This window comes from Urocitellus parryii, chromosome 12 (genome assembly GCF_045843805.1).
Source record: "Urocitellus parryii isolate mUroPar1 chromosome 12, mUroPar1.hap1, whole genome shotgun sequence".
Lineage (NCBI taxonomy): Eukaryota > Metazoa > Chordata > Mammalia > Rodentia > Sciuridae > Urocitellus > Urocitellus parryii.
This window is the reverse complement of record NC_135542.1, coordinates 15,311,224-15,433,119: the sequence shown is the minus strand read 5'-3', so window position 1 is coordinate 15,433,119 and position 121,896 is coordinate 15,311,224. Positions and strand designations below refer to the sequence as shown.

Here is a 121,896-nt window from a genome sequence, read left to right as displayed (position 1 = left end):
ACTAGATAAAACTGAAATTTTGTATTATTATTCATTGTATTATTATTCAATTTATCAATTTAAGTGGTAATATTTTTGTTATTTTAATTTTTATGTTTATCAGAATTTTTTTTTATTTTATTGCTTGTTTCCTTTATATAGGTCCTGCATAGGCATAATTTTATTTGACTGTTACACTGTGAAAATTTTCCCACATTCATAAATATTATTCACAACCATGATTTTTTAACGCCTACCCGTTAAATTAAGTTCTTTATTAACATGCATTTTACTATTTTAATATCAAGTATAAGACTGTTGAACTTCAAAGGCTATTTAGATTTACTATTATTTCAACTCTTTCTGACACTTTCTGGAGGGACAATGAGGTTAACTTATACACCTGTTAATCTAACACTTACGTGAGTGAAGTTCATGTTTGAAACACATGTGTGCATGTGCACACACACCGCATGCACAATCCATTGTAGCATCCACGTTGATAGACTGAACTCTTTCTACTCTTTGCAGTGCTGGGGATTGAACTCGGGGCCTTGTGCAAGCTGGACCAATGCTCTACCACTAAGCCACAGCCCCAACCCTAGTTCTTTCATAATCATGCAAGTAACACCACTTACTAAATGGGACCCATGGCATTTAAGTGAGGCCTCTACAACAGGGGACAGTTTCAACAAGTACAAGGTTACATCCTCTTCAGTAAGTTTTGAAAACCCATGATTTTTTGTGTTTGGAGATCTGGAATTTCAAAAGCTATTTCCTCATTGTCACGAGGGGCAAAGTTGCAACATATGCAGTCAAGGGGGAGAAATAAAGAATGTCCTTGCACTTTTGCCCTTTTCAATGCTTTATTCACTAGAATCACTTAATAAAATTTCACTCTATAGGTTCTTAATCAAGAAGACGACCATCCTTCATGCTATGCACTGTAATAGACATAATCAATTCACAGCAAACGATTCTAGATTAATTCTAAGCACTGCAAACACACTTAATCATGACAGGCTAATGACAGACATTCCCTCTGCAGGCTAAGTTCAAAAGTCTCAAGCCTTAGGCTTTATGTCCAGCAGACATACACACTCACTCAGACCGCGGTGATCAGGTCAGGAACCAAGGCAGGCTTCTCCTGGAATGGAGCTGATGGCCAGCTGAGGAGAGGGTCACAGGGAGAAGTTGCGGCTCTCACCAGGGTCAAGATGTGGCTGTAGAGTTGGAGAGCGGTAAGGATCAGGCACAAGATGACAAATGATGAGATGTCAGTCCAGGTTCTCATCAGACTCTCCAGCTTGGGTGCATCCTTGTTTTGGCTGGCTGAATGTCTGTTCATTTGCTCTATTATTTATACTAAATTTTGGGGCTTTTGACCCCCCTTTCAATCCTTATCAGTTACCACCAGATTTCTCAGTGACAACATTCACCCTGGGGTTAAAACATCTGGTCTGATGGTCCCTCCCTGATTTTCTCGTCTTTCCCTCTTTTCAGGGGAGAACAGCCTGACAGAGGCTTCGCTCTGTTTCTCAGGATGGGGAGAAGTGACTTGATTGTGTCTGAGGCCATACTGGAGGGCTCCCTTAGGCATGCCAGGTGAGACTGCGGGTTTCAAACTGAAGTTTTTAAAATGGAGTCGCTTAAGCTCAGGCCTAAGGCCATCCTCACACTCCTGAAATAGCAAAGCACACTGGCTTCCACAGAGGTCTCCCACTGCAGCCTAGCTCAGCAGGACTCAGGAGCAGTGACCTCATAAGTCCACATAACTGAGGACAAGGAGGGCTGGTGGAGAGTCAGAGGCAGATGTGGGTCAACAGTGCAGGTGTGCGAGGATGAGGGGCACGCTTGAACAAGAAGAGTTGGAGAAGAGCTTTTTTCGAGCAAGGAAAAGATGATGAGAAATAAAATTCCTAAGGCCTCTGGGTCTAAAATACTCCTCTAAGGGTCAAAGTCAACTCAGAAAAAAATGAGGCTGTGGGCATGAGGGGGAGAGACCAGCGAGCCCAGCTCTAGCCATCTCTCTTCTCCTTGCACCTAAATCCACAGGTACAACCAAGCCTGTGGTACTCCAGCCCCATGACCTGACCTTCATTTCTGTGTCACTATGCCACTAATCCAGGTACCACGAGACTTCCACACTAAAATGATCTGCATCTTCACAGTGGAAAATTCCATGGTCACCACACAGCCCGGGGAAGCACAGGACATGGTGCTGTGTGAACAGAGTGGTAGTCCATTGTTGGAGAAGCAGATCACTTGCCAGCTAATCCCTTCTGATTTTTCTATATCTGCTGAACATTCTAGAATGATCATGAATTGCCTTGGTTATCCAAAATTTAACCTACTGCTAAACTGTGAACTCCATCTCCATTGATTGCCTGACAAGCTAATTTAGTCCAGATCACACTTTCAAACACTATCACAAATAGGAAGGGTGAGTAGTGATGTCTCGAACTTTTCAAGATGAGATGTCCTATCTCGTCAGCTAAGGCCCAGCTAAAAACAGTGTGTGCTTCTTGGTGTGACTCTAAATCAGCAGGGTATCTGGGGCACAATTCAATACCTTTAGTCCTCAGGTGCCCCAAATAAGGGGCTCCAAGTAAACCAGCGGCTCTCCAAATACAGGTCTGGCATGTGAGATAATTCTAGGTGCTACTTGAACAAGATCATGCATTTTTAGTTTAACAATCACTAAAATGTTAATTCTTTAAAAATCAAGTCAGGAAAGCACCCCTACTTTCCTGTTGCAGGAGGTGGAAGTGTGTGCCAGTCTACATACATTTAGTGAAGAAGCTGTAGGGTCTGCACTGGTGGCCTGACCAGCTACTGGAAGGAGAGATATAGCACTGTGTCTGCAGCGCATGGCTCAAGCTGGTGAAGTGTCTGCTGTCTCTGGCTCCCCACAGTGACAAAGGGCCTACAGAGAGATGAAACAAAACCAAGTTAGACATCCCTGGCTGTGGCGCGGCCAGCACCAAATAACTGTCACTAAAGTCACTAAAAATTCTAATCTTTTGAGAATCATATTTAAGGACAATTGTTGTTTAAACCAAATTTTTGTCTGATAGCCAGCTAAATGCCCATCCTCATTAGAGAGGTTACAGTTGCTTCACTCAGTGGATGTCTCAAGAAAGCTCTGTACAGCCAGGGTTTCTGCCCTGCATTATCCAGCCCAAGTCCTGGGCTGCTCTGGGCAAATGGCGCCCTCTGCTGTATGCAGCTGGGCTGTGGGCAGATGAGGAAAGACCTTCAAGTGAAATGTTCAGAAGAACAAGACTCAATGTGTAGAGGATACCCTGCCCTTTATATTCAAAACAAAGGGAGGCAGGGAAAGCATGTTGTAGACAACTCCAGAAGATCACGCAAGAAACTGAAGAGCGGCTGCCTCTGTGGAAGAAAACAGGGGCATTTAAGGCTGGATGTGAAAGACCCGCATTGTTGTATTTTGAGGGATTTTTTTTTTTTTTAACCACATGCATCTATTACTTGAGAAAAGGTTTTAGAACAGCCATGTCTGAGAGGAAGCCATCTGACCAGTCCCAGGGATGGCAGTGTCAGGTGAGGAAGAAGGCAGAGGTGACAGGAACAGGTGGTGATGCAGGAGTGGGACAGTGCTGGCAAGATCAGTGCATGCACAGATTCTAGAGCTCTGTGCTTCACTAGAGAAGTGACAGGGTTAAAACAGCCCTGGAGGGAAAGTGGCCTTTAGGGTATTGGCTTGATAAACAGAAAACAAAAACCTGACAACAGCTGTTTTCAAGTCTGAGTGAAGCCATGCAGAGGACAGTCACTGCGGCTTCATCAGCAGCACCAACCATGGCTCACAGGGCCAGAGAAAGAAGGTGGGTAAGGACAGGGAGAGCGACATCTAAGGGTGGTAGGAAGCCGTCACAATATCTCCACTGCATACAGACAATGAAACACAAAGGGATAATCTTTAATTACCAGAGAGCATTTAATAACAACCCTTTTGTTTCATAAAATAAGAAATGTAGGCCTATGAGACTTCAGAACTTTGTCATTACAAATCTCATTCTGCTGTACACATTTTCGCTGTTCTTGTGAACCCCTTCTTCAACACAATATCTTAATAATAACATTTCATCTTGCCCCATGCACCATTATGACCTCTGATATATTTCAAGAAGAGTAAAAATCACTATCAGATTTTTTTTCACACTGAGAATGTGTCCGAGTTTATTTTTTACGTAAATTTTTTAAATTTATATGACGGCAGAATGCATTACAATTCTTATTACATATATAGAGCACAATTTTCCATATCTCTGGTTGTATACATAGTATATTCACACCAATTCGTGTCTTCATACATGTACTTTGGATAGTACACATTCCACTATCATTAATTGCCCCATGCTCCCTTCCTTCCCCAGATTTTTTTTGAAAGACAGAAATATCATTCATATCTAATAATGTATCCAGCCTAAAAGAGTTCAACTGTCAAACATAGAAAGAAATCAACTTTAGAATTTAGAAATAGCCACTATTTTTTCATGGGGGGAAGGGAAGAACTGGGGATTGAACCCAGGGCCTTGTGTACATTAGAAACAGTCATGTTTGCTGGGTGCGATGGCACATGGCTGTAATCCCAGTGACTCAAGAGACTGAGGAAGGGGGATCACAAGTTTGAAGCAGTCTCAGCAACTTTTAGAGACCCTGTTTCAAAATAAAACATAAGAAGGGCCAGTGAAAGGGCTGAGTGATAGGGTGTCCCTGAGTTTAATCCTCAATCCCACCAAAAACAGCAGTCTACAACTGGCTGTGCTAACATTGTATCATAATATTTTTTTAAATATTTATTTTTCTTTTGTAGTTGGACACGATATCTTTATTTTATTTATTTATTTTATGTAGTGCTGAGGACGGAACCCAGGGCCTCAAACATGCTAGGTGAGTGCGCTACCGCTGATCCCCAGCCCCAGCCCTGTATCATAAGATTTTAAAAAAGAAATCCCAAAAGGTCACCCTGAGTTACGTTCTGAAGCTCAGTTTCAGGTTACCATCATCTCACTTATTGACTCTGCTCTGATTCTTTGAGTTCTTATTAATTTCAGGCCATGAGACCCAAGAGTCAGGAAGCAACACCTTGCATCCCCAAGTCGGAGGCCCCTCAGGTGGGGACACAAGGGCCCCCAGGATTCTACCTCAGCACACATCACTTTCCACACCAAGAACTCCTTCCTTCTCACTTGGGTCTCTTCTATGAAACCAAACTGGTTGGTGAGAGATTTTAGATTACTCTTTCTGACTGATCTGTTGCAGCGATTAGAAAAATACAGTGACAGGTACTAAGGAAAGCAATCGACTTCTTAAAAGTCAGGCAATTATTAATTCCAGGAAAAATAAACTGTTACAGTAGACTACTACCTAGCTCAGCTCTGAATGTGCACATAATTTAATAACAAACAATGCCCAGAGATACACTCCAAACTGTGCTTCTACCTATATTGGAAGAAAATAGGGGTAAGGATAGACTGTTACATCCCCAATTAGCATAACAATGTTGATTGAAGAACAGCAGATACAACATATTTAGAAATATAACCAGAGGAAGGTGAAAGAATTGAAAGTGTCCATAGAAGGTGGGAAGGAGCAGGAAAGGACTAGGAGTGAAAGCTCTGAGTCTTTCACTACCTTATGGAAGCTGAATATTTTTTTTTTTAATCCTGGTGTGGTGCTGGGGATTGAATGCGGGCCTTGGGCACCCTAGGCAAGGCTCAACCTCTGAGCCACACCCCCAGCCTGGAAGTTAATATTTTAAGGAATAGCACAGCAACCTGCAGTGGGGACAGCTCTCCCTATTTACAGATGAGGAAACCCAGGTGTCCATGCACCTGGAAGCTGAGGTGGGAAGTGTCGCTCCAAATCAGTGCTCCTTCCCAAAGCCCATCCTGGGACACCCCTCAGCCAACAGTGGTCTTCGCTGGTCTTCCTCCTAGAAGCCTTTCCCAGGCCCCTACCAGCTCAGGTCAGGGCAGTGCCTGGCACATGTTAAGGGGCAAATGAGTTGTTTATAAATCAGTGAGTGAATCAACCAAGCCACAAATCAAACTGGTTGATTCCCAGTGGGTGTGACAGGTCCTAGGAAATCTGCCACTATGCAGAAAGCCCTGTCAGCTGGACTTCTCCCAGGATCTCCAAGGCCTCTCACAGGCGGGTCTCCAAGAGGAAAAGGCAGGAGACCCACAGGGAAGCCCAGCACTCAGGAGTCCCAGAAGCTCAGGACACAGCAGGACTTCAGCTCTGTCCCACACAACCAAGGTGAAAGGGCCTGGCTTCCCTGCACAGCAAGGCTGGCCTGGCCTCCACTTCCCAGAGGGTGGCAGAAGAGAGGCCCTGCACTATGTCAAGGGAAGTCTGTGTCCACAGGAGGGGGCATCACAGCAGCCAGACAGCTCCTTGACCAGCCCTGCCAGCACTGGCTGTGGGATTTTTTTTTTTTTTTGGTACCAGGGATTAAATTCAGAGGTGCTTAACCACAGAGCCACATCCTTACTCCTTTTTATTTTTTTATTTTAATACAGGGTCTTGCTAAGTGGTTGAGGCTATTCTTGAACTTGTGATCCTCCTGCCTCAGCCTCCTGAGTCGCTGGGATTACAAGTGTGCACCACTGCGCCTGGCCTGGCTGTGTGACCCTGAACAAGTCACTTGGCCCCTCAGAGACTCACCTTATCATCTCTAAATGGGAATAATCTCATGAAAGCCAGTGTGAGGGCTGAACGAGGTGACAGGTTTAAGCCCAGTGCACAGCACCTGCTCAACCATGGAGACCATTATGTTTTAAAGCCTTGAACTACATCAACTGCACTCATAAGAAATTTGAAAAATACTCAAGACTGTACATGACCATCATCAAGGACAAGCTTTGTCCATTTACATTTTAAAATCTACAGAAACTATTATTAAATCTATAGGGAAAGGTAGTTCCCAAATGAATCTCACCATTGCTGAGCGCCAAAACAGAAACTGTGGAAAGGTGTTCAGGAAAGCTGCCTGCTCCAGAAACGACCTGTCAACTAAAAGTAAATAAACAAATAAATATTCTTTTCTTCCAGTGCTGGGGTTCAACCCAGGGCCTTGAAACTGGAGTCCCAGTGCTTCGTCACTGAGCCACATCCCCCACCCCGCTACTTTTTTGAGACAGGGTCTCCCTAAGTGGCCCAGACTGGTCTCCAACTTCTAATTCTCCTGCCTCAGCCTCCCAGTTTCCTGGGATTACAGGCAAGGACTACTGCCCTCAGCAAAAAGTGGTTTTGTTTTCTGGTGCTAGAACCCAGAGCTCAGGCATGCTGGGCAGGTGCTCTTCCACTGAGCCACATCCCCAGGCCCCCAGGCAAAACAACATTTTTAAAGATGCATTCCCACATGAAGAGGAACATTGAAATAATAACCTGAGCAGCTATTGTGGCTCACACCCACAAGCCCAGATACCCAGGAGGCTTAGGCAGGGGGAACCCAAGTTCAGGTCTCAAAGATAAAAGGGCTGGGGATGTGGCTCCACATCCCGGGTGCAATTCTCAAGTACCCTGCAAAAAAAAAAAAAAAAACAAAAAAACAAAAAAAAAAACCAAAACACAATAAACACCCACAGATTATACCATCCACAGAATTAAAGAACTGAGAGATGTGGACGAGTGATTTCCAGGCTCAGTGGCCATTGGCCAAGCAGCTGCCCCAAGGCTTCACCTTCTCTTCACCCTCCCATCCAACCAGGCACCATGCCTGGCTGTCCCCTTAAAAATTCTTCTGCCTGGCGGCCACACTTCTGCTCTCATCCTGCTGCCACTTCTTTGTTCAGGGCTCTGCATCCCTGGGCCATAGGGTAAGGGTCTCCACTGGGTCTCTCACCTCTCCCCTGGAAATTACCACCTTTCTACACTAGGTGGCTTCGTCACTTCACAGCCCTGACATGTCCTTTCCTGGATCCCTGCTGCCAGTTAGGAATTCTGGCCCCAGCCTTCAGGACTGCCACGTGGCCCCAGCCTTCCACACCAGCCTCCTGCTGCCCTTGCCCCACCCTCCCCACAGCCATCCAGACCTGCAGCTAGTCTTGAGCTCACTCTGATACACTTTTGTGTCTCCACCAGTCCTCCTGGTTTGCAGCACAGCAGCTCTTACAAAACCTCCCTGACCCTCTGCCTCTGGAGCCCCCACACACCAGGCTCTGGGTGCACTGCCCTGTGCAACCTTCACCCAGCATCGTCCTCCAGAACAGGCCGGGACAGCACTTATGAGCAACTGACTTTTGGCAAAGGGGCCATAACCACTCAATGGGGAAAAAAATGGGTTCAATAAATGGTGTTGGAACAACAAGGTTCAAACCCACAGGAGAATGAAGTTGGAGCCCCGCCTCACACTCTGGTCTGCACACAGGGATTACATGCCTTAAGATTGGGAGGACAATCCTAATTTCAAACCTTCTACCTCTCATTATGCTGAAGACAATCCTAAGCAACAGAGCACGTGTCTTATTTGGTTTAAAAACTCCATCTCTGGTAGTAATGAGATCTCTATGCCACAGCCCCACCAGACAGCCATCTGGGAAGAAGGCAGAGTGACCACAGGAGTGTGGAGAGAGAGGACAAAATTCGGGAAAGTGAAAAACATAGAAGCAAGAGCTGAATACACTAGAATAGACAGGACTCACAGAGAGAGTGCAGCTGAGAGACCTGGAGCAGGGCTGGGGTGAGCCAGCGCATTCCATGGGTATTGATGAAGGTCTGCTGTGTGCCTGGCACTATGCTGAGACGTAGACGCTGCACTGAGCACAGTCTCTGTCCTTGCCCTGCTAAAGATCCCAGTCTGGGGATTCAAAGCTAGATGACATTGTCCAGCACTATGCCATTTCTTCACACCCCAGCTGACCTCCAGCCCCCAGCACCATGGCCCATATGCCTAGAGTGAAGGCCAGCAGCAGCTTCCTGCCATGGCTGGCAGGAGTGGGTGTAGAACACCCCAGCTCTCTCACCCTGTAAGAGGGCTTCTATTAGTAGCATGATCTACATGGACCCCCAGCACTCCTTATCAGGACTGTGCTTAGTCACTCAGTGACAACAACTGGTTGGTACACCCTGTCTTCCAGTTCCTAATCACTTCCTGTTCCCATCTGGAGTTTTCTAGCATCGCTTTCCAAGAAAACTACTTGCTAACAAATCTTAATCACAAAGTCCACAAACTTTAACCTCAGGGAAGTCAGAGCATGACAGAAGGTTCTAGAAAGGTGTGCAGTGATCCAAGTCTGGCCATTTTACGCCTGTTTTTAGTTCTCCTTGGCTGCTCTGACTGCCCTGATAGGTTTAGGAGAAAAGACAAGCCATATTTTGGCATGTAAAATGCATTCAGGCCAAGTCTCTTACACACAACCTACCAAGTAGGGGTAGAATGAATTTTAAGTACAACAGAATGCCAGGTACAATGCACTTCTAAAGTAAACAGGAAAAAAAAATACACCGAAAGTAGCAAGACAGAAAAATAGCCAGGTGAAGCCAGGGGAATGACTCAAATGGCAGTGGGTGTCTCGGCAGAAACCAGAGGCCAGGAAGAGGTGGCACCAGGTTGTTTAAGTGGTAGACGAAAAGAACTGTCAATCCAGAGTCCCACATCTAATAGAAAGCTCCTTTAGGAAGGAAGGGAGACAGATACTCAGATAAAGCTAGTTTAAGAGAATCTGTCACCCTGAAAGGATGGTTAAAGGACACTCTCTGTACAGAAGGGACAAGCTAAAGAAGGAATCCTGGAACATCAGGAAGGAGATCAATGGGAACAGTAAAGATCTGACTAAATACTACTAATTTTCTCAGTTGATGGTTGAAGCAAAAATTGTAAGACTGGGTAATGTGGTTTCAGTGTATGTAGAGGAAATGTGCAAGCCAGTTGTGAGTGAATGAGGACAAAGAGAATTAGAGAGAGGGACAGTCTCTGTCTTCTCTCTCCAACCAGAACGCTGCCTGTGGTCACTGTGATTAGCTGGGTGTGTAAAATGACACCTACAGCAAGCACCCAGGAAGCCACCCAGAGAGACCACTCAACACCACGGATAATTCAGAATGGAGTTCTAAGAAACGACTAAGCCACACGCAAGAAGGAGGAAAGAGAACAGAGGACAACAGGGAGAGAGAACAAAGCTGGGCTCCCTCCGAGCCCTAGAAAATAAAACAAAAAAGAAAAGCAGGCAGCAGACCCAGAGGCTTGAGGCTCCCCACGACGCTGCAGGTGTGGGTGCACCTGCCCTGCAAAGACGGTGGGTGCTGGGAGGGCGTCCTGGATTGGGGCTGCCCAGGCTCTACAACAGAGCTTTCCATTTGTAATAGGCTAGATTTGTTAAAGAAGCCTCCAAAAAGCAAATAATGCATTTTTCTAACTATTAAATGTGATGTAAAACTTCTCAATTTCGAACTCTGTTAAAAATTAATTTCATAAATGAACTTCTAGGAACTGGATATAAATGAATCCCATATTTTCTGTTAAAAAAGTGAAATTCTAGTTTTTGTTTTCGGTTCTCAGGTGAGAACAGGAGAGTACAGCAGGTCCTCTCTTCTTGGTCACTGCTGACACCTCCGGGCGCATTTGTGGTGGTGCTTTTGTGCACAGTAGCCCTGTGGTCACCCTTACTCCAAGTTCAGGTGGAAGAAAACCACCAGGGCAGCGCCACACCCAGTCCTCCCCCAGGCCTCCCTACCTGTGTGCGTGTGACCATGGTCTATCCAGGGGTGGATGTCTGAGACCTACTGCCCGCTCCACACCTGCTCTCCCTCCACCCTCCACACTCAGCCCACCACCAATCCCGTTGATTCCCGCCTCCTGCATCTCCCCCCACCTCATCTCCACCCAAGCTGTAATCCTCATCACTTTTTTGGTTGCACTTATTATGCTCCATGTGTTGTTCTCCGGGCTTTACTTATATTAACCCAGTTTGCTCACATTGATCCCAGGAGGTACAAAAGGAGGAGCCTGAGAGCAAGGTCAAGGTGCCATGTTGTGCAAATACTAGCGCCAGGGGCAATCCTAAGCAAGCTGGATCCAGATTTTGCTTCTTCAAGATGATGCCTATTGTCCTCTGCCTGCCATGCTGTGCCACGGCCCTGCCCCCAGTGGTCCACTTGAGTCCCCTCTGGCTGCCCTCTCCTCCCTTTAACTTACCTTTTCTATTTATTCTTCGGAGAGGAGCCAGAGATCTTTCCAGAACATGAATCTCATCATGTCACCTCCTTCAGTGCCCTCTGCTGTTTTTAGGACAGATGTGCACTGGTTCTCACACTGCCTGCCTTCCAGACACTCCCCGTCAGGATTCCACACTGGCGGCCACCCTGCTCCCCCTGGAGTCCCCTCCCCAAAGGTCCTCTGCCTGCAGGTCCCACGGAGGCCTGGGGCTCCTCAGCTCAGTGGGTGAGGCTGTGAGGAGCTCTTCTGCGGCTCCCACCCACTCTGGGAACCCCTCTAACTAGGCTTTAGCTGACATCTACCAGACTGTCTGTTTCACTTCCACTTTGTGATTAGTACAAAATATTTTCTAATTTCCCTTTGACTCATTGATTATTTAGAAATCTGTTAATTTCCAGGCATTTGAAGACTTTGCCCACGGATCTTTCTGTTACTGATATCTAGCTTAATCTCATGTGCTCAAAGGCCATAGGGTACATGGCTCTCAACTCTTTTAGACTTGTTGGGGTTTATTTTCTGACCCAGGTCCACCTGTGTAGACTGGTGGATATTCCACATGCACTTACAACATGCTTCTTACTGTTTAGAGGTGAAGTGCTGCTCAATACTGATTCTACCTAGTTGGTCAATAGGTTCATCAATTCCTAATATCCTTTCTCATCTTCTGTCTGCTTGTTCTATATTCCTGAGAGAACAGTAGTGAAGTTTCCAATGATAATGGCGGCTTTTCCCATTTCTTTTTTCACTTCCATCAAGTTTTAGGTCATGTGTTTTGAAGCTCTAACATGGGGTGACTGGGTATGTGTCTACTTTGTTTGACATTTTTTCTTTTTAATGCACTGGGGGTTGAACCCAGGGCCTTGCAGATGCCAGGCAAGCGCTCAGCAACAGAGCCACATTCCCAGGCTGACATTAATATCTTGAATAGTGAACCCTCCTCCCTTTAACTTACCTTTTCTATTTAAGGTGGGCTTCTTGTATGGAGCATCTAAGTGGGTCTCTCACTGTAAACTCTTACATTCCCCTAATAATGTATTACATGTTAGGTATATTTTTATATGCCTATTGGTTTCTCATGTTTTCTTTTTTGAAGGGCGTGTTCAAGTTTTTGCTCATTTGAAAAACTGAGTTATCTTTTTATTTCTTAGCATCCTTGACTTGTTCTTAATCTTAGACTAAAAAAAAAAAATTCTACATTTCACTGTCAATGATAGAAATTTAGGTTTTTCTTGTTCTTTATAAATTTGAGGAAGTTCCCACCTGTTTCTAGTTTGTAGGGAATTTCTTAAAACTCATGAATGGGCACTGGAATTTGTCAATGTTTTTTCTTTGTTTATTGAGATGTTCACATGATTTTTTCTTGTCTACTAATATGATGAAATAACATTACAATTTCGCATGTCCAATGCTGGATGCACAGGTGTGTACATCTGAACATGGGAAGAAATTCCAGCTGGTCGTGACCTACTGTCCTTTCTATAAATTGCTAGATCCAACTTGAGAATGTTGTTTAGGATTTTAGTTTCTATATCCATGAAGGATACTGGTTTTGTAATGTCATCGTTTGGTGTCATGTTTTTCCTAGATTTAGGAAATACGTTAGGGAATGTTTTCTCCTTTTCTATTCTTTGGAAGAGTTTGCATAAGATGGGTATTATTTCTTCCTTAAATGTTTGTGGGAAGACACTAGAGTGAAGCCATAAGGACTTGGAGTTTTCATTGTAGGAAGTTTTTTAATTGAAGTTGTAATTTCTTTAAAAGAGAAATTCAAATTTTCTATTTCTTCTTATGTCAGTTTCAGTAAATTATGGTATTTTATAAAATTATCTATTTCATCAATGTTGTCAGATTTACTGGCATACAATTCCTCATAATATCCCTTATTGTCCTCAGTGTCTGCAGGAGCAGTAATGATGTTTCTATTTCAATGGGAGATATTGATAATTTGTTTTCTTTTCTTTTCTTTTCTTTTCTTTTTTTTTGTACCAGGGATTGAACTCAACCACTGAGCTACATCCCCAGCCCTTTTTTTTTTTTTTTTTTTAAATTTAGAGACAGGGTCTCACTGTGTTGTTTAGCACCTCACTGTTGCTGAGGCTGGCTTTGAACTTGCAATTCTCCTATCTCAGCCTCCAGAGCTGCTGGGATTACAGGTGTGCATGTGCCACCTCGCCCAGCTTTCTTTCACTCTTTTTAAAGTATCTTGGTCAGTCTTTCTGGGCCTCTTTCAATTTTATTAATCTCTACAAAGAACCAACCTTCATCTCCATTGATTTTCTCTTCTGTCCATCTGGTTTCTATTTCATTAATTTCTACTCTTTGTTATTTCCTCTTTTCTACATTCTTAGGTTTAACTCACTCTTCAATTTCTAGTCTCTTAAGTTCCCAGTTTAGACCACTGATTTTAAACCTTCCCTCTTTCTAGTATATGCAATTAAAGCTACGAATTTCTACCTAAGCACCACTTAAGCTACATCTCATGAAAGATACATTATTTTTTTAGAAGTCATTCAGACTATCACTTGGTATTAGGTAAAAAATGGTCTTTTAGGAATCAGGGAAGAGCTGAGCAGAAAAGGATTCCAGGAGACCTCCCGGGAGATGGCGATGCTCCATATCTTGCCTGGGGAGCTGGATATACGTTGCATTTTCAAAAACGCAATGCTCTATACTTAGACCTGAACTGTACACAACACTAGAAGACAGGTACCAGTCCCTCTCATAAGTGAAGAAATCTAAGGCCCAGATGGGTTAACTGTGTGTGTACCAACATCACACACTGAAGAGCCAGGGTTAAGCCACTGCGGTACCACACACTCACACACACAGTGCACTCCACCTTTAATGTGTGGTACCACACAAGGGCTTCTCCATCATCCTGTGTGAGATGGTTCAACTCAGTGAGCTTACCTTACTGCCATCAAACAGACAGAGGCGAACATGTCTGCTGAGCACCTGGATGCTCGTTCCTGGGAGAGGAATCATCTTACAGCTCCACAGGGTGAGGATCAAGGAAACACGACTTGGCCTTGACTTAATCTGAAAGAAAACCACAAAAACCTATTAATAATAGTACAAATCCATTTCCAAAGCATCATTTGTAAAATACAGCTTAAGAAGATATACATAGAATACAAAAAGGAAAACTTTTACATGAATATACATGCACAGAGTTTCAATAGTCTGTTCAAAATCAAACCCAGTTATTTCAGGTAAATTTTGCATAAAGTTATACTTGAAATATTTGCATTTTTTTCTTAACTACTTAAAAACTTCAATGAAAGACTACTAGTACTAGCAGGTAAAATATATGACCTGACCCTGTATTCTAGTCTCCAGGGTCTTCACTGTATTCTAGTCTCCAGGTCCATTCCCATACGATGTGTGGAATTGTAGACAGTTACCCTAGCATGACAACCAAGATACCTGGCATTAATGTCACCCAGCTACCTCCTCTTTGGCTCTTAGATGCTTTGACATAGAATGTAATGTTTGGTCTGACTGTTTAAATCTATTTCACAGATAAAGGTCAGATTGTGAATAAATAAACTGGCATTCTGTATTTTTATTTTTAAAGAACAGCTTCAATTAGCTAAACTTTACATTCTGCTTTATGATCACAAGCCTTTTCATTTAAATAATTTTTATTGTTGCAAAAGATAAGATAATATCAATAATCTGTCACCTTTTAAGTAATGAGAGCTGGGTTTTTAGTTCCCGGGCACAAATTCATAGCATTAACTGTGATCTGCTCAAGCACTCGTGCACCAAGCAGCCCCTCTCTGCCCACTTGCAATACAGCACCTCCTACTAAGGCGCCAGTTGATGCTCAGGGTGAGAGGATTAGGGGCATCAGTTCTGCACCCCCCTTCCTACCACGCCGGCCACCACTGAGGGGTAAAGTCAAGGTAAATGGGAAGGGAGTGACATACTCTAATGCAGTTTATATCTGTTACAGGCAGATATAAAGTAGAATTAAAGATCAAGAACATATTCTACTTCAAATACTGGGATAGCAAAAATCTTTTTTTCTTGGTGGTACCCAAAAAGTGTGATCATGAAGTTCTGCCGACTTTTTCATTCCCACTCAACTAAGATCATGTCACTTCTACTCTTCCTGACGGAGCTGGCAGCTTCCCACTACAAGAGATCTGATGAGCAGCTTGCAGAGAGCAAAGTCTGCTTAGCTCTTGGTCCCAGAGGTCTCAGTCCATGGTCGCTTGGCTCCACTGTTTTGGGGCCAGTGGCAAGGCAGGGAATCAGAGCGGGGAGCACATGGTGGCGTGAATGTGTCACCTCCCAGCAGCCAGGAAGCAGATGGGAGAGAGGCAGGGACTGGGGTCCCACAATCCCTTCATGGGTGTGGCTCAGCCATGTAACTTCTCCTCATTAGGCCCCAGCTCCAGGTCCTACCGCCTCCCAATAGCCCCCAGGCTGGCAGCAAGCCTTGACCCATGGGCCGTGGGGCATCTATCCAAAGCACAGTGCTGGCCAACACTGACTGCGTTCTCATACTCTGCCAGGCACTGCCAAAGCCTTCATAAATTCTCACAACCGCTCGATGTTAGGAGGACTGTCATCCCTGTTCCCAGATGAAGACACTGAGGGAAAGCATGATGAACAGGGAGACTCAGTATTACATCCTTTGTGGAGGAGGGCACAACCGCTAAGAGAAACCAGAGTCAGGGGTGCTGTCTTGGCTATGAGAACACCACTGCTTTAAAGCCACATGTCACTCATGTGCTGGCTCCAGGACAATGGCAGCCAGGCTGCAGCTTCTCTGCTGTTGCTGTACTCACAGTGCCTGTCTTCACGTCCCACATCAGATCTCTGAAGGCCAGCTGTGACGCCATGAGCTCAGGTTGCAGAAAGTAACTTGCTTGAAACTGATTCCCTGAAAAAACAGCTTTCCTTTATTTTCTTATGAAAAGAAGAATAAAATTCAATACCAAAAGTCTAAGACATTATGCTACAAATTTAGGAAACGATATTTCCAAAATGCTAAGGGGCTTACTAGCAACTTGCTTTCCAAGACAGATGAACCAAGATAGAATCATGCTCAAAATTTTAAGATAAAAACTGATAAAAGACTACTTTAAGATAGTTTTAAGGAAGATCTTAAAGAGTTTAGACCAACAACATGCTTCACAGTGAAGATGATTTATTCAAATATTTCTATAAAATGCAGAAATCTGTAACATTTTTTATATATTTTAGAAAAAATACATAACCATTAGTTTTGCTTCTTTTTAAATTTTTTTTTGGTTGTTGATGTAACTTTATTTTTACTTATTTATATGTGGGGCTGAGGATAGAATCTGGTACCTCACACATGCTAGGCAAGTGCTCTGCCACTGAGCCCCAGCCCCAGTCCCAGCCCTGCTTCTTTCTTCACATATGTTTTTAGTTGTAGAGGCACAAAATACCTTTATTTTATTTATTTACTCTTCCGTGGTGCTGAGGATGGACCCAGTGCCTCACATGTGCTAGGCAAGCGCTCTACACTGAGCCCGGCCCCAGAACCTAGTTTTACTTCTTAACACAAAAGTGCAGGGATCCATCCACAAAATGCACGAGGACCTTTTCAGCACTGAAGCCAGCGAGGGGGTAGGTCTCATATTTGGGAACTTATAGTGGCACTTCTGCTATCAAGACCACCCAATGCAAGTGAACTCCCCTTCCACTCTGCCAAAAGGTCCTGCGCAGCACCGGAGATGGTATGACCTGTCAGGAATGGAGCAGCCTACCTGTCCCCACCTCTATCCTGCTTGGTGAAGAATTTTCTACCAAAAGTCTTTGATGTGTTCCAATATAAATAAAGCAAGCGCGAGCTCCATCCTTTGTTAGGAGCTAGACCCATCTGGTCAGCTTTGCCCTTTGATGCCCCTGCTCTGAAACTGCTTTCCTATGTTCTGAGGTCATCTCATGGTACTTTTTTTAACTATTACTTCCCAGCCAGCCCATCCCTCCAGAGGGAAGCCAGTCCCTTGCCCACGCAGGATATGGGAGATTCATAAGCATTTTTATACTTCTCTTCCATAGTTTATCATGAAGAACATTTATTATAAAATCACTTTTTTGTTTAAGAAATCATTTGAGTCCCTGCCCTGTGCCATGGGCTGTGCTAGGAGCTGGAAATGGAGCCGAGAATCCTTGTTGACCACAGCTGAGTGAGGGAAACAGAGAAGTAGGCACATGAGACTAGTGCGTGTGCTCACAGGGTGGGAGGGAAGCCGCGCTGCCAGAGCGGGCATCGCTGCCAAGGTAGAAGGGACCCTGAGACTACAGGATGGGAAGGGGCAGGAAGGACCTTCCCAGCAGAAGTAACCTTGAAGCAGCCCTTCCACCCACAGTTAATGGCTCAGGCACACAAGAGCCAGCCTGCCCCTCATGACTCCCCTTCACAATGAGCTTCTACACAAAAGTTGCCAAGTACTGGGAAATCCAGGGTGAACAGGAATCAGAAAGCCCACTGAGGACGCTCTAGGAGAGCCCTTGCTGTGAAGAGGAGCAGAGGAAGGGAGGGTTCCTCGCTGGGACGGGATGGGCTGCTGGCACTGTGGTGCGCTGCTCACAGTGGTGGCAGGGGAAGGCAGGACAGGCAGGCTAGAGAGCAGGAAAGGGCTGGCAATTAAAGAGAATAGGGAAGGGCTGGAGCCCACAACACAGGTAAACAGATGGTCCTCTCACAGAACTGGAGTCCTTGCTTATGGTCACAAGAGGGACAAGGAAAGGACGTGCACCAAAGAGAAGTGAGACTCGGCATCTTCCTCAACTTGTTCTAGCTACCAGAGAAAAATTAGCCTCCAAGCATGGCTGCAGAGGCCAAGCGCCACCATACCTTCCTCCAGCAGCTGGGAGAGTGTGGAAGGCCTGAAGCCTGCGGGGATAGCCCCCATGCTGGTTAACACATCCATGGCGTTCATCTGCTGAGGAGAGGACAAACAAAAGTGGTCTGCTCGTTTCCATCCATGATTCCTCACCTCCCCACTGTGTCCCTTCAGCACCACAGCAAGCCCAACCCAACGGGAAAACACCACGTGCACATGTCGGGAAAGCGCTGCAATGTGACCCAATTCCTGAGAGGACGTGGCCACCACTGGATCTGCACTCTCACAAGGATTTGGGGCCCACATAGTGCTGGGCACAGAGCTTTGTGTTTCTAGATCACTGCTTCAAGTACATTCTGACTGTAATGCTCCTGCTCCAGCCCCACCCCAACTGCACTGCCTTTCAGCAGATGATACCGCTTTTGACGCCCAAGGAGCTGTCAGGTGCTTTGCGTAAGTGCACCCCCAAACACCTGCACCGCGAGCATCTCCTTGGGAATTAGAAGAGCAGTAAAAGGTCAGGAAGATGCTAACTGAACCGTTCATGGTGATTACTCACGGAGTGGAGAATTTTCATTTTGTCGTGTCATTTTTTTTAAATGACAGGATTACAGATAGTGTCTTACCTTTCTGGGTTTTTCAGACTTTTCAAATAATCACTAAAATCTAATGCCAGCCTTTGCCAAAATGATAAATAATCTGGATAGGATCAATGAGAAAGATTGCGAGCTCTGAAATCACACCATGAATGAGATGATCTACTCTTCTTGTACAGAAGCCCTAATGAGAAATGCTGGTTGCAGCTCAGGCTTACTAAGGCAGAAAGAGAAGCCTTCTGCCCTGCACCTTCCACACCTGAGCCTGGGTAGATCTAGGCAGTCTCGAAGAGTCTCCATCCTGGTTTGAATCTGAACTCAACCAGAACTATAGGTAATAAAACACTTAAGACATCCCAAATGTCTTAATTGCCAAAAATATTATAAGACATCAAATATAAAGTATTATTAATAAGACAGCAGATACCAACCTCTGAGATAGCTTTTTGAACAGCACTGCGGCGAGTATCAGTTCTGGGGAAATGAAAGAGCAGGTAAGTTCAGGCGCAGCCTCTGCCCCTCACCACAGCAATCAGAGAACAAGTACAAACACTCAGTAGATTCTGAAGACCAAACAATCTCTAGGCGAGGCCAAGCTAGAACTAAATGCACTAAAAATAATTGCAAAACTAAAGTAGCCATGACCTTTAGGTCAACAATAATATGAAAAGCTCTCTAGGTATAAGCTGACTCCATTTCAAGAAAATCTTGCATTATTTTAATAGTAAAAATAAATAAAAAGTCGGCAGAAGCTGCTCGCTCTCCCTCGCTCTGTACCTCTGATTAGCTTCGGATTCACCCTCCGTCCCCCCGGTGTCCTCCTCACTGCCCTCTTCACTTGTCGCCTGCTCCTCTTCTTTATCACAGGGCTGGAAAAGTGTTGAAACAGGAAGTGCTTTCCAACTAACACAAAAATCAACCAATAAAAATGCTACGACTTTCAGAAACTTTCAAGCACAGAGGGGAATTTATATGTGACAGGGAAAAAAATTTCAACCCATGACTGATAACTTCACTATGTGAAACAATGACAAAGACTAAAGTAAATAGCAAATTCACCAAAATAAATCCCAGGTAGAATTTATTCAAATGAAAAAAATTAAAAGAATTACCTTTGATAGGAGAAAATAAATGTGGGGTAAAGCCCTTTGCAGTTATGATACCAAAATTTAAAAATCATAAATGGAAATACTAGCAGATTTCACTAATAAAAAATTCATGCAGCTGAAGGTCAATAAAGAAACGATTGGGCTGTGGCCCTGGCGCCTGGGGCTGGTGGGAGGCGGCCAGGGCAGCTTGCGCAGGGATGTCGAGGAGCTCGAAGGTGGTGCTAGGCCTTGCATGCACCTGAAGCAGCAGCAGGACCTGCAGAGGCTTCCTGACGGAGTGATCAGAGATATTGAGAGGCAAAATCGGAAAAAAGAAAACATTCGTCTTTTGGGAGAACAGATTATTTTGACTGAACAACTTGAAGCAGAAATAGAGAAGATGTTATTGGAAAAAGGATCTCAAAAAACATGACTTTAAAGGAATGTGAAATATTAATGGGACAAAGCACTGAAACCGTGTGTGTTATGTATGTGTGTTGATAGAGAATAGCTTAGTGAGATCTTCACCCTTCTTGTGACAGTCCTTTTAAATTTGGTAAAGGACAGTAGATCCTATACTCTAAATGACTTTAAGAATCCCCTATGTTTGAGCAAAGAAGTTGTGGGCAGACACTCTGAAGAGTTTCTACCTGTGTGATTCTGATAGAAGCCTCTTTAAGTTCAGCATCCAGAGTTAGAACTGTTACTGAAGAGCACTTCTGAAATTGTGAGGAGGGAGGGATGGATAGTAACATCCACCTCAGTAGTTTGATAAGTCGACATGATGATGAAGCCACAAGAACATCTACCTCAGAAGGGCTGGAGGAGGGTGAAGTGGAGGGAGAGACTCTCTTGATTGTTGAATCTGAGGATCAGGCATCTGTGGACTTATCTCATGACCAGAGTGGGGATTCCCTCAACAGTGATGAAGGAGATGTGTCGTGGATGGAGGAGCAGCTGTCCTACTTCTGTGACAAGTGCCAAAAATGGATACCGGCCAGTAAGGAGCTTCTCAATTCCTTTATTTGTCAATTCCTGTGTGAAGGTTTATTTTTCCAACCTGTGAGAGAAACATGAATGTAAAATAGATCTAAATAAAAGGATAATTATTACATTCATTAAAAAAAAAGAAACGATTAACACCAAGTTCTAAGGGTTAATTTTATAAAAAGCTCTTATAAATCAAGAAAAATATTTTTTAAAAAAATTCATTTGAAAAATGGTCAAAGAAACTGAACTGGTTATCCACAAAGAAGAAACGCAAATGGTCGTAAATCATATGAAAGGATGCTCAGCCTCATTGGGAGTATCACAAGTACAAATAAAAAGTATGAGGCTGTTTTATTGATCACATTGGCAAAGGCTAAGAAAGACTGGTATTGGCCAGCCTCGGCAGATGCATGGGGAAATAAGCCCTCTTAACATTGGAGGCCATAATTTTGCCAAGACAAAATTGGCAAAATAAATCAAGATATAAAGGTATAAACCCTTTGAAGCACTGACAAGCATGTAGGATTACACCCAAGAGGAACAACCAAGAGTCTACAAAGAGGTACATGCAGACTGATCCAAACAGGCTGCAGATGGCCACCCTCCACCTCTTCCTCTCTAGCAGAACCTCTGAATCATCAGGCCTGCTGAGACTCCATCTGGCCAGCCAGCCTCCCTTGCAGCTAGGTGTGGCCTGGGGACGAAATATGCTGGTTGTCAAGACATGGCTGAACTTTTCTAACTTCCAGAAAACTTTTTACCTCCTTAGATAGCAACTCATATTTCTTGATTCTTTCCTCTTTTCACTTTTGCTGCTCAGAATCATTAAAGGATTTGGCCACTGACTTAACTAAAGAGGTAACCCAGGAAGAGCTGCCTCACTTGGAGCTATGGAGTTCCAGGTGGGGCCTGAACCAGCACCAGAAAGCCATCTCCACACTCCTTCCATGCGTGGGAGAAGACGCAGCTACCTCAGGTGAGCTGCTTTGGGGAGATTTTTTGGTAATTCACAGAAGCTAATTTTAGGATCTTTGTGGCATAATTGATGGGGATTATAGGTTGCAAACACCCTGAATAAATGTCACCACGAGCTGGAATGCTTGCTGCCTTCCAAAGGAGGACCTAGACCTGTCCTGTGTGGTGCATAGCCCTTCGCCACCCGTGGCTACTGAGCTCTTCACATTAGCACAGGTTGAGATGTGCTGTCCACGTAAACACACACTGGATTTTGAACCTAATATAAAACAAGTAACTCAATGTCCAAATATAGATCATCTGTTGACATGATATTTTTGATATATTAGACAATATAAAATATTAAAAATAATTCCCCCTATTTGTTTACTTCTTAATGTGTGTAATGAAAATATATATTTGTGTCTTTTCCTGGCAAAGAATTCCTAAAACTCTTGGAATTTCCTGAATTCTTATTCATAAGAAGTTTTCTTATTCCTAAGAAGTTCAACCATTCTAGTGTGCAGACTAGTGAGGTGCCTCTAGAGGACCCCCAGACAGCTTCAGGAAGGGATTAGAGGTTGGAACCTTCAGCTCTTCCTTCCAAACTTTAGGGAGGATGGAGGACCTAGAGATTAAATTCATCACCAATGGTCAGTGATTTAGTTAATGAGAATAAACAAACTTCCATAGAAACCCCCGGGAGGCTGGGGCTTGGGTATCTTCCAGGTGGGTGAATACACAAAGGCTTTGGGGAACAGCATGCTTAGGTCCTGCATGCCCCACCTCAACATCTTGCCCTGTGCGACTTCTTCACTGGTGTTCCTGAGTTGCATCCTTTATAATAAACTGGTACATCCAAGTATAGTTGTCCCGCAGTATCCTCAGGGGATTGGTCCCAGGAATCCCCATGGATACTAAACCTAAGGATGCTCTAGTCACTTATATAAAATGATACAGTATTTGCATATGACCTGTACACATCTTCCCACATACCTTAAATCATATACAAAATACCTATGATCTCTAACACAATGTAAATGCCAAATAAATGATTATTATATTGTATAGTTTAGAAAATAATGACAAGAATTGTACATGTTCAATATAGATGCAACTGTTTTAAGATATTTTTGCTCTGTATCCTCAGATACAGAGGACAGACTGGAAAGGGTTCTCCCAAGTTCTCTGAGTCAACCTAGGGAATCATCAGACCCCTGCAGAAGGAGAGGAGACTTCTGGATTTTTAGCCAATCAGTCAGAAGTACAAGTGGCTACTGGGACATGTGACTGGCATCTGAACAGAGGGCAGTCTAGTGGGACTGTGCCCTTACTGTGTGACACCTGTGCTAAATCCAGGAGTTAAGGCCAGAATCCAACTGAGTTGCCGGACACTGGCTGGTGCTAAGGAGCTGATATGGAAAATGACACCCGTGGTATCAGAGAATAACCCCCCACCCCCACCCCCGAACTCAGTGTGGTCACTGGAAGACTTGGAATCCCGTTTGTGTGTGGGTTTTCTTATTTCCATCTGACAGAGCTCATCCAGACAGGTGTCTGCACCACGTAGCATGTGCTGTGACTCAGGACCAAGCAGGCATAGACAGGATGCTGATATCTTGGTAAGGGGGTCATGTATTTGTGGAAGTAAACACCAAGTGGACAGTGACCATGTTTTATGATAATAAATGCCTCCTAGTTGTTATAAACACCACCAGCTCACAGAGCCACCTCCTGCCGAGAATGCTCCCGGGCTCACTTTCACCTGAGCTCTTCACAGGCCCCAGGACCTCAATACACAATGTCCTCCCCACACCCTGTCTCTGTAAAACTAAATTTAAATTTCAAGTCATTCTCTAGTCAACTGATCAAAGAATATAGCTTAATGTTTAACTGGAAATTAGATCTATCTGAAGGAGAAAGCATACAACAAAGACTCACCTCCAGGTAGGTTCTGGGAATCAGACCTTCATTTCCTTTGCTGTCCTGAGCTATCCACCAACCATCAGGCTTCTTCTCAATTACAAGAAGAATTTCTCCTTTCTTAATGCAAAAAAAAGTACAAATTTAAAAATAAAGCTCAACAGTCATGAGTAGCATTTCACTACTAATGCTTTAAAATATGCACTGAAAAAAGGAAATATTTCCTTAATTCAATATTTATCCTAAGTTTTATTAAATGCTTCCCTACTGCCATACCCCAATACCTTTGTGACTATAAATGAATCATTCCTTTGGGTTGCTCAACACACATTCAAATTCTACATGCAAATGGGGACCATTTCCACAAGCATTTATGAGGACCCGTACTTATTCTAGCAATTTGATTATTGCAGAAAATATTTTTGAATTTGTCTCTCTTTGCAAAATTTCTTCCAGGAGTATCATATAAATCCCTGAAGAAAAATGATTCTATTAAGTTAAGCCCTATTTTGAAACAAAAATAGTTTACCCAATGTTCCTACCTACCTAATCCATGTTTTCAACAATACTTGTCCATGTACGAAATATAATCCATCCTTGAAAAACAGTAATTTCCACTACTGAAGACATGTAAAAGCAAAGACTTTCTTAGAATATACATTATTATTTAGTATTGGTGGCATTTTTCCAGGAAAAGTTAAAAAAAAAAACCTATGAATTAAAATGTATTAGCTGAGTGCAGTAGCACATGCCTGTAATTTCAGTGACTTGGGAGTCTGAGGCAGGAGGACTGCAAGTTTGGGGCCAGCCTCAGCAACTTGGCGAGGTTCTAAGTAACCTAGCAAGGGGCCCTGTCTCAAAGTAAAAATAAAAAAGGGGTGGGGACGTAGCTGTGGTAAAGCACTCCCAAGTTCAATCCCTGGTACCAAACCAAACAAAAAACAATAAAGATATTAGTTGTACAATATTCTTGCATATTTTACTATTAATGAGTGTCACACTTTGAAGTTAAACAAAAGATCAAGATTTATATATTCAATAAAAATTTCTTTGAATCATTTCACTAGCAGAAAATTGTCTCAAATCCTTTATAAACCACACCTGCATGGCTGAGGCTGTAGCTCAGGGGTAGATCACCTGCCCGGCTAGGCCAGGTCTGATCCCTGCTCTGCATAAACAAACAAGACCCCACAACTTCATTTTTCTATCCCACCTGCCACTTATCTATGCACAGGCCTAGAATGCACGTGCGCCCCTTCAAGTCTAAGCCAACAGGAAGAAGTGTGATAGTGCTCCCCCTACCTCAGCTAGAACACTGCCTAACCCACCTGAATAACTTGGTACATATGACATTCAGAAACTAATTATAAAATTTTACCCCTTGTTAAGATTTATCAACACTAAAGCCACATCTTTAGAACAGGTAACTTTAATAATAGACTCTCACATAACTACTGCTTGTAAATCATAATTCCTTATTTAAACAGACTGAGCCTTTAGAAACATTCTCCTTACACTAGGGTCCCCATCTTCTCTACTTACCTTAAATGTAAGGTCCCCAACTTGCTGAGCAGTAAAATCTCCAAGAGCAATGTATTTTCTACTTGTTTGTTTAGGACATTCATTTTCTTGTTCCTCTTCCTCTTCCTCTCCACCACTTTCTTCCATTTTGTCATCATTTTCATCTTCTTCATCTTCCTCAAAAGAATCATCATCTTCCTCTTTGTCAGTAAGCACATCAGTTCTACAAAAAGCATTTGTATGAGGAGATCTCTTGAAAAAACATGTGAGTACAAACCCAGTTGGAGCAGAACCTCTGTACCTTGAAGAACTGTTCCATTTTTGGAGCTGGCCAAAAAAAAAAAAAAGCAATGAAAGGAAAGTACAACTAATGGTTCCCACAACCGTGCTGAGCACACGTGACCTGAAGGACTGAGGGTGGACAAGGAGCCGGTTGATATGAGCGAGGCCTGTGCTACAAGAGCACCCCACCCACGGCCTGGGTCCCCCATTCAGGACAAGCTGCTTGAGCGCTTTCACACAGTGCTTGAAACACAAGTGGGGGTTTTGATTCTGGCTCTCTTTCTTCCATGGGTGACCTTCTTGTAAGCTCTCCCTTTCTCATAAATAAAGTTGAGATAACAACAGAACCTGACTCCTAAGGCTGTCTTGAGGATCAGGTGAGTGAGGATCCCTAAAGTGTTTAGAACAATGTCTGCCTGCAGTGAGCTGCCCATCAGAGCCAGTTAGGATTCGGGCTGAGGCGGTGGCTCAGTGGTAGAGCTCTTGAATGTATACTTGGAGTATCTGGATATACCTAGAGCCATTTATCTTCATCACTATTGTATTTCTTTCCTCTTAATCAGTGTTGCTAAGAATTTATCAATTTGATTAATATTTATAGAAAAGTCAATGTTTGGCTTTGCTGATTGCACCTACTGTTTATCTGTTGATGTCACTCTTTTCTGTTCCCATTGTATTTTTTCCTTTCCCTTGGGCTTACATTGTTCTTTTTCTGGCTTCTTAAGTTAACAGCTTCAATAATTGATATTTGGTATCTTTTAAAATTATTCATTGAAGCTATGAATTCCTTTCTAAGCACTACTTTGGCTGCAACCCATGAGTCATACATACTTTTAAAAATATTTTTTTAGTTGTAGTTGGACATAATAAATAAAGGTATTATGTGGTGCTGAGGCTCAAACCCAGCGACTCACACGTGCTAGGCAAGCACTCTATCGCTGAGCCACAAAGCAGCCCCAGAGTCATACATTTTTATCATTTGAAATATTTTCCAATTTCCAGTGCAACACTTTCTTGAATTCATGGGTCATACAGATAAAGTATGTAACTTAATTTGCAGACTTTTAATGATATCTAGTTATTTTTCTGTCACTGAGCTTTAATAGAATTCTAAGAGATCAAAAAATATATACAATTTCACTTCTTTAAAATTTACTGAAAATTGCTCTCTGGTCCTATATGGCTCATTTTGGCTAATGTTATATGTTCACTTGAAAAGAATGCATATTATTTATTTGCACAGATTTTATAGTTGTTTGTGGTGGAAAAGTTAAGTAAAATATCAGCTATTCTGACATTCTTAATGCTAGAATTCAGTGAAAATTCTAGAATCTTCGAGTCAATATTCTTAGCATTTTTCCCACAGTGTAAAAAGCTGGGGAACAGCATTTGAAGGGTCTAAATAATTGATATTTTGTTACTCCCTACAAATTGGGTTTGTTTATACCTACAAGTCTTTTGTAATTTGTAAGAGAGATTATTAACATTCTCTCCAGCAGAAAAACAATTATGTATCTACTTCAAATTTTTAAAAAACATTTATAAGAAAGGAGACCCTGTCAGTAGACACTGCAAGTCATTTTCCTTACCCATCAACACTGACACTCAGGGCATCATCCTAGTTATTTAACACTTGTTTACGTAGCTTCTCGCACCTCTGTTTTGCTTTCCCAACTACATCTTGAGTAATCTGAGGGCAAAGACTAGGACGTGCACATCTTTACATCTCTCTTGGGATTTGACATGTCCTATCATGTACAATAAAACTGCTCATTATTCAGACCATTGTGGTCATTTCTTCATATCTATGCTGTTATAGCATATATTTATTTCAGAATCAAATGTAAAAATGATAGCAACATAATATCTGAAAGAAAGGAATGAAGGCAAGAAGATGGCATACTCAGTTCTATGTTCTCTGCTTGTGGTCACAGCAAGCGCCTGCAGCTGTTGAGTGAGCTTGTCCAGAAAATTCTGCTCCTCCTCCTTTCTCTGATTATAGTTCCCGACAGGTGCAGACTCGTCCGCCTAGGAGAGAATATTTCATTGAAAAATGAATTTTAGTTTCCTAATTACATTCATTTTAAAAAAATAACAATAAAAACCACAGTAAGTACTGTAGGACAAAATAAAGACTAGTGTGAGATTATACTTACCTTAGGGAAATACATCAGAGTTAAAAGAAATGTAGTTAAGTAATTGAGTTGGAATGCAAGCCAAATGAAAACACAAAACCACATGGTTTTGTTTTCGTTTTGTTTCTTGCTGAGCACTGCAGACACTCTAGAGTCAAGTAGGGGACAGGGTCTGACAGGATACTGGCTCCAGAGTCAGAAAGGAGAGGGCTGGTCCCAGGTTCTGCCGCTTACTGACAGAGACATTGTTTCTTCACCTTTGAAAGCTGTTTTCCCATCTGTGAAATGGGTTAACTAGGTTTTCAAACTCGGGGCGAGCCTGCCTCCTGCGTTGAAAAGTTCTGTGTCACTGCAGAAATGCAGAAGAGACTCTCAGATGCAGTAACAAGGATTCAGACACAGGCAGGGGACACTTTCAGGTGACTTCCACTTGCTCCATGAGCCTCTAGCCCTAGACACGTAGATGAAACTCAGGCCCATACAAAAAAAAAAAAAAAAAAAGTCCTGAAGGGATGGCCAAGGGTACAGCTTGCTACTCCAATCTGGCAGTCATTGCTGTGAGAGCCACCACCGAGACCAGACTTCCTTCCACTCACCCGGGGCTAGACTCTACCCACAGTGGGATTAAAATCAAAATGGCTCTAAACTGCACCTCATCTAAGTTATACAATACACACATTTGAAAGGCAGTGTCTGGGTTTCTGGGTCCTTAATGTTGAAGAGCTCAGCAGGGCTGGAGGTTCTCTTCTGCTCTGAAGCATACCTGGGAGACCATGCCCCCACTCAGCACCTCTGGGTTGGGCTTTATTTCTAATGCAAATCCAGGAACTTACTGACTCCAATTCATTCCTCTTAGTGAAAATATTTATATAAAAAGTTTTTTTTCTAATATGATTCACATAATACTTACTTTTCTTAGCTTTTGAAGAACATTTTTATTCTCATCTATTGCCTGTTTTAACTGGATACATCTAAATTTTAATAAAGAAAGAAAATATAATGACTTTTCTGTTGTCACAATTAGAAAGCTATTTAAAAAAATCATTCAATCACTAAGCAGGCAAGGCCATTGGCTACTGTTAAGAATAATGTTTAAAAATCCACATGTAAAAACCTTTGTACCCATTGCTTTAGATGATCCAAGGGGCGCTCCAAGGTCCTGGGCAGGAAAACCAGGCTCAGAAATGTCAGGGACCTGGGGCCTCAGTCTCCTGAGTCTAAAATGAGGAGGGGCTCTGGGTTCTAAGACGCCTCCCCAGCTCTACAGTTCCCAAGGCCAAGGAACTGGACATGAGACACAACTGACCCCCACCACAGCTGTGTAAGTCTCCCAACAAGCCCGACTCCAGGCAGAGAAAATAAGGTTCTAAAAAGAACCACAGTGGGTCCCTGGGAGGGCAGCAGGCAGGGCAGGTGGGCACTCGGACTAGTGGCAGTGGCTGCCTCTTCCTGCCACTGCCACTGCCACTACACACCCCTTTTGAACAGGCTCTCGGGACAGGTTCAATGCTTTGGGCATTGAAGGTCTGTCTAGGATGCACATGGGTGCACGTTTAGGGAAATCAATCTTAAAGCCATCAGGGGTCTTTGTATTACTCGGGGAAACAGCAAAGATTCTCATTAAGTTTACATTTAGTTAAGGCTCTTTTGTAATAAATGTAGTAACTTTTTAAAGTTTACAGAAATCCTGAGCCTGTTAGCTCTCTTCTCTTATCTCACCTTCTTTTTCCCACTGAACCAGAAAATTCTTCTTAAAATATAATAATAATAATAATAATAATAATAATCATAAATGATTTGGGGAGAATCATAATTACTAAAGAACTTTCCAGCACACCTATTCCTGCACTGAAGGCTCCTCAGACTAAAGGCTGGTTCCTGACCCCATGATGAGCCCTGTCCACCTTCAAAGAACTTGATTTGCATTCAGCATATGGTGCTAACAGGAAACACACCAAGATATGCCACAGTGGAAGAACCAACCCAGGCTCACATTCTCAAATAAAAATGAATAGAAAAGGGCCACCAGACTAAATAAAGAAAACCAGCAACATAAGGATAAAATGTAAAATTAATAAATAAATAAATAGGAATCCGAGCACCAAGGAAGCAAGACAATTCAAGAACAGAAGAAAACTTAAAACAAACCTAAGCATGGAAGGAGAAAATCTGAAAGCAGAAATATGATACTATAAAAAAAAGATTGAAAACAAGAAAAAACACTAGTAAATGAACAACATGATCAGTAAAATAAAACATTCATAGAAGTTATACAAATTTTTGTTAATGTTTTATTTGGAATGTCTAATGGACTTAATTCTGGCTGCTACACAAAATACTGTCAGTATTTGTTACCCAATCCTCAATTACAATTCCATTTAGGAGAAAAAAAAAGTCAAGAGAATCTCCCAGGCATAAGAAAAAGACAAGCAACAAAAGTATTCATGAGAGGTTTAGAAACCTAGACAATCTATCCAAGATATTCAATACCCGACTCAGAGATGTTTCAGAAAAAATAGATAAATGGAAGTAAAGAAGTGATCTTTAGTAAAATAAAATTTCCCAGAGCTCATGAGAAATATATGAGTTTTCAAAGTGAAACTATCCACTTGGTGCTAAACAGATAAAAACAATGCCAAAATATATTGTGCTAAAATTTCAAAACACCAAGGCTGAAAAGTCAACAGGCTAATTATTAAGGAACGATAATTGGACTTACCAGCATCACTGCATGCAAAGAAAACTGAACAATGCCTTCAAAAGTTTTAGTAGCAATTATTTTAAATTCTATAACCAGCTAACTATTAATCAAACATAAGGGCAAAATGACATTTTCAGACTTGCAAACATCAGTGTGAATTTTTAAGGGACTGTGAAGGGATCATTTTATTCACAAGCTAACTATGGCTTAAAAATACTTATTATTGCCAGGCGGGGTGTCACACACCTACAATCCCAGCAACTCTAGAGGCTGAGGAGGAGGATTGAAAGTCTGAGGCCAGCCAGGGCAACTTAACAAGACTTTGTCACAGAAGAAAAAAATAAAAAGGACAAGGGATGTAACCATGTGGCAAAGGGGCCTGGGTTCAATCTCTTCTCCCCAGAAACACTTAATATTTTTTATTTTGAGAGAGAGAGAGAGAGAGAGAGAGAGAGAGAGAGAGAGAGAGAGAGAGAGAGAGAGAGAGAGAGAATGAATTTTTAATATTTATTTTTTAGTTTTCAGTGGACACAACATCTTTATTTTATTTTTATGTGGTGTTGAGGATCAAACCCAGCGCACCGCGCATGCCAGGTGAGCACACTACCGCTTCAGCCACATCCCCAACCCCAACGCTTAATATTTTTTAAAAGAAAATTCAAAGCTTAGCTTTCCCCAAGGCTTCAAATATAGTCTGTATATATTATTTTGTTTTTAAATCTAGCAAAGCAAGCACCATTACCTTTATTATTTTCTTCACTATTATTAATTAACTTAATTTGAAATAATTCCTTAAACAATCAATCCTGCCAATAATGGTAAATTAAATTCCATTTGACATTTTAAAAATTATTTATATTTTACTTTGCCTTTAGGCACTTTGAATTGCTGGCTTAAGTAAAACTTTTCCAAATACCTCTAATAAATAATTTAAGTTAATAGAATGAATCTCATGCTCTTTTCTTTTCTTCCCCATGGTCTTATTACTTAAGTATTTACTATTTATCTCCTGGTGCCCCTTCTCATGTTCTTCTGAATGCTATAAACTCTTCAAATACCCCTAAATATGCAGATTTACTTAATGATGTTCTGAACTTAATGCAAAAGTGTTAGCAGTCTAGTTCAGTTTAGTTTGTTATGTCTATTTAATGTTAAAATTTCCTAGGGATTAAAACCAGAAACTACTTACTCATATAGAGAACACAGTATCTTTTCAAGAAAATTAAAGGTCATTATCCCAAGCAAAGACAAATTGCTTCTAGCAAGATTTCTGATCATTTCTGGGCTACATGAGCCAAGGGCCTAGGGTAATTCTGCGTGAGCCACCACAGTGCATTCTGAGCAGATTTTAGTTGCTGCACAATAGCAACAAGCCCACAACCACTAGGTGTAGCTGGTTCCTTCTAGACCTTCATGACATCACCATGCAATCCTTCCATTTGGTTGTAATGGACTAAACCCTGCACCTCTGAGATTCTCAAGTGCCCTCCCTTGCTTCATGGAATTCTGCATTTCTTAGCCACCTTAAAACATTTTCATAGGCTCCCAACTTTAGTGTCTTAAAGCCAAGTAATGCTAGATGCATTAACTAACTGCTGTGAGCCTTGATTTTCTTATTTATGTTAATAAGTACCTTATGGTATTATTGAAAAAATTTAAGAAAAATTTTGTGGAGTGCAGACTATAATGCCCGGCACATACAGGGTATAAAATAAATGAAGGGTGCTTCTTTTTAATATTTACTATTCTTTATTTGATCTTATCATTTCAAATTAAGACCAGGTAGATATGGATAATGATAGGAAATATTTAAAAGTACATTTTAGAAACTCTTATTCACTATTACCTCAATATCATCTACCATTATTATTTTGTCTTTCAGGTGAAACATAGATAAATAAAAAGAAAAAGCAAGAAAGGAAGGGAAAGAGGGCAAGAAAGTCTCAAACAACTTCTGTACCTTAAATCCAACTCATTGAGATATAAGCTTAGTCCCGAAAATACCCAATAATTGAGCATACTTTACCTTTGGTAAATATCTCGACTTTTATTAGGTTCTAGAGCTTCTTTCAATCGGCTCTCTGAAAGCAGACTATCAACCTATGGCAAACGGAGACAGTTTAAAACATCATATTAAGTTATGATTCTTACATTTCAGTTATGTCTATTTACTTTTTTCCCCTTATGAAATAAACACTTTTAGGCATACAATAAAGTCGAAAGAATTTTAGAGCAAATACCTATATGCCACTACCTCGATTCTACTGTTCACATTTTACCCTACTTATTTGGTCTATCTATCCATCAACCCACTTTATTTTTATGCATTTTCAAGTCAACCGCAGTCACCAATACACTGCCCCCTAAATAATGTGCTATAGGTACCACTAAGAGAGCTGAATATTTGATGTAAAACATAAAAAGACATGCACAAACCTAAAAGGTATATCTGCTGCATTTTGACAAACATGTGTGTTTATAAGTGAAACCTCATAGAAGAACTCCAATGTCCTTTCTAGTAAATTCCATCCCATTCCTCCTGAGACAAACTTGTCTTGATTTTTTTCCACCCTAAATTTTGCCTGCTCTTGAACTTTTATATAAATGAACTTGTACAGTATGAACTCTTGTCTACATGAACCATGTAATGTTATGCTTCCACACTGTTGTATCATAAGTTTATTCCTTATTACCAAATAGTATTCATTGCATCGAATGTTACTTGACTTTGTCCTGACTTCCTGTGTTACTAAAGACTACTTGCATCTTTGTCAATGTACCCCTCCAAAAAGGCACACCTTTCTTTGGTTTCTTTTCTACAGATTATGTGGAAAAGATAAAGTAGATAAAAAAGTAAATTCCACTAGCTTCTTCTCTGTCCTTATTATTTGGCATCCACCTGAGTTATTTGCAAAATTCATACACTCAGTGACCCAAATAGGAAGCTGATTCCTTCTCCCATGGATACCATGCTAGAAATTTATTCCACTTTCTTTTTTTATTTTTAAGAGAGAGAGAGAAAAAAAAAATTTAATATTTATTTTTTAGTTTTCGGTGGACACAACGTCTTTATTTTATTTTTATGTGGTGCTGAGGATTGAACCCAGCGCCCCCAGTGCATGCCAGGTGAGCACATTAGCACTTGAGCCACATCCCCAGCCCCGTCCACTTTCTTTTCAGGTCTGTTTTGTGGATACAAGAAAGAATGAGCTAATACTTATATTAAAACGTCCTTTCCAGATATTCAAGGTATCAAGTGGTTCCTGAATCAATTTGTCCCCAAGTTGAATAATTTTTTAATCATCTTTTATTTTTGCTTTACTAACTGCTTTTATAGTTTACTTTTGAACAATTTCCTGGTTCTCTTAATGTCCCACTAAATTTAAAATTAAGTGCAGAACCATAGTAAGTTACCGGTAAGTAAGTCAATACTCCATCAAGTTATATTTTTCATTTCTACCAGGAGACAATTTTGCTTTTGCTGTACCACTGTGATTCCAATACAAAGTCACTTAAATATTTATGTGCCAAATTCTTTGGTACATTTTCAATTTTATTTTTTTAAATTCTTTTTAGGTACCAGGGATTGAACTCAGGGGCACATGACCCCAGCCCTATTTTGTATTTTATTTAGAGACAGTCTCACTGAGTTGTACAGCACCTCATTTTTGCTGAGGCTGGCTTTGAATTCACCATCCTCCTGCCTCAGCCTCCAGAGCTGCTGGGATTACAGGCCTGCATCACCGTGCCTGGCTTATTTTTAACTGATATAAAATAATTTTATTTAGAGTAAAAATCTTGGCAATAGATCCTTTTTACAAAATAAAATTAGCAAACTGATAAAGAATTTTAAAAAAATGAACCTATTAATTGCTATTTACTTTTTTTTTCTCGCAAGGTAATAGACCTGGGATGAAATGGCACACACCTATAATCCCAGCTACTATGGAGGCTAAGGCAGGAGGATCACAAGTTCAAGGCCAGCCTCAACAATTTAGCCAGACTCTGTCTCACAATAAAAAATAAAAAGGGCTAGGGATGTGGCTCAGTGGTGGAGCACTTACATGCCTAGCATGGACAAGGCCCCACACTTATCCCCAGTACCACAAAAACAAATAAATAATAAAAGAGCTGGGATGTGGCTCACTGATAGGGCACACCTGGGTTCAATCTCAGTACTGGGGGAATAAAAAAAGGCATAGACATTCGGTGTACTTAAAAATGAGAAAAAACACTACTCCCAGCATTCCACCACAGAGATACCATTTCAGCATGTTTTCTTTTATATCTTTTTCATGTACTATATATAGAAAAACGTCATTAAGATACCTTTTATTCCGTTTTGTTTTTGTTAAATTGCCATTTGATCACAAATATTTTCCCTAACACATTAAGATTTAACAAAAGTTTAGTGATAGTATTATTATATCCCATCAAAAGTTATTCATTGCCCTATTACTTCTCATTAAAGTGTACCATTTTTTCTATTAAGCAACAATGAGACCAGTATTTTTACTATCTTTCAATCTCTGTCCCAACGTTTCATTATTACATAGGGCAGGTTTCTGGAACTCCACTACCCAGCCTGGGCTCATGCACATGGGCTACACCTTGTCACAGTGCTTTCCAGAAAGCTGAACCTGACACCCTGGAGCAGCCAGTCTAGGTGCCAGGCCGGCCACGCCTTCCCCAAGACTGAGAGTGGCCATTTTCACAGTCTTTGGGAGAGTTCATCTCCTTTGCCACTGGTTTATCTTTGAAGCTAATTTTCATGCTGATATCACTTGTGTGTCCTCTAGTTAACGTCCCTGCTCGCCCTCCAGGTCCTGCAGTCCTGACACAGTAGGACTCTTCCTGAGGCTTGGGCCCCAAGAGCGGTGGCTCCAGGGACAGGGACCCCGGAGAGCGCGGGGCGGGCGCGGGTAGGGCAGCTCCAGCGCAGCCCTGGGCTGCAGACCCGGCGGCTGGGGGCCGTCAGGGCGGGGGACGCGGTGGGTCGTGCACGGTCGGGAGTTCCGTGGCTGGCCCGGCCCGGCGCAGCGCGGGCTGGAGCGGGGTTTGGCGCGGGCTGGAGCGGGGTTTGGCGCGGGCTGGAGCGGGGTTTAGCGAGGGCTGGAGCGGGGTTTGGCGCGGGGAGGTCGCGGGTGCGGAGCGTTTGGGTCGGACGCCGGCTCCCAGGGAGTGGGGTCGCTGGGAGGAAAGCGCCGCGGCGCCCCGCGCCCCCTCGCCCACCCCGGGGTGCGCCCGGCCCCACCGTACCTGCTGCTTCAGCTCCTGACTGAGACGCCGCTCCGCCTGCAGCGGATCCCGCGGCCCGCGCAGCAGCATCTCCTCTGCCACGCCTCCGCGGGCGGGAGGGCGAGGAAGCCGGGCGCGCGCGCACATCGCGAGGCGGCCACTCAGGCCAGGTCCAGCTTCTTCTGCGTCGTCGCCAGCTTGTCCTGCAGCCTCCGCTTCCTCCAGTCCAGGTAGCGCCTCCTTAGCCGGTTCGCCTGCCAGCCGACGAGCACTCCGGAGGCGAAAGCCACCAGCACCGACACCTGCAGCGTCCTCTCAGACACTTCCGCCTTCGCGGCCTCCCGGCGTGCCCCGGGGCCTACGGCGCTGCGCGAGGGTCAAGCAACGCCGCACGTTCACGCGGGCACCGGGCGAAGAGCCGGTGGAGCAGCTGCTGGCGCGGGGTGTCCTGCTACGTGTGTCAGCAACGGACACAGGATCTCTATGCTGCCCAGGCTAGTCTCAAACCCCTGGGCTCTAGTGATCCTTCTGCCTCAGCTTCTCCCCCAGTAGTGACAGGTGTGCAGCAGCACCTCGCTGAGGACTCAACAGCAAGGTAGGCCTCCTGGGGAAGCAGTACCTGAGTGAGGCACACCAGAGGGAGGAGGGTTCAGCTGGCAGAAGTAGCCAGGGCAAAGGCCCTGGGGCTGGATCACACCTGAGGGATGAGAGCAGGAGAGCAGCGGGCTGCTCCTGGGCCTTGTGGGTGCCAGGAGCCTGGGACCTAGGTACGTTTCAACATGCCCATGGGGCCTTCTAGGGGCAGACTTGGAGGCCCAAGGTGCAGCCCTGGACAGGTCGGGTGACTGGGCTGGTCCAGGTAAGCAAGGACAGGGGTGTAGACACTGAGAAGTGAGTGGACCCTGTGTCTGTAAAGGCTGACCCAGGGGCGCACGAGCTGGGGGAGGGGCTGGGCAGCCGGGGTCTGGGCGGCAGGGCTGCCCAGCCAGCGCTCCTAGGTCTGCCGGGCCTGGCACCCGCGGTGGAGCCCAGGAGAGCAGAATGACCACCACCCCATTTTCCTCTAGCGCTCCCTGGGCTCCACCGAGATGCACCCACACACCCTTAACAGTCTTGCAGCTCTTGGAGAGCCCGTCTGCACCCCTCTGAGCCCTCCACAGTGTCCCATCAGATGTTTCCTTGCACTATTAGCTGACATTGGTGTCTTGCCAAGTGTAAGCTCAGCTCCTCTTTATTTTTGCTCAGCAATAGAATTTGAACCACGTGTGCAACTTAAAATCCTCTGGAAACTCGTTTCTTTCAAAAATAAGTACAAGCAGATAAAATTGTTTTTAATAATATATCTTATCATTTCAACATCAGTTTGGAAATTATTTAAGAGATTTCTGGTTTTTGTATTGTCTTTGAAACTTGGTGTATATCTTTACAATTAACATCAATCATACTGTTTAAACACTGAGTTTTCAGTGGAGATATTTGATCTGTATCTAGTTTTGTAAAATTTACAGTTGAAAAAGAAGTCTCATTTACTTACACAAAAATTTTTTTCCCTGAAACTGAGTTTACTATGGGTTTTCAAATTAAATTGATCATTAGATTTCTTTAAATTGAAAATGAAGTTCTTAGGGCTGGGGCTGGGGCTGGGGTTGGGGCCCAGTGGAAGTGCTCTTGCCCAGCATGTGGGAGGCACAGGGTTTGATTCTAAGCACTGCATAAAAAATAAATAAAATAAAGGTCTGTCAACAACTAAAAAAAAAAAAATTAAAAAGAAAATGAAGTTCTTTTGTCATACTAGCCATGCTATGCCAGAGCTAACAGGAGACAGAATTGTTGAGATGAGGGGCACACACCCTTCTAATGATACAGGTCACTGTGATCCCGCCTGTGTCCCACTTCCTGGTGTTCAGGCACTTAAGTGTGCAGATCCAGAGACTTGCTTCTAACTAATAGAATAAAGCAAAGGTGATACGGTGTCACCTGTGATTGCTTTATGTTACATTGAAGACTTTCCTTACAGCTTGATGAAGAGGGTGGAAGTGTTGAAGGAGTTGACATCAAAGAACTGTGAGTGACCCCTGGGAATGGCGGGGTGCTCCAAGCTAACAGCTAGATCCCTTATCCTACAACCACAAATAAACCAACTGTCTGCAACCTGAATGAGCTTGGAAGCACATTTTCCTCACTGGGGCCTCCAGATGAAAACACAGCCTGGCACCTTAGTTGCAGCCTTGTGAAACTTTTAACAGAAGACCTAGCTAAAGACTCCTGGCCCATGGAAAGTGTGAGAGAATAAGGGTGTATTGTTTTAAGTTGCAAAGTTTGCAGCAATGTGTTACACAGTGTGGGAAAAACACTTTCCCACTCTGGTTTTCAGTACCAACTACCTCTTATGCAGACGCTCAGTACTTCAGACATCAGATGTGGGAGAAGCCCCACACACCAACCAGTTCTGCAGTGAACACCAGCAGTTGAATGCCCTCCAATTCTATCTGGAAATAGTGTCAGATACTACAAGTTGAGAGGTCAGAATCACAAGACTCTGACCACACCCCGCCCCCTTCAAATTGCCAGTTTCAAGTGGTAGGTTGTCACTTATACTTCCGACAGGTATAAATCAGGAGTTCCCACAACCCTGTCCTCGGGTTTGATTTGTTTGCTCACAAAACTCAAGGAAACATTTTACTCATGTTTCGCATTAGTGTCATCTCATCTCTTAGCTCACCCTGTTGTGTTTTCAGGACAGAGCCGACCTCCACTACCGCCCTGGGTCCAAGCAGTCCTGGCCTCTTACCTGAGGGGCTGCAACAGCCCCCACCGGCTTTCAGAGCTTCTCTTCCTGTCCACCATGTTCTATTCCCCACACAGCAACCAGAGCAGGTGGGCCTGCAGGGAAGAAGTTGGATCATGTCACTGCTCTACTCAAACCCTGGAGTGTAAAAGCCTCTGTGGTGGCCCCGAGGGCTCTGTGTGACCAGCTTCCCTAGCCTTATCTCTCAAGAGCCTGCTCACTGTGACCTGAACTGGTGGAGAATGTTCACAGGGTGGGACCCTGCCCTTCTTCTTCTAGATACTCCCTGGCTCCTTTCCCCATCTCCTATAAGTTGTTTTTTTTTTTTTAATCAACTTTCACCTCTTTATGAAGCTATCAGACTAGGTAAAAATCTCAAACTCAAAACTAACTAACTAACTAAATAAGTCACTCACAAACTCAGCCATTCCCACTCTTGGTGTTCCTGATCCCCATGATCCTTTTCTGTCTCCCTCTAGTACTGGCTCCCTTCCACATACAGCATGATTTACTTATTCCATTTACAGTGCAGTGCCTCCGGCCCTCCCCCCACCTAGAATATAAGCCACTTGAGAGCAAGGATTTTCGTCTCCATTGTGCACCATGAATCCTAAGTGCTTAGAACAGGGACTGGCAGATAACTGACACACAGTGAATATTTGATGTTGATGACAGTAGGGAGTGGCCAGCTGTATCTTCTGGGTGAATGGCTAAATTAAATCAGACTCTCCTCTCAGGTTCCCCCCCCCCCCACACTGTCCTCCTCTTCCTTCCCTCTTCCTCTTCCTCTTCTTCCTCTCTGCAGTGCTGGGCATGGAACCCAGGACCTCCCACTGACTAGGCACACATTCTGCCACTGAGCTATGTACCTCCAGCTCAGAACTGAATTTTAAAAGATAAGTAGGTTAATCAGAAGAAAACATGAAATTTCTCCTTAATTAAGTTTTCTTACTTATAAAACAAAAAGTTTGGTATGATGTGTTAATTTTAAGTCATTTTGGAGTCTTTTTCTGAGACTGTGTACCTGGGCCACTGGTGTTGTTGCAAATTTGAACCTCATTTGGAATTCTGGCCTCATCCCTAAGATGCCTTGGATTAAAAATAGGCAGATCCTGGACACGGGAGCCTTAGACCTGCAGAGTCAGCCAGACTATGCAATGCCCTTATTTTAACATGAGGAAACTGGGGTCATATTCAGAGAGCTGCCAGGAAGAGACAAAGATCTACAATCTTAAAATCCCTCTTAAGAAGCCAACATGTCCCCAGCTTGAATCTTTGTATTTTTTTCACCTTGGAAAATTGTTTCAGTAGGACATTTTAGTGGATTTGATAATGGAAAACTGGTTTTGAGGTGAATATTAAATTTGGATTAATAATAGGCTGAATAGTCAAATGTCATGAGTTAATTGATTACAGAGTGTCTTTTGAAGGATACATTAATTGCTGCTGTTGAGTTTGCTGTTTGAAGCACTTACCAAGGGAAAAGACATTATCATGTACCATACTGAACCTTTGCTGCTTATGTAAATTCATTTAAAGTACATAAATGACGTTACCTTCCTCTGCAACTCCCAGGCCCTGAGCAGTAAAGTGGTCACTTTATACTTGAATGTGCCCATAAAAGATGAGTCTGTGATCTGATTAAAACAGAGCATTCACCTTCTATTAATCCAGTCACTGTCGCTAATAACACAGTACCAGAGTGGAGGAGTATAAAGAGGAGAGGTTTGTTTCCTAGGTCTACATCAGGGGCAAGGGCAGCAGCTGAGGATGGTCTTCTTGCTGGCAGAGTCCCGAGCCAGGGCAGAGCTTCACATGGCAAGAACCACAAGTGTAAGGATGGGTATCCTCCGAAATCTCCACTCCCCTCCCTTTATAAAGTCACCTGTATCCAGTCATGGGGACTTCACTGGGGGGAATTTATTTAATCCTAATCACCTCCCAAATATTTCATTTCTAAACACCATAGGTTTTTTTCATCTTTTTTATTTGCATTTTTGAATATATTTTTAATTTATTGGTTCTTTTTAGTCATACATGACAGCAGAATCCATTTTGATATAATTATACAAGCATTTATTGAGTACATTTTATTCACAGAAAAACAAACTTTAAGCTACAAATCCCAGATTATACAGCGGGAAGAAATTTTCTTAGTTTACCACACTGATGGAAAGTTTCATACTAAATGAAAAACAGCCCTATAATTATATTCACAACATTTCATGTGATTGTTCATAATACTAATACAATTATATAAGAATCAATATGTTTGAGGTTAAGCATAATAATAATGAAAAATGCAAAATCTAAGAGAAATTACATCAAAGCCTTTGTTATATCAAATAAAAAATGCAAATTTGTTACTAAGCATAGACAAATGGCAAAATATAATTATATAGTAAAATATATATGTCTTCAAGTTAGACAATGCTACAATAATGTTGGAGTGGTCGGACTGTAGTTTGAAGTCTGAAGTTTGCAGCTCTGCACATGGATTTTTGGCATTCACCATAGTGTTTGATTGACCTGGTAAAGGCTCTCTTTTCCATTCCCGTCAGAGGAGAAGTCAAAAGCAATTTGCATTTCTATTGCAGGGACAGCCTTATATTTTCACTGTCTTGCTTCAGGGTTCTGTCCATTTGTTCAGAGGAACCTTGACAATCTTGAAATCCTGCAAAATAGCATGCTGGTCCATTCATGGCAATGGGCTAGTAACAGAAAATATTAGGAACTGTGGGTGCCTTTGTAGGACAGGTACAAATCGGAAGGTCATAGAGACAGCTAAGTTCAGGGTCAAGCTGCATGGTGAGTTCCAGGTGTCCACTGGTCTGGGCAGGTCAGGATACCCCTTTTAAAGTGAACAGGAAGTAGCTGCACTTGGCAATACATCTAGTGGCTGGTCTCTTTGGGTCTGGGGGTTGGGGTGCTGCTCCAGCCTGGCAGCTCATGAGACTGACTGGCGAGCTGCTCTGCCCCTGGTTGTTATCATGGAGCCAGCTCTGGCACTGGGAGTATCTGTGGCAGTGACGAGGATGAGATGAGGAGCTTCTGCTGAGCCCCACGTAGAGCACTGCAAGGGAGACCTCCCTTCTTCCTCTGTGGCAAATGCTCTTAGTACAGCACTTCCTGTGTTGCTGGTCAGCCCAAGTAGAAGCTACACTCCTGCCTGTGGGATCTCAAGGACTCTGGAGCCTGAGTGGACTGTTGTGAAAGGAATATTACTGATGGCTGATAACTGGGTATATACAGCAGTGCCTCATTTTTAAGAGAGAATAATAAGTGGGAGACTGGGCCTGGGCCTGTTCAAGGGCCCAGGGAGACTGTGTAAGCAACCAGCTCAAAATTCCCTTGGCCTCTCCTCCAGCTCCCTGCCTCTCTCTCAGCCTGCACTTGCATGCTCAGGAGGACCGGGAGAATTTTCTGGAAACATCCCATTCCTGGTTCATGAGTGGACCTGTTTTGGATGACCACCAGGGGACACCTGACACAGAGAAGGTGCTCAACAAGCCAGCTAGCAAGATGGCCCCTCCTGTGGGTGCCAGACGTCCATTCCATTGCCTCCCTGGCCCTTGCTCAAAATAGGTTCATGTGCAAGGTGGTCGTTTAGCCAGGGATAGAAGGTAATAATAGCCCAAAGGTTTATTTGGGCTCATGGTTCTTGGGGATCCATCCCTAGACCTTATGACTCCCCCACTACTTTGGGGCTTTGGAGTGCACAATGGAACAAACTGCTGACATCATGAGCTAGGAAGCAAAGAAAAAGAGAGGATGGGCATGAGGTCCCAGAATGTACCTTGGGGTGCTCCCTCAGTGACCTAGGCCCTACTTCCTAAAGGCCCGTAGGACCTCCCCATAGCATCACCCTGCAGACCCAGCTTCCAACTCATGGACCTGTGGGATACACTCTTCCAAACCAAAGCAGTGTTGGAACTTAAGAGAGACTCTCTCTCTACCAGGTACCAAAGCACTGCAAGTGGAAAATCCCTGCCTATTCTGGGCTCCTCGTGCTGCCAAACAACATGTACAGGGAGGGGTGCTATGTTGCCTATGCTAGTAGTCCCAATGGCCAAGGGAAGATCTGCTCTACAGTGGGGCAGGGAGAGCCAGGTCTGGAGTCTTGGAGGTGCATTGGACATCTCATTATATTTCTATGTCCCACTGTACAAGTTTATGGAAAAAAACTATAGCAACCCAAGTAAGACGGGACTGCCAGTGGAGTTCCCGCAGGAGAGGAAGGTGGGATTACTCTGCCAGCTAAAGATCCCTGTTTAGCAAAGGCTGAGGGGATCATGGAGCAGGTGAAGGGATGTCATTACCCGTAGGTCCTGAGACCAGCTACAGAAGCAGGGTTTCTGCAGTCATGCTGCTGTTACTTCATTGTAGCCTGCAGTCCCACTACTTTATATAGAGGATGTCGCTGGTGGCTCCCTTTCTGTTTCAGGTGGGAGTGTGACTGTAACAAACTACCATAGGTAGGGTAGCTTATAAACAATGGAAATTTATAAGGACACCAATTGCATTCCTGAAAGCCCCACCCTCATATCGCTGAGGCTTCACCTCTTAAGACCATCATATGGGGGGTTAGGGATCCACACATGAATCTGGGGGACACAAGCATTCAGACCATACCAATGACCAAGCTGACATTAGCTTCCAGTGATATGGTAGCTCTTTCCCACCCATATTAAAGAGTGAATATTGAGGGGCGAAGATGCAGACTGGGTGGGATTAGACTCTCTACATCTTTCGTCCTTCCCTCTGCCCCAGGAGGCTGACCTCTGTGGATTCTGTTCCACTGGCAATCTTGCCTTCTGGCTGGCATCTGGGTTCTCCCATTGAAGAGACCCACTCAGAAATGGGAAGGAAAGCGAGGGTGGGGTCTTATTCCCTGACTGCCCTTCTAGGGTGTCATCTCCAGCTGGTCTTGTCCCTCTCCTCTCAGGGATGGCTTCATAGGTGTAGGACTGGCACATCTACACAGGGTCCCACATTCAGAATGGCCCTGGCTCTGCAGTGGCCATCTTGAAATTCTTAATAATTTGTTTTGAATTTGCATTTTAAAGGGAAGTTCAATTCGGGATAGTGGAGCTTGTTCCAGGACCTGGAGCCTTGCCTCAGGAGAGGCCCATCTCCCAAGGTGGGCTCTCAGCCACCTGCTTTCCCACTGAGTGCCCTGGCCTCACCTAGCCTTCCCTTCTCCCCTGGTGCAGCAACTGCTGCCATGCTACCCCCCAGGTAAGGTGTGGGTGCATGGGGGGTTAGGGTAGGGTGCCCACACCTGGGGCATGGCTGTGGCCATCCTCCACCATCCCACAAGTCGGCAGCACCCTGGCCATTTCCATAGGCACCTCTTGAAGGGTTGCGCCTTTTCCCCAGCTCATGCGGGTGCCTGGTGCATCCTGGGGTGAAGGTTTTAATTCCTGGGGGGTTGCTTTTCCTGCCATGTTGGCTGGGGTGGCAGCTCTTGGGAATGGAGGATGCCTGGCTCCACTTGCTCGCCTCCTGCTGGGGCGTGACACATCCACCCAGTCCTGTGGCTGGAGGCAGCAGAACCCTGCAGTGGGGAGGAAGGGTCTGCTAAGATCCAGAGCAGATGCCTGCCAGGGTCTGTAACCTCTTTGGAGGGAGTGCGACTCTAAATAGTCAATGAAAAGTGAGGGAAACAGAAGTGCACATTGAACAGGGCTGCAGCCTGACCAGTGGATGAAAATGTGATCATAGCCCATAGGAACCTACCCCGAGGGACGGCAGTCAACATGGCTAATTCAGTGGTCGGGGACTTTAGGACAAGAATAGCAAGCATCAACAGTACTCCGACTTTTTGAGAATCAAAACTCTTCTTCAAATCTACATTCTGGGGAGAATAATGGTATCTAGTGCAGTTACATCACAGTGGGGCGATCGTGGTTTACAACAGCGTATCACAAATTTATAAGGAACTAGAAGAGAGGAGATTAGAGCTTCCTGACACTAAGAAATGGTGAATGTTTAAGAGGAGGGCGATGCTAATCACGTTGTACGTGGTGTGTGTATGATCACCACTCCACACACTTGCATGTAATAATAAAATCCATGCCTAGAGGAAGTTTTCAAGCCTTTTTTGTTTTACTACTGGGGATTGAACTCAGGGGCACTCGACCCTTGAGCCACATTCCCAGCCCTATTTTGTATTTTATTTAGAGACAGGGTCTCTCAGAATTGCTTAGCACCCTACTGTAGCTGAGGCTGGCTTTGAACTCGCGATCCTCCTGCCTTAGCCTCCCAAGCTGCTGAGGTTACAGGTCTGTGCCACGGCACCTGGCTTCCCTCTTCTTTTTCTTCTGTTTCCCTCCTTCCCATGTTTCCTTCCTTCTCTCACTCCATCTCCTTCCCTCCCTCCCTCACTTTCTTTTTTTCTTTCTCTATTCTTCACAGTGATTGTTTAGGTGTAGAGACCTTGTCAAGTTCAGTTTCGGCCTGGGTACATCATAGGTGCTACGGGGAGGCAGAGGCACGTGATTGTTTCTTCCCAATGATGTCAGGAGTCCCGGTGGCCCTGGCCCTCACCCCTGAGCTCAGCAGGAACTTCACGTGGTCATGCTCTAATGCTTCATTTCTTCTTCACTTCTCTCCTGGAATTCGGCAGTAAGGAGAATCTTCCTGCCGTCCACCCAGTGGTATCCTGAATACAGTTTGATTAAATGAGATTAAAGTTGGGGTAGATGTTGGGTCTTCTCCTCATTTACCAATTCTCAAATAATGAATTGGTTTCCAGGCCCCCTCTGGCTGAACTCTTTATGTCATTAGGAACTCACAGAGTTCAGCTTACTTCATGTTTCAGCCTGTGGCTATGATTGCCCTTGTTGGTGCACCAACGATGTCATCTCTGGCCAGTGAAGCTGGTCCCTGAATCCTTCCATACATGACCAGACCTCTCAGGTCAGTCCCCTTGCTCTCTGGCATGAAAAGAAGTCCCAGGCTCATTTGTGTACAGTGGGTCCCTGACTTAATGATGGTGTGAATTAACAATTTTTTTCTCCGCTTAACCACTGAGAAATACACCCAGCCCTTTTTTTAAAAAAAAATGTTTAATTTTGAGACAGGGTCTCATTAAGTTGCTTAGGGCCTCATTAAGTTGCTGAGTCTGGCTGGCCTTGACTTTGCAATCCTCCTGCCTCGGCCTCCGTAGCTGCTGGAATTACAGGCATGTCACCACTCCAGGCTAACAATCTTTTGACCGTGGGATGATATGAGTGTATACCCACACAGCCACTCTGCTTTTCATCTTCTGTACAGTATTCAAAAAATTATGTGACATACTTGACACTTCATTATAAAACAGACTTCACATTAGATTATTTTTCCCAGCTGTAGACTAATGTAAGTCCTCTGAACATGCCTAAGGTAGGCAAGGCTAGGCTATGATATTCCATAGGTGAGGTTATTAAATGCACTTTTGACTTAAAAATGTGTGAGTGTGTGTGTGCGCGTGTGTGCATGCTGTGGAACAAACCCAGGGCCTCATGTATGGGGGGTGAGAGCTGTATCACTGAGTCATACCCCAGCCCCACATTTTCCACTTATGATGGATTTATTAGGCTGTGACCCCATTGCAAGTCAAGGAGTAGAGTATTTCCGTCTCTGGAATAAGCCATTTCTCCTTTTAGTAATGCGGACTATTTAAAAACTGCATCTGCACATGGGAGATGCCTCATTCTCTTATTCCCCAAGATGACCTTATTTTTTTCCCCCCGAGATGACCTTTAAAAAGGTTTCTAGTATCACCTTCCTTCGTGTCTTTATTATGACTGACTGTTTACATATTCAAGCCCCTCCAGGTAAATGGAAATATGACATGTACAGGTCTTTTCCAACTTTCTCTTTTCTTTTTTTAAATTTTTTTCTTTTTTTCTTATTAGTTGTTCAAAACATTACAAAGCTCTTGACATATCATATTTCATTCATTTGATTTAAGCAGATTATGAACTCCTATTTTCACCCCGTATACATATTGCAGATTCACATGGGTTACACATCCACGTTTTTACATACTGCCATACTAGTGTCTGTTGTATTCTGCTGCCCTTCCTCTCCTCTACTATCCCCCCTCCCCTCCCCTCCCCTTCCCTCCCATCTTCTCTCTCCACCCCATCTACTGTAATTCGCTTCTCTCTCTTGTTTTTTTCCCTTTCCCCTCACTTCCTCTTATATATAATTTTGTATAACAATGAGGGTCTCCTTTCTTTACCATGCAATTTCCCTTCTCTCTCTCTTTCCCTCCCCCCTCTCATCCCTGTTTAATGGTGATCTTCTTCTCATGCTCTTCCTCCCTATTCTGTTCTTAGTTGCTCTCCTTATATCGAAGATGACATTTGGCATTTGTTTTTTAGGGATTGGCTAGCTTCACCTAGCATAATCTGCTCTAGTGCCATCCATTTCCCTGCAAATTCCATGATTTTGTCATTTTTTAGTGCAGAGTAATACTCCATTGTGTACAAATGCCACATTTTTTAATCCATTCATCTATTGAAGGGCATCTGGGTTGGTTCCACATTCTAGCTATTGTGATTTGTGCTGCTATGAACATCGTCTTTCTCTTTTCACTAAATAGTTCCTTTCAGCAGTTTGGCTAAGTGTCCCAGCAACCTGTATATTCAAGGTTTGGTCCTCAGGGTAGCACTATTGGGATGTGGTAGAGGATTTCAGAGGGAGAATTAATAGAGGTCTTTGGGTCTCTGGGGGCACACACTTGGAGGGGATTTGGGAACCGTGGCCCCTCATCTTCTCTTTTGCTTCTTGGACACGAGGTGAGCAGTTTTTCTCTGCCACGTGCCCCCCATCATTGCCACCCAGCAATCCCACTAAGAAGCCTAAATATACTGGGCCTTCCCAAACATGAACTAGATCCTCCAAAACTGAGCCCCAAATAACCATTTTCTCTTTATAAGTTAATTATCTCATGTATTTTGTTATAGGGATGGACAGCTGAGTAACATACTGGCCATCGCCTCATGGTCTATAGGTATATCCCCCATTTTTTTTTCTAGCTGGCTTATTCTACTAGTCCCCTCTTAGTGAATATTTAGATTGTTTTATCCTTTTGAGAATAAATAGTAAAAGAAGAGAATTTGCAAAAAGAAAACAAATATAGGTACAAGTATGTAGTGAAGAACTAACCCTGGCCAAAGAGAGATCTAGCCTCTGCCCTCAGTCACCGGGAGATCCTCTGGACTGGGAACATCCTGCTGGGCAGAAACATGGAGTTTGCCTGGGGGCTCTGGGCTATGGAGTATTAGTTCCAACCTCTAGAGGAACCAAACCAAAGGTATTAGCCCAGAGAGAGGCGGCAGTCTACGGGTTAGCCATGCAGGCTGTGACCAAGTCCCAAGAAAATCTCTGCGCACTGAATCATTGGGTAAACTTCCTTGATGCAGTGTCTTGTTGAGTTGCTTAGGACTTTGCTAAACTGCTAAGGCTGGCCTTGACCCATGATCCTCCTGCCTCAGGCTCCCAAGCCACTGGGATTACAGGCGTGCACCACTGCACCCAGCCAGGAACACATGCTTTTAAAGTCTACTTTCATAGGCACAAGAGAGGAAGAGAGAAGGACATCTCTCCCCTTCAACCCGCTGCTTCTTTTTAGTCAGTTTGAGCAAACTTCAGTCATGTACTTGCCTTATGGAAAGTTCCCTGTGAAGACTAACCAAGATCAAGGAGGAACCTCCTGTGGACAGAGGTGCCGGGTTTCTGTTCTCGTGACTAAAAGGCTCAGGGGTCACTCTAGTTAAACTGGGCTAACTGGGCTGCACGAAATAACCACACAAGAGACACAAATACCTGTTTCTTTGGGGTTGCTGTGACAGCTCCTCTGACCTTAAGGGTCCGCAGAAAGAGAGAGAGAGAGAGAGAGAGAACGCTGACCCCTTTTATTGAGGAGAAGCTATTCAAGTGAGTCAAGGGGTCAGGTTTCAGGGGGCTGAGTATCTTCATGATGTCCACTGTCAGCAGGTTGACTGACACCTGGGTAGGCCATACCCAAGGGCACAGTAAGAGGAGGGGACACACACAAGGCACTTCCATGGAAGATTCTATCCTAAACAGGGCAAGGGGTTATATTACAAAGGAACAGGTGAGCATAGCTTCACCCATGGGGCTGAAGCAAGACACACCCATTTCTGTGACTAAGTGCCTCAGCACCCAGCTGGGGAGTGTAACTCAGTCACCTGTAAGGTTGGCCTCCCACACAGAGGGGCGAAAGTCTGACTTGAGCCTGGAATGCAGGGTAGAAGGCCTTCCACAGTGGGTGCAGGTAGGATATTTGTTTTACAGAAGCATGTGTGCCTGCTTGTGTACATGCAGATAAGGAGCTGTAGGGAAGGCTGTCCATCAAAATGTGCTCACAGTGGCTCGATCTTTGATTAGTTGTTCTAACTCTTCACACTGAACACATTTACAAAAAAAAAAAAAAGCCATTTTAAAAGACACTACCATAAAGCAACCATTCTATAAGTTGTCACTTAAGATAGAAATGGAATATTTGGCCTTTCTCAAGAGCAGGCAGGCAGTTTTATATAATCCATTCAATCAACAGTTGCGAAGGTGAGTCTTGGATATATCCTGTAGACAGCTCCATGGCCAGCAGCCAGTGTGAATTTTCTTTACCATTCTAGGTCAGGTGCTGGGAATTCAAAGATAGAGCCTGCCTGTCTTCTTCCTCTGACAGATGCTGTGGCCTGAGGGGTGGGGGGGACTACATTTGCAAAGTGCCACATGGCTGTCTTCATGAAGAGTCAGGACAGAGAGGACATGATCCGCTGGCCTTGAGAAGTTGAGGAAGGGCTCAGAGGGGATGTGAGGTGGGGCCTGGGTGGGAACAATCAAAGGTGGGGCTGTAGATGTGGGATTTGGCCGCCCCCGGGGAGCTGAGTCCACACAGTTGGCTCTGCGGGCCAGCCTTGTGACTGGAGCATGATGTGAGCTCTGAGGCGCAGGCCAGCGTTCTGCCAGGTTTCCACCTTAACACACTGAGGAGACTGAAGTACTTTCTCACACAGCCTGTATTGCCAGAGGTCCGTGAGGCGAGGCCGCATCCTGTGAGTGGGGTCTCACAGGCGCCCATAAATGCACGGGCTGAGCCTTGCTCCTTCCTGGAGGCTCTGGGGCTGCCCCTGCAGGAGGAGGTAACAGCTTTCCAACCTGCCCAGGGTCCTTGGTGGGCTTGGAAAGGTTCACCTCCCCTCCGTCCTCTGCTGACATTAAGAGCCCTTGGGATTCCATGGGGCCAACCCACGTCATCTAGGGTGACCTCCCTATTTTTAAAGTCCCTTGATTAGGAACCTGAATTACATCTGTAAACTTCTCATTTGTCTGAAAAGAAATAGATTATGCACTTCCAGGGATAAGGGATAGAATCCTTGGGGCTGTAATTCTGCCCATCTTTCTCTCTCTGACCTTGACTTGCCAGCCATCAGGATCTAGCAGATTCCTGCTGAACCATCCAGAAGGACAGTAGGTGCCTAAAGGTGACAGAGCCAGTCACAGCCTCTCCAGGCCTCGCCCTGCAGTTGGAGGTGACCAGGGATTTGGTTGGTACGGGTGTCCAGCAACACTTGCCCTTGCTGGCCCTTGGTGGCATGGAAGGATTTATCATTATTTTAAATTCATAGCCAACATTAAAAGAAAAAAACTCAGGAACAGGATCATGAAAATTCAGATTTCTGCTGGTCTTGGTGGCACATGCCTATAATCCCAGCAGCTCAGGAGGTTGACGCAGGAGAATCGAAAGTTCAAAGCCAGCCTCAGCAAAAGCGAAGCTCTAAGCAACTTAGTGAGACCCTGTCTCTAAATAAAATACAAAACAGGGCTGGGGATGTGGCTCAGTGGCTAAATGCCACTGAGTTCAATCCCTAGTACACTAAATAAATAAATAAATAAATAAATAGATTCACATTTCCATTTTCTCTTGAAAATTTAGCATTTCTGGCAACCCAGAGTTCCAGGTCAGGCTGGTACTGGGAAGCCCCAGTAGAAGAAAGGAGAACTCACATATCTTTCCCTGGGGGCATCCGCCACAGGAGGCCGCATTGAAGTCCGCACCCCATCTCTGGGGGACTCCACCAGGGCAGGAGGGAACCAATATTTACCAGCGCCCAGCATCAGCAGCCTCTGTGCATATATTAGCTCATTTAATTCTCCAAGGAAGCTCTGGAGGAAGGTTCCCTTCCTATTCTGCTGATCCGAAAGCAGGGCACACACAGTGTCGTGCTGGGGCGCACAGTCTGCGCACTGGGCCAAGGGCTGCTGACCAGGCCACCCGTGAGGTCCCCGCAGCCCTGCACATGGTCCACCCCGCCCCGCCCAGGCCAGCGGGTCCTGGAAGGGGCCTCCGGAACTCTCTCCACTGGCCAGAGCAGGTCCTTCGTCCCTGGGTCGATCTGCTATGTCACATGGACTGCCCAGGAGAAAGAAGTTGCACAGTAACAGGAAGGAGGGAAGTAGGCCCAGAAGGCAGAGTAGAGGAGATTGCAAGTGGAGACAGATGTCAGAAATGTGCCTCCTCTTAAGGCAGGGAAAGCCTCAAGAGCACTTCTGTGGGCTGTCCTGGAGCAGGCTTGGTGTTACAGAGCCTGAGCAGATCTTGACAACCACGGGTGTCCGGATGGCCAGAGGCACTGGAGGGAAACCTGTGCTGGTCTCATTAAGGTCTGTGTCTGGATGATGTCTCACGGAGATAACCCCCTGGCCTGGCTCCCAGGGTTGGTGGGAGTGGTTTTCCCCATCCTCCCTCTGGAGGGCCTGCGAATAGTCTCCATCAAGCTTATGAGTGTCAAAGGGCTCCTGTCTCAGGGTCCAGCTATAAGGATGTTAATAGCTTCATTTTTAAAATTTCTTTTCCTGGGTGTCAATCAAATCCAGGCTTTGTACACGCTGAACACACACTCTACACCAAACCCTGCGTCATCTTCTCAAACCAGGAACAGCAGCAACTTTAAAAAGATATTGCTGTAAATACTTTTTTAAAAAGTCAGAATTCTTTGCTGCCCCAGTATGATCTTTCTGAGGTTTAATAGGACTTTATTTTTTTAAACATATATTTTTTTTTCTTTTTCTTTTTTAGGCATAAAAGACAGTAGAGTCTATTTAACATTTATATAAGGTAAAGAATTTTCTTAAAGTTGATGTGCATGCACTGAAAAAAGCTAGAAACAAATCAACTCTTATTGATACAAGATGTTTTTACCTAAAACAGAATTCTAAGAGTATACTGGGAAACTCTTTATTGCTCAATATTAAAGATGCTTGATGGAAAAATAATTGATATTAATAGTTTTTCTATTAATATTTTATTAGATATGTTAAAGAAAAATGTATAATGTGTCAAAAACATATATAGTGCATCTTAGGTTTTGGTAATGTGCCCTGGTGAAGTGTCCTCCTGCCCTGGAATGCGTGAGACTCCAAAAGCGATCCATTCTTACAGCAGTGAATCCATCTCTAAGGATATTGTTCTGCATCAACTTTTAATTCAAGCATTTCTTTTCTGTTTGGATAATTTTTAACAGCTTTATAGAACTATGATTGACCATCTGCATACAGTTGGGAATCTTTTGACCCTATGAATACGTGATGCATTTTTAAGATTAACTTGCCTGACCAGTAAGAGACACCCATTCCAAACAGGCAGGAAGATGGCTTCTGTTTACACCGGATAGCTCAGGCAGTCAATTAGCTTATCAGACTATTCTTCTTTCTGAAGTCTATGGAAAGGGCTAAATAGCTGGTCAGTGTGTGTATGTTCTTATCTCATCGATGCACAATCAGAATGTGAATCATCACACAGGGAGGCAGCAGTCCTGGTCCTAAGGAAAGGCAAACAAAGTCTCTAGAAGCCCCTTTGGCTGGTCGGTATTAGACACTATTTAAAATCACATCACCCTTAGTGACAAGCAGGAGAATGTGCACGCACATGAGTATGTGTTTGGGCTCGCGTGCATGCGCATGCTTACCTACACATGTCTTCTTTCCCATACCATTTGGAAGCCTGTGGGATATCTATGTCTTCTTTCTTCAAGAAGTAATGCACTTTTTTAATCCTACAAAAACACTCATAGGGCCCCAAGATATTTATGTGTGCACGTGTGATATTCTTGTGTGTGTGTGTGTGTGTGTGTGTGTGTGTGTGTAAAATATACAAAAGAATGTTGAGCTGAGCACATTGGCACACGCCTGTAATCCCAGCACTTGGAGGCTGGGGTAGGAGGATTGCAAGTTCAAAGCCAGCCTCAGCAACTTAGCAAGCCCCTGTCTCAAGGTGGGGGGGGGGGCGGGGACTGGGGATGTTGCTGAGTGGTTAAGCTCCCTGAGTTCCGTCGTACCCACCCCCATAAGAATATGAAATGCAACTATGTTTGAATAGAAAAAAAAATGAGTACTATCAGAATGATAAGTTGCTTGTTAAGAAGAATACAACTCTGTGTCCTGACAGGGGGATAAAGTCCAGAATATATTGGCTGAAAAGTGTCCACCATGAGTTACATGAAAGCCTTGTGACTGGTTTTCAGTTCCATGTATGTATAGAGATCTACCTTAAGTAGATTTAGAAGACATGGATGATTCACTTGTCAGATTTCGCCTCAAAAATCCCTTCAATCACCCACCAAGTGGCTTAAATATAATTTTGGGTTTCTATACTTGGGTTTGTGTGCATATACTCATACGTATATTTGGACAGAAGCAACCTTTATTTATGTGTAAATATGCCACGTAAGCCATGTACATATTCTGTTCAGTGCTTTCTTATTTTCCTTCCTCAAATGAGAACCTGTATTTGAGTTCTAGAAAAGGCAGTGTGCACATGGCCAGCTCTGCTGCAGGATCCTTGGTCCCAAGGGACCCACCAGGAAAGGCACCTATGGCTCTGCTGATGGTGGCAACCTCTAGGGAGCCAGGCTGGAGGTGGAGGGGCAGGGCTTCCCTCCATGCCTGATGCATTCCCACAAGGAAAAAGCAGTTTAATTCCTGTGCTGATGTTTTCTCCCTTCTAGAACCTTCTCTTGGAGCTGCCTATGTTTCTGATGCCCAGTACAACAGGAACGTTCCATTCCAAACTTCCCCTCAGGCTATCAGGTAATTTAATCATCTAGCTGTCCCACTTGTCCACCTTAAGTTCTAGAGGTTGAGACAAACCTGGAGGCATTCTTTCTACAGAAACTTTTCAGAGGGGTCTAGGTACGGCACATAATTTGGGCAAAACCCAAGAGTGTTTTGTTCTCGGTGCTGGGAGCCGACCCAGAGACTGGCCTGTGCTAGGCAAGCGCTCCACCACGGAGCTGCAGCCCAGCCCCTGAGCCTGGTGGTTTGGGTTAAGTTCTAAGAGCACAGTGTCCCACGTGCAGGGAGCATCCGGTCAGTTAAGAGCAGATCGGGGGTAATGGACACCACCAAGGCCAGGAGATGGAGTGCCCAAGCTGGACGCACATGGCCACCTTTCTTTCGAGCCAGCATTACCTGGAGTGCAAAAGAGGGCTTCTCTTTTCCCTTCTGTCACCTCCTAATGCTACCCACACATTCAGTCCTTTCCTGGGAATCCAGCCTTTTCTATCTCCCCTTAAAGCTTCAACTAAGACCAAGCCCTTGGCTAGAGTAAGGAAAAACCCTCTCTTACATCAGCGCTCGGTGTCAGTGTCTCCAAAAGCAACAAACACCTCATATGCCCAGACTGCCAAGCAGGAGTGGGGGACTGTCCCACCCTGCAGGGATCTGGCGTGTGGCAGCCACTTCTGTCCTGAGTATACTGTGTTGAGACGGGCTGTGCACATTTTCACATTGGACTCAGCTACGCCCAAATGGCATTAGGTCACTTTAACTGAGGGTTCACCTTGTCAGTCTCTGGTTCAGAGTGTTCTCTTATTACTGTGACAACAACCCCGTGAAGAAGGTGCTAAAGCTGGCTCGAGACTGTCCACCAAGTGTGCTTTGAGACATGATCATCATCTTGATGTTTTCTGTTAGTGTTTTATAGTTTGAGCTCAAGTAAATACCGCCCCTGCTCCTGAGAACCTAAAGGGCATGTGACCCATCACGAGTCTTATTTGTTTATTTGTTTATTTACCCGTTTATTTGGCAGTGCTGGGGATGGAACCCAGGACCTGGTGCGTGCTGGGTACTGCTCTACCACTGAGCTGCCGTCCCAGCCCCGGCCCTGTTCGTCTTAGCACAGAAGTTTGAGTGTTATAGAACTCCTGCTCAGTGGTTATAACCACCTTTACTGTTTTTCCTCTCCAGACTTTACTATTTTTATAATCACTGGGCCATGCGGATGGCCACGTACTTCTTCACCTGTGTCAACCTCTCTCTTGCCCTGTTTGAGGAACCGGTGCTGTTTCTGCTACCGTTCTTGGTAAGCATTAGATAAAAGATGTTCAACCAGATCTTGTCACCAATGAGTGGGGCCCCTTGCTTCTCCCTTGTTTTCCTCAAATGTCAACAAATAGGAATTTGACTTATTTTTTTCTTGCTGGGGCTTCAGAGAATTCTGCTTGTTGGCTAATGTGCCAATCATAAGGGATTTTGAGGGCAATGGAACTTCAGAATAAGCTGCTGAATTCGTAAAATGAATCAATTTTTAAAACCCGTCAATATGATGTCTCAGGGTAAGCTACAACAAATATATGTTTATTCAGTGCAACGTGTTTGTTTCCTTCAAGAAAATGTTTCCTGATACATATAGGCCAGGAGCCAAAACCTGGAGACTTTCTCAGTTGAGAGAAGCCAGGAACTTCATGTTTCATTGGAGAATTTCTGCCTAAATCTCAGAAGCTGGACCTCAATGACACGATCTGATAGTGGGTTTATTGGAGAATGTCCCCCATTCCTAAAATGATAGTATGGACCATATCCCGCTAGGCTAAGGGTACTTTTGGCTTCTGCCTTCTATTTGATGCCATTTTCCCCCCTCTGCTCCCCCCAGCTCACTCTTGAAAGGCCTTCTGTTCTGCCAGCCATAGTGACATCTGCTGGCGGACATGGGAAGTCACAAATCTGGGGGACCCTCTCAACCAAACCTTGTTAATGCTGCCATTTATCACAGGGGCAGGGGTGCGGGCTCTGGAGGGCTGGGCGTCCTGTCATTTCTCCCATACCCTCTCCCAAGAGAGCAACCATGTCTCAAGCAGCCAGTTCCCACCTTCCATTCGCAGAACTGAAAGTCAGGCAGATGCAAACCCCAATGCTAGCGTGGGCCCTGGAAAAGAAGCCACCATTCCAGGTGACAATAGGCTTGACTGGATGCTTGGGGACTGAAGCAAGGTAGTTCTCACCCACCTCTTCTCCCTCCTCATTTTCAGCAGGCCTCTGCCTGTGGCTAGGAGAGGAGTGGAGCTCTGTCCCCCACCTGGCCCCGCTGTCTCAGCGCTGCTTTAAGGGCAAGCTTGCAACTAGGTGAGTCCAAAGAGGATTATTCCAACTCAGAGTTTCTTTCCTTCTGAACCAATGCAGGAGATGTCCACTTTGCGTTTCTGAGAAGTTTATGGTGTCCTAAGAACTCCACTTCACTTTGGCTACTCAAAGTGGGGTCGCTTGGTCAGCAGCACCAGCATCCCTGCTCAGAGCTTGTCAGAAGCGCTGCCACTCAGAGGTGCTAGAATTTTTCACTGACAGAAGCCACATTTGAAACAAGCCCCAAGGCCATACCTTCACACACCCAAGTTCATGTGCTTGTACTCCACACTGGGTTCCTCACCTTGGCACCCTTGGCCCATCAGGCCAGATCCTTCTTAGTCTGTAGAGGTCATCCCCGTGCACTGTAGACATTCAGCAGCACCCATGACCTCTACCTGAGTTTTGCACCAGCACCCCTGACTTGTGATAACACAAAAGGTCTCCAGGCATTGTCAAATGACCCAAGGGGAGGGGGAAAGTCACCTGTGTTGAGACGCATCACCTTCACAGTCACCTGAGACCTTGTTACAAACACACATTCTCAGACCCCACCCCAGATTGGCAAAACTAGGAACTCTAGTGGGGCCCAGGAAACTGGTTAACTCTCTGTGAGACACAGGCACTCTGAGGTGGAAGAGGACTCGGGAAAGGCCCTGCAGTGAATCACTATTTGGTGACAGACAAGTCACAGGGGCCACAGCATGACCAAGAGGTTGCAGGCCTTGGGTGATAAAGAGCCCAAAGCAGTAGCCACCTGGGAGGGTTTTGCAGCCAACACTTCCCCCTGTGCTATCTCCATGACCTTGGCCAAGTGACCTGATCTTTCAGTGCCTCAGTTGTCACCTCTGGAAAATGGGGACAACCAAAGCACTGTTCCTCCTGCAACTATTGAGGGATGAGGAAGCTTTTATGATAAGGTGCTTAGAAGAGTGCTTGGCTCCAAGACCTTCGGACAAGTCAACTAACTGGTCTTGTCTTCACCATCACTGGCCTGTCTTGCCCCCGATTGCTGAGTCCCCTGCAAGCCAGCCAGGCATGTGCTTCATTCTCTGCCACATCCTCAGCAGGGAGCCCTGGCCTGGCCTGGACCAGGCTCTCAATGAACATCGGTGGAGAAAGGCATTGCAGTGCCCATGAGGACATGAGGACACCAGCAGAAGCCCTCTGTCTCAGGGGCTTGAATTTGCTGTGGATCCTGTATGTTCTGCAAAGGGACCCCAGCTTCCTAGATCCGATTCTATTAAAAGGTGTCCTTGCAAATATGGCAACTGAGCAAAATTGAGCTTCTCCATCCGTGTGGATTAGACGGGACCTCAGGTAGATCTGGAGGCATGCTGTAACCAACAGCCAATCAACACATGCTTAGAAAATCATGGAAAGACTAAATATGGGGGCGGGGTGCTTCACAGATGCTGTGTGTTTTCTTCCTCTACTTCTAGGATTCTCTCTACCCACCTCCTGAAGTCAGTCATACAACTATCCCCATTTCAGATATGCAAACACTGAGGTCCCAAGAGGTTACAGAACATGCCCAAGGTCATTGTCCAGTAAGCAGTGAAAGTGTTCTTCTCATGCTGGTCTCTGATTCCAAACCCACACCTGCCTTTCTTCCCAGGGCACTTCCTGGTCTGCACACAGGGATGACATGCCTTAAGATTGGGAGGACAATCCTAATTTCAAACCTTCTACCTCACGTTATGCTGAAGACAATCCTAAGCAGCAGAGCACGTGTCTTATTTGGTTTAAAAACTCCATCTCTGGTAGTAATGAGATCTCTCTGCCACAGCCCCGCCAGACAGCCATTTGGGACCACAGGAGTGTGGAGAAAGAGTGACCACAGGAGTGTGGAGAAAGAGGACACAATTCAGGAAAGCGAAATACGAAGAAGCAAGAGCTGAATATACTAGAACAGACAGGACCAGTAGAGAGAGCCCAGGTGAGAGAGGCCTGGAGCAGGGCTGGGGCGAGCCAGCGCATTCCACGGGTATTGATGAGGTCTGCTGTGTGCCTGGCACTATGCTGAGAAGTAGACGCTGCACTGAGCATAGTCTCTGACCTTGCCCTGCTAAAGATCCCGGGGGATTCAAAGCTGGATGACATTGTCCAGCACTATGCCATTTCTTCACACCCCAGCTGACCTCCAGCCCCCAGCATCATGGCCCATTTGCCTACAGTGAAGGCCAGCAGCAGCTTCCCGTCATGGTTGGCAGGAGTGGGTGGAGAACCCCCAGCTCTCTCACCCTGTAGGAGGGCTTCTATTAGTAGCATGATCTACATGGACCCCCAGCACTCCTTATCAGGACTGTGCTTAGTCACTCAGTGACAACAACTGGCTGGTACACCCTGTCTTCCAGTTCCTAATCACTTCCTGTTCCAACCTGGAGTTTTCTAGCATCACCTCCCAAGAAAACTACTTGCTAACAAATCTGGATCACAGAGTCTCCACACTTTACCTCAGGGAAGCCAGAGCATGAAAGAAGGTTCTAGAAAGATATACAGTGATCCCAGTCTATCTGGCCATTTTGTGCCTGAATTTATAGTACTCCTTGGCTGCTCTGATTGCCCTGATAGGTTTAGGAGAAAAGACAAGCCATATTTTGGGATGTAAAATGCATTCAGGCCGAGTCACTTTCACACAACCTACCAAGTAGGAGTAGAATCTCATGAAATTTTAAGTACAACAGAATGCCAAATGACTACTCATTCCAGTGAAGACATGCTGCAAATAAGACTTAGAAAAGTGTCCTCAGAGAAGATTCATCATTCTGCATTTCTTCTGAAAGTTGAAGCACACAGTTCTAATGAGCCCAGGAAGACAAGGTTGATACCCAGTTGAGTTGGCATATGATGTGCCAGAGCTCAGGACTTCAGGGCTGCTGTCAGGTGGTTCCTGGGCTCTTCTGGTCCTCACCTTCACTGAGTGTCTTTTTGTTGGTGATGTCGTTCAGCAATGGATTACTGGCCCAGAGACTTGTTCAGTATTGCTCAGCAGTAGCCAAACACTGTCACCAGTTGTAGGTAGCCAACTCCAGGTGAGAAACTTGATAGATGTTAATGCTCCCAGCTTCACACCAGCAACCTGCCCCTCAGTGATCATGCTCTCTAAAATATACACCATGCTAAATTGTGTGGAAGAATTCTAGGTCTAGCCAAACCACACGAGCTTTCAAAAACAGCCCAATAACATTTAGAGGATTCACTCTCCAAAGCAAGCTTGCCAATGCCTGAGCGCCCACACACTCTATTGGCGCCAACCTCACCTCATTTTAGAATGCACACATCCACCAAGATATCACTGCCTGTGGTGGTTGAGCGGCCTCTCCAATGGACGAGCTCCTCTCTCCTGGGAGTCCCTGCTTTGACAACAAGTGCACTGGAGAAGTTTAAATCAAGTGGGAGGCACATGGGCAGGCTTCCTGGATGAGGCCCTATTGAAAGGAGGATGGGATCTGAGGAGTGGACCAGAGAGAGGAAAGATGGGAAGTACAGCAAGTACATTCAGAGCCGAGGTCAGGCCCAAAATACAATGTTGGCTGACAAGAGAGCCCTTGCACCAGGATCAACAATTTTGAGAAGGCAATGAGGACTGCCTGAAAAGATCAATTCCACAAAATTCCATGGAAACCCACTCATCAGACCTTTCTGAAAACACTGGAAATGCAGGTTTCATGCAAGGAACTCTGGGTGACAGAAGGCAAAGTTTGCCAAATGCAAACATGCCTACCAGCTCTGAGAAGCCCTTCTCATTCACACTGCTTCAACCAGGGAAAATCCCCATGTGCTCACTGAGAACAAGTTAGCTTGTGCCACTTGAAGCTGCTTCCACAAACAGCTTCACTTCTGCACTTCTAAGCTGTTCTCCTCAAACCCTTTCAGAGCACAGTTCAGGCATGAAACACGAAGGGTGCCAGAAAGATCTCTTGAATCTAGCATCACCAACTGGCAGGGGAAAAGAGGACCAGCTGAGAAGATCAGTTCTCCAAAGTCTCACTGACATCCATTTGTCACACTTGTTTACAACATTCACTTGAAGTGCAGGTGCCCACATGAGTGAACTGTTTATCAATGGCACAGAGGCTTCAATGTGTAAGCATGCCTGTCACCTGTAAGAAGCAGTTTTGAATTCTTCTAGGTCCACAGGAAAAAAAAAATAGCATGTGCTCACTTACAACAAAGTTAATCAACAAAGCAAATTGAAACTGCTTGCAGCAAACAGCTTCCATTCTCCCATTCCCCAGCTATTTTCAGCAATCGCATACAGAGTCCAATTCCAGCTCAATATAAAATGTGTGCTCCCAAGGAAGCCTGTATAATTGATATCACCCAACTTGGGGAGGCAAGGGGAACGTTGAGAAGATCAGTTCTTCAAAACTCCTACTTTTTCAGAAAACTCATTGAAAGGCAGGGTACCCACTTGCAGCCATCAGTGGTTGACAGATGGCACAGAGGCTTCAATGTGAAACCATGAATGCCAATCATTACAAGTGCTTCTGACACACTCTAGTTCAACCTGGGACACCCCAAAGTGCTCAACGAGAACACACTTTGTTCCTGCAAGTGGAAGCAGCTTGCATGAACTGTTTCAATCAGGAAATTCCAAGCTCTTCTCAGCAAGCACATTCAGAGCACAGTTTTGGCCCAATAGCAAAAGGGTCCTAGCAAGAGGGTCCCACACCTATGATCACCTTCATAAGGTAGCTTTCCATCTTCTGTGTGGAAGTGGGTTTCTCCTTGGCCCTTATGCTGTGGAGGAGACCACTAGGAGCTAAGCTTCATGCAGGACCATCTGACCTGGACTTTTTGCAAGCCCTATGAAGCCCTCACACAAGCTCAAATGCTACAGGACTTTGCAGACCAGTCCATGCAACAGTAGACATTCATTCATTGTCTAGAGTCTACAGGTTCCTAAATGCATGGCATTCATTATCATCAAATGCACAATTTTGATCAAAAACCATCACAGTAGAGCAGGTAACAAATCATCACAGTAGATCAGGTAACAAAAACATATATATTTTAAAATAATAATATATTAATGGAAACAATAAATACAGGATAGAGTAACAACTGTGTTACTAAACAAGGTCAAGGACAATGGCAAACTATAGATTCAAACTTTGAAGCAAATAGTAATCAATGTAAATATTCCTGGGCTGCCTCAGCCCCGCCCAGGCACACAGCAGCAGAATGGTTTTGCAAGCATCCTCAGGAGGGCTGCAGCCTTCTTTCCAGGACGAGAGGGAGGTTGAGGCTGGATCCACCCATCATTCTTTTGGGAGAGGCTCCTTTTCCTCAGCACGAAGTTGGGTATTGTGTGAGGGTTCTTTGCGTAAAATACGTTGGCCTCTGCTGGAATCCTCAGCTCTGGGGAGAGAGGGGTGTACAAAATAAGGTGGCTCCGGAGGTGCTCCCTGGGACACCCCAACATCTGAGAGCCTGTGCCAGAAAAGGCCAGAGCCACACACCTGAGAGCTCTCCAATTCAGCACCAATACCAACAAAGAGAGCCTCCACAGTCCTCCCTGAGGAAGAACTAGGCAGAGCACTTCAACAGACCTAATGTCGGTTCCTACCAAAGGCTTTGGACTCCAGAACATCCCAGGTCCTCTTGCATCTGCCAAAGCACACCACTAGGGTTTGCATCTGAAATCTCCCACAAAAGGCTCCTGTGCCGAAGATTCAGTCCCCACATGAGCCATCTTCATGGGTGGGTTTGGAGGGAAGCATTGGATGGTGAGTGCTCTGATGTCAACATGAAATTCTCATTCAAGATGAATACACTACTGGGGGGTGGGAGGGACTGGAAGAAAGGTTGAGCATGGTTGGAGGAAGACCTAAACAGGGGTGCGCCCTGGGCAACAGTACCTTGTTCCTGTAGGCTCCACTGAATCCTCATTCTCCAAGTAGAGGTCCTCCTTCTCCTCTCCATCTTTCTCTCTCTCCCTCTCTCCCAGCCTTGTTCCCTCTCTCCCAGTCTATGCCTTTGTGGCAAGGGCTGAGGAGCTCTCCACTGCCACACACTAGAGCTTTATGGACAGCCTCAGTACACAACCAAAGAGAAAGTTGTGAAAGCCAGAGAAAAGGCCTAGGATTCCTCAAGCATGGCCACAGTGAGGACAGGCTGACCAGCATGGATACCACATTAGAGCCATGCTTCTGCGTTGGTGGAGCCCGCCTCCATGTGAACCATTCTGAGAATGGAGGCCACATTCCAAATGCTGCCCTACTGAGAACAATGGTTCCAAAGACCAGCAAAGGGAATGCTTCCCTCCAACATGGTGTATGGTCCAGTGGTGCCATGACCCCAAGTGGGGGAATACAACAGCCCGCTTCTCTTTCCTCTGAACACGTGTTTCCTGTCGCCCTCCTCTAACCTAGAGCCTGTTCTCCATCCCTTCTGGGTTGGATGTGAAGATCTCTGCTATGAATTTCTAAGACTACCAAGGCCCCAGACAGACTTCCTCTTCCATAGACTCTACTAACCTAACAGAAGGTTAAGATAGGAGACAAGTGATCCTAGAACTCATCGGGATGGTGGTCTTCAGCGTACATAGGCTGGGATAATGACTGCTGTGGTGTTTGGCTCACAAAAACCAACCAACCAACCAACGAAAAAGTGCTGGCATTATTATCAGATGAGCTTTGTGGCTACGTGCTCAGGAAGCCCTCATCTGACTTTAGTTAGGGATCGCAACCTGGCTATTGTGATCACTCCTTGGCAAGTGGACTCGGGTGCGGAAGACCATGGAATTTATGCAAAGACATGATTCAAGCTGTCTCCCAGGCTGTGTTTTCTTCCCAATTTCATCCTGTTACTGCTTGCTAGAATCCTGGCAATGCTCTGCCAAGGCAGTGGTTTTCTGGTCACACAGAAGGCTTTCAATCCTACTGCTTCAGTCCACAAAATGCCAGTTCCCTCTTTAGCCCATGCATTCCCATGTTCCTCTGAAACCACTCCTATCCCAGACCATGAAAGCATACTGCTCCTGGAAAGAGGCTTTCCTCCTCACTCCTCAAAGATGTCAGCTTTGGATGCCTGTTCATGTCCAGGGGAGGCACCTGGTGGGGAGCCGCAATATCCACTGGGGTATACCATTGGACCTCGAGACCTTCCACCAGCAGAAGTGCAGTTGGCTTTGTGCACGAACCCAACACACCTGTTGGAGTGTTCTTGGGGGTCAGAGACTACTCTTTGTTGCTAAGAGTTGACCTGAGTCCACATCCTGACCCTTGCTCTCTGCCATCTGATTGTCTCACTTACTCTGTCGGTGAGAGATGATTTGGCCCAACTCATAATCCTCCGGGTTCTCCTGAGTAAGCAAGTGTAGCTCGAGGGCCCTGCGGATGACGACAGGAGCCCTATCGTTGCAGGTCACCTGGAGCAGCATGGGAGACAGGCCTTCAGGAAATGGGCCTTGAAGTGACTACTCAAGGACAGTGGGCAGGGGCATTCTGGAGGCACCCCCACTCTAAATACCAGGGCAACATCCATGACCCTACTACCTGAGGCTGACCTCCTGCTCATCATGTGGGCTCTTCCCATAGGCTACTAGCCCAATCCTTGTACATAGGACTTCCTGGGCCTGCCATTGCACTTTGTGGAGCTGCACTCCTCTAGAAGTGAAAGGACCCCACTACCTGCATACAGATGCAATCTCATCCCACAAGTTGGGAGGAATGGGACAATAGCCTCCAAGATCCCAGGTCTGCCCGAGGATGCAGGCGGCATTGGGAATGACCTAGGCACAAAACCTAGAGGCTTTGGTCTGGATTGCCAGGGCCCAAATCAGACCCAGAAACATGACCACGCACAGGAGTGCTGAAAGATAGCCTCGAGAGCTCCTGGCCTCCAGAGGCTCAGTGCTGGCTGGGGTGTAGGAGGGCACCTCATCCGGCAAGGGTGGTCATTGGGTTACCTGGACATTTAGTAGTAATGTCCAGGTACATGAGGAGTCCCTGGTATTGGACCAGTGTCTGCTCCCCACCCAGGTGTAAGCACCAGGGGACACCCCTGCTCCCAGGCTTACCAGGACATCCTTGGCCATCGTTGGACTTTGTTTCTCTAAGTGGACACGAATTAAGCAGGTGTATCCCACCTGCTTCTGGGAAAGCGGCCTGGAGCACTTCTTGCAGGTTGATTCTGAGAACTGTGGGGGATGGAACATCAGCAAACCCAGAAACAGAAAGCCACCCAGCCTGTCAGTTGGCTCTATGGGCTTCTAGCACATATGTCCATGTGCTGAGGCTTCTTATTTCCTCAGGTGGGAGTGGAATGGCAGCACAAGTACAGCTTGAATAAGGTAGGTGTTTACCTCCTTTCTCTTGACCTCGGGGCGTTTCCTCACGATGAAATATTTTATCCGCGGTTTCATGGACATATACATGAGTGAGTGGTCAGGGACCTTGATTTCTGCAGAGCGAAGTGGAGAATTGTTAGATGGCACTCAAGGATTTTACCACAAAACACACACAACCGTTGAGAGTCTCCAACAGGGCGAGCCTGCACCAGAATTGAGAGCCCTCCTATCCAGCTACAGTGCCACCAAAGACTCCCTCAGTGATTCTTCCCTGGAGAAGATGATGTACAGGATTCTAAACCAAAAGAGCACCTGGCAATGGAAACAGCACCTTGGGCCCAGAACTTCTCAGTGCAGGTTGGATCTGCCAAAGAGACACTACTAGGCTCTGCATCAGGATTGGCAAAGGCTCCTGTGCTTAGGCCTTTCTCCCCAGGGCAGCCATGCTCACACATGGGCATTCAGGGAAGCGTTGGATGGTGGGCGAATTCATCCACTTGCCCTGGATGAATCAACTCGGGTGAATACGCGGAGGGGAGGTGGTATCCATCAGAGGTGTGTTGGGCATGGACATGGGAGGACGTCAGCAGGGTGGTGCCCTGGAGAACTCTATTGTTTTCTAGGTTCGCTCTCCTTCCCCTTGTTTCTCATCATGAGCTGTCTGCTTGGTACTTTTATTCTGGTTCTTGTTCTACTTCTGGCTCTTCTTTCTGTCCTGCATCTTCTTGTAGTTCTTTCTGGGTCTTTTTCTTGTTCTTACATGATTCCTTCTTCTTCTTGTGTATCTCCCTCCATCCTTCCTTCAGTTTACCTCCTTCCTTTTCTTCTTCTTCCTCCTGCTCTTCATCGTGTGATCCTCTCCCCACTCAGGAGTGTCCTCTTTCTCCTCCTTCTCCTTCTCCTTCTTTCTCTGGCAATGGTGGGGCGTCCTCTGAAGAGCTCAAATCTATCACACTCTTCTGCCCAGATGCAGCCTCTGTTCAGTAGTCCAAGATGAAATCAGTTCTCAATCAATGGCCAGGAGTGAAACCAAGACCAAAGACAAGTGACTTCCTTTCTTTGTCATTGTCACAGTCAGGAAAGACTTCCTAACAGACACCGTATTCTGGATAGGCTTCTACCTGTGGTAGTCAGCACCTCATCTGGACCAGGATTGCTAAAATAGATTCCATCTCCATAAAGTTTCCCCAATGAAAACAAGGTTTCCAAAATCTAGGAGAGGGCCAGCATCACTGCCACCCTCCTGCCATAAGGCATAGATGCCATCACACCTAGTGGGGTCCAGGCCCCCCGTAGTCCTCCCTTTTGACGTCTGTTACACACAAATCTCCCCTGGTCTGGAGCCTGCTCTCAACTGATGCTTGGGTTGAAAGTGTCTGTTTCTGAAATCATCTTCGTAGATTCTCAGTTTGGTAATTCCTTATTGACTGGCTTATTTTTGTACCAGGGATAAAACCAGAGGCACTTAAGCACTGAGACCATTCCCAGGCCTTTTTACTTGGGTACAGGGTCTCCCTAAGTTTCTGAGGCTGTTTGGAAATCCCCATCCTCCTGCGCTGCCTCCCAAGTCCCTGAGATTCGCAGACACTGCCCTTTGCCCAGCTCCTTGCACCTCAGTCTTCCTCATGTGTAAGACAGAGCCAACCCAAATGAGGTGGTGTGGGAAAATTGGAAAACTCACTTACATGCCCAACAGATGGTGGGTTCTATTGTGGACAGGCTGGGATGGTGGAGGCTAGGAGTGTCTTGCTCACAAGAAAGGAAAGAGCACTGGCATTGTGGACAGCTCAGCATTGTGGCCTCTGTTCTTCAGATGCCCTTCTTTGTTGCTGGAAGGAATAATAACCTGGCCATTCTGATATCTTCAGGACATGGGCACCCAGGCACAGAAAACTTGGAATTGTTCCCAAAAGAACCCAAACAGGCTGTCCCCTGGCCTTGACTTCCTCTTCACTGAGTCCTGTTCCCAGGTGCTGCAATCCTGACATTCTTGAGTAGGCAGGACTTCTCATATCCTGGCCATGGATTGGGACCTGTGCTGCTTCCGTCCATAGCGATGCTGACTCAATCAGGACCCATGCTCTCCTCCTCTTCATTTGAAGGCATCCTTATCAGTGAGCCATAAACCAAACTGATGATGGATTGAGCCTCTCTCTGCCTTGCCCCTCATCGATATTAGCTTTCCATTGCCAGACCAGGTCCAGGGGAGAACACATTTAGGGAGGTTCAGCAGCCCCCTCGGGCCTCATTGAGCACCTCCACATTGGACATGCCCATCACTGCACTTGGTTTCCTTCACCAGGCCCACCACACTTTGCTATTTTGTGGCCAAGGCCCACTTTCTCTTGGCTGTGAGTTATCCTGAGCCCACTGTGGATCATGTCTCCCCACTGTCTGATTGTCCTACTTACTCTCATTCTCAGAAATCATTCTTAGCAGCTCAAAGTTGTCCACATCCTCGTGCTGCAACAAATTTTGGTCCAAGGCCATGCGGATGAGGCTTGTCACCGTATCCACACAGGTCACCTGGATCAGGGTAGGACAAATGTCATCAGAGAATGGCTTTTAGAGGAGCTACCCAGAAGCCTGTGGTCAAACATTCAGGAGAAATCTCAGCTACATATACAAGGGCACAATCTTGTTATCCTGCTACCTGAGTGTGGCCTCCATATACCCCCTGGGTTCTTGCAATGTGCTACTAGAACAATCCTGGTACAAATATCTGCCTGTACCTGCCATCTCCCCTCCCCCTGGGGAGCCACATTCCACTCAGGTCAAAGGACCAAACTGCCTATGCACAGACACACTCTCATCTCACTGAGACGAGAGCAATGGGCCAGGGATCTGCGCACCAAGTGTGCTCTGGGGTCCAGGCTGCCTTTGTGGGTGGAAGAGGCAGACACACTGAAAATTTTGGTCCTGACTGCCACTACACAAAACAGACTCAGATACAAGAGTGTGCACTTGAGTGCTTCATGATAGCCTTGAGAGGCCCTGGCCTCTGAAAGCTCGGTGCGGGTCTGGTTGTAATGATGTACTTGACTCAGCACTGGCAGTCACTGAACATGTCTCCTCTGCAGCTGGACACCTGCAGCATTAGCGTGTCTACTGCACATCCATAGAAATTCTGCCAAGAACCCCTTTAGCTCCGCATTTACATACATGCAAAGGCTGACACTCCGAAGCTTTGGCATGACCCCCCAGGTGATCCCGACCCCAAATTCCTACACCTAGTCATGCTAAGGAGGTTCTCTTCCCTGCTACCAGGAACACATCCCCTCCTACACATGTGACAAGTCACTGCCACCTCCTCTGCTCCAATCTCACTCATTGAGAATACCAAGTTCTAGGCACTGCAGCCTGCACCCTGGACATATCTCTGACTTCATCTGTCCACAGAACTTTCATCTGCACTTCTGGCCTGCCAAACCCACAATACACAGGCCCACTCACCGCTGGAGCTGGGCATGCTGAGGCTCTCCCTCCTCTGGTCAAGCCCTTAAGAAGGACCTCTCTCTTCTTTATTTCCCACCATAGCCCCGGGGTTGGCTGTGTCTCCTGCCTTCCACTGTGTGGACACACAGGAGGCAGCCCTGCTGTCGGGCTTACCAGGATGCGCTTTGACTCTCTCAGGCTCTGTCCCTCCAGGAGGACATGAACAAAGCGGTTGTCTTCCACCTGCTCGCTGGAGTGAAGCAGTGAGGAGCTGCTACTGGTGACTTTTTTCATGCAGCACTCATTGCTTTGGGTGGCCTAGGGCAATGATCCTGCAGCCACTGCAGAGCTGCTGCTCACAGCTGCTGGGATCCTGGATGCCACTGCCACAGAAGGCTCCAAGAACTGTGGGGGATGACAACATCAGCAAAGCCCAGCACCTGCACCCCACCCAGCCTGGCAGTTGGCTCTGTGGGCATTCTACAACATCCATCCAGAACCTGAGGTTCTTGTCCCCTTGGAGGATGTGGAGTGGCACCAGGAGTAAAGAGTGAAGAAGGTGGCTGTTTACCTCCTTTGTTTTGATCTTCAACGACTTGCTGGCATCTGTTTTCCGAAGAAGAAAGTTATAATGCACTCCTCCAATCAGGCCGTGATATACTTTCGCATCAGCAGGGACCCTCAGCTCTGGAGAGGCAGGGGCAGAGGCGTGGTAGGTGACACTCAAGGAATACACTACCCAACATCCCCCACAACTGAGAGCCTCTGCCAGCTCAGGTCTCACACACAGACCTGAGAGCCCCCGAATCCAGCTTCTGTTCCACCAAAGACTCCCCACTGATTAATCCCTGAGGACCCTCTATGCACAGGAGGTCCACTCCAGGAACACCTTTCAAGGAAATAGCCCCTTGTACCCCAGAACCCCTTAGCTCACGTTGGACCCATCAAAGAGAAACAGCTAGACTTTGTATCTGGATTGGTCCCCAAAGACTCATGTGTTGAAGGTTTTCTCCCCACTGCAGCAATGATCACAGGTGGGTTTGGGGAAAAGCACTTGATGGTGGGTGCCTCCACCTTGCCAGTGGATTCATCCACTCATACAGAGATACACTAATTTGAGGGGTATGGTTTGGAGGTGTGTTGAGCGTGGGTGGCGGATGTCCACAACAGGGCTGTGCCATCCAGAGGAATATATTTCTCTTGAGTTCCCCACTTGTGCATTTCCTACCTGAGTATAATTCTCATTCACATTTTTAATCAATTTATTGTTATACTTCTTGTTCGGCTTGTGTTTCTCCTTCTTGTTCTTGTTCTTCTTCATCTTCTCCTCATGCTTCTTCTTATAGTCATCTTGAACTTCTTATTCATGGTCTTCTCCTTCAACTTATTTTCATTTTTCTACTCCTCCTTCTACTTCTCCTCCTCCTCCTCCTCCTTCTTCATTTTCTTTTCTTTTCTCTTCTCTTCTCTCTCTCTCTCTCTCTCTCTCTCTCTCTCTCTCTCTCTCTCTCTCTCTCTCTCTCTCCAAGAACAGTTTACAAGCTATGAAGGGTTCTATTCTACCACACTCTTCTCTCTAGAAATGGCCTCTGGTCCTAAGTGGACTCAGTTTGCAATGAATAGAAAGATTGGAAGCCAGAAATGATTCTTCATTGAACTGCTTTTCTCATGTACTCATCTAGGTCAGGAAAGGCGGCCAAAGTAGGCACCCTGTGGTTGTCTGTCTTCTTTGACACAAGACAAAGAAGCTTCTCTTCTTGGCCCCTCGTGGATAATAGCTTTGCAATGCCTCCTCAGGCCAAGGAAAGAACACATGATAGGCAGGTCCACAGCCCCTGGGGAACATGAAGAACCTGCAGATTTATGCGCCATCAATTACACTTTGTTTTGTGCACAAGTCCCACCATACTCTTCCTGGGCATTGGGTCAACGCACACTGTGTTTTGGCTCCCAGTTATCCTGAGCCCACTGTGACTCACTGCTCCCTAACCTCTGATGGTTCCACTTACTCTGATGGTTCCAGGAAATATGCAGAAGCTCATAGTTTTTTGGATCCTCCTGCTGGAGCAAGTGTACATCTAAGGCCTTGCGGATGACGGCTGGAGTCCTATCCTGGCAGGTCACCTGAGCAGGGTTGGAGAAAGCTCATCAGAGAGGGAATTTGGGAGTAACTACCCAGAGGACATTGCTCGAGGACAGAGACAAGAGCGCTCTCAACACAAGGGCACCATCTTGTTACCCTGCTACCTGAGGCCTTCATGTGATCATGTGGGGTCTTCCTATGAGCCTCTAGTCCAATCTTGGTACAAGAGTTTGCTTCAACCTGCTATTCCCTACAGGGACAAGGGAATAAGGACCAAAAGGCTTTGTACAGACACACTCTAGTCCCATCAAGATGGGAGGAATGGTCCAGTGGACTTCCATATCCCTGCTCTGGTCTGGGATGCAGCTGCATTTTTGTGTGGACCAGGCACAAACCCTAGGTGCTTTGGTCCTGACAGCCAGGCACAACACACACTAGGACTCTTTAATGATAGGCATGGAAGTTGCTGGGCTCGAGAGTGTCAGTGCTTGCTGGGGTGTCAGGAGGTTCGGACCCAGCAGGTGCAGTGGTTCAACATGGCTCCCCTGGAGGTGGACACCAGAGTCTCAGCATGGATACTCCACACCCAGGAAAATTCTGCAGAGAGACCCGCTAAATCTCTATTCACATACATGCAAACTAGGACACTAATGGGCCCCTCCAAGGCCCCCCGTTGTCTATGACCCACACCTACCCACCCTAATCATTCTACAATGGCTCCCTTCCCTTCAACCAGCAACATATCCCCTCCCACACACAAGAAAATGACTGCCAACTCCTCTGCTTCAACCTCCACGGTTCAATATACTCCTCCTCAATACCAAGGTCAGTAGAGGATGGCCTGTACCCTCGATATTTCTCTGACCTCCTCTGAACCCAGCACTCACTCCTGCACTTCTGACCTGCACACCCCAAAACACGCAGGCCCACTCGCACCCAGACCTGGCATGCTGCTGCTCTCTCGCCTCTCTCTTCCTCATTTTATGCTCTCCTTCCTGACCTTCCAGAAGCTCCAGTTCAAGAAGACAGGCCTAGTCCAAGGCGTTTGCTGTGGACTCAGTCTTCCCCACTGTGGGCTCCCAGGAGACTCCCCTGCTCGAAGACTCACCAGGATGCTTCTATACTGTGTTGTCCTTTCGTCTTCCAGGTAGACGCGAATGACGCACCTGCCTCTCATCCGCTTGGTATATTTGGGCCGTGGGGAGTCCCGAGTGGAGACCCCTGATGTCCTGGACTCCGGCTCTACCCCTTCCCTGGGAGAAGGCTCTGGCTCTGGGGTTGGCTCAGGAGCCGTGACAGGAACTGAGCTTGTAGCTAGAGGAGAAAAGATGCCAACATGACTGCCTTGCCCTGACCTTCGCACAGACAGACAATACCCCTGCTGCCAGGAAGAACTCGGGCCCTTAGCCCACACGGGACCTCTTTGCAGACTGGGGTCACTTCCTGAATGGACAAAGGCTTATCCTAATTTCCAGCCCAACACCAGGCATACAGACTCCCTGCAGTGGGACAACAGTCGGACCTTTCCTCTTATACCCTTAGGTACTCACCCCGGTCCGCCTGGCTCTCAGGCTCTGCCTGGCTTGATCTGCCATCTTCAACCTGGGCCAGCAGGTGGTGTGCTTGGTGCTCCAGGTTAAAGCCACTCAGGAGGAGCCACATGTACGGCAGCAGCTGCTGCAGACTCAGAGAGCCTGGAGGCTGATGGGAAGCCTCAGAGTAGAAGTTCACCCAGGTCCCCAGGAAGGAAGGTGAGGCACTGTGGGGAGGCAGGTGTGGAGTCAGCAAAACCCTGGCCTTGCCTTCGCCACGGGCTCCAGAGCAAACCTCTGACCCTACCCTCCTGAACCGTCCCTGGTTCTGAACACACCAGTCCACCTCAGGCAAGACACAGTGGCTGTACAGGCAGGGTCAGGACAGGTCGCTACAGGCAAAGAACCTTAACGAAGGAGCGCTAGATCCATGGTTTGACCAGCTCTCCCCTCCTCTGGGCAGGCCTGACACTCTTCTTCCTCTTGGCTACGTGCTCTCCAACCTGGAGTGCACCTTCTGGGAGTGTCTGTCCTCCTGCCCACTCTTCTCAGGGCTCAAGAGACACCTCCTCCCCTGGCGTGGGCTGCAATGCTACCTCATTCTCTGTGAGCTCTCACTGAGTCCCCCTGAGTAGCGGTGGACCTGTCTTTTCCCATGAGTGCAGACCACATCTCTGTGGCCCTGGGGGAGGACAGGGAGGTGTGGTGTGGGGGGTCCATTATCCCAGGGCCTTCCCCAGAGGACCCTGACTCCACCTACAACTCCCTGCCTTACCCCTCCTACTGTTGAAGCCCCACACCTTACACTGCAGGCAGAAAACTGAATTGGGGAGAGCAGTCTTTCCTCAGCCTTCCCAAGTCAAATCACCTTGCAGGTCCCTATTCTGGAAACAGGAGCCCACCCTCTTGACCCCAAGCCCATTCCATGTTGAAGTTGGTCCAAGGGTCCACCATAGTCACTGAAGAGGACAACGTGCAGTTATGCCTCATGGAGTCAGGGATGCAGTCACATGTAGGATATGTACTCATGGCACCTGCGGTTTAGGCTGACCCCATGAAAAGGGACACAATGGCAATCATTTGCACCCCATTTTTCACTGAATTATGAAACGTGACTGGAAACGTGTCTTCACACAGTGGGTGCTTTCTCCATGTTCACCAGTGAATGAGCCCAAACTGCTGATTCCCACATATCTCTGGGTGTGGGAGCTGCCATGTCCAAAGCCCCTGTCCAGCTATGTCCCAGCTAGGACGCTCTGTCCCACTATGGAAACTAACATGTCTTTATTAACCCAAAAGTGCTTTTCCCAAGGCCCGAGTTTTGAGACGCCTCTAGCACAGATCTACGTTCTTCACAAAGCCAACATCACACCAGAAAGACCACCTGGCCTCACTGAGTCCACCTGGGAATGAGCTCAGTGCACACCATTGAGCTGTGGTGCCCAGTGTGTGGGGACTGCTCCACGGATCTCTGTGGATCAGCTGGAGTCAGGATGGTTTCTCTGCCTGAGAGGGGAAGTTCACTGCCCTTGCAAGGCTGTGGCAGGCACCTCCAGGACTCGTCCCGTTCGGGGCTGACATTCCACTATGAGTGTGGTCCTCTATCTCATTAGGTATCACAAACCTTTGGGTCCCTGAGAGGCACATGGCAGCCCCAAGACAGAGGCATGAGGGGGCTACACACTTGGGCTTGGTGGTCTGGTGCTTACCTTGGGAACAAGAGATCCAGCACCTGCTGGGTGGGGATGAAATCCCAGGAGATTAACCCCATGTTGCTGCTGAAATGTAGGTTCCTCCCACAAATGACAGGCAGGAGCTCATTCCTAAGCTGGTTGTGCCTGTAAGGTTCAAGGCTCTGAACCCTGAAGGGCTCCTCCGTGTTCTGATCATTTTCACCCTGGGTTGGGACCAAGAATGGTGGGTTCAAAATGGAAATGGTGACAAACAGAAAAATGACTTGTGCCAATACACTAGAGTCAAAGCACAATGGGACAGTTCCCATCAGTACACACACACACACACACACACACACAGAGTCAGAATAGGAGTCCTGGGCCATTCATCAGGGATCAGACTAGAGGGCCTGCTGGGCTCACCTGCCCTGTGCTACTCACTGTTACTCTTGAGCTCCTCTGCGACAATCGCCAGAGGCTCTGGCGTCTAAGATGAAGCCTCACCCAGTGTATCCACAAAAGGGCTAGTTGGCCCCCCTGAGATTCCTGGGAGCCTGAGGCTCGGCATTGTCTGCAACCACAGGAGAACATCCTTCTCCCTCCAGTGGCTCCAACCAAGTGAGCTCGGATGGCTTGGTCAGTGAAGTGGGTGCCTGGATACCAGGGTTCCATGTTCTGTTTGATCCATTGTCAAGGCAATGATGTCATTTCCTGTGCCCATACCTGAGCCTCTTTTCACATAAGACCACTTTCAAAAGCCCTATGGGCTGCTGATTTCTCCTCCATGCCTACCCATCTCAGGTGCGCAGGTGTTCACCAACAACTACCCAAACATCCCCACCAGCATCTGCCCTGCTTGGTGCCACTAGAGTTCCAGCTTGGAGCCTTCAAAAATGCATTCACAACCAGTCCTTCCCTCTCAGCAGCTTTTGGACCCTGGTCCCATCATTGGGCAACTCATGGTGTGCCCAGTCTTTTCTGGAAAGTAGGGTAGCATCTAATCTCTAGGGTTTATTGTGTCTATTGGCCCATAACACCCTCTATTCTCTCTGAAACTGAAAGATTAATAAAATAGGTACTTGTCATTCCGTTTTTCTATATGCTTAACAAAACACTGTTAAAATTCCTGAGAAACTGTTTTTGCTAATCTTGTTTCCAGAATGTGCTGTCCCCAACTGCCAAGCTGCAGAATTCACTCCCTCACTCGGTTACAGGCAAGCTGCCCACTCGCCCTGACCTGTCAATAAACTTCCCTCCCTGCCCTCTCCAAGAAAAGTATAGAAGTTCTGCTCAAGCTGATCTCAGGGCTCTATCTCTCTTTGCTATAGAGAGAGCCCTAGCATGCTGGTCTCCAAATAAACCCACCCTTCTGCTGTTGCATAAGAGAGTCTCTTGTGGTCTCTTACTCCGACCCTTACAAAACCAGAGATGGGACTCACAGGTGGCTAAAGCACAAATGTAGAGATGGGACAATCACAAGAAGGGGAGAGACAAAGAATGCACCCTAACTCAATCAGGCCTGTGTCCCACACAGGGACGTGGCCAATGTCCGTCCCATTGTGGCTGCAGTTCCCTCTCTACACCATGGCAAGTTGGAGGGGACTGAGATGCAGAGGCTGCTCCCCTCTGCCATACAACTTCCCAAGGCTTCTCCTAAGATTTCAAAAGGGCCAAGTGTGTTTAGTGTTGGGGTCTCACAGAGACTCCGAGGTACCACAGCATCCTGCTGCCCAGAACCGGTTCACCCCTCACCTCAAGGGGGCTCAGCCTCTGGATTCATGGGAATTGAAGTGGGTACAGGTGATGGGATATCACCTCCAAGACTGAGTTATGCCAAGTCCATGACCCCTGTCTGCATCCCTGTCTCCAGCACCACTCCCCTCTCTCTCTTTCCTCCTCAGAACAAACAAATCCATTTAGGAAGTGTGTCCTGTGTTAAAGACATGACAGTCACCCATCCTCTCATTACAAAAACACTGAGGCTCAGCCAACATGGATCCTACCAGGAACACAGGCATAAACTCAGACTCTGATCCTCCCAGCTGAGACTCAGTGGAGCCTGGACTCTCAGCCTGCTGAGAAGAGGAAAAAGAGGTGCCTAGCCAAGCCACCTTGGATGCAGCCGCACACAAACTGAACTCATCAATGCCCCCTTGCTCTCAGTTGTGAGTAAGAGGGGAAGTGGTGTTTCACAACCCTGGACATCAAGTGCAGTCTCCAGGCTTTGGGGTGTGCCCTGGCCTCTCTCTATCTGCTCAGGCCCTCCAACCCACACTGGCCTCTTACCCAACCTCCTCCTAGGGCCAAACTCAATCCTGCCTCTCAATTTCTGCTGCCTTCCCCAACACACTGCACCCCAGATAGAGCAGGGCTGGCTCTCTGTAATCATGCTGGTGCCAGCACCAATGCCACCCCACTGACATAATTCTGAGTCCCAACCTAGGCACTCCAGCTGTCTTTGCCACACCTGGCCTGTTTGGGCTCTGGCTCTTGCTCTTTTCTTTCATGTGCATGTGTTTTGAGGTTTTGAGTTTCTCCCACTGCAGAACTGCAGCTGTAGCAGGGTAGAGCTCATGAGGGTGACATTCTGAGCCACATCTAATCCCATCAGGACTGTTCACTGGGGTGACTGCTGGAACACAGTGATGAGTGAACACATGGGAGGTGGTTGGACCCACCTTGCCTCTGAGTGGCTTCCTGTCAGGACAGGAATGTAGGGATGGGAGCCCCTGGCGTGGGATGCTTTGCACATGGCGTGACCATGGGCTCTCTTTCCTGGCAAAAATGGCTCCACTCAGCATGGAGAGCACTGTCATTCCTGGTGGCTAACAACAGCCCTGGACCCCAGAAAGGAACCCACACTCAAGTTTTACGTCTGAGTGTGCATGTTCTCGAGGAAATGGGGTCTCCTGATCCCAGGTGCAAAGGGGTAAGTCCTCTAACTCCAGGGGCCATGAAGGGACATCTGAGTTTCCCTCGTCCTTCTTTCCCTCTCTGAACCCAGGGTGTCCTCACACTAACCACAGTTAGGACCCTGGCCTCATTCCCCAGTGAGGATCATTAGGCTCCATAAAGGACAGTCTCTAAGATGCTCAGTGGACCAACACCCTCTGCACAACCCATAACCCTATTCACCCAAGAGGCAAGAGGATTTCTATTCAGGAAAACCAGGAAAGGGAGAGCCTTTCTCAAGGACACAAGGACATTAGTGAGTGAGGGAGTGATTAATGGATGGAGAACTATTTCCAACACCAACTTCCAGGAGCATATATGGCCCTTTGGAGAATTCTGCAGTGTGTTGGTGATTAAGGAGAATGTGTGAATCCAGGGGTCACTAGGTCCTCTCAGCCATAAGGAGGGAAATTGCCATAAAGGAACTAGGACAAGGGTGCAAGGAATGCTCACTGGGGGGAGATCGGAAGGAAGGAAAGTGTACTCATTAGAAAAGTGTCGCCTGAAAATTCTTAGCCAGCCAAAAGTCGTGCGAACTTGTGTGGGAAAAGAGTCTTTGCACAGTGATGAAACTAAGAGCTCACATGATGGAACACAGCATCAACTGGGACCAAATCCAATATCTGATATTCTTGTAGGAAGAGGAGAGTCTGGACCCAGAGACCAGGGAGACTTGGGGATACCAGGTATGTGAGGTTGGAGCCAGGGCGGGATGCCCATATGGGAACCACAGATCGTGGGCAGCAATAGGAGAGTGGGCAAGGGCTGGGAGAGTTGGGGGGACAGTCCCCTAGGAACCTGTGAGGTGTTTTGGCAGTGGGACCGCCGAACACCTTGTGTGTTGAGCCCCTGGAGCTTGAGGGAAGGCCCTTCCTCTGTTGTTGGCCACCCAGTTGACAGAGTTTGGTTGTAGCAGGCCTAGGACCCAGCCAAAGGTCTGAGCATGTTGGCCATGCAGGGTGGATCTGGACCGCAGACACACTCTGATGACTGTAGGGTCTCAGCCCTGCATCAACACAAGCACCAAGTCAGGCCAGGTGGGGAAAGGGCTAGGAACACACTCTGGGGGCTGGTGCCTATATTACTGGGAGCACTTCTGACCCCAATTCCCTGATCTGCTGCCAACACAAGCTACAGAGGAGGGTGGAGGGACACAGAGCATGGATCTTCCCCACTCAGTGGGCCCAGGCATGTACCATGGCCAGCAGCCTCGTGCCTTGCCCGGTGAGTCCTGAAGCTGCCCCCTCTTCCCATCCTGAGAGCTCTTCCCTTCCTCATGTGCTACTACCTTCCCACTGTCGCTGGAAATATCTACTTGCTGTGGTCCTCAGGCAGTTTATGATTTAAGTTAAAAAAAAAAAAAACAGGTCTTGGTGCTCAAAAATATTTGATTTGCCCATCCTCATCCCCCAACCCCAATATTTTCATTATTTCCTCAACATATGAAATTTTACTAGCAAAAAGTTAATTTTGAATTATACAAAGTTGATTCAAATAACATTGGTATACATAATCAATCACCGGACTTTCAATGTTTGTTCTCCTTCCCTGTTAGAAACTGCTCGGAAAAAAGAGAACAGAGGGGGCTGGGGATGTGGCTCAAGTGGTAACGTGTTCGACTGGCATGCGCGAGTCAGTGGGTTCGATCCTCAGCACCACATAAAATAAAATAAAGATGTGTCCACTGAAAACTGAAAAAAATAAAAAAACAAACAAACAAAGAGAACAGAGGACAGACTCATGGAAGTGCTTGAACTGATAAGAAGCTCCCACTCAAGCTCAGCATTCAGTCCTGGACAGAGTAAGACTGGTCCATTTTGACATCTACTCCAAAGAGTCTACCAGACAGAATCCTCTGACTGATCCCTGACTGAGCCATAGGAACTGGCTAGAAAAGCCTTCACATCCTCAATACATTCTTCACTTCAGAATACTGGACAAGCATTGATATCCATCTCTCGTTACCTTGCTCCCCAGCCAACCATTCTTCAACAAATTCAAAGGAGCAACTCATGCAAGCACACAGAAAGGGATGTTCACTACACACATCCATGTGCGAAAAAGACAACTGGTATTTCTTTTTTGGGCTATTTCAAATGAAATCCCTTATGCATGACCTCCACAAACCAAAAAAAAAAAAAAAATTGTGAAATTCCCATGTAGAAGACAAGATACACTTGCCAAGGAGGCAGTGCCAAGAATTTTGACACTCCAAATGTAGAGTGTGTGTTTTAGGAGGCAGTCACAGTCTCCATGAGAGAGTCCCATAAAATCAATTAGGAAGATACATGCTCTAGCCCTACCATGCAAGTGATGTGACCTTGAAAGTGTCACTTAGTCTTAGCAACCATCACCACTAACCACTAAGTCAATGAATAAAGGTCCTCAGGTGTCAAGCTACAAAATGCGGGATGAGCATGGATGAGGAGGGGCGGGAGAATCCTCCCCCTCTAACACAATTAGGGAAGGATGTGCTGCCCTCAAGTGGCTGGGGGGCCTGGGATCCTGCCACAGAGGGGGATTCCAAACTTCACATCCCCTGACCCAGGCCAGAAGACCAGGTAGAGTCCAAGGACCCTGGGGCGGCCCAATGGCAATAAAGGTCAAAAGGAACTGGGAACTGCCTGGACCCTCAATCCCCTACTCTGAGCAGGGCTGCATGACGAGGCCAGAGGCCATCCACAGCAATCTGCCTTCACAGGAAAAGAGGGACTGCAGGCTGCCTCTGGCTCACTGAATCAGGGTGGTGTTTTCATAAAGCAAGACCACTTCCTTACATTTGACCAGCAGCTCATGCGCTGACAGCACAATGGCTGGCCCTGAGAAATGAAATAGAAAATTCATAGCAAACCCATCTTTAGCTCTTCTACATCATCAGGGGGTGTGATTCATTTCCATCAACAAAGATGTCTGAAATGATGTCTAAACATGCTGGGGACTCACCTCTGTGTGGAACTTTTCAGGAAAAAGGGGATCAAATCTCATGAAGCAACTCTTCTCTCCTCTAGCCCATGGGCAATGCAAGGAACCTGCATGATACCAGAGGCTCACTCTCTCTTCTCATGTCTTCTGGAAAGGATTCATTAATGCTTCCTTCAAGGTGAAGCAGAAGCCTGCATTCCCAGCTGCACAGAAGTGTTTTAGGGCAGTGTCTCCCTTAAAACCCAAGAAGAAAAACAGGTCATTAAACAGGCACATGGATTAGAGTACATGACCAATGATCCCTCCTCCCTGGAGCCTTCCACATGCCCATCTTCCACATTCACAGAGAAATCCTTGGCCATTCTCAAGACCAGGAGACCATGATGCTCATCACCAGGAAGTCAATAGGAACATGAACAGAGCAGCATGGATTTCAGAAGGTGGCACACCAAGGATCTGCAGCACAGCTGCTAGAACACAAGAGCTTAACTTCAGTATTGACTTTCTGCCACCTGCCAAGTATGATGTTAATGTCAAGCACAACATGCAGATATGCAAGTAGTGGGTGACACCGTGCATCCATTCACAGAAGTGGGCAACATCTTCATTGGAACAAGGAAGTATCTTATCCTTACTCATAAAAATCATCACAAAGAATAAAATGGATGCAAGACTTCTCATTTCACTATTATGTAGCTGTTGGAATTCCCTATTAAATAATACCTCCTCCAAAATAAAAAGTATCTCAGACATGTGTCAACTATTCAATGGATGACATTTTAAAAACTAGGCCTTTACTTAATATTTATGTATGCTATAGCCCTGCCTAAGGCTCTTTGAGAAAGGAGCACATAGAATTGGATCTTTGAAAATCTCACATTTGCTGATAAATATTACCGACAATGTCAGGCATGGCGAAGTGAAAAGTGGGACTTTGGATACTCAAAGAACACATTGTTGTGGGATTGGTGTCTCTGACTCATAGACAGCATGTGGTTTCTATGAAATCCAGTGAGGGAGCAGGAGGAACGAAGCTCATTGAACAGATGACCTCAGGGGATACTGGCGGATAGGCCAAACTGGAGAACATGTTCCAGCTAACATTGGTATTTGGGCTCCTGAGCCCAGTCCTGTTTTTAAAAAAGTTGCTGACAGGCAGTGTTCATTAAAAAATGTCTACCATGTAAAAGTGGGTAATTTAAATGTCACCTAGGTACACATCTGATAGAACGGTCTGCCAACCTATGAATTTCATTCTAACAAATAAAAAGAAAAACACAGACATGAGACATAAAGATAAAAGCTTGTCTTCACCAGGATGCCTAAAAATAGGTTTTATTTGCCTCATGCAAATATCTTTCAATAGAACTTCTGATTTCTGAATGAACCCATTCAATTTTATAATGCACAGATCATAAGGTTTTCTTTACAGAATATTCTCTTCTTCTTCTTCTTAAAGCCTCACATAGAAAATGTCTCACAGGACATAGGAGGGGAATGACCCAAAGGATGAGAGAATGGCTGGAACCGTTCTCAAATGTGCCCATGTAGCCTAAAGTTTGAAGGCACCTAATTGTAGTCTAAAACAATGATGAACCTATTTGATCCATTAATTAATAAATATCACCACTTTACCACTTGAACCAAATCACAGAAAAATGGAAACAGATGATCGAATTCCTCTTCTCCCATCATCTCCTGGACCAGACTCTCCCCAGAGGTGGCTTTGGTCATCTGTTTGTTAGGGAGTCACCCGTGGTCCCCTATCTCTCAGAAAAGAGGATCACCTCAGCTACTGTCCCTAAAGCCAAGTGATGGCTGCGGTTTCCACACTGTGTGGATCTGGAGAGATGCACAGTGCCGCTGGACCAGCCTATGTTCAGGGCTGTGTCTGTGTCTCACAGCTGAAACATGTGGTCCAGGGTCTTCTTTCCACCCACAGGTCCTAAGAACTTGCAGTCAGCACGTGCCTCCTTATTCACTGTGGCCACAGACTTCCTGCCAATGGCCATTGCATTGTACATGTCCTATAATTTAACACAACATTGAAATGAACTTCCTTCTGGGAGCTTCCCAGGGCACGTGCCAAGACCTGAATTTCTGTGTTGTAGGGAGCATAGCATTCGTGCATTTTTTAAGTTTCATGGATAATGTTAAATGTGTCTCCAAAGTGTATGAAAAAAAGCTTATCTTCCTATCCCCTCCCAGCACATATTATCAACATCCTTGATTTTTGTAAAAAATAAATAAATAAAATACATCATTTGAGCCTGTGTTCATCTGCTTGCCAGCTGTGTTCCAGTGACCTCCTCCCGTGCATAGTGCTCATCTGTGTTTCTCCTCGTGCCTCCTGTTCTACTGGGTTGCCATTTCCTCCCAATCGGTCCCTCTGTTTTGACAATGTTTGGGGCATATTTCGTTGGAGAGTAGTTTCTAATGTGGATGGTCAATTGAACCATCTTGACAGCTTTGGGTTTTGAGGATTGAAGCCAACCCTCCCCATTTCGAGGCCACAGCCTCTTCTCCTAGATTTCTACCAGTATTCCAGTAAATATTTCATTTAATTTGGTTGGTCTCTGGCTCTGGGTTCATGACTTAGGTCCTGCACTTGCTAGCAGAGACATTGTGCTTTCTGGTTTGTTGTGTTGGCTTCTTGGGGACACTGTGATGATCCGGTAGGCAAGGCAGGTAGAGTGGCTGGCCCAGAGCATGGCCCAGAGGGAACGTTTGATCAACATTATTTGTAAAATGACAGCTGTCAATTATCACAACCAACATGAAAGGCCATCATAATAATCATCATTATTAAAATATTGGTCACAATAGTGTTTTCTACTTCTATGATACAACTGTGTTATACTCTCCATGAGTGAGGTCACAGGCCATGTGTCATTGTGTGCCTGCTTCTGTCACTTAGCCTGGAGGTCCCTGGCATAGTTTGCGCTTCAGGACTGGAAGCTCTTTTACGATACAGTTTCGAAGTGGCCATTGGTCGCCTGATGGTACTCCATGGGGTCATCTGAGCCTGGCTTACATCTGGCTCCTGCAACCAACATCCTGTTTTGCTAGAAACTCCATAGACAGAGGCTTGGAACTCCTGCTCTCTTGTTCATCTCTGAAGTTCTGCCATTTCTTCTCAGATGGCTCCATCTCCAAACCTTTCAACCCCCTCCCCTACTCCAGGGCTTTGAAGCGGTTTCTTTGGAAGCTTCTGCACAGGGTTAAGGACAAGCCATTCCTCACATGCTCCTTCAACAGGAGGAAGAGAGGGACCAGAGGGGCCACAGGGAGCAACCTCCTGTTCTGTTTCCAGGCAGCCACTTCCAGGCTGGGGCTGCAGCCTGGTGCTGTCAGGACGGCTCTGGCTAGGGGGGAAGCCCTCCCCAAGCCTGGGTCACAGCCTCCCGTGCTCCAGGGCAGCTGGTGAGCACTGGTGGAGGTGGAGGGGAAGGCTTGCCCCCCAGAAGTCGGGTCTGGACAGCATTCAGGTGGGAAGAGACCACTGGTCACCAAGGGGATGTGAAGCAGGGGTGACCCAGGGCAGCCATGGGATCTCCTCTAAAGACCACTGTGGTCCCAGCAGTACAAAGGGACTGACATTATTACTCTTCCCTGTTTTAAGGACAGAGGTGTGGAAGGGATTCCTGAGAGTCACAGAAAACATGGCTCACAGGCTTCAGTTTGCCATCTAGGAGTGACCTTGGGCGCACTGGTGGCAATTCCCCGGACCCTTGATGAGCCCCTGGCATCCTCCCAGTGAGTCCTCCCAGGCCCAGTCTCAGGGGCAGACAGCTGCTCTGACTGCTCTCCCTGGACCTGAGGATGACATGGGGTTTTGAAATCCTTTTTATTGCCGCACTGGGCATTGAACCCAGGGCTTTGCACATGCTAGGCAAGTGCTCTACCGCGGAGCTCACCCAGCCCTGAGGGTGACAGGTTTGGAGAGCATTTGCTAACTGAGACTTGGTGAGGTGAATCCCCATATCCCTGAAGTCAGCACGTTTCTCTACCAGCTGCGTTTGCAGGGTTAAGATCTTAGCTTGAGTTTTGTTTTCCCTTATTTCTTCATCTCTCTCTCTCTCTCTCTCTCTCTCTCTCTCTTTGGTACCAGGGGTTGAACCAAGGGGCACTTTACCACTGAGCCACATCCCCAGCCCTTTTTAAAATACTTCATTACAGACAGAGTCTCACTGAGTTGCTCAGAGCCTCACTAAATGGCTAAGGTTGGCTTCAAACATGCCATCCTCCAGCCTCAGCCTCCAGAGTTGCTGGGATTACAGGCAAGCACCACTGCCCCCCAGCTCTGCACTATTCTTAATCAGAGAACCTGTGGGGCTATGTTTACTAGGTATGAATTGAGTTGCCCTCCAGAGAAAAGAAAAAGTAACAAAGCACTGCTGTGTGGGCAAATCAGGGATGACCCCAGGACAGGGTCAGCTTTCTCTCCAAGGAAACCCCACTGCCAAAAATGAGCCCCTTGGCCAACACAGTGGTGCACTCCTGTAATCCCTGCACCTCGGGAGGCTGAGGCAGGAGGATCAAAACTTCAAAATAAGCCTTAGAAATGGCAAGGCACTAAGCAAAGTAGTGAGACCCTGACTCTAAATGAAATTCAAAATTGGGCTGGGGATGGGGTTCAGTGGTCAAGCATCCCTGAGATCAATCACCGGTACCACCCCCCACCCCCCCACCCCCCGTGAAATAAAAGAGCCTCTGCTAAGGACTTCCATGTTGGCTGAGACAGCTGCCTGCAGTGGGTGTCCTGCAGATGGCAGTCAATCTCCCCAGGCCTGGGCTGTGGGGAGGGGTTGGCCCGGTGACCAGGGGTTAGCCCCCAGCTAATGATCACTTGGTATTGTGGTTTGGATGTCAAATGTCCCCATTTCCCATGTGCTAAAGGCTTGGTCACCAGCCTGTGGCCCTTGGGACATAATGGAAACTTTAGGAGGTGGGGCCTAGTGGAGGGAATGAGATCATTAGGAGTGTGACCTTGAGGGGATATTGGGACCCAGCCCAGTACTACCCGTACCCCCACCCCACTTCCCAGAGGTGAGCAGCCTCCTCTGTCACATGCTCCAGCTGCCAGGATGTCCTACTGTGCTGCCACAGGCCCAAAGCAACAGGGCTAAAGGTGCCATGGACTGAGACCTATGCAGCCATGAGCTAAAAGAAACCCTGTTTCCTTTTAAGGGGATTCTCTCAGATGCTTTGTCACAGCAACAGAAAGCAGACAGCACCCTTGGTCTGTGCCCTTGCTTTATAGATGGGGATGCTGAGGGCCCACAGGAAGCCGAGCAGCCCCAGTCACATGGTCCTGTAAAAACAACTATTATCCATTCATTCACTGACTACGTGGCAGGAGCTGGACTCCAGATCTCATTGTTTGAAAAAGTTGTGTTTCCTTCCTGCCCCTTAGTCCCTCGCTCTCTCTTTTTGTATGAATCCAAGAAGGACCTTTAGGAGATTGCAATGCCACCCAGTCATCCTAGCCAACTTTGTATTTGAACATGAAGTTCATGGGATGTTTCTGCTTCACCATGTGTTAGTCACTAGTCATCAGAGAGCTCTGTGCTTTCACCTACAGAGTGCCACCCCACTTCCCTGCTGCAAGGGCTCTTCCTGCCAGGTCACCTGCTGGATGGAGGGCACTGCCCAGTGCCCTAGATCTCTCCTGAATGTCCCATGACCAACCCACTGCAGGCCAGGCAGACATCCACAGAAAAAACAGCGAGAGGGTCTGGCGCCCCCTTCAGAAAGCACCCCCATCCAGGTACTGTTATATAGATGCCCACAGAACATTTCCCAAACCTGCAGCAGCTTGGACTGCATCCAAATGCAACCACAGGCCGAGCACAGTGGCACCCACCTGTGATAGAGTGACTCAGGAGGCTGAGGCAGGAGGATTGTGGGTTTGAGGCCAGGTTTAGCAACTTATTGAGGCACTGTCTTAAGATAAAGAATTAAAAGGGCTGAGGATGTAGCTCAGTGGCAGAGCCCCTGGTCCAATCCCCAGTACCAAGAGGAGGTGGAGATACCAGAGATGGAAACTTCTGAGCTGGGTCAATGGTAACTCCAAGCCCAATGAGACTGAATGCACAGGGGAAGCTTTAACCCGGAAAAGAAAAGGAGGCAGGGAGCTTCAGCTCCAGGTAAAGGACTAGGAATTGAACCCGGGTGCCTTACCACTGAGCACACCCCAATCCTTTTTATTCTTGTTTTGAGAAGGGGTCTTGCTACGTCACTGAGGGTCTCACTAAATCACCAAGGTTGACCTCAAGTGATCCTCCTGCCTCAGCCACCCGAGAATCTCTGGGATTACAGGCATGCACCACCATGCCCAGCAGGAAAGGAACTTTTATCAGTGCAGCCACAAGGGGAAGGCAAGGGGACCCACAGCTTAGCCTGTCTTCAGGGAGTGACAATGACTTGGAGCTTTTATAGAAAGGGGAATGAGGCAAGGGCTTGGGCTTTGCACAGCTGCCAAAGCAGGTGGTCCTGACCAGGTGAGGTCTGTCCATCATCCCAGGATTGGCCAGGTGGGGCCTTGTCAGGAGAGCTGTGTCACCTGCTTTGGCTCTCAGATGCACATCAGATCAGACCTTGTTCCTGGGACATGAAACAGACTGCATGGGGGCGGGGGTCTGGATTCTGAATTAAGAGCAACTTCCTTCTGCTGCAACCCCCACGCCCACCTCAGGAGCCAGGAAAGCTAAGATGGGTCCCGCCCTTCCTCAGGCCTGGGCACAGGCCATCTGCCTAGGCATTTTCTGTGTTTTTCCCATTTTTGCTTTTCTTCAGGCCAAGGAAATTGATGTATGTAGATCACTTGGGTTTTGTTTCTATAAACTGTAACCACTTCTGTGGGTCAGGGGCTTCCTCCAAGCCTCTAGCTGCTTCTCCCCAGTTTCATCAAACAGATAAAGTTCAGTTTTTTCCTTTTTTCTTCCTTCTTTCTTTCTCTCTCTCTCTCTTTCTTTCTTTTTTTTGCCTGTTCCTTATGCTGGTGGGCACTGATGCAGCTAGCAGGGTCCAGGCAGGGTCCCTGGGCTGGGCTCCCAGTAACAAATCCAAGGTGACTCAGGGCAAAGGGGATGGATGGGCCATATATTGAGGCAGAGATGCTGCCCTTCTAATTCTGCCTTTAGCCATCCATTGAACGTCTGTGGGTAGAGGTGGAGGGCTGGAGTCCTCCTCACAAACTCCCCACGACTCAAGTCAGCAAACACTGGAAGCCCTGTCGCCCTCAGGGAAAGGGCCCCAGACAGTTCCTCGGTGCCTCCCAAAGACTGCCAAGGGAGAAGTCCCTTGGGGCCCGACTCCAGGAGGATCATCAAGGGGCGGGACAGGGGGACTTCAGGTAAAAAGCTGCAGCCAGCTCGCCCTAGGACCCCAGCCCTCACCAGCCCCACCCTGTTCCTGGACAGAAAGGTTTCCTCGAGCATCCTCACTGGGTGTCCCTGCAGCAGGGCCCCAAGATTGCCCTGGAAAGGGATCTGTCAGGTGGGAGCGACCGATTTCCCTGATATATGCTGCTCAGCCCCAGTATCCCCTTCTCTAGGCTCGGCAGAGTCCCCTGCACCTGCAATGTGCCCAGATGTTCCTGGCCTGCAGCCCTGGCTCTGAACCAGCCTCGTGGAACACTGGGTGCACAGTGGAGGCCCGCGTGGAGCACCCTCCTCCCAGTGCACACCTCCTACTCATCCCTTGGCACATCCCCAACCCTCTTTGCTCCCGGGACCCCTCAACTTTCTTTCCAAAGGCTTTGGAATCCCAGGCGGGGCTTCTCCCCTTTATCCCCAAAGGATTGATGCATGAGGGAAGGGACCTGCATCTGGGGGCAGAGAGACCTCGCTTTAGCATCATGTTGCCTACGTGGTACTTACACCCCTGAAGATCTCGCCCAGCATTTGAAGCAGGATCGATTTAGCCATGCAGCAGGTAAGCACTGCTAAGCTCAAAACATTGCATGGACAGGAAAGAGATTTCTTCTGGAATCTATTTCTACATCATAGTCTTCAGTAAAGGAAGAGACCACTTGGGGGCTTCTCTGTCCCCTGTTGGTTGTAGCTAATTTCAAAAAACAGTTTCAATGAAGGGCAGCAACCTGCACATTTCAAGCACACTCTGCTGAGTTCCAATACTATGCATCAGCTGTGAGGGCACCACAATCAATATAAACAACATGTCTATCACCCCAAAAGTTTCCTCCTGCCTCTCTGCAATCCCTTCACACCTCCACCATCTCCCCTCACATCTCCAGGTGACCCTTGATCTGCTTTTGTTACTATATACTTTCTAGAAGTTTCAATAAACGGAATCATACAGCATGTTTTATTTTTTTTTTAAATCTGGCTTCTTTCAACATAATTATTTTGAGCATCATCAATGTGAAGTGCCAATAGCTCACCCTTTCCTATTTTTGAGTGATCAACTGTCTCTTAAGGTGGGCCTGGGGTGTCTGCATCCACTCACCTGCTGATAGACATCTACACTGTTTCCAGTTCTTGTCTATAAACAAAGCTGCTATGAAAATGTGTATACTAGTCTTGGCAAAGGCAGGTTGTAATTGATGGATTTCTGGAGGCTCAGTAGGCAAGTTGAATATTGAAAACTCCAGGGAGGGAACCCAGTGGGCAGAGCTTGTTCTGCAGAGTGAAGTCCTGAGTTTAACCCCCAGCACCAAAAAAAAAAAAAAAAAAGAAAAGAAAAGAAAGAAAGAAAGAAACAGAAAAAAGAAAAAGAAAAACTCAGAACCACCGCCAGATCACAGGGGCCCTCCACCTTTGTGGGTTTTACCTGCAGGAGTTCAGTGTTCCCATTGAGACTGTCTCCAGGTTCCTCATGTTTCTGGACCTTTCTGACATACGCCAGAGCATTCTGTTCCTAACAAGGCTGCCCTCTAGAGAAACTGCTTTATCAGAGTCTGAACAACTGGGATTCACCAGAGCCTGTGTCACCTGGGGGAAGGCAGGCACCCAGCTCCAGCACCCTCAGACCTGCTGTTCCACCTAAGAGGGCAACAGGGAGAAGCACTGGGGACATTCCCAGCCCAGGATGCAGGCTCAGGAGACAGGGACCCGCTGGAGGGGCCACAGAAAGCTTGCCTCCCACTCCTGGACACTCCCCAAGGCCTATTTCCAGGAGCTCCCTTCCCCAGTGCTAGAGTTACAAGGCAGAGTAAAAGGCAAAGGCCTGAGAGAGGAGCAAGCATGGACACTAGACTCCCACCAGGAGGGATGCTGGGAACCTCAGATCAGGAACCCCCCAAACAACCACGACTAACCTGCCAAGGGCTCTCATGGAAAGACAGAGAACAGGCATGAGCAGAGGGGACAAGGCAGCAAGAGATGGAGACACAAAATGGTGGGACACAAATGAGGAAGAGCTTTGATGAGCTCATTAACATACTGGACTCCACTGAGCAAAGAATGTCTAAGCTTCCAAAACAGGAAATCAAAGCAAGATAGGGAGAGGGAGAGGGAGAAGAGGGAGAGGGAGAAGAGGGAGAGGGAGAGGGAGAGGGAGAGGGTTTGCATCTGAAATCTCCCACAAAAGGCTCCTGTGCCGAAGATTCAGTCCCCACATGAGCCATCTTCATGGGTGGGTTTGGAGGGAAGCATTGGATGGTGAGTGCTCTGATGTCAACATGAAATTCTCATTCAAGATGAATACACTACTGGGGGGTGGGAGGGACTGGAAGAAAGGTTGAGCATGGTTGGAGGAAGACCTAAACAGGGGTGCGCCCTGGGCAACAGTACCTTGTTCCTGTAGGCTCCACTGAATCCTTATTCTCCAAGTAGAGGTCCTCCTTCTCCTCTTCATCTTTCTCTCTCTCCCTCTCTCCCAGTCTATGCCACAGCCACATCGCATGGGCTAGCAACTGTCCACTCCCTCAACATCCTGCACCAAATGGGCAGCATGTTCCACTCTGCAGGAGACCTGAGGCTTGGTTCTTTAGCACCTTGACAAGAAAGGGGCTCCAGTCCCTCCAGTGCATGGAGAGCCCTGGGGAGTGTTTCATGGATCCTTTTTCTCTTCTGGATACTGGGGGGGGGGGACTGTACTCGGCATCCTATCTCCACACTTAAGTGTCATGTGCAGTGGAACATGCTGTAATCCCAGCAGCTCCAGAGACTGAGGCAGGAGGATAATGAGTTCAAAGCCAGCCTCAGCAATGGCATGATGCTAAGTAACTTGGTGAGACCCTATCTCTGAATAAAATATAAAATAGGGCTGTGGATGTGGCTCAGGGGTCAAGTGCCTGAGTTCAATCCCTGGTACCCTCCCCCCCCAAAAAAAAAAAGGTTTCAAAGCAGTTCATTGCCTCCTTCTGAACCAAAGGAGAAAATACAGTGTCTTTTCTGTCCCATTCTGTTCAAGTGAACTGGGAACTGTCACTAACTTGCCCTTCTCAAAGCCACCTGGGCATACCCACAGCCTGTGTCTTTGCTGGTTCCCAGCTTGGGTATGCAAGATCAGTAAGTGACTCAAGATGTCTGCATCCCCTGCCCATTCTCATCTGTGGCTAATTCTGCCTCCCTCTAGGGTTCCGTCCATCCCCAGTGGGTGACTGCTATGGTTCGAATATGTCCTCCTACATTCCCATGCTGGAAACCTAGTTCCCAATGCAACAGTGTTGAGAAGTGACAGGTCACCAGGGCTCCATCTCCATCAGTGGCTTGATGTTGCTCTTACATGACGAGGTTCATTACTGCAGGAGTGAACTTGCTACAGAAATGAGTTCAGGACTGACTTTCTCTTGCCATGTTAAGACACAGCAAGAATGTCCTCACCAGACATGGCCCCTTGACCTAGAACTTCCTCCCTTCAGAAGGCTTGATCATATCCCTTCCTGGATTGTGCCACGTGCTCTCTCCCCCCTCCTCTGAGCCACAAAGCTCCTTGCAGCATGTCTTTGATCTGGTGTGCTGGCCGTGAGCCTTCTGTGCACAGTTCTTGCTCATTGCTATATCCTATGCTCACAATGAACCTTGGGAGGATACTCCTACTTCAAGAGGAAGAAACTGGGATTACAATGGAGGTGGCTGGGCCAGCTTCACTGTGTGTCAAATGTCTGAGCCATTTCATGGTTTTGAAATTAACCAAGAAACAAAGTGTCAAGTGTAAACATGAAAAGCTTCTTGTGCTTGTCTGCATCTGCTAATACAGTCTCAACAGGCAACGATAAATGCACAGAACATTCATCTTGGCACAATCTAATTGTGAAAATAACATAAGTTTCAATGGAACTAATGCATCCCCCTGTGGAGTTTTCATTAGGTGGTCATTAGGACTGGCGATGAAGATCTGAGACCCGCTTATCTTCGTGTACATTTGTCAAATGTTTTGTTGAATGAAAAAGAGCACAGGTCGACCAAACATGCTTCAGAAGTTACCACCATAGTGTTGCTGCAGTCTCACAGGTAACTTCAGTGCATGTGAAGCTCGGACACTTAAAGAGGGGGATGGAGGGGAGTGGGGAGCGGGGAAGAAATCTGTTTTACAAGGGAACAAATGACACATGTTCTGCAACTCCCCTTCTCACTTAACCATCTTAGCCATCTGATATATTTGATTTAGTTCTATTGTTTGAAATGGTCACATTGAATTTTATTTGTGCATTCATTTGTTCAACATCCACTGAGTATATTCTAGTACTTGCCAGATGCTGCTCTAAGCACTAGAAAGCTGTTTTTAATATCTTGTTCCTTCTCACTATTCCCATGAATAGATATTTTGTTTTTCATTACCAATAATACTGCAACAATCCCAATCATCCTTGTATGTACCTACTGCTGTCTTAGATAAATTGCTAAAACCAGCATTACTTGATCAGAAGGTAAGCACAGCTTCATTTCTGATAGATCTTGTTCTGAACATCAGTGTCTGATCAATAAGCAACAGAGATGGCCCCACAGAGTGGAAGGAGTCACTGGGGACTTCAACAGAGAAATTGGCTTATAATGTGGGTCTCACAGCAAAGAGGAGGAAATAAACTGTAATGAACATGAACCATGTACCCCGTGTGTCCTGCAAATCATCAAAGGTTTTCCTACTCACAACTGGGATTCTCACGAAGAAGCACAACAAGTGTTGGAAAGATTTTCAATGAGTGAAGGTGAGGTGGATGTTTCTGTGCCCAGTCAGATACTGATAACCCTGAATCTTTCTCGGTCCCCTGCAGCCTGACCATGATGGTTGCAGGCCAGACCCAGATGGCAATATGTCCACCTGGGGACTGTTGGAGGGGAGGGGCCCAGGCTGGGAGGTGAGTCGGGGCTTCTGGCAAAGTTGCCTTCCTGTGACACAAGTCTGTAGAACAAAAGCTGGGAAAGCAAGAAACGCTCAAAGTTATATCTGCAGTTCCCAGGGAGAGCCCTGGCTATGGAGTGGCAATACCCATCCCTCTTGTTTAAGGAAAAAATCAATCTCCTTTCTTAAATTGTATGTCTCCCTCTGTGTTGCAGATAGCAATCTTTCTCCCCGTCTGCTGTGCAAGCAGCCTTTGCCCTGGCCCTCTGCTGGGCAGTATCAATCACTTTGACAAATCGCATGAGCCTGCCTGGCTTTCACTACCTCATTTTTGCCAGGAGAGGGAAAGACTCTTGACAAATATTTAGAGCATGAAGAGGAACTGAGATGGGGCTGCAGAAAGCGGGGGTGAGCTGAGCCATCTATACAGGCTCAGAAGCACCAGTTGTGTGGCCCTTCTTCTAGCTAAATATTCAGGGACAACAGCCCATTGGGAGCTTACATTTGACCATGGTGGGAGAATAGTCGTTCCCCTTGTCCATAATTTTACTTTCTACAGCTTCAGTTCCCTACATTCAACTGCAAACACAAAACATAAATTTTAAATCGTGCACTGTTTAGAGTAGTGTGATAAAATTGTACACCCTTGTGTAAGAGTATGTGAATCGGCAGCCTTGCTCATTTTATCAGTGTATCCACTCTGTGTATGCTACCTACCTATTAATCTCTTAACCATCTCAGTTATTAGACCTACTGTTATGGTATAGTAATGCTGATATTTAAGTGACCTTACTGTATTAATGGCCCCAAAGCACAAGACTTGTGATGCTGGCAGTTGGGTTGCCAAAGAGAAGCTATAAAATGCTTCCTTTAAGCATAAAGGTGAATTTCTTGATAAAGATAAAAAACAACACATTGAGATTAAGAGCTACAATAAAGAAAAAATCTTGCATCTGTAAAACTATAGAAATCCATGCTTTTACTGTTGTACCTCAAACTGAGAAAGTTAGCAGTAAGAGTTCACATTCACATGACTTCATTATAGTATTAAAATGTTTCTATGTTATTATCTTACTGTGCTTAATTTATGACCTTTATCATAATGTGTATATAGAAAAACAACACAGTACTGAGCCCTGTAAGTACTAGGTGTGGCTCCAGACATCCCCTGGGGGTCTTGAATGTACATGGACGTTTACTTCATGAATCCTGGCACCTGGTACAAATCGGCCTCTTCTGAAGGGTTAACAGTTACCACCGGAACAAACCCCAGAGCAGCTTTGGCTAGTGACCATTTGGCCCTGTCTCCACAGGATTGCTGACCACAAAACTGGAGTGTCCAGAGGGCGGGGATATGGCTCGGGCCCCAGGCACGCCACCATCCTGGTCACCTCCCTGGCCACTTCCAGGTGCCCCCTCTTCTGGAAGGAGGTGCTGCCTGCAGCATGGCCAGTCCTTGAGTCCAAAGGAAGAATGACTTTGGCCCCTGGGGTCTCTCCCCGAAGAATGCTGCTGCTTCAAATGCTCCCAGAAAGGACCCCGTCATGGCCAGGTGCCAGGTCCCAGACCTGGAGGCCAGACGAGTCGCACCACTGACTGGGACCTTTCTTCCTGGCCAAATGCACATGGTCATCTCCTGAGTGACCGGAGGCTGCCCTGGAGTTGGGCCTGAGATTAGGGTCAGCATTGCCTTAGTCACCTTGGAATGTAAGAGCAGTGACAGCTCCTAACCCAAGGACTTCAACCAGGGAGGGACTGGATGAATGTTAGCTCAAATCTCTTCTGCCTCCCATGCATCCCCAGCCTCATCCCCACCCTCATCCCCACCGGGTCACAGGCTAAAGCCAAGTCTGCTGACCAAGTCTTGCTCCTCCTGTAGTGTCCTCCCCTCTCCATCTGCAGCCTGCTGAAGGTGAGGTCAGGAACCCAGAACCTCCTGCTTCCGACACTGGACTGCCTGGAGTCACTCGTCTGCATTTTGGAAGTCCACAAGGTCCTAGGAGAAGCAGATGGCCCCTGCCCTAGACCATGTGGTCTTGGACACTATTCTCCAAACTAAGCGGTTCTAGGCAAAAGGATCCAGAGTCAATCCTGCCCACTATGAGAGGAAATGGTAGGGCTGGCCCAGCCACTGCCCCCACCCCCAGCCCTTCAAGACGGCCCCCACCCCCAGCTCCAGGGCTTCCTGGGAGGAAGTTCCTTTCCTCCTTGACCCTCCCATGGTCCCGCAGCCAGTGCTCTTCCACCCCAGGCGCCCTACTGCCCAAAGCCAGTGATTCACCTCCAGGTCTGAGTGACGGTCCTTCCTCCTCACCCAGGCTATCTGCAGGAGGTAGATAGAGCAAGGAGACGGTGAGGAACCCTTCTTCCACCTGTGCTTGTTTTGGAATGTTATGATTTTTTTTCCTCCCTCCAAATTTCTTTTTTAAAATGCTATTTCTGGACTCTTATTAAGGAAATAATGTCTTGCAAAATCCCTAGTATGGTTTACCTAAGAGATTCCTACTGCAATTCGGTGCCAGCAGGGCTGTGACTGGGTCCTGTGCTGGGGAGGGAACCTTCTGTGTGGCACATAACCTCTGCCTGGAATGGCTGCGCTGTGGTCAAGGAAGGGCGGCTTAGATCTCCAAGGACAAGGCGAGCCCAGGATGGGAGTAGGTGGCATCACTTAGAATTTGACTCGGGTATTTTTCCCATTAAACCATCTTCTGGAGCCTCTGGAGTGAGCCTCCATTTCTTGAATGTGCCCACTGGATTGAACCCACTACCCTGTCTCCTGTAGGACAAGCTCATCACAGAAAGCACAATACTGTCCTATTGTTACAGGAGTGTGTCTGTCTTCCAGACTTCTCAATCTCATACTAAAATCAATGTTGTTGTACAGATTTTTTCTTGTTTCTGACTACTTTCTACCAAAAGAAAAACCAAAATGCAGTGTAACAAGTGTATTGCTGTTGCATTTTTCCCTGTTTCTCTCTCTCTCTCTCTCTCTCTCTCTCTCTCTCTCTCTCTCTCTCTCTCGCACACACACACACACACACACACAACACTACTGCAAATACACCATTACAAATATATTCTTCATGCTGGTAACTCTATTTTTGTGGTATACTTTGCCTAAGGAGGATTATTGGGTCAAAAGTCAGTTGTCTTTTTAATTTTCTTAGAACAGATTACTTTCTGAAATGACTGCAGTAATTTATAATCCCATCAGCTATATATGAAAAGTCCCTTTTCTCTAATCCCCTGCCGGCCGTGAGCTCCATAGATCCTATTAATTTTTGTCCATTGGATGGTCGGCAGTTTCATGCCACCATTGACAAGGCTCCTGTTGCTGGGCCTCTGAGCGACGCTGAGCAGGTAGCTGCCTCTTGCTGCTCAGGCAGCAGCTGGTGTGGTCACCTGTGCAGCGCGGGAGGGAAGCGCTGGTGAGTCGGGAACTTTGCACCCCAGCATGTGCCACTGCTCCCAGCTGTGCCAGTGCCAGATGGCACCAGTCAACTGCAACTTCTTCCACTTTTCCCCCAGAGGCAGCCTCAGAATCCTGTAAAGAGACTGCACAGGAGGAGTTGCCTGCTGCTGGCGATGAGTGCGAGGCTGCCAGGTGCTCTGACAGAATGGACACCCTAAGGCAGTGGCTTTGGTCACATGTCTTACAAGAAATGCCTTTGAAACTGTGACCACAGCTCACACCCTCACAGGATCCATGCATGGCCATGACACAAGACTGGCCCTACCCATGCCAAGCTGTCCTGGTGCAGAATTACTGTTACTTACTGTTCCCATGCCAAGCTGTCCTGGTGCAGAATTACTGTTACTTACTGTTTCATTAAAAAAAAAAAATCACTGGCTCATGCTCCCTGTACCCACTGCACAAATCACAAGTTGGTAACAACTCCTTTTGTAAAGCATTAAAAAACTTCTAAAAATGTAATAGTACTTCAAAAATATTTCAGCATTCTAAACATACAAAACATCCAATGTTGCAAATGTTTAAGTACAGAAGGTTCTTGAACTTCTGTAGATGCAGTGGCTCTTTGCTGACAATAAAGGGTTCTTCTGTTTTTTAAAAAAGTTTGTATTGTTTTTTTAAGTGCAGTAAATTTTAAACACTTCATACCATCTGACCCCACCCCTTTTTCCACAGCTAAGAAACAGCAGAAAACTATATCACTGTACACAAAACCAAGATGGCTGAAGCTGAATGGGTGCCCACTGCAATGTCTGCAGGGCCAGCCTCATGGCTTGTCCCCTGAACTACAGCCTTACTGAAGGGCACCTGCTCCAAGCAGGGAGCATCAAGAGTTTGCTTTAGTGGTGGTTTTCTTGTTTTGTTTGTTTGTTTTTAAACAGATTATGGATAGGTACAGTGGATACTTGAGGATTTGTAGCCAATGACCACATAGTTAACACCACCTTATAAAATTATTTCTAAATACCAGAGACATCTTCACATGCCCACAGCAAAGTGAGCAGTGAGGAGAACACAAGTGCCTTTTCATTTTAAAAAATGTTTGAAATATGGACAACTTTGATACAGTTTCAGGGTGCTGTGAACACACAGGGCCACTTTATATGAACCACGGACAATTACTAGAGCACTTTGAGAGGCTACAATATGACCGAACAGATTCTGGAATTGAACATAGGGTAATTGATGCATTTCTAATTGGAGATGTGACTGTCAATCACAAGGAAATGGGTTTTTTTGTTTGTTTTTTAATCCTTCCCTTTCCTCCCCCTCGTCTTTGTCTTTCTCTTCTACCTTTTCCCAGGCCACGTTAGCAGGCTCCTTTGACCACTAAACTTGACTTTAGACTTCTAATCGGCAGGGTCCTATTTCTCCTTCAGCCCTGTGTTCTTAGTGATGGACAGCAGCTTTATGCTGTCCCTCAAGTTGTTTCACATCTCATCCAGCTTTTTTTTTTTTTTTTTAAATTTTTTAGTTCTCGGAGGACACAACATCTTTGTTGGTATGTGGTGCTGAGGATCGAACCCGGGCTGCATGCATGCCAGGCGAGCGCGCTACCGCTTGAGCCACATCCCCAGCCCCTCATCCAGCTTTTTTGCCAGGTCCCCAAAAGAGATCAGGATTTGTGGATTTGATTTTGGGGTAGAGTTCTGCACAGAACAAAAAATTCAGGTGGTAATGTCTTGGGCATTGGGGTCTTTTGCCACCCTCAGCTGGTCCATAACCCTTCATTTTCCAATCACTGCATCATTGCCATCTTGTCTTTCCCAGACATTGTGTTCCACCTCAGCACTTTTTGGAAAATTCTGCAAAATTGAAGGAGATTTTTGAATATTATTTCTCTGCTTATCTACACAAAGAAGGCATAAGCAGACATCTTCCTTTTTGGTTTCTTGGGGTTACCCACTCTCACACAAGCCCCCCCCCCACTCTCACACAAGCCCCCCCACTCTCACACAGCCCCCCCCACGCGCACACGTACTCAGCCTCCCCACACTCTCCCCCACTCTCCCCCACTCTCCCCCACTCTCCCCCACTCTCCCCCACTCTCCCCCACTCGCGCTTCATAATGTTTCTTTTGCACACTCGCGGGGTGCTTTCCATGGGCCGGGCACTGCTCTAAGCAGTGCAGAATATTAGCAGAAGTGATTCTCACAAGGAAACGGCAAGCTCGGCACTGTAATTGCCCCCACCTTACCTATGGCAAGCTGGGGGGCAGGTAGAAGGTCACTTTCCTTTGCTCTTGTCCCAGCAGGAAGCGGTAGTGGGGCTCGTCCCTCTGCTCCTAACTAGCCACCTGGCAGCACTTCTCTCAGAACTAAGTCAACAGGCCAGAGGTTCTGGTCATGGAGCTGGTGCCTTCCACAGGGGAGTGACCTGGAGCCGTGGAGCCTCAGCGGCTGCACACGACAGCAGCGGGCAGCTGAGGTGGGCGAGGAGAAGCAGTGGCTGTGGGGAGCACGCGGGCACCGTCTGCCTGAGCGAGCACCTGTGCCCCCCAGAACCCCTGAGGACGGGCCTGCGGGACCTGTTCCCTGTCCATCTCCCCACCCCCTCTCCCCCAGGAGGTGCTCTCGCCACCTCCTGGATTCGGGGTGGGGGGGGGACCCTGCCCACCCCCCATATACAACACTCTGGCCATAGTGTCCCTTTTATTTGCGCACCGTTCCACTCTGCGTGGGGCGAGAGCCACCAGGCAGGGGCTTCGTGGCTGCTGCTGCTTCTCCTTCCCAGAGTCTGTAAGTACCGAACTGTATGTTTTTCCATCCTGGCCTGCTGTGACAAAGTACCACACCCCAGGTACCTTACACAGAGGTTCATTCTCCCAGTTCTGGGGACACAAGCTGAATCTGACTTCTCTGCAGGGTTGCCACTTCTAAAGGTGGTGAGAGAGGGTGTCCTCCCCTGGGGCTTTGCAGGGGATCTTCAGTGCCCCGTGACTCACGACCACACAGCCTCAACTGCCACAAGGCCTTCTCCCGGTGCCAGTCGTGTTGGAGAGGGGCCCAGAGGCTCTGGTGTGACCTCATCTTGACCAAGTTCATTTGCAATGTCTCATTTCCAAATAAGCTCACAGCTGAGGTCCCGGGACTCGAGGGTTCAGCGTGAGAAAGTGGTGAGGATGCAGTTCAACCTGGAATGCTTCCTCACCCCAGAACCTGCCCTGCCCACCTTCCTGGGGAGGTCAGTCCCATCTCGGATCTGCCTGGTCGTGGGTGAGCTGGATCCCGCTGTGGTAGTGTACCTGGATCAACAGGTAGAGGCAAACTCACCTTCAAAAATCACTACAGGTGTCTGTGGGACATTTGCTGCATTATTGTCATGAGCAGGACCTGTTCTGCGTTGCCCCCCACCCCTTCAGTCTTGGTTTGGCCATTTGGGTCTGTGGGTCCACCCCGTCGCCCAGGTCTAACCACACAGGCTCACACTTCTCCCCTCCACCTGCCTTACCTCCCCGCCCAGGGTGGCCATCCATGAACACGCTGAGTAGCTGACCTGTCTGTACTGTTTGTTGATGGTTTCATCAAAGCTTCATTTTAATTGCTTTGAAAGAAAAGGCCAGATGCCGATTATTTTCAGAGAAGACTTTGACTATAAATTTAATTTTCTTTAATAGAGATAGAACAATCCTGATTTCTATTCCTTCTCAGGTGAATTATGGCAAATTTTCAAGATTTATTCTCATTTTTAAAATACCTTGTCCTAAAGTCATGTATTCATCCTTTAAGCTTTTTCTAATATTTCTATTATGGTTAAGATGGTAACTTCATGTAATTTTTGTTTTAAGTTTTTCCTCAGGTACGAATAGTAGCATTAAGTGTGTTCCCATTGTGAGACAGGTCTCCAGAGTGCCCCCTACCCAGCCACCCCACTCCCTGATCCTGTGAATTGGACCACTTTAGCTACCCCATGTAAATGGAATCATGCAATATGTGTGAGGTTTTGTTCTGTTTTTTCCTGACAAGCTGTGCAAAACTCTTTGAGATCTGGCTTTCACTTCCTTAGGATGTACACCTAGGAGTAGGATCATGAGATCATGTGGTGGTTCTCTTTTTAATTAATCTTGAGCCTCTGAATTGCTTTCCTGGGTGGTTGCTCTAGTTCACAATCCCACAGCATTGCTGGAGGCTCCCACTTCCCCGTCTTCAGCAGTACTGTTATGTTCTGGCTTTGGGAGGACCGCTGTGAGCTCCTAGCTCACTGGGGCTTTTCCTTGCATTTCTGACAATAAGTGCCATTGAACATCTTTCATAGGCCTGCTGGCCACTGGTGACTCTTCTCTGGAGAAATGTCCTTCAAGTTGTTTGTGCATCTTTCAGTTGAGTTTTTTTAGATGTTCTGCTATTGTTAGCAGCTCTGTGCTCCAGATTGCCCCTTCGCAGGTGGTTTGCAGATAGGTTCCTGCAGGATGCCCCTCCCGTCTGCCTGTGCTTTTGGGGTCACGCCCAAGAAGCCATCACCCAGTCCAGTGTCATTAAACTTCTCCCTACTGTTTTCTTCTGGAAGTTTTCCTCTTTGCAGTAGCTGAATAAGTAATATTCCATTGTACAGATGAACTGCATCTTTTTTTTTTTTTTGGTTTATGCATTAACCACTTTATATTTGGATTGTTTCCACTTTGGGGCTATTTAAATAATGCTGCTTTGAACACTCAGACTGTTTTTTCATGGACATGGATGTTTCAATGGATGCAAATCTAGGAGTAGAATTGCTGGGTCATACAGTAACTGTTTAAACTTCTGAGGAAATGCAAGATTGTCCTCCATGGTGAAATGTACCCTTTTATGTTTCTATCAGCAGTGTGTAAGAGTTAGTCTTTCCATACCCTTCCACAGATATTGTCTCCTTCTGGTGGTGACCATGCGCATGGGCATAGAGTAACAGTGTTCATCAGAGTGCTGATTTGCATTTCCTTAATATCTGAAGTTGAACATCTTTTCATGTGTTTTCTAGAAATCTGTTTACCATCCTTGGAGAAAAATCTATTCAGATCCTTTGGCCACTCTTAAATTATGTCTTTTTGATTTTGAGTTGTAAGAGCTCTTTGCCTATTTAGATTGCAAATCATAGATATGGTCAGGCTCTTCAAACAGCTTTCATCCTGTGGGTTACCTTTTCACTGTTTTTGATGTCCTATGAAGCAAGAATTCTCTTTAGGTTTCTAATCTTGATAACGTCCAATTTAATTTTTTTTTTTTTCACTCGTGCTGTTTGTTACACCTAAGAAGTCTTGGCCTGACTCACTTCACTCCTCTAGTCTGAGTTTTAATGAACTCTCCATTATATTTTGCTGATCTCTCTCTCTGCATATGCCGTCCCCCCACTGTCATGGGTAAGTGAGTTCTGGATAACAGAAGGGGTCACAATGGCACCTGAACATGCTTGGTCCTGAACAGTCATATGATACGCCGTAGTATATCAGATGCAGCCCTGGGATGCACCCCTGCAGTGGCCATGAGAGGATGTGGGTCTCTGCCCCAGAGGAAGGCCCTGGGGCACCAGCAATGGTTCCTAGTTTCCAGGGAGCTGGTCCCCATGTTACCCTCTGGCCCATGCCCCCCTGTCATTTTGGCCTTGCTCTGTTACCAAACCTCTCCTGGATTACTTTTCCTCTAGGTGTGCTTTGTTCTCTGTTAGTCTTAATATTTCTGCATCTTTGGTTTCTATTTCTTCTAGTTCATGCTTTTCCTGTTATTTTCATTTTTAGGGGCTGTTCCTTATACTATCACAAATCCTAAAGTCAATCAAAAACGTCCCTCTGTTTCCTGCACCCATGGCAGCAGCCTGGCTCTTGGAACCCCTGCAGCTCACGCGCCGTTGTGCTGCGGTCTGTCCTTACTACATATACATATTGTCATTACTGTTAGCTCTGACACACATTCCCGTGATTATCCGTTCCCTGTTTATCCACTGCTCCTCCTTGCCCCGTAGCCTTTCAGGGGTCGCTTTTCCTTCCTTCTACAGTGTGTGCTTAATAATTCCTTCAGTTAATCTGAGTAGTGATAAACTGTTTTCCTATATCCAAAAGTGCCTATATTTTATACTTGTTCTTGAGAGGCAGCTTTGTTAGTTCCCAGTTCTCAGGTTTTTCCTCATTCAGCATATTTTAACACTCCCTTATTGCTTCCAATTTTGCTTCTGTAATTCTAATTGTCTCCTTGTAAATTATATGCCCTGTCTGTAGAGATGTTTGGAATCTCATCTTTGCTCTTTCACAGCTTTAATGCCACATGCTTAGCTATAAATTCTTATTTATGAGGCTCGTTATGAGTTATGCTTTCTGGATGTGTGTTCAGTGTCTTTAAAGTAGAAATATTTCAGCCATTTCATCTTCAAATGGTTTCTTTTACATTTTATCTCACTCCAGGAAACTGATTAGGCACGTGTTAGAATTTCTAATTACCTTTCATGGTAGAAAATCCTTTTGTATCTTCTCCTTCCTTTCTTGTTGCTGCGTTTGAATCTGTAATCCAAGTCACTCCTTCCTTTTGAGCTGTGCCTAATCTGATTAATTTCAGAAAGTGTCTTTTCACCTCTAATAATTCTATTTTAAAATTCAATGACTCCATGGCTATTTTTAAATGCAAATCTATTCAGAAATTTTAAGGGTACTATTCCATGAATTTTGACAACGGCTAGAGTCACCCCCACCTTCAAGACATAGAGCATTTCCATGACCCCCACAAGTCCCCGATGGCTGTTTCGCCATCAAGACCTCCACCCAACTCCCTCCTGCTGGCCAACGCCAGTCGGCCCATCCCACAGGGGTCCGCCTTGGTGGGGATTTAGCATGAGGGAAATCGCACAGTATCTGGTCCGCTGTGTCTGACTTGTGCAGTGGCCACAGTGTTTTGGGTCTGTCTGCACTGTGTGTATCAATAGTCCATTCTTTTGTATTAGTATTGCATTGAAGGCACCTCACCATCTGCATAGGCACCCCACAATTTTTCACTCCTCTTCCAGTTTGTGGGCCATTTCAGTCTGTGATGCTATAAATAAAGTCTTCGTGTGGACGTACGTTTTCATTTCTCTTAGATCAATACCTGGAAGTGGGATTGCTGGTTCTTATGGTAAGTGTATATTTACCTATAAAGCAAACTGCTTATTCTGCTTTCCCTTGACTTATGAATGTTAGCAGAACTGTCTCAAGATGTCTCATTTGCATAAGTCCTTGGCTCTCTAACACATGCCCATCCTGCCTCTCGCGGCTCCTTGAATATTGTTTTAGCGCTCTCAAGTCACTAAACAGTCCATACATTATTTCTCTTACAAAGCTGCTGCTGCAGAACCGAGCAGAGCCTGGAATGATACTTCCTTTTTATTTAGCTATGCTTTCCAGTAATTCCTTCTTTATATTGAATCTTTTATTAGAACAAATTTAAAAATTGCTTTAAAAAATGTTATACATGACAATAAATGCATTTTGACCCATCATCCATAAATGAAGTATAACCTCTCATTCTTGTATGTGATGTAGAATCCCACTGATCATGTAATCAGATATGCACATAGGGTTATAATGTCTGATTCCTGCTACTGTCATTCCTACCCCAATACAGCCTCCCCTCCTTTTACTCCCCTCTCTAATCTGAACTGCCTCTATCCTTCCCTAGTTCCCTGTATTGTGAGTTAACATCTGCATGTCAGAGAAAACCTTCAGTCTTTGGTTCTTTGGGATTGGCTTATTTCACTTAGCATGATTAGTCTCCAGCTCTATTCATTTACTGGCAAATGCCATCATTTCATTCTATAAGGCCGAGTAATATTCCACTGTGTGTACCACATTTTCTTTATTCATTCGTCTGTTGAAGGGCATCTAGGTTCATTCCATAGGTTAGCTTTTATGAATTGTGCTGCTATAAACATTGATGTGGCTGTGTCCTGTAGTGCTGATTTTAAGTCCTTTCAGTATAAACCAAGGAGTGGGATAACTGCATCAAATGTTTGTTCCCTTCTGTGTCTTCAGAGGAATTCCCCACACTGTTTTCCATAGGGGTGGGATTCAGTGTACCAATTTGCAGTCCCACCAGCAGTGTATGAAGGTACCTGTTTCTCCATATCCCCACCAACATTGTTGCTTGTATTCTCTAATTGTCATTCTGACTGGAGTGAGATGGAATTTCAGTGTAGTTTTGTTTTGTATTTCTCTAATGGCTAGAGATGTTGAATATTTTCTCATATATTTGATCATTTGTATTTCTTCCGTGAAGTGTCTTTGGTTCCTTAGCCCATTAATTAATTGGGTTATTTTTTTAAGTTTTTTGAGTTCTGTATATATCCTGGAGTTGAATCTCCCCTTTTTTAATGACTTCCCAAAGCCATATCTTTTTGGTTATTTTATTTGGTGTCCTTCTAAATGAGCCTCAACTTCAGTTACCATTTTACCATCTGATCTCCCTCTCCTAGAAATCTCTTGATCATAATGCCTGCTCAGTTTGTCTTTGTGGTTTGTAGCATCTTAGACCTTCTCTGCCTTTAAACCATGTCCTTTTGGAGAAGGGCTAAATGATGGCACACACTGTGCTGGATATAACGGCAAACCCAGAAACGCCCATGGGATGATCCAGTCCTCCCCAGTGCAAAGGTGCTTACCGTCCCCCCTCATCTCTCCGCTCCCCCCGCCTCCCCTCTGCGCTCTGTGTAATGACTTTGGGGTTCATGTTTGTGGTAAGGAATACTGCTTGCTTCTCTTCTTGACATTTGCTCATGGTGTTCTCTAACCCTGGGACACACGGGCCTGTATTTGAGGAGTGAACAATTTGTTTTTTCAGGTCTCACTTGGCTCCTGTGCCGGCTTCTTTGGGGTGTGACCTCCCAAGCATGGTAAGGAGTCTTCTCTGCTCCCAGAGAGTTTGCCATGATATTCTCTGCGTGTCCTTCCAATTATTACCTTGTTATCAGGACACTGAGATGCATGAGAGATGGTCTCTCTGAGGGTCTGCTCTTCTGTTCTCAATTTTAAATCTAATGCCTGCCTCGGCACAGGTGCTGGGATAGTTGTACTTGAACTAAAGAAAGGCTGTGTGCGTGTGTGTGTGTGTGTGTGTGTGTGTGTGTGTGTATAACCAAGGGTCTCCTCTAGCTAATGTTTTTCTCTTGTCCCTGAGTGTGACCTTCTCTGTCACATTAGCAGAAGGAGCACAGAGTTCTAAAGGATGATTATCAGCTTTCACATAGGAAAAAGGACTTTAGTGCCCGGCAATAACCTTACAAGCTAGGCTATTTTCTTGAAATCCGTGTCTAAAACATCTAGGTGGTCTTTTTTTATCTATTTCATTAACTGAGTTTGGAGCATTTAGCTCTTAAAACTTCTTCTGAAATGAGACCAAGGCCTGAAGAGCTCTGGGGACTTTCGGAGTCCAGATAGCCAACACATCCCGCCACCAGGCTTGACCAGAGGGGAAAGGAAATGACATGAAGGTGGCAGATTAAGCCTGCCTTTTCTCCCTCCTGGGACAGGATCTGGAGAAGAGGAGGAGGGTTTGCATTTGTTAGTGTTTGTGTTTTGTTTTTTTTAAGAGAAGAGAATTTTTTTTAAGATTTATTTTTCAGTTTTTGGTGGACACATCTTTATCTTTATGTGGTGCTGAGGATCGAACCCAGAGCCCCATGCATGCCAGGCGAGCGCATTACCACTTGAGCCACATCCCCAGCCCTGTTAGTGTTTTATAAAATAGAAATCGTGCTGTAGTGACTCTCACCTGTTGACTTCATTCACTTCCTCAATTTCATGGGTGTTCTGACGTGATGTCACTCGGTACTACCCCAGGAGAACTCGCTTCTGACCAATCAGCACTTTATAGATACAGATCATCTGGGTGGCAGGGACCCAGGCTTCTCATTCCATGTGGGGAGGAACGAGTGAGATGACACAGCACAGGGGCCCGTCTCAGGGACTGGTCCCCCGAGGTTGTGAGTGAAAGGGGTTTTCTTCCACTTCTAATTCCCTCCTACACAGCTGGACGCACCCTGCCAGCACTCTGTGCCCTAGCATCTGAGGATCCCTGCCCTTGATAGTCCAGAGGATACAGAAGCTTGTCAACACAGACCCTCAAATCCTTACCTGCTGGGTGGAGGTGAGCAAGAGCAGGCAGAGGAGGACAGAATCCCAACCAATGTTCTGCTCTCCCTGTGTCCCCTGCCTAGTGACTGTCCTCAGTTTTAACTGGACCACAGTTAGTTACATTTAATTGTTTTCCCCAGGGGCAGCTGGGTTAGATGGTCAGTCCCAATGGATACCACCTGCACATCAAGAGCAGCTCCTGACCCACCATAGGGAGAGTCACTGTGAGGTCTCAGGCTGGTGGAAACGGCTATCCGCAGGTGTTTCCAAGTAACCAATAGGTAAAGGGCCCATGGGTAGTGGCTCTGGGGCACCTAGAGCTGGAATGTCATGAAATCAAACATGTTCACATATGTATACCCATGCTCTATACACACAAACACACAGAACAGCAGTACATGATTTTGTTTATAAAAATTGATATTAAAAGACATAATGAATTTTTTTCATTGTTGCCCAAATATAAAATGGCAGGGTTTTTGTTGTTTAGGACAATATCACTTAACCATTAAAATGTACAATGTTAGAACAAAAAATGGTAAAGCTGTGTGTTTAGCATTTGGAGAAGCATATATATAAACCAAAGACATTTAATGATACAAATGAATATATTTATACATATATACATATAATCTCTTAGACATGGCTTCCCTATTTCAAGTATACATTTATTTCCTTCAAAATAACAAAATTATGACTTTATATATAATGAACACATGTCAAAGATTTTAATAAATTCATTAATTAATGATGGAACCAGTAAGATGTTAAGTTTTCAAAAAATGTGAAGAATCATAGAATCTGGAATCGGGAATTCTGAAATGAATTTGCTAATAGATAAAATTGGCCATGCTAGCAAAATGTACTATTTGAAGTAGGCTATTCCCTTTGATGGGGGGGGATCGACTGTTCTCTCCACCAGATGAAATCCATCTCATAGAGAAGCAGGGGTTGGTTGGGTGGTGGTGGTTGTTGGTTTTCTTCCCTCAAGTTTATGTATCTTAGAGCATTGAAAAATAACAGTGAAAGATGCTGGAGGGGTAGATGCCTATGAAATCAAATAACCCCACAGGGTTTTCTAAATACCCCGAGTCCAGTTAAAAGAAAGCCCAGGACTTCGCTCACTTCCAAGACTTAAATTTTCCCTGGCTGTGTAACTAAAAGAGCACGGAATGTAAGGAAGGAGATGAAATGGGCCATCCAGGGCTGGAATTCACATCTGTGAATTTTGACAAATTGCTTAACTCCTTTCGGGATGTCGTGGAGAGCTCCCCAGGAGAAATGACCCAAATCCACAACCCCAGAGGATGAAGTGCCTGAGATGATGACGTATGCTCTGTCTCCGCCAGGAGCGCCTAGAATAAAAGATGGAGGCAGGCTCAACTAAACAAAGGTGGAATCTTGGTATTCCTGACCCTAAGGAAACATTTTTATCTGTCCGTTTTTTCTCCCATGAAAATGTGATTGACACACACCAAAGGGAACCTGTGAGAATCACCTGAGCTCTTCTCTGGAAAGTGTCAAGTCTTAGAGGACTTTAAACCTGTGGGTTCCACCTGGCTGTGTGCTTCACATGTGTTATACTGCTGCTTCTCCCAGTGAGCCTGAGAGGTGAATTCCACGAGCTTTTTCTGAGCCCAGTAGAAATGGAAGCCTCAAACAGAAGGGAAGTCAGCAGAGGAGCAGCAGGGGACTCGGGGATTGATGGCACGTCACGTATGAACAGATCACCCTGCATTCCACCTTCATATAGGATGAAGCCCAATTAAAATAAATGAACAATAGAGGAAGAGGCTGGGGGAGAGAGAAGGGGAGGGAAACAGAATACTGGGGCTGTAACTAGAATGCACTAATGCATTTCTTTTTTGTTGTGAAATGCAAGTCTCCTGACCAAAGACGCACGATACCTCAATTTGCTCCCTAACTCCACGACTGGGTATCTTCATCATGCAGCTGAAATTTGTAAAGGCTCAGAATGCTAAAGGGTGCACCTTCCACAGGAGGCTTGCAGCAGGTCTCGAGTGCGTGGCCCAGGGCTCTCTTCCCCCATCCTTCCCCCTTCAAGGTTCTCCAAGTGTTGATTCATTCACTCACTCGTTAGCTCAGCTGCCCCCGCCCCTGCTTAACATACTTCAGCTGGATTAAACCTCAACAACTGGAGATCCTAGGAAGCCTCCTTTAACAATGAGACAGAGGCCTGAAGAGCTCTGGGGACTTTCTGGAATCCAGAGAGCCAACATATCTCCAGCTGTGACCAGAACCCAGGAACCCCTCTGTCTCCTACACCATGACCCATGCAGGCCCACCCAGTGGCAGAGTGGCATCCCCCAAGTCCCCCAACTCCCTACCTCCGGGTGTACCGCCCCCTCCTTCAGGCCCCACTCCTCCTGGACCACAGGGTCTGCCTCCATTCTCATCCCTCACAGCGATCAGCCTTGCAGAAACCACCCTGCCGACTCGCCTTGTTCCGCTCCTTCCCTCCCAGCTCTGGTCTCCTGGAAGTGCTTCCCTACCAGGCTCTCAGCTGGAGGCCCAGAGACTTCCCATCAAGTTCCACATTGAACTTATGTTAGCTGTCTGCTTCTAACATGGCTGGACCGAGTTTGTTCTTCTGTAGGAAAGAGAACACCAGTGACCTGGGGTCTTGCCAGGACCACACTAGGGGGGCCGAGGGAGTGCTGGGTCAGCACCCCAGTTGCTTTTAGTCTGCAGAGTGCGTTGTCAATGCCCTCAGCCTCCAGGTGCCGCTCCCTTCCCCGCTGCCTCCCTCCAGCCCTTGTGCAACCTCACACCCAATTTGCTCCCCTAAGCCTTCTCTGCTGTCCTCTGTGGGTGGCAGCTCATCTGGGCTCTACACGATATCAAGCTCCCGAGCGCCCCTGCATAGGGCTGCCCACTTGTTACTCTCCCCCTCTAGCCCACGAGTGATGCTTAGAATCATGTCCCTTCACTTACTTGCTCCTAGCACCTAGCCCTGTGTCCAGCACATGGAGAGGCCAAATGTATGTTGGATGAATGAAAAAGTGAACAGATGAACCTGTTGATCACCAGTCCCGCCTGGAAGGGGTGGCCAAGCTGCAGAGGGATTTATGGTACTGGGTCATTCTTCCACATGGGCACTAACTCCAGTTATCTAGGGATGGAAATGAGATGGTATCTCCATTTTGAGTGAACTGGAAGACAAGACCATTAGAGTAATAACGAAGGAAATTCATGACATTGAATGGGCACTCTTAGGAATCTGGGCTCACATCAATCAACGCCTCCTTCAAGTGTGAAGAGTCGTAACACTGAGCCCATGTGAAGTCATGGGGGTGACTTTCATCTCACTCTTCCCTGGAGGAAACTGAGGCCAAGGGGAGAGGAAATGTGGCCTGAGACCTGTGCCCAGGGCTGTCCTGTGCCCAGAGGTTACTATGACATTCACGTGCAGCTCCTAAACCAGCATGCGCCTGCCTTCTGAGCTGTGCGCAATGCCTCTGTGCAGTCTCTCCTGCCAGTGGAGTGCTTGTCACTAACCAAGACACGTCCCCACCTGTGGGCCTGGCAGACCTTCAGGCTCTGCCTTGGACCAGCAAGCCCTCTGAGCACCTGCCTGAGAAGAGTGTATTGCATGCCTTAAGCTTGGGCCACGCCACACAGGCTGGGCTAGCAAGGGCATCTGCTGTGGATGACCTGTGCCTGAGGCTTTGGGTGCACCGGGTCAGTCTGACCTCCAGACAAGGTGCCAAGTAGCTTAGGTCAGACTCAAAAGCACTGCCACCTCCAAGGCTGGCACCCAATAAAAATCCTGAACACCAGGCTTGGGGGAGCCAGCTTGATTGACAGTTCATCCTGTTGTCACAAGTCATTGCTGGGGGGGGGGGCGACTGAGCACTCCGCAGTTCCATTGGAGAAGACGGCTGGGAGCTCACGCTGCTCCCCCTTGGGCTCTCCCAACATGCCTTGTTCGTCAGCAAGTTATAATCTGCATCCTTCTCGCTTTCACAGATTAACCCCAAGTACAAAGACTTTGAGAACTGAGTCCTCCTATAAGCTGGCAAACCTGAGGGTGGTCTTGGAGACTTGACACAGTCCCCTTCTGCATTTATCAGCATGTCACACACCTGTCGAGGTGTGTGTCACCTCCAGACAGATGGTATATGGTATAGACCAGATATGCCTAGTGTATCAGCAGCATTCACTGTATGATAATCCCAAACCATGTGGCCCCAAATAACTGCTGGGTTAGCTCATGACTCGGCACGTGTGGTTTGGCTGGGCTCAGCCAGGCTGTTCTTCTGCTCTGGCTGGGCTCGCTCACATGCCCAGCTGACAACCAGGTAGGAGCTCTGCAGTGGGGAGAAGCTGGATGTCAGGTATGCAGTAAGGGAGACTGGACCACACGTGTCTCTCCATCCAGCACCCAACTCTAGCTTGTCACGTGGCAGCAGTGTTGCAAGAGAGGAATCTGACCTGCAGGAGCGCTCTCTTGCTGATCAGAATAAGTACCACATCCAACCCAGATTTCTGTGCAACATCACGCTGTGAAGCCACAGATACAAAGAAGGGCAGGATGTGCAGCTATTTTTGCAATCATCCACATGAGGACCCAGTGACCTGACGGGAGCCTGGCAGCACAGGCGGAACGAAAGGACAGACTGTGGGCTCCAAGCTGGCAGCAGAAACCAGCAGACCTCATCACATCCTTTGGCAGTGCTGGCCTGGGGCAGACTGTCACTAGCAGCTGTGTCAATAAAAAAACAAAACAAATATCCCACTTCTCACCACAGATCAACAAACCACAGTTTATTGTTTCAGTCTAAAACACAAATAGGGACAGTTTTCCAATATCATTAAGACCTCGCAGAATTGCCTTCCACATGATGATCTGCGGGAGTCCTTCCAAATCTGCTGTTCTCTGTATCCTCAGGATAATTTTTGTGAATTAGGAGCTATTGTCTCCATTTTACTGATGAGGAAATAGAGACTTAGAGAGGTGATGCAGGCTGCCCACCCGCATTCAGACCCTATGTGCATGCCAAAGCCATCACCATCGTTGTGCTGGGCTGACATTTATTTAGCACCATAGCATGCTCTGAGGCAGGTGCTCCTGCTTCTCTCTACAGTAGCACAAAAGGATGCCTAGATCTGAGCAATAATGTTGCCGTTTGGAGGAAGCAACAGGAAGACAAACTCAGTAGCTGGTGTGAGGGCGTGATGGCCGGTCAGTTGACACAGGCCTCTCCTGAGGGTGGGCTGGGCTCTGGGGCCAGGCAAACAACATTCACATACCAGCTTCTGCCTCCAAGAGTCTCCAGAACAGTGAAAGGGGGTTACAACCATGTGAGGAGTGCAGGAACGGGGGGCCACAAGGGGACCCTAAGTCTCCCAGAAGCTGGTATATTGAACACTAGGATACAGGGGAGTCAGGCCAGTGCCTCTGATTGTCCCCATCAGAGGGCTGCATCCACACTCTTGGCTGTGGGATTGGCCACTAACATCCAGTGGGCAGGGCACTGTCCCTGCATGGGGCCTGATGTTGGCTGTGGGGAGGGCAGTGGGTCGGTTTCACCTGGAGGAGTTGAGGGGTCTCTCCAACACAAGTTTTCATCTGCTCCTCTCACGTTAGAGTCTGTAAACAAGTCAGGATGGCGCCTGGCAAAATGCCAGAGGGAGTGGTTTGTGAAGTCATGCCAGCGAGCCATTAAGTGTGGAGATTTCTTATTGGTTAACTGCTGTATCTAGTTTATGCTAATTAATATAAGCTGTGTGGAATGTATATATGCCCCTCCTGTCCTACAATAAACGGCTCCCTCTCCTGCTGTATCAACGTACACAACTTGTTCGTCACCCCCAGCTTATTTTGCTGCAGCCGGACTGCGGCACTCTCACCTTCCTGCCACTCACCCTGAGACACCATGGGCAGCTGCTGGCCAAGGTCAACAGAGACGCTAGAGCAAATCTGGACCAGACCACAGCCAGAAGCAGCACCCCTGCAGCCTGTGGACCTGTGAGTGAGAAATACAGATATTTCTGCTGGAAGCCACTTAGGTTTTGAGTGATGAAGCAAAGAAAGAATAAAAACTAAGCCTGGCCCCAGGTTAGTTCTGGGTTTGGGCTCAGTTTACCCCATCTTGGTACTGTCAAGCCATCAGTCCTAAACAGATCATCAGCCTTGGGGACGGGGACTATGTAGTTTCACTTGCATGTTTAAGTCACTATCAGGGTGTGTGGCTGCTCTAAAATGATCCCACTGTGGCATCTGCCACATTCACCCTTTAAACAGCCCGTGTCTTTTTTTTTTCTACCTTTCCCATCCCCTACTATCCCCCCTCCCCTTCCCTCACATCTTCTCTCTCTACCCCATCTACTGTAATTCATTTCTCTCCTTGTTTATTTTCCCATTCCCCTCACAATCTCTTATATGTAATTTTGTATAGCAATGAGGGTCTCCCTTCATTTCCATGCAATTTCCCTTTTCTCTCCCTTTCCCACCCATCTCATGTCTCTGTTTAATGTTAATCTTTTCTTCCTGCTCTTCCTCCCTGCTCAAACAGCCCGTGTCTTGAACTCGTGACCACCTGGAAAAGTTCACACCATGAATGAGCTGGATTTCAAGAGCAGCCTGCTGTATGGCATCACATCCTTCTCCATCTCCTCTTCTGAGCCAAATAAAAGATGAAACAGAAGTGCATGGCGGACAAAAAGCCACACATCACTCACAACTGATCGGGCTTCTCCCTGCTTCTTTGCCTGGGCTTCAGAGTTCTGATCTCCTGAGGAAGATGGTGTTACCTAACCATCCCAGGCCAGCGGGACTGACCATCCCCACCCCTGCGCCCAGCATACACACAGGGCTTCTCTGTTGGACACACAGAAGCAGCTGCAGATCTAAGTAGGGTACAGCAGGACCTGACTCCAGGGTGCAAGATGCAGGAGACATGTTCTCACAATGTTAGCACCATCCAGGGGCACGGCCTGCCTGGCCTGCAGGCTGCAGAGTGTCCTCCACTTTGAGGCAGCCATCATATTCAGTGCAGGAGCTGATCAAGAAGGGCAGGTATGCTGAGGCCTTGGTAAAAAGAATGTGCTCTGGAGGGAAGGAGATAAACCTCGTGCAGATCCAGGGGACTCCGCATCCATGCAGTGGTCTTGGGCATGCCAGGATTCTCCTCCAAAGGAAAGTATTGTACCTTGTACCTCCTACCACTAGGGAGGAGGCACAGCACCTGAGAGGCTTGTTCAGGTGCTGCAAACAGCAGGTGTCACACCTGTGCACACTACAGCAAGCCATGTGCTTAGAGTGCTGCAGTAGAGGGTCAGCATGGAGTTGGTCAGAGCAGGGATCGCCAGCAGTCTAAGAGCCTTGGGCCATCTGTCCTGGAAGACCTTATTATGTCAAAGGGATCTGCAGTGGGAGAGGTGCTACAGTGAGTATGTGGTGGACTCCTGTGAAAATTAGGCTACAGGCCCCAGGTCTATACCACGAGGTCTTGCAGTCTAGTGGAAGATCACATGAAACAGCCCTGGCATGTGACCGAGCCCTGTGTGGCAAAAAGCCCATCCATGAGACCTGAGATGAGAGGCATCCAGAGCAGACTGTCACGAGACCCATCAAGTCATGCAGTTAAGTAAAAGATTACATCTGCGAGGGATCATGAATGGGATGGGGCAGGGCACAGGCCAGCAGCTTGAGCAGGCAGCCCCACGGGTGCCTCCCTCAGCAAAACACCATCCCTCTGACCAGTGGAGGGAAATGGCCCAGCTTGTTCTCTGAGGGGTTGGCTTTACATGCAGGCCCAAGTCAATGAGGAACTCCTTTGGAAACTGAAGGTGATGCTGTTGGACTCTTGGGGTGGTGTGCAAACGTATTGTGGCAACATGTGCCAAGTCCTGACTCCTTCAGTGAGTGGAAGACATCTTTGGTATTTCCCTTGACGTCATCAGAATAAACCATCACAGCAGGGGAAAGCCAGCAGGGAGCCGGCCATGTGACCTGCATTTCAGTCTGCACTGCATCCAGGACAGGAGGCACACCTGTGGGCACATACCTGCTTACAGCCTCCCAGATAGGCGACAGCAGACGAGCCCTTCCCACAGTAGAGTGGATCATGAGATGCGCTGGCCCCAAGGCTGATCCCTTGGCCAAGGCTCTTTTGGAACCTCTTCTCTAGGGCAGCAGGGAAAAGTGGTAGCCTGGAGGTCAAACTGAGCTCCCAGATTAGATTGCATTCATCCTGGGAATTTAAAAATAAATTGATTTAGATACCACTACTGAATGGTGAAAATGTGTCATCAGAATCCAGATGTCAAGCTTGCCTTAGGAGTAAGACTTTCTGGTGACCCTTTTTGTACCTGCCCTCTTGGCCACCATGGGTAGAGCCAAGGCTCCATAGGATGAGCACAGAACATTTGCCACAGCACCCCCAACTCTGGGCATCACTTGATATGCATAGATCTCTCTCTACTCAGGGTTGCTTCTCAGATTAGTGACTAAACTGACCCCTTAGTGTACTTGAACTTGTGACCTGCACTTGGAAATGATCCCTCTTTTAACAGAAATCGGAAGTGAGCTGCGGTAGATCATGGCACAGAGCACTGAAAAGGGTCTTCTGCAAATTCTTCTTTTCCTTCGGGGCCCACCTCCACAAACTGACTTGGGGGACCTTATACAACATTATTTCATGTCTCTGAGCTTCTTTTTCCTGTCCCCATTTCTCATATGAAAATACAGGCTCCCAGAAGTTAAAGGAGCAATGGCCCAATGTCAAAAACTAAGCAGAAGATGCGAGTTTGACCCTATCTCCATCTTCCCTATGTGTGGGCCCTTTCAAACACCTCGTTTCCTCAAAGGAGACAGACGGGAGCAATGAAGGCTGACTTTGTTGATGGGGACTTGGTCGTTGCTTTCTCTTGACTCGTTCCTGTTCCTTGGCCTGTGCTGCACAATATTGTTGCCCTGCTTGCTGCATGAAACATGGTGACCACAGAGATCAACATGGCTTTTAGACTTTATGTAAAACCAGCTTCAAAGCTTCTCTTGTCCACTCAACAGAGTCCACACCCCAGCTGGAGAGGCGGGCACTATCGTGGTTCTTCTGTGAACGGAAACCGAGGCCCAGCAACATACAACTTAGCCCAGCTCCAGGGCCACTCAGGCCTGGAGGCCACTGAAGAGAGAAGGGCAGAAAGATGAATGTGACTTCTGCTTTGGGTGCTCGGAGTCTCCTGGAGGTGAAGACAGCAAACCAAGTCTGTCGCCAAGTCATGATGTCACTGCTGAGTGTCCTTGGTGCCATGACTGTGAAAGAGTCGTAACCAGAGAGAAAAGGGATGGGCATTTGGGGATTAGGTGAACAAGGCAAGATGTCTCCAAGCAGGTGATATCGGAGGAGAGGTCTGGAGTTTGAGGAGCCAGGCTTTTAAAGGGCTCGGGCTCAGGCCCAGGCCATTGAGGCAGGAGAGGGATGGGAGCTGGGACAGGGGAAAGTGGGGACCATTAAGGGGACAGATCAGTCCTGCCTCACAGGTCCCTTTGGAATGGAAAACTGATGGGAAGGAGTTTGGAGAACTGGGTTGTCATCACAGATCTCAGACCAACCAAGGCAGAAGGAAAACAGTATTCAAACAAGCAGGATCCTTTAGCAGGGGCTATTTCCTGGGGTGGGCAGGAAGGACCTGAGAGGTGAGGCTCAGCCTCTTCCCAAGCAGTGTCTGTCTGAGGCTCCTGAGCCTGGCTCTACATGTCCAAGCTCTATGGAGGGAAGGAAGGGGTGACCCAAAACCTGGCAGGGTCTCTCCTTCCCCTTCTCCCTGTGGAATCAATGGGCCTGGAAATGCTGACCTGGTGAGAGATACAGAATTCTGACGCTACTAATCTGATCATGGCATAATTGATTTGACAGCTATTTCCCAACGAAGCCCATGTCCCTGTTCCTGCTCTTTCAAGACAATGAATTCCTCCTAAGTAAACCTGGTTCCCTGGGGACACCCTAGGGCAACAAATGTGTTAGACAGGAGTCTTTGCTAAGCCAAATTCAGAGGAGAACTGGGACTCCTTTTCATTTCAAAAGGTTATAGGGGGGAAAAAAGTGTTCTTATTTATTCTTCTGCTGCCAGGCCACTGGGGGAGAATTTGGAAAATTTACACACACAGACAATAAGCTTGGTACCAAAAGGGGCCTGATGCCCCCAGCTGCAAAGAACAATTAGTGAATTCTCCATTCTGGGCTACGCTCTCCTTTCATTGTGATGCATAATCGCTGTTTCCTTGAGAAAGTCTGTGCACCTTAATCAGATTTGACTTTGTAAATCTCACATTCTCCCAGAGAGAACACGCAAATGGTTGCTTCTACCTGATGGCAGATTAACCCCAATCTTGCTTCTTGCAAAAAGTACAGGAATTTCAGTTGAAGACATTAAAACGATATCACAGAATTCCAGAAAACAAGAAGCCCAGGGACCTGACCTTCACCTGATCAGGTCCCTTCCTAACCTCCTCCTTGATGTCTTCTAAGCTGCTTCTGCTTTCTGCAGGAGCATCTCTGCCGGAGCCAGGCCACTGGATCACTCCCTAAAGACCACTGACTCTCTGGACCACACAGCTGACAAAGGCTGCTGTCTCCCACGAAGGGCTAGCTGCTTCTGCCAGCCTGCACCCCTCACCTCCTGGGTGTAGCCAGGGCTCTCTTACTGCTCTCTGAGGAAGAACATAGGTTGTGACCAGCCATTTGGCCTCTTTGTGCTTCGGTCTGCCCACCAGGACACCACCCAAAACAGAGTGTGACTATTCTATGGGATCATAGCTACTCCACTGCGTAATGTGCTCCTGGTGTATGGTGATGTCTCTCCTTAGCAAAGGTGTCGTGCTTCATTATCATCCTCACTGTCTGCAGCAGCAGCGTTACGAGTCTCTTCTTCTATCCATATTCTTCACCATCGTCACTGTCACCGTTCTCATTTAGACAGTCACGAACATCCTGATACCTTACATGTTTGCATGCACTTAGTAACCAGGCTTTGTGTGCTGGTCAGTGAAGAAGCTCCTTAGACCGGTGACTTCACTCCCTACGCCATGGGTCCCCATCTTCAGGTGGGGAAACTAATGCACAAAAGTGCCGTTCGATTGGCTGATCTGGAGTAGAGGTCAAGACAGGGTCAGTCCTCCATTGAGCCACACTCCAACGCAGGATGCTAATTTCTTGGGTCTTTGCTTCCCTCCAGGACTTGGGCACTGTCACATCCCACCCTGGAGCCATGTGGTCTCTGTCTGGAAGGCATCATATTTTCATTCTTTCTCTGCATGACAGCTGCTTGGTGTCAGGGTAGACATTATTGAGCCCAGGCACAATGTACAGAAATATGAACCCAAAGTGTTAACTGGCTAAGTCAAGGCCCCGCTTTAAAGCCCAAATCAACCTGCCATTCTCAGCCAGGTGCTCTTCCCTGGGATAGCAGGTTTTAGGGTGGCATCTTTTGCCACCCCACTATTTTAGCCAGTTGCTTAGACTCACATAGACCTGGCTCTAAAATCTACCTCAATTATAGATATTTACTTATTGCCTTTAAGCCTCTGTTTCCTGATCATGTTCATGATAGTTTCATAACATGAAGCTGGGAGCGTGGAACAGCATAATCCATCTCAAGGGCTGGCACTGTACTTTGCGGTAAATGTTCAATAAACTGTTTTTTGTTTTGTTTTTGTTTTTAAATTTTAAAATGAGGTTAAGAGCCATCTTTCACAGCTTTTGTAAAGAGAGGCTTACAGCTCAGCCCAGGGCCTGGCATGCTCAGTAGCTCTTATGACACTGCTGTCCTCGTCACCTTTGGTCGCTGCAGCCCTCGTGCCCACCGCATCTGAGCTGCCCCCGGTCATGGCATGGCTCCAGTCTGACTGGAAGAGCTGGCAGCTGTGCCGGCCATCCCTGAGTAAGGCTTCCAAAAAAGCTTTCAAGCTCAATTCCAGACAGCAGCTCTGGACTGGCCACATGGGGCCCCAGAGCCACATGCAGGCTGCTCACGCCTGAGGCCTCCTTGGCTGCCAGGCGCCTGGTAACCCCGTGCGCCCCGGCCTGGGGGCTGAAGAGCAGCGCTCAGGTGGTGGATGATTATCCCACAGGCCGCCAAGACTGGCATTCAGATGAGGCATTATTCAAACCCACCGCTCTCCAAAGAGCTTTGTTCTCTTCTGGGTCCCAGGACAATGCAGCCAGGCACAGAGCCACTACCCTGGGATGCCTGGGAGCAGATGGTGGGGAAACCTTGCAAAGTTAATGACGTTTGTTTTCTCTATTTTCAACCAGGGCGTTCCTGCCTATACATCCCCCAACCTCCGACCTTTCAAAAAAGGGGAGGGAGGAAGGAACTTAGTGCCAGCAGATCTCTTCCTGCCCTAAGTTCCCCGCCTGCCTGCCATATGCATTCCCTGGTGCAGAGGGACCCCAGAGCTCACGGGGCTCCTGATGCATCTCTTTCACCCCTTTCCTGCAAGCACCATCCCCAGAAGCCCAGGAGAACTTGGTAGGACACAAGGCTGAGTGCCTGAACATGCATCGACACGCAACACACATCATGCATACCTTATCCACTGTGGCCACAGAGACACTAGACCCCTCCCCAGAGGCCTCCCCACCCAGCATCCAGCAGTGTGGTCAGCAGGAAGCCTCCACACTCAGCACCTTCAGTGTCCACCTCAGCTGCAGAGTCACTGGGATGGACTGTCCCCAGAAGGGCCTGGCCTCAGACATGGTGGCTGAGGCAGTTGAAGCACTAAGGTCCCAACATCCTGGCCCAGTTGGGACACTCTGGGCCTTACTTGCTCCAGAACTGCCCGGCAGGTCAGCCAGCTGAGGTGTGCTGAATCTTCATTGCACTTGGCCCTTTTCCTCTTCCAGTCCTGCTCCCTGCCCTTCCTTTCACACATGGTGTCCTCATAAGCATCGTGAGCTCCAAACTCTGTCTCGGGGTCCGCTTCTGTGAACTCAGCCTGTACCAATTACTAGGAATTGTGTGAGCAAGACAAGGAGATGAGGTGGAGGGAATGTGCCAGCCTCTGGGACAGCATTCGTTTGAGGCTGTGACTTGTCTGTAAGGATGACTGTAGGTGGTGGTGCTGGTTGAGTGTCACAGATGTTTTTCAGAAAGATAGAAAATAGTTGGGAGCAGAAACCTACAGCTGACAGCCAGATGTGAATGCCAGAAAGCCTCTCTTAGAAGCAAAGACACTCTCATCTCCTGCAACTGGAGTGTGAATAAACAGGGCCAAGTCCAGGACTTAGTAGGTAGAGAGGCTGACCTTGGAAGACTGTGGGAGGCCCAAGAAAGTCAGGTCTGTAATGCTCTCTGGGAAAGCCTGGGACCCTGACCTGAGCATGCCCCCAAGGATTTGCTCTGAATCCTCCGAAGCAACAGACTTGGCCCACTCCTCCTCCTCATGATGGCCTCCTCCATGCTGGAAGGTGGTGCAGAGACCGCTGCTCCAAGGACTCACCCTCCCCTTCCTGGCCACTAGGTCACAGCAAGAGTTGCTCCTAGAACACAGAACACAGAAGTGTCACTGCTGGCAGTGGAGAAAGATGTTGCCAAGCACAGGAAGCAGGTGCAAGTGGGAATGGATGCTTATATGGAGAGAGAAGACCCAGCATGAAGGCCTTCAAGAGCAGGCCCAGAGGACCCTGCACCTGCAAAGGCTCTGGAATTTCAAAGGAAAGCCCCTGGTGTCCTCTGTGGGCCTCACTGAGGGAGGAGGGCATCAAAGAATGTGGCTCACCAACAGCACAGGTTTTATGAAATCATTGGTGCTGGGGTCCATCTTGACCTCCCTAGGCCAGGGGCTCCCATTCCTGGCAAGACTAGAGTAGCTCCCAGGTAGCCCCTGACATAGATGATGCTGAACACAGCATCCTCGGGGGCAAAACAGACAGGGAGACAATGAGGGGGTGCTAGCCCCCTTGTACCTACAAAACCATGAGATGAGCACAAGAGACCTCATCACAAGGCCTTATCTAATTTCTAGACTTGGCATTTCAACTTTGCCCAGTATGGGCCACTCAGAGGCCTGATGGGTGAGTGAAATATGGTTAGGAATCTGTGATGGGCTGAACTGTGTCCTCCAAACAACCATGTGTTGAAGCCCCAACCCCAAGAGTGACTGAGGAAAAACACAAAGTTAAATCATCTGTAGTACATACATAAATAACTGTATACAAATGTACCTATGTGTATATGAAAGAGTTGTTTAGTTTCTGGGTAGGATTTTGCTTTGGTCTTTCCTGTTTTGTAACAGTATCAAGAAACCCAAGACTATGAAGATATTCTCTTGTTTTACTCTGAAAGCTTTAACATTCTGCCTCTTAGACATGATGTTCCGTATTACCTTCACACCTAAAGCCAAGGTTTCGGCTTTCCGTGTGGACATCCAGTTGACTCAGCAGCATTGATTGAGAAATGACCCTTTTGTGCACTGCCATGCAACAGCGTGGGTGTGGATGTTCCTAGGCACTCTGCTTTTTCCATTGGTATAGTCCATTATCCTTGTGCCAATGTCATGCTTCTTAACTGCTCGGGATTTTAAATGAGGAATGTGCTAGTCCTTCACTTCCTCGCTGTTCAGGTGTGGCTTGGTTTATTCTAGATCCTTTGCATTTCCATATAAATTATCATTTTGATTGGGATTGCACCAAATCTCTAGATCATTCGGGGCTTGATAATGCTCAGTTTCTGATTACAAATTTGGTATATATTACATATGCTTAAATCTTCTTTAATTCTCTCAGGCAGATGTCATTCTGGGAGTACAAGGGGCGGTTTGCCTCTCCAGTACAGTTTGAGAAACAGACCAGCAATGGAGCTCTACAACCAGCATCATGCAGGGGAACAGCAGCGCCTCCTATGGATACTCCTGCAGAATTCCTCCTCATTACAGGCTGGGAGAGGCTCATGGAAAATGTGCCCTTAGCAAAACCACAGCAATTGGATTCAGAAGGCAGCAGCTGAGGGTGTTAAGTGGTGGACCTAGGATCTAAGCCAAGTAACCAGGCCCCAAACTCAGTTTTCTTCATGGCTATGCTGTACGGAAGTGCTCTGCTCTTGGCACCTGGAATGCACTCGTCCGCTGTCACCCTTGCTGTCTTATGCATGTCTTTGCACTGCTCTGAGGATCTCTCCATAAACCTGGTGACCCTTCCTATGTCTTCTAGAAGCAAAGTCTATTCAAGTCCTTTGCCCATTTTTGTTCCAAGCTGGCTATTTAGAGTTTTGTGTGTTGTCATTTTCTTAGTATGTAAAAAGAAGTTTCTTATATATTTTGGATCTTCATCTCTTGTCAGATACATTGTTTGCAAATATTTTCCCCCACTCCTCGGTTTCCATTTCACTCCCACAATTGTTTACTGTGCAAAAGTGTTTTCATTGGATGTAGTCTCACCTGTCTAGTTCTGCTTTTACTGCCTGTTTTTGGTGGCATATCTAAAAAATGATTGCCAAGGCCAGTGTCAAGAAGGCTTTCCACTTATATATAAGGTACCTAAAGTAGTGCAGTCACTATAGCAGGGACTAGATGGCAGATGTCCTGAGGTGAGGGAAGAGAGAAAGGAGTTTGTTTCAAGATAAACAAGTCTAGAGATCTGCTACACAGCCTGGTGCTCAAGTTAATACATGTATCCTCCAAACAACTAGAAATTCTGTTAGATGAATAGATCTCCTGAGAAGCACTCTTACCCCCTCCCCAAAACAATGGAGCCACAGGAAGATTTGGAGGTGATGGTCTGCTTATTACCTTGATCATGGTGGTTGTGTCCTGGACACAGGCACATACCCAAACTCTTCAAATGATAGACGTTAAACACATGCAGGTGTTTTGTCTTTGGATTATGTGTCAATAAAATTGTTTACAAAAAGGAAAACAAATTGGGCTGGGGATGTGACTCAGCAGTAGGGTGCTAGACTAGCCTGTGCAAGGCCCGGAGTGCAATCCCCAGTGCCACAAAAAAAAAATTTTTTTTTAAAGAAATTATAAGTCAGCATAAAGTTAAACTTCTTTTTCCAGCACCTTTCTCTAAGGACTCAACTTCCCTCTGCTTCCCAATCAAATCTCTCATTCCCTCTCCTGGGTAAAACTAGGCTCCAGCCACACTGGTTCCTGCGCTGTCCCCTCAACACCCCTGGGCTTATTAGATTCATGCTGCTCTGCAGCCTGGAAGCCATCTCTCCCGGGCACCCTGCCAACTCCCCCCCAGCCCATGCAGGAGAGGGCCCGCCCTCCAGGGGTCCTCTCTGAGCAGCAGCCCAGCCCAAGCACGATTCTCATTTCTCTGAACTTGAACAGTGTCTGCATTGATCACTGGGCAATTAATCATGCTGTGTGAAAGCTCTTCTTCCACAGCATTGAAACATACATTTGTTATTTTACTTTGAGTGTTTATGTATTGTCTCCTAAACCAAACTGAACGCTCACTCAGGAACTGCGTCAGTTCAAGAAAACAATTCAATTCATCAAAACCTTCCTGTGCTTTTTGTACCACAAGAAGATGCACAAAAATAACTTAGACTTGTCTTTCTTCAAGGAAAGAACAGGTTACCACAGGAAGAGTCCTAGACTAAAATATCGATGAGGAGAGCTCAGGTTTAGAATCCGCCACTCACAGTGCAGGTGACCCAGGGTGAGGTGCTGAGCTCCTACCAACTATTGATCAAAAGGAAACCACTCTTAAGATTTTTTTTTTAATTTCTTAAAATGGGGTGAAATGATTTCAAGGAGAGGAAATAGAGAATAAAATGTCCTTTGTAGGGGTAAAAATCTCCATGTGTTCAAGGAAATAAAAGGAACATTTACTATGAATTGACAGATTCTCAGCACTCCATGTATGATCTCACTTGAGCCAAAATAACTCTGAGGACTGACTTCACAGTTGGACAAATGGAGGCACAGAGAGGCTAAGCAGCTTGGCTATGTAGTACATGTAGAATGGGATTCCAACCCCAGGATCTTGTTCCACAAACTGACCTCTCTCCTACTGCCCTGCCTGGGCCACGTCCTGCTAAGAAGGTGAGACCTGTCCAGGGTACTTATATATTCCTCTAGTATAATACAAGTATAATAAAAGTATAATAAAACCACTGAATGGTTTCAAGCAAGGGAATGCCTGATGATTATTTTATAATAAGGAGATCCCATTTTAATAGATTTTATCAGTAGAGTCTACCTACAAAAAGACTGAATAAAATCCAGATTATTGAACTATTTCAAACCAAGCACTTACAATACCAATACCCAAATAAAGAGATCATTAGCAGAATCTAAAAGTGTCTCCTGCCCCTTTCCAATCTCTACCTTTCCCGAGAGTAGGCATGTGACTGATCTCGTGCACAAGGGTGAGGCCATGCATGCTGAATCTAGTATGTTCTCTTCTGTTTGTGGCTGTTTTTCCCTCAAGATTGACAGTCTTCTCTCAATCGTGTTGTCTCAAGCCCTTAGTGGCACTCCAGGGATGGGGTTCGAACCTCTGATTTTCATGAAGGCCTTCCTTCCCAGTCCTATTAGGAAATGACCCAAAGGATCTCTCCTCCCTCTGAGAAGGATGTCTGCATACACTTACAGT

General features: G+C 46.6%; 4 protein-coding genes and 1 pseudogene across 12 annotated transcripts; 2 read left to right on the top strand and 3 right to left on the bottom strand.

The window, feature by feature from the left end:
* Positions 1-1,008: 1,008 nt before the first annotated feature.
* On the bottom strand, positions 1,009-35,575 carry LOC144249783 (nephrocystin-1-like). The gene is made up of 13 exons (XM_077791963.1): positions 35,450-35,575; positions 32,217-32,290; positions 28,400-28,460; positions 27,258-27,382; positions 25,094-25,295; positions 23,570-23,671; positions 19,374-19,465; positions 19,028-19,070; positions 18,012-18,099; positions 15,970-16,064; positions 14,081-14,209; positions 2,768-2,905; positions 1,009-1,202 (listed from the first exon to the last, which is right to left on the bottom strand). The coding sequence occupies exons 1-12, from the start codon at positions 35,573-35,575 to the stop codon at positions 2,855-2,857; spliced, it is 1,188 nt and encodes a 395-aa protein (XP_077648089.1). The 3' UTR covers positions 1,009-1,202; positions 2,768-2,854.
* On the top strand, positions 19,903-20,323 carry LOC144249894 (protein PET117 homolog, mitochondrial pseudogene; annotated as a pseudogene).
* Positions 35,558-35,799, bottom strand: LOC144249849 (mitoregulin-like; the record flags this gene model as incomplete). Its single annotated transcript, XM_077792047.1, has 1 exon — positions 35,558-35,799. A coding segment is annotated over one exon (210 nt), but the record flags the coding sequence as incomplete, so codon positions are not given.
* Positions 35,800-35,830: 31 nt separating this feature from the next.
* On the top strand, positions 35,831-74,011 carry LOC144249795 (uncharacterized). 9 transcript variants are annotated; one of them, XR_013342313.1, is made up of 9 exons: positions 35,831-36,023; positions 37,446-37,492; positions 44,634-44,843; positions 53,243-53,324; positions 54,483-54,597; positions 55,544-55,637; positions 57,424-57,573; positions 70,459-71,202; positions 73,816-74,011. XR_013342313.1 is itself a non-coding variant. In XM_077791975.1 (8 exons), the coding sequence occupies exons 3-7, from the start codon at positions 44,804-44,806 to the stop codon at positions 71,154-71,156; spliced, it is 540 nt and encodes a 179-aa protein (XP_077648101.1). In that variant the 5' UTR covers positions 35,831-36,023; positions 37,446-37,492; positions 44,634-44,803; the 3' UTR covers positions 71,157-71,202; positions 73,816-74,011. The 9 variants fall into 9 exon arrangements, 4 of the variants coding, with proteins under 4 accessions (XP_077648101.1, XP_077648103.1, XP_077648104.1 ...); XR_013342315.1 differs by lacking the exon at positions 44,634-44,843; XM_077791975.1 differs by lacking the exons at positions 55,544-55,637; positions 57,424-57,573 and having other exon boundaries at positions 70,459-70,598; positions 70,994-71,202.
* On the bottom strand, positions 62,890-66,464 carry LOC144249823 (uncharacterized). The gene is made up of 4 exons (XM_077792030.1): positions 66,345-66,464; positions 63,949-64,046; positions 63,664-63,783; positions 62,890-63,012 (listed from the first exon to the last, which is right to left on the bottom strand). Exons 1-4 carry the CDS (start codon positions 66,421-66,423, stop codon positions 62,890-62,892), a joined length of 420 nt encoding a protein of 139 aa, XP_077648156.1. The 5' UTR covers positions 66,424-66,464.
* Positions 74,012-121,896: the final 47,885 nt, after the last annotated feature.

Bases quoted from the DNA above. Each gene is read 5' to 3' on its own strand.
- LOC144249795 (XM_077791975.1), top strand. From the start codon at position 44,804: ATGCTTCATTTCTTCTTCACTTCTCTCCTGGAATTCGGCA. The intron at 44,844-53,242 runs GTAAGGAGAATC...TCTCCCTTCTAG, and splicing joins TTCTCTCCTGGAATTCGGCA to AACCTTCTCTTGGAGCTGCC. The intron at 54,598-70,458 runs GTAAGCATTAGA...CTGACCTTCCAG, and splicing joins TGTTTCTGCTACCGTTCTTG to AAGCTCCAGTTCAAGAAGAC.
- LOC144249823 (XM_077792030.1), bottom strand. From the start codon at position 66,423: ATGGCCTTGGACCAAAATTTGTTGCAGCACGAGGATGTGGACAACTTT. The intron at 64,047-66,344 runs GTAAGTAGGACA...TTCGCTCTGCAG, and splicing joins AATGATTTCTGAGAATGAGA to AAATCAAGGTCCCTGACCAC. The intron at 63,784-63,948 runs GTAAACACCTAC...CATCCCCCACAG, and splicing joins CCGAGGTCAAGAGAAAGGAG to TTCTCAGAATCAACCTGCAA.
- LOC144249783 (XM_077791963.1), bottom strand. From the start codon at position 35,575: ATGTGCGCGCGCGCCCGGCTTCCTCGCCCTCCCGCCCGCGGAGGCGTG. The intron at 16,065-18,011 runs GTATGGTGGCGC...CTGTTTTTTCAG, and splicing joins CTCCCAGCTGCTGGAGGAAG to GGAATCAGTTTCAAGCAAGT. The intron at 14,210-15,969 runs GTGAGTACAGCA...GTTTTCTTTCAG, and splicing joins GGGACGTGAAGACAGGCACT to ATTAAGTCAAGGCCAAGTCG.